The sequence below is a fragment of the Leptonotus elevatus genome, chromosome 13 (assembly GCF_054856555.1).
Source record: "Leptonotus elevatus isolate MCC_2025b chromosome 13, RoL_Lele_1.0, whole genome shotgun sequence".
Classification (NCBI taxonomy): domain Eukaryota; kingdom Metazoa; phylum Chordata; class Actinopteri; order Syngnathiformes; family Syngnathidae; genus Leptonotus; species Leptonotus elevatus.
In genome coordinates this window covers 10604256-10723629 of record NC_141251.1, presented here as the reverse complement: position 1 = coordinate 10723629, position 119374 = coordinate 10604256, and the positions used below count along the sequence as shown (strand labels likewise).

At 38.5% G+C, this 119374-nt stretch overlaps 4 protein-coding genes across 5 annotated transcripts; 2 read left to right on the top strand and 2 right to left on the bottom strand.

The window, feature by feature from the left end:
* Window positions 1-2697: 2697 nt before the first annotated feature.
* ccnj (cyclin J) lies at window positions 2698-7799 on the bottom strand. The gene is made up of 6 exons (XM_086093403.1): window positions 7680-7799; window positions 7394-7486; window positions 5547-5757; window positions 5172-5471; window positions 3700-3859; window positions 2698-3510 (listed from the first exon to the last, which is right to left on the bottom strand). Exons 2-6 carry the CDS (start codon window positions 7460-7462, stop codon window positions 3168-3170), a joined length of 1083 nt encoding a protein of 360 aa, XP_085949529.1. The 5' UTR covers window positions 7463-7486; window positions 7680-7799; the 3' UTR covers window positions 2698-3167.
* A 2287-nt stretch (window positions 7800-10086) lies between these two features.
* znf518a (zinc finger protein 518A) lies at window positions 10087-18011 on the top strand. The gene is given in 4 exon segments (XM_086093460.1): window positions 10087-10232; window positions 12073-14202; window positions 16095-16710; window positions 16712-18011. Coding segments are annotated over 3 exon segments (2757 nt in total). The 5' UTR covers window positions 10087-10232; window positions 12073-12086; the 3' UTR covers window positions 16737-18011.
* Window positions 17763-37892, bottom strand: blnk (B cell linker). 2 transcript variants are annotated; one of them, XM_086093463.1, is made up of 22 exons: window positions 37771-37892; window positions 33504-33615; window positions 26518-26564; window positions 24754-24819; window positions 22635-22681; window positions 21653-21696; window positions 21447-21561; window positions 21077-21180; window positions 20868-20940; window positions 20690-20715; window positions 20580-20611; window positions 20438-20465; window positions 20282-20333; window positions 20066-20090; window positions 19952-19976; window positions 19822-19852; window positions 19473-19551; window positions 19342-19370; window positions 19194-19243; window positions 19027-19110; window positions 18805-18960; window positions 17763-18220 (listed from the first exon to the last, which is right to left on the bottom strand). In XM_086093463.1, exons 1-22 carry the CDS (start codon window positions 37785-37787, stop codon window positions 18056-18058), a joined length of 1407 nt encoding a protein of 468 aa, XP_085949589.1. In that variant the 5' UTR covers window positions 37788-37892; the 3' UTR covers window positions 17763-18055. The 2 variants fall into 2 exon arrangements, with proteins under 2 accessions (XP_085949589.1, XP_085949590.1); XM_086093464.1 differs by lacking the exons at window positions 26518-26564; window positions 33504-33615; window positions 37771-37892 and adding an exon at window positions 24989-25069 and having other exon boundaries at window positions 17765-18220.
* Window positions 37814-102640, top strand: dntt (deoxynucleotidyltransferase, terminal). Its single transcript, XM_086093461.1, has 11 exons — window positions 37814-38004; window positions 39716-39890; window positions 42641-42751; window positions 49207-49377; window positions 53027-53098; window positions 53293-53416; window positions 55138-55270; window positions 65571-65673; window positions 74951-75199; window positions 75509-75592; window positions 102437-102640. The coding sequence occupies exons 1-11, from the start codon at window positions 37814-37816 to the stop codon at window positions 102521-102523; spliced, it is 1500 nt and encodes a 499-aa protein (XP_085949587.1). The 3' UTR covers window positions 102524-102640.
* The last annotated feature ends 16734 nt before the right edge of the window (window positions 102641-119374 follow it).

The window sequence follows — 119374 nt, the reverse complement described above, 5'->3', positions numbered from 1 at the left end:
ATTATGCTAACAATGTGTATTTGTTCCAGCGACGCAAACTAAAACATGTCAAAAGACTAGCTTATGGCACGCTAGCGAGCACGGAGCTGTGGTGGTTTGATCTTGGGTTGAGTTATAGTTATAGACATTTGCGTCAATAATTTCAGCGATTTGGATTATTAATATTGATGATTCGCCTCTCATCTTAGTTAGCCTCCATTTCAAACTGTCTGGTTCCACTCTCTCACTACTTTTACACATTTTGTCTGACTTTAGGGTCCATGGGAAAAACATGGAATGATCATTTAGTTTCCATCATTTTATGGTTGGAACATCAAACCGCACAACAACTTTAAGGCATGATTTCCTGAGAACATTGTATGGTAGTCACATGCAAAAGCAATACAATATGCCATTCGTTTCAGTGTTTCTTTTCTTTTTTAGTCTTTATATGAAAACAAATAAACATAAAATATTTTGCTCTCTGGGCTATGTCTTAAAATCCTGAATGATGGCTTTATGAAAAAACATCCAAACTAATTGGGGTTACTTTTGTTTTCTCACTTTAACAGTAAAGCAATTTAATGTGCTTTTCATCACTAGGCCTGGGCACCATGTGAAGTAAAGCCAACAATGGTTTAATATGGAATGAAACACTTGTCATTAATAAAATTTGATATTATGCATTGTTTGTGCCTTGATTCTTCCTGTCCATACACTCACCATTTCACGTCTGACCATGAGACTAGTTTGAAAGTTGTGATCGATCCCTATGTTGTACTAATATCTCTGGTTAATGTATTTAATATTATTCACTTAAATATTATTTTGTAAAATAAAAGGTCTTTCCCATCAATGTTTTAAAAGTTTTTAAAACTTAAATTTTAAAGCAGTTTGCAACACTTAGCCTAACATACAAAACCTCAGGGAGGCCGTGCAGTCCCCCAGCCATGACCTCCCATAATGACAATGTGACCTCTCTCCCTGTAGCCAAAGATGCAGCTGCCCCTTTCTACAGACATCCTTCCTTAACTACAGCTCTATTCCATGAGTCACGGAATTTTAAAACTTGTAATGATGGATGGTTTTAATGCAGTTTGCGGCATTTAGCCTATCATACAAGACCACAATAAGGCCTTGCAGACCCTCATTCATCAGCTCTGATGACATCATGACTTCCCTTTCCCCCTTTCAGACACCCCAAAGCAGCTGCCCCTTCCTACTCAATGTTTTCAATCACAGCTCTTTACCATAAGTCACAGCGTTTTAAAACTTGGTCATAATTTGAATGCAGTTAGCAACATTTCCTTCACATGAAAAACCTCAGTCAGGCTATGCAGTCCCTCCGATAGATAAAAGGTCATCGTGAAATATACCCCCCCCCCCCATATTCCTTGTACCCAAAAAAGCCAACCCTTCCTACTCAAGTTTTTTAATTGCCGCTCTCCTTTCTCAAGTCAAAATGTTCTGCTAGAGGTCGGCTTGCATCTTGTGTCACCGTGGCACATGGTCTAAAAAAAAAAAAATCATTTTCACATTCATTTATTTATTTATATTCTGTAACAATAATATTGTATTGATGTATATTCAAGTTTTTAATTTAAGTGTAATGATAATAACTGGCTTACACTGAATCGCAGCAAATTATCTTTGCAAAGGTGGATGTGTCACCTTGGAGAGAAGTTATTAACTCACAAGCACAACCAGAAGTGCAGGCACTTGTACCAACTTTTTTAGGGTCAGGTGCACAAGCCCTTACATAATGCACCCGTTGACAAAGTTATCATAACATGAAAATACAGTATGGATATATTTACTGTAATTTACCAGTCCACAATCAACATTCTAATCAAATACGATAACTCAAGTTATCTAAGAGTGAATAAATGACAGGCAACAAACAATCATAAATATATTTGAACTTAAAATTGATCAAAACCCTGCTCTGGTTAAAGCGAAAGGATCCAATATTTCCGATAAAATACATTTATTTTCAAAAGCGGTGAAGGAAGCAGAATCAATTAGCTACGTCATTTTCTGAAATATTTTTATGACACCACTCACAGCTTTGGCCAGGATGCTACAATTTTATATTGTACATTTTTTTCCTTTTCTTTTCTGTTTTCAGCTCTATCGGCAGACTTGACACTTTACTGCAAAATATTTGTGGTCATGATTTATTTCCTTCAGGCTTTCACATCAAAATAAATAAAAAGACAAATGTAACATAACTGGACAATGAAAGAAAACCTGACATTTCTTTCATATAAAATGCGTAGGCATTGTTACGCATCGGTGTGGTGTTTAGGAAAGCCAGGTCAGTAGCCATTTAGTGATGCTGTTATGGTAAATATTGTGGTTAATTTTGCACCAAAGTGTCAAGAATTGCACAAATACTATTATCAGAGACTGCTTAGGGGCCTAAAGATGTCGCTACACTGGGACTAGAGGCTGTTGTAACCTCGTAAGAAGTCTTTGTATCCCCAGTTGAGTGCCAAAAACATCCTATTGATGTTGTAAAATATATTTATGAATTATTTTCTCCAGCAGAGAGGGCACTTCTTTTTTCCCAGTACAGATGGGCGTAAGAACCAGTAGGGGTCTAATTTGTGCAAGTGCTTGCAATAAAAATTTGGATGAACACAAACAAAGCCAAACACACCGTTTTAGGCAACAAATTGCGTTCAACAGAGATTTGCGTTTTATTTAAAATAAGCATTAGTGCACAGCACTGACTGAAATTATCCGTCTGCAGAAGAGCAACAATTTCTCCGCATATGAACTGATTCTTTACACAGTTCACAAGAATGTAAACAAAAACAAATCTACACAGGTACAGAAAAAGACCAACTGCACAAAATATTCAATGCCCACGAATGGACATTAATCCTGTGCTGTTACTGCTTCATTTTAGCAGTCATTAACAACGCGGCTATAAGGAACTTTCAGTTCAATACTTATAAGACAGCACTCATACAAGTTACTAATTGAACAAAAATCCTAATGCTGGCTCTCCACAGGAAATTTACTACAGTTTGCTTATTGCACATAGCTTAAACCTTAGGGTCCGAAATGCTGCAACCATCTCGTCAAGTCCCTTCAAATAAAAAAAAACATGCTTATTTATTCCAGGAATACCTTTGAGTAGTAGTTTAATTTCTTCTCAACCATTAAATCCCAAAAGTCCATCACCTTTTAAAGCATGGAGCACAACTGTAGTGCATGCCGACTTGGTAAGGCCTATTAGTAAGGTTCGACTTTGGCTTCAATGAGGTAGTGATGGACTGCGGGGGGCCATTTGAGACTTGCATGTTGGCGGTGCGGGTCTGGTATGGGGCAGGCCTGTGGTTTGGGGCTAGAGTTGGCTGTGCAGCTTGCTGGGCATACTGCATGCCTGGCCGGTGCAGATACTGGGCCACAGTGGCTACCTGGCTCGAACTGTGGTACAATGTCTGACCTTGCTGCTGTGGCTGTTGGCCCGGCTGCTGGCACTTCTGCTTGCTGGCCTCTTTGACATCACTGTCATGTGCACTAGACAAAAAAAAAAAAAAAAAAAAAAAAAAAGAGTTAATGAAATCTTAAAAAGTTCAGTAGACAAAATATTCAGTGCATCGGTGCCACCTTGAATTAAAATGCACTTCTTTTTTTGTTCCTTACAACAGTAATTTTTCCACAAGGTTATATATATATATTTTTTATCATTCATTGTGAGTTACACACATGAGGAGTTTCTCAGCACATGGGACTAGGTTTTCCCATGTATAGCCTGTAAGCTGCTGCAGTCGGGGTGGCCATGTTGGGGATACGTGCAGGATGAGGCGTGATGCAGCCACGCATGCAGCAGCCACCAGAGAGGGTGCAAAACATAAAAACACATGATCTAGGAAAAGAACAAATGTAACAAAAACAGAGGAGACAGATAGCATTATGTATATATACACACACAATTGGGATGCCAATGCTGTACAATTTTGAAGGAGACACTAGTGAATAAATCTGAAGGATGATAAAGCTGGCATCTCACAGGAGCAGTGAATGCTTGCGAACGTAGCGAATTTAGGGTTTTCATCAGGATTTGTAAGCTGTTCAGAGACAATTTTTACTTGTCGCAAAGACATTTCGAACATATTCAGACATTTTTTCACAGTCTACGAAGATCATTTGAAACCTTTTACAAACTCTGACAAAGCCACCAAATTATCTACATTCACAGGCATTTGTTGCTCAGTGAGATACAGGGAACTTTTCATTTCTGGATTTATTTAAATTTCCACTTTATAAAAAAATATGCTGCCACTGGGAAGTTGGAACTCCCTACACTTTGTATTAAAAAATAATAATAATAATAATAAGAAGAAGAAGAAATTAGGTTGACATTTTGGAAAACTTTATTTACAATAGAAAACGTTAAGGAACCATTTACTTACTTAGTTTTTAATCTAGCTTTAAAACATGACATGATATGATTGTGCATCTCAAATTAATCAAGTTAAACCTCAGAAAAATTAAAGCGAAGGATTTTGATGGAGCAAGAAAAATGTACATTACATAAGCGCTCCAAAGGTTTGAGAATAGGAACAAAGTGTCAAAACTGGTTGCCTGTCGTTTTTGTTACATTTGTTCTTATAGGCAGGTCTGATGTACCGAAGCAACATAGCAGAATGGTCCAACCTTGTGTGACTCAGTCAATTACAATACAGCTACTTAATTGTAAAACAAATATGATTCAGTGAGAAATGTAAACATGCCCATGGCTGCCCTCATCTCTTTAAGATAATTTAAATAAAATTAAATAAATAATTAAAATGTATCAATTTACATGGTGATATCCCTATAATGATACGAATAAATACTTTAGAAGAAAGTTTTCCACCATATATTACATTTAAAAAATGGGGGATATTCCACAAGCAGGAACATGTCAAGGACTGAGCTAATAGTCTCTTTGAGCCACTGATTTAATTGTTATAGTAGTAGCAACTCTATTTTATAATGATGTATAAATAACAAAATGCAATCATCCAACTTACTACTGTGAGTGATGGGCGTATGGTTTGACGGAAAAGCAAGAAGACAGAATAATAAATTTGTTAAAGTATGATATGCCTCTTATATTTCATCCAATAAGGTTATGCAGCAGTATCCAAGACCTGAACGTACCAGAGACTGTTACTAACGAGACTGTTTATTACCTTGCAGGGAGACTTCCAGGAAGTAATCTGCATACTTGGCCATGTAGAGTTTGGTTTTCTCTAGACAGGTCATAGGCCAGCCATCATGTAGATCTCTCTCATGAACTGCGATAGAAAGGTAGTATTCTATGAAATGAGCTGCTGTGGGGAGGTACAGGTTCCACTGGAAGGATTCAAGCAGGAAAAGCTCCATATGTAGCAGAGCCTGCTTGGTCAAAACTAGGTTCATGGAGCTCATGCACCTCAGACTGTTCAGAGTCTCCAATTTTGGAACCTTGTCCTCCCTTTCCTCAAATTTACCTGCAACGTGGAAAACAGTGCATTACTACACACAAAAGTGCAGAAAGCCCCTTCCCCTACATTGAACACACTTACTGGCCAAAAGAAGACATGAGAGCGAGACCATGTGAAGCTGCTGCACCGTCACATCGTAGCGGTCCATGAAGCGGTCCAACAGATAGACAGCAAGGTGTCTAGCTGCGGGACACAGCTGGAAGTGGTTGCTGATGATGGCTATGAGGTCGGCAAAGTATCGCCTCAAGTTGAGTTGAGGGGACTGGCCTTTGTAAGACGGCAGCTTGACCTCCTGAATGACAACATTTAGCATTTGAGAATGGTTCTGTAGTCTGGGTCACATGTTTTTGTCAAAATCAGGGTTTTAAAATGTATAGAACTAAGGACAGTATTATGTTTATTGGGGTGGGATTGACAAGCGCTCATTTACTGATTGTGAATCATTAAACGAACAGTGACTATCTCAACAGCTAAAAGGTTGTAAACTATTTAGTGTTAAGACAAACCCTAAGCAAACAAATTACAACCTCATCTGAAAATCAAGTCACGACAGTGACTCATAAAGACTATGCTTCGCAAGCTGACCACCAATTGTAGTGTTCCGTTGCTATAACACGGTCCACTTTTCGTGGCGTTGCTGTTTCACTAATTTTTTTTGTGCAATTCTGCATGCATTTTTTTTTTTTTACAGTAGTGTACCCTTTTTTATTTAATTTATGAAAGTTTGAACTTTGACAGTTTAAACACGAGAGAAACGTGAGAAAATGTAAATGCATCTATGAGACAAGTGTACAAAGTGTGTGGTGAGGGGTTTTACAGCCTTAAAATATTTATAAAAAAGTTTTTAAAAATTAAAGCTGACTACTTCGCAGATTTCACTTATTGTCTGTATTTTTTGGGGCCACATAACCCCAGCGATAAACGAGGGAACACTGTGTTATCAATTATTATTTGGCGTGAGCGAGTGAGGAGCCCAGTGAGCGTCAGCGAGCCAACAGTCCGACGAGCAGGAGTTAGTCGGAACAGCTAACAAGAGCAGCTATTGGCAGGAGGTAGAAAAGCTATAGCGAATGCAAAGCAGAGGGAGTCCTGTAAGGCACAGCGCACCCTATTAGAGATTACTAGACGTGATGTGATAGAAAATATTTTCAGATGATTGAAATCAATAGTGGGTTAAGGTTTTAAAATGAAGAATTTATAGTTCACCACTAGATGATGCTAGAACATATGTTATGTTCAATTTGAATGCAGTAGATCAGCGGCGTCAAACTAATTTTAATTCATGGGCCACTTTCACCCAAACGTGATCTATAGTGGGCTGGACCAGTATGTCCGTTGCCTAATAACCTATAAATAATGACAGATGTATATAATTATGTGTACATTCCAAAACTATTGTAATTTATTATCTTACTGTAGACTAATCTGAAATTGAAAACAAAATGTTTGCATCAAATCCTGAGTAACTGCCAAATTTCAGAATGTCATTTACGTGGTTGTCAGTGCGCCGTCTAGTAGACAAAATTTGTAACAACAATAATTTTACTGAAAACTGCTGTTTGTGTTGTTCTCACGGGCAAAATTGGATCCCCTGATGGGCCGGTTCTGGCCCGAAGGCCGTATGTTTGACACATTGCAGTAGACTGTGACAGAGGTCAATAAAAAAAAAAAACAGACACAGAACATTTAACTAAACTCTGTGACGTCACGTTACAGGGAACATCCTTTAAACAATACTCGACATCAAATCAAATTTAGTTTTTTTCTCTCTCTCAAGACCTGATAAAAGCAAGTCACCAACAAATAAATAAAACCATCCGACAGTATTGACAACGCTGCAGTAATGTTTAAAACAAACGGGGCTGGGGACAATTAGATTGTAGTTGAATAAAGTGCCATTCGCTACTAATCCCAGCCTGGACACTCACACTGCTTCGCAGAGTCTGGTAAATATCTTTAGCCAGCTGTCCTTTCCACCACTGGTCCTCTAGCTCCATTTAAGACAGGGGCTTTTGAAACATCTGGGGGGGAAAACGTGTAATTACATTCTAGCAGGTACACAGTTAAAGTCCATTAAGTTAAAGTATACACTCGTAGATCGACAGCTGATTTTGTGGGACACAAGCAGGCAATATTCGCGCTGGAAGGAACTGAGATGTTGTTCATTAATGTGTTTGAAAGCACTAAATAGTGTTTGGAAAAGCGAACACTCACCCAGTGAGCACATGAAGGGATTGGAATACACCGGCCCGTTTCGCCAAAATAAATTCCAATGTATACTCGCAGAACACTTTCACACCGCACCGGTAGTCAGTGTCAGTGAAGCGTTGTCACTTAACACCTGCCCAGCAAACCCTGCTGCGGCCTTCATAGCCACCGGAAATACCAAAAACACCTTAGTGCATTTGTTCGTAGCTGATGAGAAATTACGGTATACTGCTTCATATATACGAAATTCCAACATGGTGGGTTGATCGCTAAAGGGGATTTTCATGTAAGTAAATATTGACCTCGGTTTAACCAGATATTCTAATTTTTACGCATTTCCAATGTATCATTGAATGCAGCACAATGCTGCCTGGCTTGCCTTGGGACAAGAATGACTCTGGACTTGTTCCTTAGCAGGGGCTGAAAAAAAGACTTCGGAATATATTTTAGAATATCAAATAAAATGCTGAAGGGTCTTAACTGGGGTTCTAATGGATATATATAGCATCCTCTAGTCATGATGTAGCGCAATCCCTGCAATCTCCGTCTTTAGATTAACTCTTAAAGAGAGAAATTGTTAGCCAAGGAATTCACTGTGTTTTCTGTCCTGTACTGTGAAAGATGCTATGGTTTTTCAAAAATAATAAATTAAATTAAATAAATCTGGGTTTTTTTTTTTGGGGGGGGGGGGGGGTATATTAGTTTAAGCAGTTTTGTCTATTGTGTGACTTAAATTAAAATCAGACCACATTTTATGACCATCTTATGCAGAAATCTATCTAAATCAATTGGTCCATAACATCCCTTTTCTTGCAACTGTACACTGTATACAGGCACAATAAATAAAATAAATACTGTGTGTGTGTGCGCGCGTGTGCGTGCGTGCATGCGCAATTGCCTGTGGAAAAAATACAACTTTTTTGGAGGGGGGGGGGGGGCAAGAGTACACGCCGAGCTGCAACCATTCACATTCACACCAATGGACAATTTAGATCTTCATGCAAACTCCACACAGAAAGGCCAGAGCCTGTATTTGAACCCCATGACCTCTGAACTGTGAGGCGAATGTGCTAACTAGCAGAGGCAGGAAGTAACACGGTGTTGTCGCCAGTCCGTCAATACCAGCGGGAGGTCTGTGAGTCCGTCACTGATGGACTCCCGTTTTGCTGACCGATTGACGGCTGATAGAACATTTTGAAACACTGACGGGATAAGCGCTGACGGAAGTGATTTGTCCCTAACCCAAAAAGCAAAGACGAAGGGAAATTAGTAATAGTAAGACAGAAAATGTGTGTTAAGTGGTCCAAACTGTTTACAAATTAATACATGTGTGTCTTGTTATCCTTGTAAACTATTTTGTACTGATGGTCCTAAAATAGTGGTAAAGAACTGAATGTTTACATAAACTGTCAGAAACGTCTCTGTTAAACTCACCTGCATGCTCACCATCCTCATCGGGGTATCGACCCGACTGCAGTTTGTCGTCATAACTGGCTTGAGTGGTCAACTGCTCACATTTGATGGTGTCTGGCACGTAACGTTGGAAAGGAACCTAATCAACTCTACGCAAAGGAGATGTACTGCACTGCGTGAGTCAAATGGTGGTCACAACAAAGTGGTTTTCTGACACCCGACCCCACAATAAATAAAAACGGCACATTTCAGAGTGGTCTTCTACTGTGGCCAGCCAGAGGCACACCTGTGCAATCATCATGCTGTCTAAATCAGTATCTTGATATGTCACATCTGTGAAGTAGGGATAGATTCATTTTGATAAAGGATAAATGTTCACTAACACAGATTTAGATAGATTTGTGAACAATATTTGTGGGAAATGGCCTTTTGCGTTTGTAGAAAAAGTTTGTGATCTTCTGAGTCCAGCTCATGAAAAATGAGAGCAAAAAGAAGTGTTGTATTCAATTTTAAATTTTTATAGAAAAAGTGCCTGAATATGAAACTAAAATGTTGGATGTAAATTAGCCAAATATTAACATGATTATTGATTTATTTTTTTCTTTTATTATTATTTTTTCTTTTAGTCATTCTGTAATTATAACAATTGTGAAAACTAGTACAGTACATTACTGCCACCCACAGGACACAGTTCTTTATGCTTAGCAGAGGTCTGCAGTATTTATTTATTTATTATAATATATATATATATATATATATTACCTCCAACTAAGTCGTGTTTTGTTTCAAATTAAACACAAATAAACACATAACATAGAAATACAACTGCGACAACGACATTTTTCCAGACATTCATATCATTTTGTAAGTCATAAGTTTATGACATTTTTTATGGAATAGGTGGTAGCGGCGATAGGATCATCGCCGATTAAAAGAGCAATTTCCCACTTTATCCACCCACATGAGTCTCCGGCCGGGGTGTCGGCAGTCTGAGGCAGCAGGAAGCCTGAGACAGGACGGGCTGCTGCTTGGTTCCATCAGGCTAAAAGGCTAAAGGCTAAAGGGGCTCAAAGGCTGTAATCCCCGGATGATGAAACCATCATGGCTGCCACTCGCTGAGCTGTCAAGCTCTCGACAAAAGAAAAGGTAAAAACCGAGACAATTGTATCAACAACTGCTTTGATTAGGATTTGTGCAACCTGGTAGCTACGATTGCAGCGTTCGTGTGACACCACGCTAAAATGTGGAATTATCGTAACTTTTGTCGCTACGCGTTTTATTCCAAGTTATTTCGTCTATGCAAGAGCTTGGTGCGTCACGTTATTTTAAAGAACCAAAACGTTACTTTTCGACACATTTTCGCCGTTTGCTCGATAATAAACGCACACATAACGTTTTCCCTGGGAAGTTGAAGCAGTGACAAGTCTTTCACTCGGTTGCTTTCAAATCGTCACTTCCCAATTCCCTAAGCGTCTGTCGCTTGCAGTCTCGTCACTTTGTTGTGGTTAAGTTATAGTACAATGGCCGCCCCACTCACCGACGAAGCTGCAATGATATGCTTACTTTGGAGACTTCGTTCACTTAATATATTGGTGCATTTGCAAACTCCGACGGACATTTTAATGTTTCTGCTCCTAAGCGTATCTACTGTATATGGTGATCATGCAAAGATGGATATATAGCGAGAGTGGATCCAACACCTGGTTTTTGAGAGGAGTTCCGTGTTGTTCCGCCTAAAGGAAATGATAGAATTTCCACGCAGAACAAGTTGAACCCAAGCCAGCAACAGGTGGACATGCAGCAGAAATATTAGTGCATCTGTTGTGAGAATTTTTGGCGAAGGATTGCTGTTCTGTTCTCTATTGCTCACTTAAGTCTCCGCATCAACAGCTACTGTGCCCACAATCTGTTAGAAAAGTCATAATGCACCCCCCCCCCTACTTAGTATTCACACTGTTTTTTCCCAATCAACTACAGAACTGCCAACTGTGTGCATATTGTGTGAATGCTTTGCATTTATACCTAAAAGTCCACTGTTACGATTGTGTCTTGCAAAATTCTACTAAAAGCATGTATAGCTGGTAATTTAACTTGCACACAGCCATTACTGAGGATAGTCCATCTACCGACCCGCTTACATGATCAGGGTCACAGGGAGCTGGAACCTGTTGAGACCAAATAAATACCCAGGCGTGGCTGCTGTTCAATCACAGGGCATATAGAGAGACAAACCATTCTTACTCACATTCACACCGTTTCCAGACGGTTACATTTGGAAACCGGAATTAAAAATGGGAAAAACAATTGGTTAACTGATTTTCTTTTTAAATGGAAACTCCAAAATTAAAATACAGTTTGATTTTATTGTTTCTTATCTGGAACAAGTAAGGAAAAGTCTCAAAAAATTTTGATTTTTCAATGTGTATTTCAAAACAACAACAGAATATAGCACAATACACAAATAAAAAAACGGGATGTCCGTATATTTGTTTTGGAATAATTCAAAACTAGCTAAATATACATTTGAATTAAACACATTTGCTTTCCAAATCCAGAAAGGTATGAAGGGATGAAAGGTAGCTTTATTTATATAGCACATTTCATTCTCCATCTATTCATCCATCGTCACTAGGGTCGCATACACAAGGTAATTAATTCAATGTGATTTACATAATTAAAAATACAACATTTGCAAAGAGAAGAACCAAACACATTTAAAAGCAAAATAAAGAAATACAAAGTAGTAGGAGCTCGTAGTAAAATTACTAAAACAATGTGCAGTGCAAGAAAAAGCATTAACAGTAGATAAGAAGAAATATGAACAAATTAAGGCTCAAATTTAGTTTGACTCAATTTTACTGTCTTGCAGTATTTGGAATAATAAAGTACTGCATATTCAAAATGCAATATTGTCATGCGTGTCTTTTGAGCGATCTTAATTGAAGTGGTTGTGCTTTGATTGTGGATTTCTTGTGCTCACTTTCAGACACCTGAACACTCATGGATTTGGTGGATATTTGCAAAGTTACCCCTGCTACAAATAAAAAACAGTGTGTACGCAAGAAGAGTCGAGTTTGGCACAAACGACTCCACCGAAGGAAACGTGCAGCTCCGCTTCCAACTATGCAACGTGAAGCTAAAAATGGACCAAAGAAGATACCAGAAAAACGCAAGCAAAGCACAGAGTGGCCTTCGTCAAAGAAGCCCCACTTGGAGGCGCAACAGAGCGAACGCTGGACAAACCGTAGTCGGCCTCTAGATTCACTCAGGTTTACATGCAGCCAATGCACGGACAATCTGGAATATGTTCCCAAAGACTTGATGAGACATTTTGAGGAAAAGCACAGAGGGAGCTCACCTGTTTTTTCTTGTCATATATGTCCCTTTGATGCACGCGACTTCTCCTATCTTAAGGTTCATCTACTAAGCCACAAGGACACGTTTTCTAGCTGCAGCATTTGTAATGATGGCGTGAAACGCACGTGGTCTGAACTGAGTGCGCATCTCACGGCGTGTCACTGCCAAAATGGCAAATACGCATGTGAAAAGTGTCAGACGTTCTCGACCGGCGATGTGACTGTGTTTTTAGAGCATTTGTGTGTACATCATCTCGGCCTCCAAAGAGCAAATGCGATTGAAGTCCACAAGGACAATACTCAGTTTGGGTCCATAACAGCAAATCAAACTTTATGTTGTCCTCATTGTACCTACGAGGCCTCTCAGAAGTGGGTGCTTGCAAAGCACATTAATGCAAACCACAGTCACCAGCAAGGTAACCCGAAAAAGAAGGAAATCCGCTCCATAGCAAGGAAATCTAACAGTCAATTTAAGCCCAGGTTGACAAGGAGTACAGTGAGGGAAATGTGCTGGTTGACACAAGACTGCCTTTCTCTTCCAGGTAGAGACTTCCTAGATAAATACTGCCATTTGTCTGATCCCCAAACGACACTAGAGAAGACGCAGCAGTTTTTAATGAAATCCGTTGCAGGGGAAAAGGGTGACCAGAAATGGACCAAGGCTCTCAAATCGGTCCTGTCTAATGTTCCTCAAGACGTTAACGTCCATCCGAAGTCGGAGAATTCCGAGGATCTCACTGTCCTCACGGTCCAGAACAAGATTACTTTGGCTCAGAATGGTGCTACCTATGCCAAAAGGCTGAAGATGATGGAAAAGACAGACAAAGAAAGTCTGACCTCTGAAAATCCCGCTGGGGATGCTCATTACGACGTTGTCCAAAAGGGAGGACAAGCCATTTTGAATGATGACCCACATTGCCTTGAGAATGAAACAAAACCGAGTAAACATACTTTGACTTCCACCCACAATGAACCACCAGAGTGCGTCCAGATCCTGGAAAATGGCGAGAACCATGAATTAAAGACTAACTTAAATAATGGGGGGAATGTAAGGCCCGAAGATCTGCAACTCAGTTTGGATGGAATTCATAATCCCGGTGAGCCAATGGTCACAATTGCGAGCCAAGAGCAGAAACACGTTTATAAAGACAAACCAAAAAATAACTCTGTGAGAAGAAGACGGAAAAGAAAGTCCAGAGCTAAAAAGGTGAAAAAAAAAGTCACCTCTGAATTAGCCTTAAAGATTGTGTTAAAGAAAAATCCGATCAAAGGGCGGCAATGGGTGTCACAAAGCCCTTTACTTACAATAGACAGTCTTCCAGTGGAGGAGCGGTACAAACGACCAAATCCTGACAAAATGGTGCAGGTCCTTGTACCGGTGACTGATCAACATGACCCCCGAGAAGCCGTTTCATCGGCACATGCACCATCAGCGGCAGAACTTCCTCCACATTGCGCTGCAAAGCCAGCTGGGCCGGGAACAGTTCTCAAAGACCAACCTGTTGTATTTGAAGATTTGCTTTTGACATCTGAAAGAAAACTTGATGACGCAAATATATCACTGCACTCCTCGGAGACAGTTCTTGACAAGAGCATCCTATCAAATTCAACAAAGACCGCAGTGGAAGAATGTCCCGAGAACTCGCAGCTCCCCTCCTCCAGTGCTTTCCTTGATTGCAGCGTGTCAGCTGTTGATGGAGCCACTCAAAGCAGCCACAGCGGGTCGCCCCCTCTTTCCCAACGTGCTATTACGCCACAGGGTAAGCCTGCAAATTATAGTCCCTATAGAGTTAAAATGGCTAAGGGTTTAACCCTCTGTTATATCTTTGACTTTGCATTTACCGTAAAATCACGTGTATAATACACACCCACGAATCACAAAAAAACAAAACAAAAAAACCCATCCTTTTTCTCAGCCGACATTTTTTTTTCGAGTGCCAAGGACATTTGAATGATTTGAGTAATTCTGGGCTGCGGAGTGCAAACATGACATCCATTTCTTTGAATTGGCTCTAGTTTTAGAGATGTTGTTATTTTTGACAATTGATTTGGAGATATCATTTGGGGCTTGTTGTTCTCTAATAAAAGTGAAACAAGCTTGTTGTTAACTTCTAATATTGCCTAATCGTCTTCTTCTTATTATTTATTCCCCCAAGAGACTATAGATAAATCTTTCCCAATAGATGTTGGCCATTGAAATCAAGTGATGTCAGTAGCAATTTTGCTGGCTTAAACGGCACATTTGGTGATTTAAAAAGTAATCGGTAGGAACGACAACGGTGTCAGTCATTTTTGTCCATTAAGCTGCCTTTGAAAAGTCCTCCGATGGTTCTTGCCGTCTTGCATGCTTAGAGCAGTGGTTCTCAATCCCGGTCCTTGAGTACCCCGTACCCGGCCCGTTTTCCATGTCTCCGTCAGCCAACACAGCTGAGGATCATTATCGGACTTCGTGCAGAACTTGCTAATTAGCTGATAGTTTGAAACACCTGTGTTGGCTGAGGGACACATGGAAAACAGGCTGGCTAGGGCTACTCGAGGACCGCGGTTGAGGACCGCCGGCTCAGAGGCAAGCTAGCAGCTAGCCGCTAACGATGGAGTCGGCGCTGAATGCTGGTAACAGGTGACGTCTATTACAATGTCAGCGTAATAAAAAAAATGTTTTAAGCATCCTTAATTAGCAATTGGACTTATTTCAGGACGACGTTGTGTTGTTGACGTCGGCGGTAAAAGTTTGCAAGAGGACACCACAACAACAGCGATGAAAAAATAAAGTAATAAAAGTAACCAAGTTACTAATGTCATCGTATTACTGCATATGTTATGTTATATATTTATTTTGAAGTTGGCCTCACGATTGGCTGTGTTCAGTCATGGATAGTATGAACAATTGTTGCTGCTTTTAGCTTGACTAGTTTTGCTCAGGTTTATACACACAAACAATTTTTGGAAACAAGATACTTAACTCATTCACTGCCATTTACGGCTATAGACGTCAAAAATTAATTTGAACAATTTCTATTAGTTTAACATTTTTTTCCCACTTTTGTTAACAAGAGTAGAAAAACCTAGTTTTTTTATATATTGTATTAGAACAGATATAAAATGTTTGATTAATCGTGAGTTAGCTAGTGAAGTCATGCGATTAATTACGATTAAAAGTAGTACTTCCCATGACGTCCCTAATTTGTAATAATATTTTCTTTAAAAAAAAGAAAAGATTATTTAAAACAACAACTGATTATTAAAAAATTAGGGGCAACAGGTGATTAAAATTTGTAATCGTAATTAGTTGCATGACTTCACTAGTTAACTCACGATTAATCACAAATTTTATATCTGTTCTAAATGTACAATTTTTTTTATTGTTTTTTATACTTTTATACTGGAAAAAACTAAACTAATAGAAATAGTTTGAATGAATTTTTGAGGTCTATAGCTGTCAATGGCAGTGAATGAGTTAATGACATAAATGTAACTTGTAACATTAAATATAATGTTGGAATGTGAGTACACCTTTTTCTATAACATCTAGGTATTTAGGTTTTATTTTAATGAGTCAGTGTATAGTACGGTGGGATGATTTTTGGATCATTTTATATGAGGGAAAAAAGTGTCTATATTTCTCAATGAGTGTCATTTTTTAATCTCACAGGTGTGACCAACTCAGGAGGAACAAGGCTTGAACAGAGTGACCATCGTATAGTGGTATCTCCAGACCATCTCCGCAATGCCGATCCGCCTCTGGAGAAAGCCATCCCACATGAATCACGGCCAGCATTTGTACCCTGCCGGCAGCCTGCTCCAAAAAGCCTGCAAAGAACCCTGAAATTAATCGCCATGAATCCCTCTCAGTTGATAAGGCGTCCGGTGAGGGACCAGCCTGTTGTGGTTCTCAATCACCCGGATGCAGACATCCCCGAGGTGGCCAGGATCATGAACGTGGTCGGCCGTTACAGAGGAGAGGTGCAGAAGGTCGTCTTGTCACAAAGGACTCTGAATGCGCTTTCAGCTGTGACCAACGGGACCCATGAGACAAACCATTATATGGACGCTCAGACCCAACCACTGTGGCAAGGGGAGAATTTGGTCCAGGAAAGGTTTGTTTTGAAGCTTAAGCTGCGGAGACTGAGCCGGAAAAAGTACGAGGTGGTTGGGGCAGTTTCACCCAACAGGAAAGTGATAAAGAAATTCAGTTGCTGGTTTTGTGGCAGGTTCTTTGAAAAGCAGGAGGTGTGGATGGTCCACCGGAAGAGGCACCTGATGGACTGGAAGGCCAAACTGTGAAAACTTTTAAATGTTGCATACACTGGAACACAAAATGTGTCTGGAAGATGACTGCAATACAGCAAAAACAATCATTGAAGCAGTGACAATCAGTTTTCAAAGTCTTAAATAAATATTGTTGCACATCCTGGACAAGCTCAGGGTAATGTTACCTACCATAATCTTTGCCTCGTCCAGTTTCAGAAGGTCCTTCGAAAACGTTGTGAAGGTGTTAATTTAGTATTTAGTCCCCTGTTGCTTTATTTAAAATCACTGTCACATTTTAGAAAACACTGTACATGTGTATTGCCACATAGTCTGAGTTGTATGTACGGGTAGGCTGCAACTAACATATTTATGTTTTTGGAATGAGATGCTGAGACCCATGTTAGTCATATATACCAAAAACTGTATTGTTTAAAAAACAACAATAATAAGCTGTTTTATTCAACATTTATTTATGGCTCTAATGTATAAACTTCATTTTTGGGCCGATGAAATGATACTTGTACATGTTTTGTAAATTCCAAATAGCATTAAAATCTCATATTTTCTGTGACAGATATATTTTCATGCATGCATTTAGCTGGAGCAGATATTCTTTAATGCGCTACATTTTTTTTTTTTATACCTAAAATTATGTTTTATGTCAGCGAATGATGAGTAGTTTATTTTTTTTATTTTTTAAATCTAACCTAGACTGGTTGTGTTATTTTTCAATGTAGTTTACTTTTGTTTGACTTGAAAATTGTAATCTAGTTTTTTACTTGCACTATTATTAAAGGAGGATTTTGATTTCCTTTACCTCACCCTAAGCCGACAACAATCTTAACCGGTGTCCTCCTGTGGCAAAACATTTTCTAAAGCAGCCATGAGATCTCAGTATTGACAGCACAGGAACTGTGGTGTGTGTGTGTGTTTCTGTGTGTTTCTGTCATTCCAGGACCGTCCCTGTCTGACTCACTGTAAATAGCAAACCTTTAGTTCAGACGAGAGGTTTCTAATTGTACATAGTAAAGCTCGTGGTACAGTAAGAATATTTTCCATTAAGTGCCTTGATTCATTTTGTTATGCAACCAATCTGCATGAGTTTATTTGTTGATCAGAGAATAAGTGTGTTCCCAGTGACATGAGACTGAACTATGTATTGCTTTTGCTTTATTTAAACAAAAATGCAACTTGCAAGTTGCCGTCTAAAAAGAAATCCTGCTTCATCCTAATATAGCTACACTGTCTCAGCCTTTTCGTTCATTTGAATAATACTGCGTGAGCACTGCAAAGCATCTCAATAAACATGTTGAAAGTCTTCCGAGTCTGATCATTTAGCGCCACATGCCGAGCCGGTGTGCATTACAGAGTGGAGAATGCATGAGCAGTGCGGCGGTGATATACAAATGTGCTTGGTTTTATAGGAAAACGCAGCCTGGCGGCATCCTTGCTGTTGCTTTTGCTGTCGATCAACACCAGAAGGTTCTTCTGGTGGTTCTCGATGATGTGAGCGACGCTGTGGAAATACTGTAAGGGAAAATCAGTTTAAGCAATTACTGACTGATGAGACGTTTTCTAGCCAACCATTTGGTTATGCAATGTCACATTTTTAAAGCATTAATATTTAACATGTCAGGATTTGATTCTTTGACAAATGTGTTTGTCTTGCCCCACCTGGTGTTAGAATTCCACTATACGTACTAAAAACTTTCATCAATCTATTTTACACACCGCTTGTCCTAATTTTGAATTAAAAAGTAATCGGCTTGAAAATGTTGATGAAACAAATCGTAATAACTAATGTTTGCATATAGTCAACCAACATTTCACAAATGTTTTGCTGTGTATTAGCACCCCTTATTGGCGAAGGTCTGACATTACAGCGAGTTTCAGTCACGTACGCGTAAAAGGGGGAACCAGATTAAACAAGCAAGCCGCTGTGAGCACATCAGTGTCTGTTTCATACAAGCAAGAAATATTACAATAACGTCAAAAATATTCAGTGTCAGCACTATTTAAAAATGATGTTGGTTGATCAAATGCCACTTTTGCTGTAATAATTAGCATGACCTTACAACAAGAGAATCAAATACACAAAATGTTAAGTGTACCTCTTCTCCTTTCTTCTCCCTCCCCAGCGCGTACAGCTGTCTTCTGTGTATAAACCGGATCGGGATGTTGTACACTCTGCCTTTATAATACACCACCAATGTATAGGGCTGATTTGCGTCCTGTCCGGAACTCTTCCTCACCATGAAGGCCCCGTCCTGAAGCAGAAAGCAGCACAGTGTCAGGCAAGTGTCAATGTCTAAGTAATACAAGTTAAGTCATACTTTATTTGATTGAAACAACAGCTGCTCTGCGGTCTTGCGATCACATTCCCCAGCAAACCATGGTTTCTCATAGATTTCTGCATTCTGAAATGAAGAAAATCAACCATCAGTCAATAGCAAGATTTAAATGATCCAGTTTAGTGTATTTTCAATTCTTAGAAGACAACCTTGTCTTGGCCTGTGGCCCCGTTTCCAACATAGTCACTGTCAGTTTGTTCTGTTACACAAAGACAACATTAGTGCCAGGGAAAATAAGATCATAAAAATGGTAACGTATGCTCTCGTTGTAAGCCAACAACTCCTTGAGTTACTTACTGAGGAAGGAAACATTTGGAAGAGGTATCCTGTAAGAGAGTAAAGACAAATAGCAGGTCACAAAGAATAATCTAGAATGACAGTAATTGTTGCTCACTGGTGTTGCACTCAAAATACGACATGCGACTTACTTTGGTCGTTTCATGTCCAGAGTCAGGCATTTTGGAGGGTGTGGTTTACGATCAGGGTGAATCATCGGTGGTGTTCGGCCTGCAATTATCCACACAGTACTGTCAGATTGTAATATCCAAATAGAACATCCAAATTTAAACACAATGTGTTTTGTGAGGCTGGCTGACATCTACATGCTATTTAGATTTTTATAATGCTATTATGCTGAGCAGTTTGTTTATGGTTGCATAAAGTTCAATTTCTATGGCAGGTATTTTTTTTTTTTTTTTTGCCACTAATGGTAGCATTCATCACACAAAAAACAACAACAACGCTTCGGAGTTGCCCGGACCAAATACAAATACTTACGCTCAAAGTCCCTCTGCATTACATCTTGTGCCTATAACAAGACACATACATGTACTTTCAAGAAACAGACAACAAAATGGACGATCAAGAAACCTCAAAGCAATGTAAAATATTGATAGATTGAACCTACCAGTCTTAAGGGAGGTTTTGGTGACCTATTAAAATTAAAAGTCTCCCATCACTGGACTGTCATTAGAATGTAATGTAAAGATAGTCGTAGTGTGTGTGTGTGTGTGTTGCCTACCCTCTTGGCAAAGGTTTGGGTGGCACTGGCAGGTTGATCATTGACATGAAAGGAAATCACGTTAAGTTGACATGATCTCTCAATGAGAACATTGCTTGCTTGAGCAAAACAGTTATACGTCTATGTAATTTTGTTGTAACACAGACCATCCACTAGGTGGCGCAACGTGCTAACTACAACTCACTATAATGAGTGTTTCTTCCATTTGATACCCACTGTCATCATGATCGCACACTTCATATGATGAGTCACTTTCGGCCTGATGCTCCTGGAGGATCACACGCACATATACACAAAACAATAAAATAAATAAGCCTCAAATACAGCATAATGTATATTTTTAGAGCGCTTGCGCATTTGTTAAACACTTACAGCAAAGGGTGATCTCCTCATTTTTGCTCTGAAAACAAGGTCAGAATAGTGATTTGAGCTTTTATGTTTCTCTTTTTGATTTAATTTTGGTAAGTAATGTCTAATTTCACACTCAAAACGAATAGAGTTAATATAAGTTTACCTGTTTGCTGAAACATGGCCCAACATCCTATCCTGAAAAGATCCCGTAAATATATTTAAAGAATAAATTGTAATTGTTGTTGCAAACACACACACTTTGAAAAAGCCTACCTCTTGGTCTGGAACTTCATACAAATCTGAAAAAAAAATTAATTTGTGATTTAATTTGTTGAATGTATGGCTATTATTAATAAATTTAATTTGACATTTAACATTGTATTTCTTGAATATTACTTTTCCTTTTTCTAAAGTTTCACATTTATGCTTTTGTTCTGAGGTGCTAGCTTACTAGGAGTCGGGTCGTCTGCCGGTTCTATGTAGTTGTCATCTTCGTCGCTGCCATCCGGACTGATGTAGTCTTCCTGTATAGCCGCAAAGACAACACACATAAACAGAAATTGTTTTGCATGCTCACTGGTAAGTATAAGCTCATCTACGAGATAGTTTGAATTGACAAGCAGAAATATATCAATGCTTGCGTCTTGAACTTCATCTTACGTCATGACTGTCCGTATGTGCAGGTTCTAGGGACACTTGTCGTGATTTTTTGCCTTGTTTGAAGGCCGTTCTGTGTTCCAGTTTTGGCCCATTATGGCAGCTATCTGTAATGGAGAAGCAAAGCGTCAGCATTTGCATAATACTCTCGTCTGAATCCCCTCGAGGTGCTAGTTTGACAGTGTTTCTATTTAAAAACGCCACACAAAGCACCTGACTCAACTTGCTGTATTAGAGTGATGACGTATACTAAAAACAGAGAACTGTCAAAAGTTATAGAAAATGAATCATATCATGTTTGAATTTTGAATGTATCAACACGATTGAAATATTCACAAGTACTACTACCAGTGATAGTGACTGGTATACTGACCAATATAGTCCCCCGTCAGGAAGGATGAAGACGAGGTTCTGCTAAAGACTTTGTGGCTGGGAGGAGGCTCATAGCTGATATCGTGCTCTTGTGGATTGTCGTACGTGTCATTATCCTGGGGACAACATATACAATAAAAAGTACGCCACTTTTTACAGAATTGTACAGCTATGTAAAAAAATGTCACCATATTTTCTCAAACTTACATATTCTGAATCGGACATATCTTCTGCACCCACCATGTCGTCATCTGAAACGAGGAAAACTTGCCTTTAAATATAAACTCCTCATAGTGAACTTAGTCTTAGTCTTGTGTTTCTATTAAAGAAACAGTAAAACAGGACTGGCCTGAATGTAAATACAGAATCATCTGTTTTATATCCATCTATCTGCCCTCGATATCTCAGTCGACTTTGGACGAGAGTCATTCAGTCACAGGGCTCATATAGACAAACGGTCATTCACACAAAATTTTGATTCTTCAATTATGAAGAACATGCAAAATTTAATTATTTCTATTACAAAAAAAATAATAAAAAATGATCGTGAACTTACCTTCAGGTACATTTTAATGTTAGGTGGATTGGAGTGGTTGGTAAAAATATTAATGGTAAGACGAACTACAAAATTGTCTCAAATGAAAATGAAATGATTTGTCATTGACTTTAACCCTAGCATGAGAAAAGAAACACTAGACACTAGAATTATTCTCTTGAAAAGGGAAGGCAACCCCAAAATGTTTTGACATTAATTATATGTTCTATGCAGGCCCACTGGTGTAAACATGGTATTCTGATTAATATTGCATTTGTGGAATACGAATTAAGCAGCAAAATCCACATCTCAGATGGCGGCCATTTTGCCATTCGCTGTCGAATGAAAATGACATTTCCGTTGCTCAGGACTCAAGTAACAACCGATCGCGACTCAGCTTGTAAACGTCACATGACCAAACTCAGAAAATAGGTGAGGCGTGATTGGTCGTTACCTGAGCCCCGAGCAACTATGATGTCATTTTTAGTTGACAGCAAGTGCCAAAATGGCCACTCCCCCTGAGTGGATTTTGAATTCTTTTGGCCTGACTTCCCCTTTAATGACAGTAAAAACCTTCCATGAGTCGCGGTGGCCCCGCTCTGCCTCAGTTTGCCTTTTCCATTGCATGTTTCATTCATTCAGGTGAGATCTTACCTCTGTAGTCTCTCAAAGGTACCTCTGGAACTGGTTTGCTTTTCAGTCTGTCACATGGAAAGATAGAGCATTTTCACTAAATACTTATTTACTCAAGAAATTATTTTGATGACTACTTTTTACTTTGACTTGTGTCCTATTATTCTAAAGTAACAGAACTCCTACTTGAGTACACGTTTTGGCTGCTCTACCCACCTCTGTGGTTTGGGGGGGGGGGGGGGTGTCCCCTTACTCAAGTGTACTGTCTGCAGATGTTCTTTTTGGACAAAACTGTTGACTACTTCAGCAATCAGCCTCAAAGGTCTGCCTGTTTGCATTTTGTCTTCTTTCTATGTGAGCAGGTGGTGGGTTCACAAGACGTTTTGATTGATATGCCTTTATATAAAACATGAACGCGATTTGAGATAATTGAAATGACAGCATTTGAGGCACGTGGTTGCAATCTTACTGAATAAAAGGAGAATCTTATGAAAGTGTTAAAAGAGGGAGACAGTTTTGAATTGCGCAGACACCTAAATAGGTTCGGTACTTGTAAATCTCGAGAGGTCTGTATCCTTAAGGGGAGTCACATCAGAAAGAGTAAGTGAGACAGAGGCCAGCTGTTTGAGATATTTTTGGCTTCATAGTCTGTGCTATGGAAATGACTGAAAGCAGAAACATTTTTCACCAACTCACAGTTTCATTCCAAGATGTCAGCAATCTGACATTGTAATGAACAATGCACAGTTAATTGTTTTTGTAGTCGTACAAAAGGCTCTATGTATGTGTAGTATGTTCTGGGTCAATTTTGACCCGGGCTAAAAATATCCTGATAATTACTGTCTATATCAAATAATGAACTGAAGCTCTTTCCAAAATGTATTGATATACTGTCTGGCATGAATAAAAAGCAGATTAACCCTGAATCAAAGTTTCAGAGAATAAAGAAAGAGTATTTTTCCTGTTTTATATAAATGCCAGATCGGTCATTCACTGCCATTGACGGCTATAGACGTCATAAATTTATTTGAACTATTTCTATTAGTTTAACATTTTTTTCACTTTTGTTAACAATAGTATGAAAACCTAGAATTTTTTTGTACATTTAGAGCACATATAAAATTTGTGATTAATCGTGAGTTAACTAGTGAAGTCATGCGATTAATTACGAGAACATTTTTTAATTGCCAGATGCCCCTAATTTTTCCAAATCTTTTCTTTTAAAAATAAAATAAAAATAATTTCAATTATTTGTTTTATTTTTAATCTTTTTTGTTAAAAAAAAAAGATTATTAAAAATTAGGGGCGTCAGGCGATTACAATTTTTAATCGTAATTAATCGCTTGACTTCACTAGTTACCTCACGATTAGTCACAAATTTTATATGTTCTAATAAAATAAGAATATTTTAGGTTTTTATACTCTTGTTAACAAAAGTGGGAAAAATGTTAAACTAATAAAAATAGTTAAAATTAATTTTTGACGTCTATAGCCGTCAATGGCAGTGAATAAATCAATGAGATTATGACTATCATTTCATAATTTTTCTTATCGAGTAAATTCATACTTAACTAAATTGCAGGTTCTTGATTTTGCAGGTGCAGACCTTGCCTGCCTGGCCTTGTTTGACTTTTAAACTGTTTTGAGATTCACCTATGACCCTTCAAAGACAAGCAGGTTCATGTTTCTGCGTGAATCTGCGAATGTGGTTTCTAACTCCCTTGTAAAAAAACATCCTCACTGACTCATAAAAATACACATTTACATGACTTGAAGATTCTGCCATGACCCTTCTGGCATGTTTTGCTGAAACTGTGCAAATGTAGGGGAAGAGAGACAGTTCTGGGGACTGTTTGAAGTGCACTCTCAAATACTGCTACCACTGCCCCATAAAAACATATATTTATGGCATGCACAGTTTCACATTTTCAAGATTTCCACCATGGCCACAATTCTTTTGGGACTTAACAGAAACGGGTAAATCTAAAATCTATTTTAGTAGACATCAATTTGACTTTAGTGTCACTTTAGAAAAATTTGACATTTACGGTATTTTTATTGCTGTTAAATGTCAAGAGGGGTCCATTTCGGACAGACAGTATGTAAAGGTTAAAAGTAAATATCAAAAGATGAAATGTACCTTCTAAATTTATTCAGGTAGCTGGCATCATTCTTCTGAATGTCCTGAGCAATCTTTTGAAGCTGCCTGGAAAACAGATGAACTTTGTTGGTCAGTGAGAACCTGCGTAAAAATGACTGCGGAAAGGGTTGATTAGAGCATTCCTGTGATGCACATTTCTAGAATGAATTCCTATTAAAGTCAAAATGAAAGTCACGTCGTCGTTCACATGGCAATAACAATTCACAGAGCTTACCGAATCTTTGCTGTGGCAGAAGCTGTGAGTTTACTTAAAATGTCCATGTTTGTAGTCAATCCAAAGCTGGACATATTTAAGTTGTGTCATATTGTATTGTAGGTTTGAGTAAGTCACGCCTTTGTCACCAAGAGGTTGGAATCACTTCTCTTTTCTACTCCTTGTCACTCGCGCAGTTCAAGTAAGACACACGCACAAATGTTGATTTGGGTGACCACAGTTTTCAACAAAACTCTTGCATCAGCAGGTGCATGTGTTAGGACCGTCTAGTGTCGGCTAAGGTTGTTATTGCACTTCCTTATTTACTTATTCTGTACTATTGCAATGAACACATCTGGGTGTGGATCATAAGCACATGCTAAGCCGTTGTATTTTTTTAGACTGGCATTGAAAACAATTGAAGTTTAATGTAATTTTGTGAAGAAAAAAAAAACGAGTTAATCATCATTTGTCCTAATTTTTGTCACACAACCGACCCGATGAGATATTAGGAAGCATTTCATGGTGGGAATGAAGGCGTCATTTTGGATGGATTTTTTATTTTTATGATTCGCAATTAGTCAACATTGATTCACGATTCAGCGTTACAGCAGATGAATAAGGCACTCGCTGGCTGATGCATGTATATGACTATCGGCATATGTGTATGCGTTTGTGTGTACTGTATAAACACATACCTACAATAGTAGTTACTGGAACATTGAGGCAAATTTATTTATTTTTGCTGTGTCAAAACATTTGTGTTTGACATCAAAAGAGGAATATGAGACACAAGATCAAGTTTTCACAATTTATTTGCAGGTATTTTACTTAAAAAAATAATACAATCTTGTTTCACTTGGTCTACCTGTTCAGCACCTGTTACTTATGTAGCACACAAGTGGCTTTATTCTTCTTCAGGACCTTCCAAATGGTTGTATTTATCATGGTAAATGTTTTTGTAGTGGCTCTAACTGTTTGCCCAGCTTCGGAATTGCTTGTTTTCCACCTGTAGACAGCTTTCCGGGTTTCATGTTGCTTACACCTTTAACTAGTAAACATGTACACTGCAGAGTCCAAAACCATATCTGAAATTGAGCAATTCTGCGCTATTTATTGTTCATTGAACATACCTGGGCAACAAAGCATGCCGGTCAGTCACATGTTAAAATATTTTTTGCTCACCTGAATAACTGGTAGATTCAAAGAAAAGATTGAGCATCAGATGGAGATGTAAATAATGAATAATTGGAAATAAAAGTGGAAATGATCTGCCTCATTAATCATATGTGTGTCTTTGTTTGTCTTTGTATTTACATTTTTAATGTAATGTAATTGTTGACCAATTTTTTTATTTATTTAATCAATTAATTAAGGAAACCTTGGAAACAAATAAAATGCAATGTCCGGAATTTCTAATCATCTGTAAAATATGCTGTACCGTATGATTATAAGTTGGCGATAAACAGACCTTCACTCAAACTGAGTGTTACGAAACATATTTATATTTGTTGCTGAGTTGAGTGATAAGAGTATTTATAGTTACTTACGGTCGATGGGGCGGGCTGCACTTGCTCATGTCGCCATCTGACATGTTCTGTTCAAACAAAAGAGATCAGTTGTATAAAGATCTGATAAGTAACAAGATGTCTTCATAGAGGTGATATTGCACATGCCAGCCTATTTGCAAACAGTGGATGGCAGTATTTCATTTGATCATTTTGTGAATGCACTCTGCCTTCATTGTAATTTGCTCTTTAATCCAACATTTAGAGGTGATAGCGGGGGTCCCTTTAGGGCATTTCTGGGGAACACATTTATTTCCATATTTTATTAAGCAGCACTGCAGCACTAATGTTGTGATAACGACGCAGATGAGAAGGTGCCTGTGACTGTACAGGACTCTTATATATTGTAAACCATGTGGTCCAAACATATTTACGATTTATGATTTTTTTTAAGTACAAGATATACAAATGAAATTGTGAAAAACAAAGGCAGCATTGCCACATGATGTTTGCATGCAATGCTTCCATTTATCCATTTTCCTTTTTTTCCTATTCAGGGTCATGGGTGAGATAGAGCTTATCTGGCTGACTTTCGGTGACATATAACTACTCTATATACAGTATATAATTACTGTATATACTGTATATAGAACCCCCCCCCCCCCCAAAAAAAAAATCATTTACTGTATTCTCACGTTTTCACGTATGGACAATTTAAACTCTTCATGTGTGTTTTTAGAATATAGGAGGAAGCCAGAGTACCTCGAGAAATGCAAACTACACACAGAAAGGCCCACAGTGAGACTTGAACCCTTTTTGACTGTGAGGCAGACACGCAAACAACCAAACCACAGGGATACGTTAGCATCAACAATAAATGGGGGGGAACATTTTTTGTCATTTTTTTGTCTAACTTTATTTCTGTTGAGCAGCAAGGCAATCGTAAATGAAAGGAAAATGATTACCATAAAATATGCAACAATACCAACTAAATTATGTATTCCCGTCTTCATTCATAATTCATTGCTCCAGGTCATTCTTTGCTCCAACTCTCTCACTCTCTCTTGCTCTTTGTTTTAAATTTGTCCTAATTTTATGGAACTGTGTGACAGTAAAATGCCATATAAACAAAATGTAATGGATAGTTATATCATAAAAAAACAAAAAACAGCAGTGATGTTATGTTAAGAAAATTTATTTACAATTGTCTCGACCACCTCATGGAGACTTTTTTAAAGCACTTAACGTGACCTTTGTGTGAATGTACAAAGCTCCAGGTAACAGACAGCACCCAAAATAAGCACAGCAGTGAATGCCCTTTAAAGCAGAGTCTTGTGATTTAATCATTTGTAAATCACAGAGTGAGATTGCTTAATATGAAAGGCTTTACCTCCTTCAAAGAAAGTGAACCTTGACCCCACACTTCATCGTCATGCTTCTTACTATGGGGAAAAAGGTGTCTGTATAAATCAGACTTAGCCTTCTGACACAGAATAAAATATCAAATAATCCACCCCAGTGGATACTTAGGCACCGTCCCAATGTTGAATTATTTATAGGAGTGTCTGTGCTTGTTCAAGTGAGACACAACTTCTCTTCGAGCTGCAGTCTTTCTCTCCTTTGTATTGCACACTGGAAGCCTTGTGTAGAGCCACTTTCAAATCTTAATAACTCACCAGCTGTTAGAACGATGCTCCACTGGCATTCTTGAGCATTTCTTTTAAGCATGACTTCTCTTTTTTACATCTGTATGAATATAATAAAAACTATCATCTGTTTTATGGTGAGCAAAACCATTATCGTCTCCAATAAGCGTTTACCAATTCACATTTCTTTCAGTTTTGTGATATAGTTATGCTTTGGGAATTGCGCTGATGGCTCAGATTGATGAAAACAAGTCCACATAGTCTTAGAGGGTAATTTGCTTTTCTCGAAGAAAGGATAAAGTGCAAAATGATCAGGGATTAGGGAATTGTTTTGTATGGATGTTCGAAAATAGAGATAGTGTAGCAGTTCAGTGAGGTAGGTGGGGGCCTGATGATGAAGCATTTTGAGGGTAGGGAGAAGTTGGAGCTCCAATTTCTTTCTTACTTGTGTGTTGTTAGTCTCATTGTTTTTAGTGGCCTATGTTGTGGTGAATCAGTTCCCACGCTATGAATGTTCTGTTCCCATTGCCTGTTTGTCTAAGTGTTTTTGATCCTAAAGTAGGGTACACACATTCTTTAATATTCTAAACAATTTTTTAAAACGTACGTCACACATGACAAGGAAAAAAAGCTTTGCGTGCTTACTGCTCTTATATCTTGTGGTGGACTCGAGATGATACAATACAGCACACCACACACATAAGGATTTCTCCAAGAGTGAGTCCCCCCCAAAAAGACATCTGTTATGCTTCACAGATAAAATTGATCACACAGATCAAATCAATCGAATACAAAATACAAAAAGTACAACAAAATAAAGGTCAAAAGACCTGTAGTACCAAGACTGGCCTGTGAGAGGCAGCAAGGTGCCACAGAGAAACCATATTGCTCGGCAAAATATAAAGCAAAAAAAAAAAAAGTGTGTTTCAACTGTAGCGGGATCACACTCCTCAGCCTCCTGGTAAGGTCTATTCAGGGGTGCTGGAGAGGAAGGTCCGTCGGGAAGTCGAATCTGGGATTCCGGAGGAGCAGTGTGGTTTTCGTCCCGGCCGTGGAACAGTGGACCAGCTCTACATCCTCAGCAGGATCCTTGAGGGAGCACAGGATTTCGCCCAACCAGTCCACATGCGCTTTGTGAACTTGGAGAAGGCATTCAATCATGTCCCCCTTGGGGTCCTGTGAGGGATGCTTCGGGAGTACGAAGTACCGAGCCCCTTACGGGCTGTTTGGTCCTTGTACGACCAATGTCAGAATTTGGTTCGCGTTGCCGGCAGTAAGTCAGATTTGTTTCCAGTGAGGGTTGGACTCCGCCAAGGTTGTCCTTTGTCACAGATTCTGTGAATAACTTTTATGGACAGAATTTCTTGGCGCAGCTGAGGCGTTGAGGGGGTCCGGTTTCAACATTGTATCTTTGCTTTTTGCGGATGATGTGGTGCTGTTGGTTTCTTCAAGCCGTGATCTCCAACTCTCACTGGAGCCATTCGCAGTGTGAGAATCAGCACCTCCAAATCTGAGAGTAGACCACGGTCCTCAGTCGGGAAAGGTTGGAGCCCCCTCTCCGGGTTGGCGATGAGATCCTGCCCCAAGTATCTTGAGGTCTTGTTCATGAGTGAGGGCAGGATGGAGCGGGAGATTGACAAGAGGACCGGTGCAGCATCTGTAGTGATGCGGACTCTGTAGAGGTCTGTTGTGGTGAAGAAGGAGCTGAGTTAAAAAGCGAAGCTCTAGATTTACGGACCGATCTATGTTCCTACCGTCACCTATGTTCACAAGTTTTGGGTCATGACCGAAAGAACAATTGGATACAATTGGCCGAAATGAGTTTCCTCTGCAGGGTGTCTGGGCTCTCCCTTAGAGATAGGGTGAGAAGCCGCTGCTCCTCCGGAACCAGTTGAGGTGGCTCGGGCATCTGGTTTGGATGCCTCTTTGATGCCTCCTTGGAAAGGTGTTCAGGGCATGTCCCACCGGCAGGAGGCCCCGGGGACGACCCAGGACACGCTCGGGGGACTATGTCTCTCGGCTGACCTGGGAATGCCTTGGGATCCCGTCGGAGGAGCTGGTTGAAGTGGCTGGGGAGAGGGAAGTCTGGGCTTCCCTGCTAAAGCTGCTGCCCCTGCGAGCCGACCCCGGATAAGTGGTAGATAATGGATGAATAATGGATGGATGGATGGAAAAAGTAGAGAAAATGAAAAGAATAAAGAATTTCTTGAATCAAATGGGAAGTTCCAAGAGAATGATGTGCACTCATGCATATGTAATAAGTAAAACCCTTGTATCCTACTATAAATTCACGTGCAAGCATGCCATTGTCTTAACAGCATGTAATGGTTAACCCATAAAAATGCATGTGAACAAATAAACAGATTTAAAGCGTCTACATTGAAAAAAGTGATACAAGCAAGAGTTCCTGATAGACGGAGTACAATGAAAAAAAGAGAATTTATGTCTTATCAAAAAGAAACCCACACAACTATTGGAATCCAATGACAGCTGCCCATCTGATTAAAGTGAGTCATTCACAACAATAGAAATGACAAGCAACCGCAAAGTAATTACAAGCCAGCCAACGTATTATATTTCTTCCTCTTCTACTACTACTACTACTACTCTTTCTTCTTCTTTGCATTGTCGTTTGTGATGTTAGCAACCGAATCAATTGTGTGATGATGCTGACTAACACAACAGATATCGCGTTCACATTAGCAATAAAACTAATAACAGTCAAAACAAAAAGACTCACCTTCGTGCCTGGCGGGGAGGTACATTTAAAATGTTCATGATTTATAAAGTTATTCGAGCAGGAGAAACACAATAACAGAATAGCTGTTTTGCTAGTCTCAGCACCATGTGACTACTATAACTTGCTATTGCTTTGGGGGTAGCAATATTCCAGTTTACAAGCTCAGTTTAACAGATTGTTATAACACAATTTAGATGATGAGATGTTTGTAGCTGAAATAAATATTAGTGATAAAAGCATCAGCCTATTAAATATTTGATGAGATATAAAGTTTAATGTTGTGTTTTTGTTTGTACTGGAATGCTATCTCAGCAGACAGTGAGCATGTGCATCGCAATGATGAGGTCTGGGTTTGAATCTTGGCAATGGCTGTTCTCTAGGTTGTCTCCAGGTACACATTCCAAAAATATTCACTGTAGTTATACTGAAAACTCTAAATTGTCCATAGTTGTGAATGTTTGGATGCTTGTTTGTCTATGTGCCCTGTGCTTGGCTGGGGGTACCCTGCCTCTCACCAAGCTGGCTGGGAAACGTTCCAGCTCCAGCCTGCGACCCTAATGAGGACAAGCACCTTAGAAAATTAATTGATGGTCATTCCAGCACAGCAAACTAATCGTCACGGTGACTGCTTGTTTCTTTTTGCTTGCACAAATCAGCAGAAGGGCTGTGCTGGCTGAAAATGTCGAATTATGGCACAAAACTGTTTTGCCCTCATTTCAAACTGCTTGAGGGGTCAAAGCTATTGCATGCAATTTCCTCTAACATTTATCGATAGCGTAATCATATTGCGTTTGCTACAAATGATAGTCTATTGAATTCTGACATTCTCATGGAAAATCATTCTCGTCAGCTTTCTCACTATATAAATGTTTTACTTGTCCAATGACCATGCTCGTAACTCAATACACTTTTATCTCTAATCATTTTTTTCCCCTCTGAAATGAATGGAAATACCCAAAAAACATTTGCTGCTTAATTAAAGCATTATAAAATCTTCACAAATGTTATTCAATAGCTCATATGGCCTTTCCTATTTTGTGTTAGCATTCAATGAGGGAACTTAAAGACAAATGCATATTGTTTTAAATACACATAGTGAAAGTGTATTTGTTTTATGTTTATTTTGACAGTAAATTTCAACGGGGGTGTTGGAGCTTCTTTTCTGAAGAATTATTCGCTATCTAGCAAACGCTTGCTTGTTGTGAAGTGAGTTGACTCATTGTTGCCATACTGAGTTCAAATCACAAAATTTTGCTTGCAAGTCAAGTAAAATGGCCGAATGATGATGCATCGCAACAAAAACTCGTAGGTTGTGCACCACGAGATGTTTAAAATTATTGGCGTAGTAGACCTGCACTACTGTAACATGCTGAGGGCTGTGTCGAATATATTGACTCCCTCATATGAATAAAATTAACTTGGGGATGTACCAAAGATTGCATACACTGTCGTCAATAGAGACAAGATAGTGAAGAGACTCATTACTTTTTTATAGGAAAGTGGAAGCAGAAGTTCTAGTTCAACATTAACAACAATGGCCAGTCGAAAGGGAGAAGTAATGCAACTGAAGTGCTTTATATATTTCATTTTGCATACCTTAGAATGGTCATGTATACAATGCATTTACATTTTAAACTGAACAAGGTACAGTAACAACTGAGCTTGAAATATTGTATGTAATTACGAAAAGAAAAGTGCGAAATGTTGCACTGAATGTACAGCATCCCAAACTGCCTGTTAATCATTTTTGACAAACAGCCTGATTGTATGTAATCATTGTGCTGCTGTAATAGCATAATCCTATTGCTTGCTCGGATTTGTCCATTAGAATGACAAAATGAATAGCCGCAAGACAGATCTAACCCTCAGAAGAATAAAACATGAACAAATAATGGACGTTATATTCAAGTTGAAACAAACAAAGTTGGAGCTACGGTATTCACTGTGAGTCTCCGTCCGCTTTTTCTCAGTCTGTTGGCAGTTGCAGCACAGTCCTGCATATTGTTTTAGTGGCAATAAACATACACACATTTAGTGCAAATATCTATCTATCTATCTATCTATCTATCTATCTATCTATCTATCTATCTATCTATCTATCTATCTATCTATCTATCTATCTATCTATCTATCTATCTATCTATCTATCTATCTATCTATCTATCTATCTATCTATCTATCTATCTATCTATCTATCTATCTATCTATCTATCTATCTATCTATCTATCTATCTATCTATCTATCTATCTATCTATCTATCTATCTATCTATCTATCTATCTATCTATCTATCTATCTATAAAATTCCTCATTCTTCCTCAAAGTGAATTTGATAGAGTCCACATTAACACTCCATGATGCTGGATGGTCTCTATTTTTTTTTTTATGACAGAAAGTCTAATAGTTAGTTAGTGAGCCACTGTATATCAATTTGAATGTTGACAATTTATTTTACAAATAACCCCCAAACGAACCATATACTTGATAGCATCTTGTCACCTTTTTATCTTTTATAGTTCGATCACTAAAGATGCTATAAAGCAATAAATATAGCCTGATTTACAGAGGAAATAGGTCACTGTGCCTATTTGGCATCCATGAGCAATCTCAACATATTTCATATTGTTGTTCTTATCACTCACCTTGCCCATAAATAAGCTCACTTGGCTCTGGTCCCACCCCTCACACTGCTCTCTGGACGAAAAGTTCATTTCAGTCACAGCAGGGACGCGCCAAGTCGAAGTATGTGTGCCCCTGGAAGTACAGTAATAGACTGACCTGTCACATCCTGCAGCTACAGCTTTCCGCTTCAGCACAGGGAAGTGCGCCGTGGGAGGTCATTTCATTATTAGTCTCCCACATCTTTAACTAATGCAGCAATTTACGGTCAAAAACCTACACTGAGATTCCACTGATGCGTCCAAGGTTGGAAGCAAGGAGTCTTACTGTGCATTTCTCTGACTTTCATTTTCAAGTCCTTATTCAATTCATTAAAAAATGTGTGTAAAAGTATCTGGATTGGCACCTTTTTCAGTTTCATAAGTACAATTTGTATAGTTTATTTCTTGACCCCATGCAGCAGTGCCACCCTGTCAGAAAGTTGTGTATGCTTGTACATACAAAACCAAAGAAACACTAGATTTACACAACCAACAGGTGGAGATGAGCTTGTTTACCTGCCAGTTGATTAGAAGCACCTGTGGCTAAAGACAATCTGTGGCAGGGTTTTTACTTTCCGGACCTAAATTCCCCAACCCTGATTCATATGCATTTAAACACTACTGCAAACTATGCATTCCTTTACAGAAGTGTGGGGGGAAAAAAATGAAGCATAGCTGATCTCGATTCTGACACTTCCAGTTGTAAAGACCAGAAGATAACCGATTCCAGATGTTTCGTTACCGTTGTCATGACCAATCTCAAAATTGTGTCACATAGCAGCATAATAAAGGTATTTTTATGCCTTGAACAATGCAATGTAAATCCAAATGTACAATAGATGAACACAAAAATACTTTTTTGTTAACAAATTGGCAGTGGTCGGCACACTGTAATTGTTTATTTTGTATTTTACTGTTGTGGAAGTGGGAAGACTTTCTGTTACAAGGCATGTAGGAGGCCCAAGTGAAGCAGCGAAGCCCTCTCCAGATACATCCCCAAAACAGGCTTCTTAGGTTAATTGAAGACTCTAATTGTCCTTAAGTGGGAAAAGTGTATGGAAGCCAGTCCATGTTGTATGCCGCCTCTCACTTGATTTCAGGTGGGATAAGCTTTAGCTCAACCGTGACCTTTTACTTTCCATACTGATGACACTCTATAGGAGCGTGTTTGCGTTATTAAGTACAACAGAATGGGAGAAGATTGTGTGCATGTGCTTACTGTTGCATTAAATAACGTCAATTGAAATCGCTCTAATGAAAACAACTTTGCAAGTGTTACTCATTTACTTAATACTCGCACATGCAAATCAGGGAGAAAGTGCACACAATACAGACCATTGTCTTCATGTTTTGCGCAGTTCTAATGCACTGACTGGAGGCTTTGTGGGGGAAAAGAAAAACCTTACTAGAATAATTTCAGCTAATGAAAATTCTAATTAGGTTTAGAAGGTCTTGAGAATGCTGCCATTTATTTCATACTGTATGGGACCTGACACATTACTATCAAAAATAATGCTGTAGCTAATGTTTGAATAACTAATCAATTATTTTACTTGGTTGTGGTGAGTGAATTAAACATTAAAGTAGATATACCACTTTGACCACTTTTCTTTTCCATTTTTTTTCATGCACAAATAAGCCCAATATAAAATGTCACGTACTGTACAGTCACTTGCTACCTTGCTGTCATTGGCGTTTTTGGCCTTAAATAAAAGCTGTTATACTCTCATCTGTTGCCCCGTTCTTGTCATAACAAGCGGACAGAACCCTTTGACAATGTACAGAAAGAAAGAAAGAAAGAAAAAAAAGATCTGGAGGTCTCAGTGGCCAGGAAATAAAAACATGCCATGTATGAAAGGCATCAACAAGACAAAGGTTTGCATTTGTAGGAAGTCTCCAAATAATTATTGGACAATGTCATTTGGCGTCCACATTTGGCTGCCAAAATGAAGTCAGTTGAGAAATTGGGTTCAATGCAATTTCAGACATTGCTACAGGGAGTGAAGTCATTTGTCTTAGTGATATTCAAAAGTAATGGTCCTCATTTTGACAGGAGGCCAAGCACTTTCATACCCTGCTGAGTAATTGAGGGGAAGGGGTAAACTGTCAAATTAGTCAACTCTGCTCTATGACACCTGTTAACCCATAGAAGTGAAAGTGAGGTGAAAGCAGTGTCATAAATTCTGTCCAGCCAGCTGAAGCAAAGTGAAGAAACATTTATTAGATGCACTGTTGAGTCAAATTTGTTAGGAGTTTTCTCTCTCAATTAAAAAATGTTTTGTTGTAGAGAATGACATCACAGTGATGTTTACATGTGGTCAATATTCGGGTTAAGGTCAAAATTCTGGTTTCTGAAACGTTTGGGATAACCTGTTTATGTGGGAGTGGACAGAGTTACCCCTGTATACGTAACCCGATCTAAACCGCCACGTCATTACGCAAATGGACGTCATTTTCACTTTTAACTTGCTACGCTCAATAAAAAATCATATTCAAGTCACTCACCAGTCACCACACTAATAAAGTGCGTTGCCATATTCTGTGCTGCGTCGCCATGTTTGCTTCATGTATTGTCTCTGGATTGTGCGCAGACATATGTTGTATATACTGAACACACCGTGGCATTTTCTCCATAGAGACAAACAAATAACGTGAAAGTGACTTGCCAAAAGATTTAGTAAAATTTGCTTGTTACAAGCAAGACATTCTGTTATGTAAGAAATGTTTATTTAAAAAAATAACTGGTATCTTTTATTAATAAAGATTTTTTTTTTGAGAATTGACAATTTAACTGGGTATTTTACACAACAAATACAACTTTTATTAGGATTTTTTTTAAACAGAATATTTGGTTCCAACCCTCAATGCTCACTGTCAAGCAGCGAGGCAATGGGTCTCATTTTTAGAGTCGTTGGTATGACCCAACCTGGGATTGAACTCACAAACAGTCAGACAACCAGACACTCTACTACTAGGCCACTGAGCTGGAAATGTGGTTTGATGCTATGCAAAAACAGCTGTGTTCAAACTTTAATTGGCATTCCCTAATTTCTCAATTGAGAAGTTGTGTACGGTAATTGGGTTTCCTTTCCATTGGTTAGGAGTATTTTTTTCTTAATATTAGCTATAATGTCTTAGTTAGATATTTTTCTTTAATATGAGATTTTTGTTTTTTGTTTTTTTTGAGATAGCTCAGTATTGTTCATTCGGTAATCTTACCAATTCGCATGTCATCATCATTGCTCTCTCTCTTTTTCTGTTTTTCTTTTTTGTATGTGGGTGAGAATGTGCGTGAGTATGTGCATGTGCTAGTGTGTGTGTGCATGTGTGCATGTGTGCGTGCGAGTGTGTAATCATTAATTCACCTAAAACCTATTAAAAATCCCATACCGTTCACCTAAACCGAATACTTCAGAATCCAGCTAGAGTCGTGAGGTTGTCAGGAGACCCGAGGAAGGATCAAAGAAAAGAAAGGAAAGTGAAATCCAGCACCGACCAGACATCACCTACTACCCACCGGGTTACCAACCAGAATCTTTTACCAACCCCAGAAACATCTAAATTCCAACAAATTAGGGAGACCTCAAGAGACCAAAGGAATATGAGATACATTTTTTAATGCAAAATATTTTTCCAAGATTATTTTTGGGGGGTGGATGAGAAAACAATTCTGAGAAACTCATGTTTTTTTTGTTCTGTTTTTGTTTTTACAGTGTTTCTAATGCGTTATGATCATTTTTCCTTTAGCCATAATGTAGTCTGCTTTGGCTACCTGTGTGCGCAAAGGTTGTGGATGAAATTCCACAAAGACTCTCAATTTTCAACAGTAAGCTAATTAAAGTGGTGGAGCAGATGGTGCTGACTTGGGCTGGACATAATGTGTGAGCAAGTGGCAAAATGAACTGGACATGGCAGGACAGCTGCGTGAGGTGACCAGAATTTGGGCCACTCCCTGGAGAGAAGCTCCACTCATTCCAAGTGAGTGTACTTGCTATGAAACTTTGTTGTTTGTTAGGCACAACTTAGTCAAAAGCATTCCTCCTCTTTCAGCTATCAGAACATCTTTGCGGCAAATGCCAAACTTTTCGGAGAAAAAACAACAACATTGCAGGTGTTTCTATGGTAAACACCAAAACTTCAACACCTGTTGCCAGAAATGTTATTGTCTACCAGAAACTGTTACACTGTCAGGAAAAACAACAACAACAAGAACCGTTGCTTTTTTTTCCCTCCCCCTGATGGAACTTACGAGAACAAACGCTGCATAAACACTTTGCTCAGTCCAGAAAAAGATGTTCCATGCTGCCATTGGGTCTTGTGTTAGGAAGCGGTCAAAGCCGGCGAGCGTCATTGTCCCCAGGCATGCGGTGAAGTTTAAGGAGGTCAGACTCTACCTAGTGGAGAGGAAAATGGGCTCCAGCAGGAGAAACTTTCTGACCCAGCTGGCCAGGTCAAAAGGCTTTATTGTGGATGACATCCTCAGGTTGGGAAAAACGTGCTATTTGTTGCTCTCTATACTCTCTGTCTATAAAGACTTGTAACTTTGAAATTACACTTACAGTCACTTGCAGGGTGGCTGCCTGTGGCTTTGGATTTCAGAGTACAAATCGACTTTTCTTTTTTAACAACACAGAGGGAGTTTTTTTAATGATTTTCTCAAAACTTTGCTCTCAAGTCACACTTAAGGAGAGAATTTTTGCATGAAGTTGTTTGCCGCCAGGATGAATCAATTGTTGTGTGCAACCTGTGGATGTGACGGGCCTTCATTGTTATTCTCTCACTAGTTGAACGCGTTATTATGCACACACGCCTCTTTATGATCAAGACAAACGCTCAGAGAGGTGCGAGGTTGTCTTAAACACACTAGACTTAGACTTGTCTCGGAACCAAAATGAAAATGTGCCCGCTTTTTACGCCGACCGCACAGCCACCTACCTGTCTATGGAAATAGGGCCTTGATAATTTGTCTAATTCTCTGTTTTAAACACAAAATTATTATTTTTGATCGATTTAAGATGGATGTAGTGTACGCTGTTAATGAAGGGTCCTCATGAGTGTTGTATAACCACAAATGTGTGTGTGTGTCTGTGTGCCTGCCAGCAGCGTGACAGCTTGGCCATGGCAACATTCCCAGAAACACAGCTTGAACGCTGCTTCGGTTACACTCGGCTTGATACAATAGTTTGAAACCAACGGCAGGAAATAGAGCGTGCCTGCCTCAAACTGACGTTAATTCTGTAAGCTGACAAAACTGATATCAGCTGCAGTTTGATAGCAACAGCACATATTTCTAGTTTTACACAAGTCGAATGCGCATGCCATCAACATATGGTCGGATGTAATGAGTGTAGGACTCACATGTATTTCATTTTCCTTATTCCCAATATGCTCACCATACAAGGTCACGAAACAAATTATTACATGTTAATCCGTGATTTGTGTTTTAACTAAAAAAAAAAAAAAAATAAGAGAAAAACTCAACCTGTGATTTGAATTATTATTATTATTATTATTTTTAATAATTTGCAGTTTCTTTTTAAAGGCCACTTAATTAAGTACACATGTAAATTGTAATTGTGGTTGAAGCTTGCAATGATGAACAATGCTGCAAAATATTAGCACACCATTTGACAGTGACATTTTATGTCAGAATCTAGCAGTTAAGGCAAAACAGAGCAAACAATGCCACCACTTATGGACATTTTCATTTTATGGTGTGCCCAATTACCTCATTTAGAAGGAAATGGAAGTTTTGGCTGAAAGAACAGGGGCAGCTGAGAGTTGACCACAGAGACTTCTCCATATCAAAGCTCTGTGACTTTCATACGTCCTTGTGTCTAGGCTCGCAGTCACACTGAATCTGGCAAAAATAATTCAGCACTGGGCTTGCTTTCTTGCTCATTTGCATGTCACTTTGACTTTTTGAGTTTTGTTTGATGACATCAATTTACAAATTCGCGCCTGTAAAATAGGCAAACATGCAGTGGTTTTACATTATATAGGCAAATTTCACAACAAACAAATGTAACCAAAATACTTCATGATAATAATAATAATAATAATGATGATGATGATAATAATAATAATAATCTTTAACACACTCTAAGTAGTGCAATTTTTGTGACCTTGACTTGTCCTGTAGCTTCACTCACACAATGGAAGAAAGCATTGAAGTCATTCATCTTCATTTACAGTGATGAGATCACTCACGTGGTGTCTGAGGACAGCAGGGTATCATCCCTGTGGGCGTGGCTAAAGGGGTGTGGCCTGAAGAATCTTTCCAAGATGCAAGTGCTGCACATCAGTTGGTTCACTGACAGCATGAGAGTGGGAAGGCCTGCTGCTGTGGAGAACAGACACCTCATTCAGGTTTGGGTCATAAATCACACACGCAGGCAGAAAACTTGAGCAAAAAAGATTTTTCAAATCTTGATCCAGACAAGCATGCCATATTAACGCAACCTACTTTAGATGGGTTTTAATTGTAATTTTAAACTCAATCACACAATTTCTGCAATAGCTGTACTTGTACAAATATGACATTTCATTGTGGCAAGGCAAGCAGTAATCAAATCATCATGCACTTTGTCAGAAATGAGGAAATAGATGGCAATGAATACACGAGGCAGGGATCTGTGTTTGGCTAACAACAAGTTAACTACGGGTACAATCTCAAACATATGGTGTAGGTAAAAGGGCCATAGATGTGCACTCCATTAAAAAAATTACTCCCGTAATATGGCTTTTGAAGATGATAATGTAGACCCTATTTTTATACCCAGCTCAAGTGGAAAGCAGGCGTGGTCTATATTTCTTGGAATCTCAAGTTGCCAGAGGTGCATTTTCATTGGCCCATTCTTTGCATATGTGACAACAAACCCCAAAATGTCTGAGACAAGTTGCCCCAAATAAACATTTTGGCTAATACTTGCTCTAGATTAAAGTTATCTTAAAACAGAGCAGTGACTGAGGCATGACAATATGCCTGAATATCTCTTCTAACGAGTCCACATGATTTGCTGCTAGATTTGTCTATGCACGATGTCTGTTTCAAAATATATGAAGTTGAACATTTTTACTTTAACTTTGGGTTGTGCAAAACAGATAACTGGCACTCATCTCCGCTCACAATGTGCTATTCTTTTTTTCAGACCCTGACCATTTATACGGGAAAAAAAACTAGTATTCCACTTTTTTGTTGCACCCTCTGGTGGAAAAGAAAATTGCAATCTGACAACTTACCTGTGATACAACTAGCCCAGGTCTCCCCTCTATTTAGTAGGAATGGGTATAGATTCTAATTTCCTCAATCGATTCAATTTCGATTCGCAAGAGTCCAGTTCGATTAAATTTTTCCCGATTTGATTCACTTCACGCTGATATCGATTAATTATGGAACATCATATTCTATGTTTTAGGGAAGAACTGTCGTACAAGCACAGAAAAGCATTTGCAGTTTTCATGCTTGCTAGACTTGTAACATATTTTCTTTGTGGGTTGCAATGACTGAAACAAATCCAATTTGGTCAGGTTGAAAAACACTAAAACTTTGCATTTCATCAATAAGAATCCCACAGCTATTACGATTTAAGCTCATTTAACTTTGCTTGTTACTATCTTGAGAAAAACTTCCATAATATGTGAGGATGTAAAATTAACATATCAGACAGACAACTGAGACTCGTGCATATGCTGCAGAAGATGACTCTATAGGGTTCTGAATATGAAAAAGAAATTTCAGAAAATAAAAGACCTGTGAAGTTTTCCAGGCCTTATCTACATTTTCTCCCCAAAGCCTGTCGACTGTCACCCTGACATGTTTCTACTTTCCTACTAAATAATCCTGAAATTCCTTTGTCTTCTTTATTACTGCCACATGAACATTGTTACGCTCTTCCAGCCAACCCTGTCATTAAATGACAGCACTAATGATGCCACGTTGGCATTTATTGATTCATGTCCCCAGGTAGCCATAAACCCTCTCTACTTCTTGTTTTGTGATGCACGTCTTCTGCAAAGTGAACAAGGTAGCATGCAGTGGCAATTGTGCATGAGTGAGAAACTCATTCAAGCAGCTATCACGTAGAGATAGGGGGGGGGGGTTGGGAGGAAATCTGCAAATAGGCTGTATCTCAGGGGCCTTGAAAGCGTGGAAATAAAGTGCATTTTATGTCATAAATGTGCCACAGGAAGTCGGAGTATATTTGAAAGTGTATATCTCATTGCTATGCAATATTTTCAAGTGATCCGCTGAGGCGCATATACGGTGTTTGTATTCTAGTGTGTAGGCATAGAGGGGCAGGTGCACAATTCTAAATGAGGTTTGGACCTTCATAACATTTGCCCTGCTCAGTTGCATAACACAGTTGCATTATAGTATCTAATAAACTGCATCAGATGAGGGGAAAAAAGCACCAAGATACTCTTTTTATATTATATAATGTAGAACATTTAAGCAATTCAACCTCACGAGGACTAAATCTGATGTTTACTGCTTTTAAAGTGTTCAAATACTTTTTGTTCAAAATTGTATAACGCAGATTCATCCGAGCAGTGAGAGGATTCTTTTCATTACCTTTTTTATGCTTGCTTTTTCAGTGCATGGATTGCCTCACTGCCTCTTTCTCCGGTCCCGGTTTTCATACTAAATCCAAGACTAATTGGATGTACACAATATTCTCTTTGTGATGTCTAATTATCTGAATATATTTTATTATGCCCTTGACATATATTTCACAAATGTTGAACCATTTCTTCACAGTATGAAAGAGGCAATTTACAGGAGGCAAATTGGATGATGGCAAGCAGATTTGTAATGCCACGGGTTCAGCGCTGTAATGGATTTGGATGCCACCAGACTGTGAGATGAGTGTCATTAGCCTGTTGCCCCGGAGACATGCGGTTATGAAATAACTTCTCCGAGGCAAGCGGTTATATTTTCATGTTATTCTGCTTGAGCGCTCGCCTCTGCGAGTCAGAGATATACCTATATCCTCAGACACATCTAGACATTTAGCGACTCAGCAGCTTTCAAGTACCTGTCATGAAAATACATATCTGAAAGCAATATATGCCATACAGTTATCTGTTTTTGAGTGCCTGTTTTTTGTTGTAAACAGGACACACTGCCTGCATTGCAAGAAGGATCGGCACTTGCCCCTGTGGCTGCGAATTCTCAATACGCCTGCCAGAGACGGACAAGCACAGACAACAAAAACAAGATTTTGACGGTAAGAAACAGTAACGTCTCAGCGCCATTACACATATTTTGCTTAAAAGGAAAGTGTGTAGGATTAAGCACCATCTATAAGTGGTGAACTAAAAATTAATTCATTCAAAGAACCTACTATTAATTTAAATAATTAGCAAAAAAATATGTTCTATCACATCACTGTACATTTTTTTTTCAAATATATAATCGCTACGGATACCCGAAAGAGAAGTACTTGATAAAGCTTGCAGCTCGTGTCAAAGCCAATGTCGACCGCCGCTTATTTTCCACAAATGGGGCCTGCAGGTGGTTTTTGCTGAAACCTGTGATTTGGGCTCCTGACACTTGTCTCTATCTGCTTTGCTCTTTCTCTCACTAGCCGCTGTTGTTAGCCACTCCAGCGAGTTCCTGCTAGCTACTCTTGTTCGCCGCTCTCGCTAGCTCCTGCTCGCCGGGCTGCATTTGCTCACTCCAAATAATAATTGGTAGTAATTGGCGGTGTATGCTTGTGAGTGTGGCTTCTCTGAGGCATTCTATTAGTTCACCACTAACTAAATCCACTAGCCGGGTTTACGTTGAGACTTTGTAGTCATTCCGATTGAAATCATTCCGCTTGAAGATCTCTGGTCACTTGTTTACATGTGACGTGATCCATTCCGATCTGCCGCTTATATGCTCCCCTCGTTTAATCGGATCAGCCACGCACTGCAGTTGTGATAGTGTGAACACTTTTATTGAAGCAACATCTGGATAAAAACAAGTTTAAAGTACTTAAAAACAAGTTCTCCCCAAGCTCTGGGGGGTGGGGGTCATGTGAGCTCAGGGATCTTTAGTTTTTGTTGTTGTTGCCGTACTGGAATAAAACATAATTGCACATCCACTACAGTAGGTGGCAGTGTCACTCTTATTGTCAGAAAATGTGCAGAATCTGCATAGGTGTACTAACTTACACTCAATTTTATAGACAAAATATATTATTTATAGTCAAAGTAGAGAGTCGGGTGGGGGGGGGGGTGAAGTTTAATTTCCTCTTGGGGTGAAGTGTACAAAAAAAATACTTGAAAATTACTGCTATAAGGACATTTTCATTACCTGTAGGAGTACTTTATTTCCCCGAAAATGTTGAAGCTAGCTTGCTTTACTCCCCATCACCAGGACATTAAAGTATACTCCACAAAATGGGTTGAAACAGAAAATGAAATGCTTCTGGAAGTCTACCAGTTGACATGTTCACAAACCCGTGGCACAGAGCTGGCATGTACATACCCTCAGGCGCCAGATTGGCCAAGTGGATGATGGACATGACAGTCCCCACCAGGAATGATGAATTGGAGGGTTGGAGCAGGTGGGGAAACTGACATCCGCATAAATTGCATTGAAATAACAGGGAAATTATGAACCTAGAACACAGTTTCATAACCTCGAGATAGTGTGAAGATAAACACAAACAACATATGGGAGGGGGGCGTAACTGGAGAACACGGTGAGAACATGAAACTCGCACAGAGAGAGAGAGAGAGAGAGAGAGAGAGAGAGAGAGAGAGAGAGAGAGAGAGAGAGAGAGAGAGAGAGAGAGAGAGAGAGAGTTGCTACATGAACGAACTGACTAGTCGTGTCCTCCACACGCGTGCAGTTTGAAAAAGCTTCACGGACGGAAGGAGGAAATGACAACCGGTATTTACTGGAACTTACTCAGAGCGAAAGTTTCAGCTGAGAGTCCAGCGGCATGCTACGCGCTGTAGCTAACCTACAACCATAATGTGAGTTACACTTTCCAAACAAATCTTCCTACCACCAATTCACTATTTAAACATCATGCACAACATAAACACGGCTAGACTTGTGACTGGGATAAAAGTTCATTTTGCAGTTGATTGCCAGAAGAGTGCACTACAATTGACTTTTATTTTATTTTTGTATTCAAATAAGAGCAAAAAAAAATTAATTTCTATATGTTTAATATGTTTCTATCTAGCTATCTGTCTATCAAACTGAGGTGTGGTTGCTTTCAGTGACAGTTCAAAAATGGCATATGGCCTTCAATCAATCAATCAATCAATCAATCAATCAATCAATCAATCAATCAATCAATCAATCAATCAATCAATCAATCAATCAATCAATCAATCAATCAATCAATCAATCAATCAATCAATCAATCAATCAATCACCTACATGCTTTTTAATTACTCAAGGATTTTTGCTATTTGTAGTCCCTATCACCCGCAAATAGCAGGGGCACATTGTATAGAATATATATATTGTGGTGATATTTATTTTTATTTTGCCTTCATGAGCATATTGGAGTAATCGAAAAGTAATCCAGTTACATTACTTTAATATTATGGTACTTGGATTAGTTTACTAACTCATTTTTTTAGCAGGTAACTTGTAACTGTAACGGATTACATTTTAAAAGTAACCCTCCCAACCCTGTTTGTCGATGTCATAAATGTGCTGTGACAGGCGTGTGTGATTGGACCAAGTCCAATCAGGCAATGACCCACACATATGCATAAATGTTCACATATGCCTTAACTTCCCACTCATCTCTCAAATGGGGAGAGCTGATGTTCAGGTTTTGAACCCCCCTCTCCATTAACTATGCAATTAGAAGACACACTCAATTTCTCTTGCCCATAATTAAATCATTAACCTTATGTACAGTCACTGTACCTCCTCATGAGAGATGTTATTTAGGAACGTCCGCATTGCAATAGCTTGTCTGATTTTTTTTTTTATTGGCTAATGTTAAGATCTGAATTATTTATAGTATGTTTCCGATTATAATAAGTAACTCAATCAACAAATAATATCACTACTGACTATGAGGTAAACAAAAATAAATAAAAGCTTAATGTTGCCTTTGTCCAAAAAACGTGACCAATCGTCACCAAAATTCATGTGCACATCTCTACTCATACCAATTTCAACCTCTGAAAATATATATGGATAAAATATCACCCCAATATTTTTTGTTTTGTGGACATTGAGCCCTGTCACTAACTACCTACATTAGGTAATACAGCGCGCAATTGTCGAATCGATTCAATATGCGGCCGAATCGATTTTTAAGCATAATTTTTTTTTATGGGAATATTCAACATAACGTCTTACTTAGGGTTAGGATTCACACATTAAGCATGGAAGAATGTTATATTGATGAAACATTAAGCTTTAATATTTTATTTCAGTACTGTTCAAACATGAAACAGACTGCAATCTGTTTGTTAAATGCAGTGGGTCAGTTATAAGCCTGAATTTTCAGATAAATAAATACATTTTCATACAAATCTCACAATGTACATGTACAAGTTTACTGATTTGTATTTTGAAAGTTTTAGTAAAAAAAAAAAAATCGCAACAGTCAATTTATAAATTCGTATCGGGATTAATCGGTATCGAATCAAATCGGGACCTATGAATCGTGATACAAATTGAATCACCAGGTACTAGGCAATTCACACCCCTACCACTAACATTATTTTGCCCAAGATCTTTATAAGACCACTAAAGTAAAATGAATAAATAAAAGTAAAATAAAATGAATAAAAATATAATAAAAACTATAACCACCCACCTTTTGGAATACATTTACTTCCAATACTTACATTTAAAATCAGAAATTGTATCTGTCATTGTTTTTTTTGTTTTAGAAATGTTATTAAACAAACAAATACCCACATTTCTCATACCAAGACTATATAATTAACTATATAATTCCAGTAAAATAAATGAACATTTTTTGGGGGGGTGGACTCATTTCATGTAGGTGACTGATGCATGGCATAAGGATAAATAAAACCCATTGTATCTTTTAATTGTGCATAATTACTTCTCAGTGTGGTTTCTGACCTGCTTTCACACTTTCTTTGTACACATGCAGCGAGGCAGGTGGCTGGCACAGCCACAATACGTGGTAGTGGGAGGTAAATCGGCATGCTGCATCAATGTGCCTGCAGTGTTCCCCCCAATGAGCCATAATTCCTCACTAATAAGATGAGGGCCATAGTGTGTTCCGTTTGCACACCATGCGGACTCCATTTAGCTGATACAATAACAACAATTTATAGACTGGCTTCATGAGTGTTTGTGCTTGTTTATGTTAAGGTAAAGTTATGTTAAGTTTTTGATTGCTTTATTGTTTACTCTTAATGTTTAACTGTTTCATTTGTTGGGCTTTTTTAGGACCCAATGGTAAATTCTGAAGACTCACTGCTTATTAAGACTATGGCTTCCAGATTAACAGGGAACAAAATATATAATTTTAATAAAACACACAAACAAATGTATTATCCAAACATTGCATTGAATGATTTTTTTCTATTCTTTTTTTCTTTTCTTTTCTTTTCTTTTCTTTCTTTTTTATTTATTTATTTTTTTACCTGTGCTCTGACTCCATCCATCCATTTTTTTAGCACTTAAGCTGAGGGTTATGGAGTATGGAGGACCAAAAATGCCTAAATTAAAAGTAAATAAATAAATAAAAAAATAAAAACAGATATAAAAATATAATCTAAAAATTAAATACAAAAAATAAATATTAATGGAAATAAAAACAACAGTATACATACATAAATGAATAAATAAAAGTAAAAATTACAAAAATAAAAAACAAGATTCAAAAAATACAAATCACTACAGAGAGCTAGAGCCTATGCCAGTTGACGTTGGGTGCAAGGCATTACTGACCCCAGCATTCACAGATCTGACACATACAGGACATCCAAGTCACACAGAAAATAACTATTTGTGAAAGAGGTTATTGCTCAATAAATCAAGGTAGAAATCTCAAAGTTGTACCATCGCGCGCCACCAACTCTTCCTGACAAACTACTTGTAACAGATGCAATACTCATACATGCTGTCTCCCTTCATCACCAGCCTCCCTTGCTGCTTCTGTGTGTTGCATGCTGTTTAGAGAGTCATGTGTAGTTGTGTGTTTGCAAGCAAATTAGTTGCTCCATCTCCATGTGGTGCGCTAAGCGGGTCAGTGCGTCCCTGGGTGAGCTAGTGTCCTGTTTACTGACCCGAGGCTGCATGTCTATGCGAGACAGCGGGTGGTGCAGCGGCATCAAACGAGTGTTTGGCTTCAGGCATAAATGTGGAGTCTTCCTTGGGCTGGTCAAATCGGGGAACATTAAGACCAGGGCCTGTTTTAAAATTGGAAATGGCTTAATAGTTTGTTATTAAACAAACTTTAGGTGACATTTCTTTAAAAAAAAGAAAAAAGAAGAAGCCTTCTATGAAATACTACCCCCAATGTCATGACAAATTATCAACTGAAAATTTCTGCTGAAGGGACACCCTTGCCAGTTTTCATAAAGCATAGCTAAACAATTTACCTTATATTACCACTGAATCATTTAAAAGTGAAAGCATTGCTCATAGTGTTGCTCTTAGCGAGCATCGAGTATTCTACTCGCAGCTTAATAAAACAGGCATGCCAGCCGCAATCAAGTTCACTTGTCATTGTGTAGAACTAAGAAGTGAAGACGTGATGTTGAAGTGTTCCCGCATACTGATGAGCATCAAAAGGAAGTCTAGTCATTTAAAGTACATACCTGAAAGGCAAAGCAAACATGTCTGTGTGACTTCATTGTGTCATTTTTGGGTCCCGTTGCTTACCTTATGGCCTACCACTTGCGAGGTCTCTGCCCTGTAATCCAGAAGAGAATCCAAGCCGTCTGTCCTTCTGTACAGCGAATGAATCTCACATATGAATTAGCATTTGATACATGTTTGTTTGCTTGATCATGCTTTCCCACCATATTTTCTTGATCTTTTCCGTGGTTTCATACTAGGTGCTTTAAAAGCTCATTGTTATTCTGTTGCAGATCCGTAAAAAAAATAAAAAATAGAAATCAGTACACTAATAACCCAAGTTAGGTCAAAAGGGGGCCGACCCAAATGTTGGGGTTATTAATTTCAACCACAGTTGGGTCAAATGAATAATCCACAACCCAATAGTGGGGTTTTGTGTGCACTCTAAAAAGAGTTGGGTAAAAAATGGGGTACGTCACTACTTTGGTCAATTTGACTAAATTTTTGGGGGTTATGTACAAACAATAAAATTGGGTCGTTTTGTAAAAAACAACCCCCAAAAATAATTAAATTCACCCAACTTTGTAAAAAACACCCTCCAAAAAGGTAAAAAAGTAATGGATCAGTCCAGTTTTGACCCAAATTAGGTTATTGGTAACCAAACTATTTTTACAGCGTGTTAATCCTTTTGAAAACCAAAAACTATTTTTTGAAATGCTTTTTGCAAAAAGTTTTTGGGTTATTTATTTAACACAACAATTTGGTTTCATTGACTAACCCAAGCAGTAGCGTCAACCCCTTTTTGACCCAAATGGTTTATTTTTGACCCAACTGTTTGTGTATTATGTATCAACACCCAGCAAGTTAATGTGTCCCACCTTTTCCTCCTTGATGCCATCCTTTGTCTGTCCTGGCGTCCTCCTCCTGCAGGATGCTTTTGAAGTACTGGCAGAGAACTACGAATTCAACGAGATCAACAGTTCCTGCCTTGTCTTCAGGAGAGCTGCATCTGTCTTGAAGAGTCTGCCATGGACCGTGCAGTGTGTAGGAGCCACTGAGGACCTGCCCTGCCTGGGGGACCACACCAAGGCAGTCATGGAGGTATCATATTTCATCATTAAATCAATCTGTAGGCAGAATTTTTTTTGAGGATCTGCCCACAGGAATATCATTCTCATGCTCTGTAACCATTTGACTTCTCCCCATGCCATAAATAAAGTAGCACAGTCGGTCGGGTCTTCCAATTCCCTTGCAAAACTTTTCCATTTCATTTACTCTGTCCTTCAACTTAAATGGGCCTTCTCCTTACAACATGAGATCATCTGCAGTCTGCAAGTAACTTTACAACAGGTGCTACGACTCAAATCTTTCAAATGTATAAAAGAGGGTGTATACATGCCTTGGTAGGTGCTGTTTGTATTACCAACGAAGTTCAAATTCCTTCATGTGCCTTAAGGTTAGTGTATGAAATATGATGTCTATGTAGTGCAGTACTTCTCAATTATTTCCTGTCACGCCAAGCGCCCCCCCCCCCAAGAAAAGAAGAAATATTTTGCGCGCCCCAATCCTTATTAACATAAAAGAAAACAAAAAATAAAATAATATAAAGAAATATAGATCAACTTGCAACAAAGAAGGACTTAATTAATTAACATTACTCCACCTTTGTTTTGACCCTTGTTAAATACCATTGAATGGTGACACCAAGTTGGCTTTCAGCTGTCAATACGAAATGTGTATTTTGGCCTTAATCATTCAGTTGATGATGCAAGCATGAAATTTTTTATACATAAATTCCGTAAGTCACTAGTTCAGGGGGAAAAAGTGCTAGCCAATGAAATATTCCATTACTGCTGCTTCAAACAGTCACAAACAACTTTGCTCATAGTGGTAAGAACAAAATAGGTGAAGGGTTTATTATGATTATGTTATAGTTCTCAAGTTATAACTATCATATCTGTTTTTAGGGATTTCTATGAACAACTATTACAAATAGTGATAACTAATGATGAAAGATGAAATATAATTTTTTTTCTATAAAATAATTATTTACTAAATTAAATAAATTATGTTAATGAACCCTCCCAAAAAACTTATACATGTAATATTTACATACATATTTTATTTTGAATATAGCAAACATAAAAATCAGCAACCCTATGTACGCTTTGACATTGAAAATTGTAGATTTTTGTTTGGTGGTGTGCTGTGAGATTTTTCAAATGTAACATATGTGCTTAATACAGTAAATAAACTCTATATTAATAAAAATACTATATATGAATGAAAAAAAAAAGGATTTGTAATTATCCGATATAATCTAATCTTTCAAAAAGAGGCAGGCACTGCAACTAAACTTGCCACATGCACATTTATGCATTTCTTGGGGGTGAAAAAAAGTCTTGCCGGGTCACTTGGCCATCTTTGCCTTCTCTTGTTTGACAAGTAAATGTCAGGTTGTCATCCAAACTATTGTGACTGTGCTCTTGAAGAGATGCCTTGTCTGACAATGCAAGGTTAGTTGACACGTTAAACTTACGGCATAAAGTACGTCTCTTGATGCATGTTTCAAAATCTGTCAGATATGTCAGCTTTGAGGTAGAATCACTGAAAAAAAGAATACGAATGTCCCACAATAGACCAAATTAGACTGACAACGAATGACCTCTTGTTCTTGTTGTCTTTGCTGCATTCAGATGCTCAACTACCGCTACGGTTTTCTTTTCTCTTTGAGTAGATGGATCGTAGATCAAAAGCAAGAAAATGACATGACACATAAAACAAAGCAAAAGCAGACAGAGTAAAAACAAAATGCTTGATATGATTGTGAACATTGGAGCGACACTCAGATAGCAGTTACTGAAGATAAAAAACTTACTGATGCGAAGGTCTGGCAGCAATGAGGCAGAATTTGTGATGAGTCTGTGTGTGTGTGTATGTACGTGAAAGGCAAAGATGGTGAACGTGATGGCAGGCAGGTGGGTGTATGCTGCTCTTTGTTGTACTTTAGTTCCTGTCTAAGATGTTAGGTTCACTGACTAATTCATTTGTAAGGCCATCACTTAAATAAATGTATTGTGTAACAGAAATACAATCTTAAATTTCAAGCTTTAGTGCATTTAAAAGAGATTATGACTGACTTTACCCATCACGTTAATGAAGACCAATATACTGTGGCCAGTTAATTAGTTGCGCTCTATTGAGGCAGACAATTAGAGTGGGGACATACTGAGGTTCCAAAACAAACGATAACTTTGTTGCTTCTCAGCAAAAAGGTTATTGTTTTCGGGGCAAGGTGGGACTCAATTTTCCTGTTACATAAACAAAAACAAGGTGATTGATTTGAGGACTTCACGACTACAGGTCTTGTAGCTGTTAAGTCCATGCGTGGCTTCATGGGAACAGGGACATTAGTGAATGGCTTGAAGTTTCTCTGTGACCATGAACTGGAGAAGCCATCAAGACCACGTTTTAAAAAATCACTTCAATTGATAACAGACAATTGAATTAAGCTAGTCCAAAGTGAGTTCATTAAACTTAATACTTTGGATTGGAGTCACTTTGGATGAACTTAATTCAGGTGAATAAATTGCATTTAATGAACTCATAATTAATCAAACTTAATATATTCATTTTTTTTTAAAGTTGGTCAACAACTCAATTTGTAATCTTAAATTGGTTCAACAATTCTCTTTTTTGAGTAAGAGATTCTAGACAAAAAGTATGCAATTGAGCATTGTTTCCACAGTGAATGATTGCATAAGTTTGCCATCATTGGAATTTATTTGGTCTCATTTAGACTTGTCAAAACATATATGTCTTCTTTTCAGTTGTATAAAAGTGTGGAATGGACATACTAACATCCAAAAACCACTGTTGAGTAATATCTCATCTTAACTTAATGAAAAATAAATGGTATACTTTTCAATATATGTACTGCATATTCATTATACACTTCACTGGCCTGAGTTTTCTCCTGGTACTACTTGCTCCTGCATTCCAAAAATACGTTTGGTTTATTGAAGATAAGACTCTAAATTGTCCTCGGGTGAGAATGTGTTTGCGAATGGTTGTTGGTCTATACGTGCCCTGCGATTGGTTCACGACCACGACCAATTGTTTTGCTTTTACCTACGACTACGACGATAACATTTTCATCCGTTGCCGTGATTGTTCAAAACAAAAGTTTGGTAGGCGTGTACAAGTTGCTGCATCGCTCAATTATCTTGAAGTATTGTATTGAATGTCTCGCCTTTCCTGAGCAGATCACAATGGAGCAGTCCCAGATTTATATTGTGGAAAACTCCTTTGAGTGATTCACATTATCAGCCTGGCTCTTGTCAAGTTATTAATAAGACACAAGCCACAATACAATAATTCAATCATTAAATTCAAACAATAATTCAAGATTATTTATTTACTTCCCATTCCACAGCCACTGTGGACCATTAAATAGATTATGTTGTGTCTAGCACCACCAGTACTGTGCTACAATACAGATTTGCTATTTTGATAGCCTTTGCAACCATTGACAATATAAATGCAAATAAACAAGTAATGAACTGAGTCCTTTGTGAAAATTATTTTTGCTCTGCCAATACAGATTACCAAAACACACAGTACAGTAAACAAATATTAGATAATGGGGAAAAGACATCTCAAGTGGGGAAAAAAGCAAGTACGTTTACTAGTGAAATTGTAAATGGTTAAAAGAACATTATGTATGACATGATCACCTTATGTCTTTCAGGAGATTCTCCAATATGGCCGTTCATTTGAAGTTGAGCGAACACTCTCGAGTGAGCGGTATCAGACCTTGAAGGTCAGTAGATGAAAAAAAGTACAGGTACTGCATATCATCAACACAGCAGCCTCCCTTTGTTTTCTCAATTGAGATGCTTTAAAAAAATAAAAAAATAAATAAAAAAGAAGCTTTGGACCTGATTCTCATTTTGCCTTCTCTAAAGCTGTCATGTCAGAGCTTCTTAATAAAGCCCGTTCCTCATTTCTTGACAGCTGTTCACAAGTGTGTTTGGGATTGGACTGAAGACGGCCGAGAAATGGTACCGCAGGGGGCTGCGCTCATTTAGTGACATTCTGGCAGAGCCCAGCATTCAGCTCAACCGGATGCAGCAAAGTGGTACGGCAACATCTTATCATCTCTACTTTTCAATTCCATTGATTACAGAAGGAAACATCCACCTGGAGTTTGGAGATAATGTGTCATAGACCAAATTGTTACACTCATCCTGGGTTCTGCATGACCGTCGTGACTTTTTTTTTTTAAACCAGTATTTGTGTGTGTGCGCGTGTATGTGGTGTTTTATACTAAACGATTCATTAAGATGACAACAACAGGGAATCTACAGTTAAAACTGAATGTTGAAAACAGCGGGGATATTTCTAACAAAATCCAATGGTGACAGTACAATGGAGTTCTTCCTGTGAAATTTCAAATCACATAATCATTCAGAAATCAGTATGAGAGGCGCTTGGGCACATGTGGAATACGACTTTGTTATTTGTATTGTTTGTTTGAATGGCAAATGTGAAGCAATTTCCAGAAAACGTACATGCAGATTATTTATATGTAGGCTATATCTATTTAGACATATTGTATTTTCTTTTTTTTTGCCCATCAGTAAAGGCTATAAATAACAATTTATGGTCCTGCCTCGAAGATCTCCCGACTAGTGCTTCTACAATGACTAACTGTGCAGATGCTGTGTCTCTGTGAGTGTATATTAAAATCTAAATTATTCAAAAGAATAATATTAAAAATAACATTGCAGATTTTTTTCCCACTAGAGCACCATCTGCTAGATCGGTTTCATTCGCCCATTTGGACTCGGAATGAAAAAAAAGTATTGATAAATAAACTAACAATAAAACAACAATTTACGTAGGTAACAAAAAAAAAATCCGGATTATGTAATCTAAACTGAGTCTATTTGATCCCACTCTAAATAGAGTAAAATTTACACTTGGAAGAGAGTAAAAAAAGTCACTCAAGGGTTGAGGAACAAACCCACAATTTCAGATTGGGAGACAGCCAATCTACTCCATGAACCACGCAGCTCCTGCTGTTAGTATATCGCTCGTGTCTTGTCTCTGGAATCTCCGTAACTCTGAAATATAAGCAAACAGCAGGAGTGGCATAGCTCACGTAGTAGTTTGGCAGTCTCTCAAGCTGAAGGTCGTGAGTTTGTTCCTCAACCCGCTAGTGATTTTTTAATTGTTTTTATTTTATTTTCTTCCAAGTGTAAATTTCACTCTAAACTGAGTAAAAAATACTCTACAGAATTTACTTTACACATTGTAAGTAGTGAATAACTTTTTGAGCTGGTTGCCTGAACTGGAATGCTGCAGGAGGTAGTAATTCAAAACGTTAGACTACACAGCACACACGTCTCAATTTACTGCACTGACAGACATCTTCATCTAACTGGTCATAATCCATCATCCTCAACGATTTAGTGACCGCTCTGCGCAGGCAAATAATGGCATTGTTGACAGAAAAAGACGTCTGAAGCCCGTCATTACACTACGTTATACACGTAAGAATGGCTCATATGACTCATATTTACGATTTTGTTAGAAATGGGTGGCGTATGTTCTTCCAAGATAAATAGCGTGAATGTTTTCCCATGCAGCAATGAGACACAATCTAAACAAATGTTTGAGATAGTTGAAACCAAAATGACATCAGTTCATCATTTACTGACGTTCTCCACCTTCCAGCACAACATATCACATTGTATCTCCCTTTTAATTCACCCTGACTCTCCACTTCCCCAAAGCAACTGGCTGTGATTGATGGCTGGCTTCCACACTAATAACCACATGGTCTTTTCCCTGCAGGTTTTCTGCATTATGGAGACATCTCAAGGGTTGTCACTAAAGCGGAGGCTCAAGCCCTGGGGAACATTATTGACGAAGCTGTCCGTTTGATCACATCGGACGCCGTAATAGCACTGACAGGTGGCTTCCGCAGGTAGGAGACTTGTCTCGTCCTCTGTGTGTTGATGTGGTGGTTGACACAGAACAACTCTTCTTTGTTCTGTGCTATTGTTCTGTTGTTATTAGTTATGCTCATGGGAACGTAAAATGTCCTTCAAGAGCTTGCTTCGGTTTGAATGAGCAACTTATTGTTGCTAAGTACTTACACATAAGTGTATGTGTGTGAGTCATGTACAGTACAACAATGAAATATCAAAAGTTTAGCATTATCAATGCGCTGAATCTCATAACATTCTTTGCTGAGACTAGACACAAAATGGCCACGTTGGCTGAAGTAATACTAGTTTCTCGGCACGAGTAGATTTTTCCCAATATCTAACTCAAAATAGGGGTGTTCCATATCATACCTTCTACGATATTACCGGTGTATTTGGGGGGGGGGGGGGTTACAAATTAGAAATATCCTGAAATTGACATGACGTAATTCGTAACATCATACGTCTTCATGTCCATTTGGACATACACACATCGTTCACTGCTGCATCAAAACAATGTCGGAGCGTGTGAGGCTGTGAACATCCTGATTGGTCGCGTCTTCAGCAAAGTGGGAGTGAGCTACCTTCGTCGTGTGGGGGCTACAAGAGGTCAGATATGATGCAAAAAATACAATTGTTTGCAATTGGTGCAGGAAAGCTGTTGCCGTTAAAGTTAAGAGGATGTGCAGGCTGAGGACGAGACGCGAGGAGGACATGGAAACAGCTCGTGTTGTTCGCCGTAAAGGTGAACAAAAATCATTGCTGAAGCACTCTTGATTAGACGCACTCCTTATGGGAAAAAAAAAAAAAGCAGACGGTGGCTGAATAATACTGAAACAGTCGCGTATTGTTTGGCCAAGATATAAATAATACCGGTAACTCGCCACCTAGTTGACATGACTTTGTGATGCTAACCGGCTGTGAAGCTAACATGCTCTCGACAAGACGGCGTGCACGTTGCTATTGCTCAGTGGCCGAAACGTGCACATTTGTGTTATTCATACCCGCTAGTCATGTCTGCAAGCAATCACGGCATTTTCTCGTGCCTCTGATTGACCAATCATAGACATTCACAGCAAAATAACGCTTGCAGTAAGGTTGCCGGTTACGGCAAAATAACCACTGCCTGAACAATCGGCGGGGAATTTTTTTTTCAACAATACACTTGCCTGCGATGTACAAAGCATGACGCCACAAACTGGCCGCTACCGTATCATTGGTGAGTTTTTTTTCTTTGCCTCTACAACACGAGGATCAACCACATAGGAGAAAATAATGGACTTTCTTGACTCGTGAAATTTGCCACTGACTTCTGAAAGTTTGGATTTTCTTTGTATCTGCTAAGTAAATGTGCTTTTAAGCAGTTATGTTACAATTAGACCTCAGGTGCATTCCATTTACGGTTGCTATATTTGATATTTATTTCAATTGTGAAAAAAAGGTGGCTTAAACATTAAATTAAAGATTGTGCTGCAATAAAAGTGCTATTATTCCGAAGTTTCTTTGAAATATCGTGACATAATTTTTAGGCCATATCACCCACCCCTAATTCAAAATCTCCAGGAAATTGGGGTCAAAGGTCATATTGATTTTTGGCAGTTCTTCTGTTGCTGGCCATCTTAAACTTCTTCTAAGTGCTCTTACCCACTGAGTGCATCTATTTGCATCTTTTTTTCTCCTTTGAGTTGCTTGCCTCTTTACAGCATATCTAAGGCATTTTACCAGAGTAAGTTCGTAGCTTTCCGGTCTGTGTGTTGTGAAAATCTGGTTATATTCAGTGGTGTGTGTGTGTGTTGAATAATTCAGAAGCAGCAGTATAGTGGCAGTAAGGAAAGGCACTTAAGTCAACAGGGGTGACAGAGCTCTCATTTTGTTGTTGGTCTTTCATTGTACTTGGTTGACCAACATGCATACATGCACCCAAGTAATGGTCACCTATTGTCTTCTTTGTATTGGATACATTTCTTCCATATTTCATTTAGTTCAATTCAAGCTGACCACAACTGACATGGGTTGAACTTGAATTCAATACAATACATAAACAATGAAGCATTGTGTAATTTACTTTAATATATTGTAAAACTCTGAACCGACCACAACTGTTGATTTGACAGTAAGAAAATGTTAAAAAGATTACATTTGTTGGGAGAATTCACAAATTACATTGGGATACAGTTAAAATTACATCATAGCAGTAATAACACTTTTTGACAGTAGGTTCTTTGGTACATTTTGTTTATGCCAAAAAAAACCATGCATTTTACAAAGTCATATTACAGATAAGAATATTTAGATATACAGTAAAACAATGGGAATATAAAAGTTAAACTAAATGGATTATGTCCATTTAAAATTGATATACCCTTTTTTTTAATATTCTGTTTTACAGAAAAAAATGGCAGCTATAGTTATCAGAATCATTCTAGAAAAAAAAATACTGCACATATACTTGTATATTATATATCCTAAAACTAATTACTGACAACAACAGGGTGGCGTGGGTCAGTGGTAGAATGGTCGTGTTGCAACCCTGCGGTTGTTGGTTCGATCCCAGCGCAGCGTGACGAAGACCCATGAGCAAGATAATGAAACTCCGGTTGTTCTTGATGGTGGATAATCAATAGGTGAATGAGTAGCCAAAATGCAAAGCACTTTGAGCGCCTTATAAGGTAGGAAAGCGTTGTACAAATGAAGTACATTTGTTAAGAACTGCTTTTATACTATTTTGTTCTGTAAAATTTACATGTAGATTTCATTTATTGTACATTAAATCCCAGTAAAAATTTGAAGCAGTTATTGTTTATTCTACATTAGATACAAGTTAAATGTACAGGTTGTTCTGTAAAGTTGTTAATTTGCACTGTATTTTTTTTTTACAGAATTTCTCTGGCAACCACAGCTGTCAGGTTTTTTCCCCCCGTAAAAACAACATAATGTTTTTTTTTATACAGTGTATACGGATATGTTTTGGAATATGGGAAGAGACCAGATTACCTGGAGAAAACTCATATAAGCAACCTCAGAACTGTAATGCTAACTCACTCGGCCACTTTACATCATAGTTTTATGACATCAACTAACATTGGCCATCTAAAGTGACAGGCTAAATCAAATAGTTTGTTGCTGTAATGGTTGAAAATGTTCCAGTTTTCTTGACTTGAGAGAAACATTAGTGGTGGTATCCTCCTTTTACTACATAGTAACTCTTAACTTCAAAGGGCTGAGTGACAGCTGGAATGATGTCTGATTATGTAAATAACTGCTGCTCGAGGGGAAATGTGGTAAAAGAGATGAGGGGGGGAAAAAAAGACTGGAGCATCACGGGTAGTTAACATCAAGATGATGGGGAGCAACAGTACGCGATTTATGGAAGAGGAGTCTGCTGAAAAGCATAACAGGCCCTATGAGAGAGCTTTTACGGCTTCAAACTCAGCAAGATGGAGCACACTTAAAATCCTTCTCGTATTTGGTGTGGTCCTGGAGAGTATTCCTTGAAATCTAATTGGAACCATGCAGAGCTTTATAGAAGAATGACTTGCACAATTTCAGTCAGTAATTGATTAATATACTTTAAGCCTAGTGAAACACCACTATCTTTTATTTTAAATAGCAGTTGATAGTTAGGGTTTAAAACACCCAACTAGTTTATGTGCTCGTTGATTGCCAGCATCACCGCTAATCACCCACTAATTCTCTTCATTGTGTCATTCTTGAAAAAGCACCCTTCTAAAATTTCGACAGTTTTAATTACCTATAATTTCCAGCATGGTTCGAAGTCTCTTTTTAGCCTAATTATTTGCAAGCAATAGCCATTATTAATTCTCTTTAAATAGATGAACCCAGATAACATACACGGAAGTGCGACTCAACCCCCCCAATTTGCAAGAGGTAACTGACACACTGCAGTAAGTCAAACTGTCAACCACGTCAGAGCAAAGCAACACGACGAGGATTTGTTGACGCTGCTGACATTAGCCTTATTGAAAGGACAGCTGTGCAAGAAGGGTGACAAGACTTAAAGAAATGTTGTTGAGGAGGCGGATTAAAAATAGATTAGGCTGGAAAACACAGCTTCTGCCAGAAATGTATGTGACATTTTTTAGATGATACCAGCATGTCTTAGCTAAGGATCCTGTTCAAAAATCATGGTTGTCAAGACTGTCACACATTGAACAGCTCTGAAATCCTCAAAAGAGCAGCAGATTCTCATTGCAACATCTCATCGCTGGCCACTACATTAGGTGCACATGCACAATTTAATAAGAATCGATAGCAGCTGCCTTACGTTGTAATATTAATGATTGACACTGTCAAAGATTGATCAAGAATGGCGCCTGTGCGCTTGGCGTAAAACGACTAATCACAGCTCAGCTGTTGTATGAAGCTGAGCTGTGATTGGCCGTAATCTGAGCTCTGATCTATAATGTGATGCCAGGTTCAGTCGACAGTAGGGCTGGCCAAAAAATAAAATCTCAAAGTTTTTTTCAGTCATTTAGGACAATTACGATTTTAATCTAATAAACCCAACAAAAGGTGTCATTCATTCGAAAATAATTCCTGTGCAAAATGTTCAGACAACAATAAAGTATACTGATTCTAAATCCGTTTTAACAAACTTAACATTCATAGTTGCCAAAATTACAACTCACAGTAAAATCTGGATGTAACAGAACATAGAAACAACAAGCTTTTAATAATCCAGTAGGCAAAATTCTATTTCACAATTTAGCAAATTTTCAACAATTCTATTTTCAAAATGACTGAATTAATTTGATTTATTGCCCAGCCATAGTCGACATCAAGTGACAAAATAGCCGCCCCGTGAGATGGATAAAAATTGGTGGATTTTGCTGCTTAGCTCGTATTCCACAAATGCATTAAAAAAAAAAATCAGAATACCTTGTTTAGACTAACATTATTGTAAAGAAAATGTTTGGGTTGACTGCCCTTTTATCTTTCATTCATGCTAAATCTTCTTTGTTATCACTTCCCAAATCTTGCAGTGAGGCCAAACTGAAAGTGAAGTGACACATTACAGTAAAAGGGAAGCCATTTCCTTTCTGTGGCCAGCTACTTTTATCTGTGACTAAACTTTCCTTTCCTCACATTCTTTGACATTTCCAGAAGCAACACTTCCCACATCTGTATTATTCATACATGTCACCCTGTCATCCACACAAATTTGTAAATAACCTTTAATATTTCATGCGCTTTGTGCTGAAATGCTTAATAATTTATCCTTTTTCCTCACGCAATATAACTGTAGACCAGCTGAATTTACACTGTTTCTCCTTTTTGCGTGGTGACACGGCTGACCGTAAATGGATGCCTTATAGAGATTGCAAAGGAAAGGAAGAAAAACACCCTCTTCGCTTGAGAGAATGGGACTTAGGTGCTATCATCCATTTTTCCCGCTGACCAAAGCTGTATTAGTGGAAGTAGCTGCACAGCCCTGCTACATACTAATGGTGCAACAGCTACTCTCCAGAAGGCTGAGAAGTGTGGTGTATATGTTGATGTGTCCTACTTCACCACCCATTCCTATGCCATGCACTCACCCACACCCTGATTAGAGGTAGCGGATGTCCAAGAGAGGCATGAAAGTATACTGATGATCTCAGTCTCTCTCCGTGTTTGTGATTTTGCTATTCATGGCACACGTTTATGCAGCGCACTCAAGTGAGATTTGCCAGTGTTAGCGGAGGCTGCTCGTGAGCTGGCAAGCTTCTTTTCATGTTTTTAACACCCTGCATGGACCGGAAATGTCATGGAATCTCAGCTTTGCCAATTAAGAGTGCGGTAGGGTTTATGGGGAAGTTGCACATTCAGCAGATGGGAATCTGCGATGTGTCTTACAAGTCAAATCATTAGAGGAAAGCTCTATATTCACATGCAACACCACACACTAACCGAAAAAAGTAAGTAAGACACATCTGCTCTAATGGAAGGAAAATAAATTCAAGTAAATGAATGTGACAAAAGCAACATCTGCTTAGTGTGCTTGAGAGCAAAGCACTCACAGGGGTACACGCGCCCTGTCACTAACCCTGAGCATTAACATTCACGTGCACTAATGGCGGTTTTCAAAGACATAGTTGCTCCTTGAATTAGCTGTGGCGAACTCTGGGCTCTTTCATACAGCCATTTGTAGCCCATTTTTGTTGTTTTGATGTTGCTCTCTCATGTTTCCATTCGTTACAAGCAGCAATGGGAGATCGGACACCGAGTCTAGCAGCAATTCATCCTCCTGGAGCCATATCATCCCTGACATTCATTGTCATCTCACTTTGCTGTTCGCTGTGACACTCGTGCTTATGTGTACAAAAGGAATTGTGTATGTGTGTGTGAAAGCTAGTGCATAATGATCAGTTTGAAATGGCACCTGGCCTATTTGGCAGCTATTAGAGGACAGAGCTGAAGCGGAAACCAACTTTGATAAATCAGGAAACTTCTGTCATTTGCTCATTGCCTTTGTTTGCCGTTTGTGTCGGCACAAACTGCACACACTGTGTTTTTAGTGGCTCCCTATAATCACAAGAACACAATGTTTCTTTTCATCATAGAAAATGAGAGCTTCGATAATGAGCCCAAAGCAAGCCAATGGCAAGGAAACACTTTTCTCTTTTTCATTCCTTTCAAATAAAATGGCGTATACCGGTAGTTAAAATCAAACTGCCAGACAACAGGTTAATTTGATCCAGTTGGATCTTCATAAAAATCTGAAATCAAAGACTGTTATTTCATAAGAACAAACTCTTTTTAAGACCCAGAATAAAGGCATCCAATTTTAAAATTGGGCATTTGGTAGGGTCAGCCCACATTTTTCAAAGTGTTTTTTTTTCTTTTTCTTTTTCTTTTTCTTTTTCTTTTTCATAGTTTCAATATTGCATCCAAACGGAGCCTGAAGCTGTACCTATAGTGGCCAAATCCCCAAAAGCCTTTGGAACATCTGCATGTGGACAGCCAATACGCTAATTTCATCAAACATGTCACAGTCCACTTCCGCCCTCTGTAGCTGGCGTTGACGTGGTAACAAAGCTTGTGATTGATTGGTTTGTGCTAATGCGAAATAAACTAAAGATTTCACGGGGTCTTCATTCTTCTCTCCATTTTCTATATTGCTCATCCACATTTGTGTCGTTGTGGTCTTTGAGGGCTACCTGGTGCCCATGTCGATGAATTCTGGTATAAACAATAATTCACCCTAACATTCACAGCCAAGGACAATTTAGAGTTTTCAATGAACCTACAATACAAAATTATAAATTGCTATATGAACACATAATATGCAGAGGAGAACATGCAAACCCCACATATAGATGGCCAGAGCTCGGATTGGAACCCCCAAAATAAGAATCGAGAGGTGGACATGCTTACCACTCATCCACCTTGTGATTCTTAATTGGGTCTTTGTTACTCTTCTGCTCCTTTACTGCTCGTAAACATCGAGATTGTCACTCTTAGAGTGCACCGAGAAGGCTAACCAGCCTACGGAACACTGCTGATGACCTCGGCACATTGTCAGGATGTGCTGTAGTCGTTAACAAGCAACATGAACACCATTCACCTAGCTCAGAAATGGATGGCTGGATTTGAGCAACACTGATCTTATTGTTTTTCTGTCTTTTCTATATTAGTCTTGCAGGACGCTTCTACTTCTCTTTGTAAGAAAATAAAATAGGCAGTATTATACATATTCAAGCCGCAATAGGGAGACGGTCGTTGCGGCTGAGAGCTATAACATGCGAGCAGTTCCTAAGGACTTTAATCCATTTTGTAATATTTTATGTTGAAATTTGCTCAATGACTATGCAACATTTTCTAGATCAATGATAAACAATTGCTCTGGCTGTAGAAAAAAACAAAAAAAAAAACAGAAGAACAAGGATAAGTTTGTCCTTGTTTTATTAGTTGCAAAATCCAGTGTGACATCTTACCCCATATAGTGTGACAACTTACTCATTGGTGGGGCAACATGTCACGTGTTCACTCCCTCTATTCGATGGCTTATAACTCTGCACTGACACAAGGTATGAAAATGACATGCACCCAAGACTTTGGTCTTTCATCTAGTACACATTTTGTTCATATATGATGTATTGATTCCAAGAAATATATAAGTATAAAAAGTGATACAACTAGCCCCAGTCTCCCCTACTTACATTATATGGTATTACAAACATTTATCAACGATATGGATGAAAGGGACAGTGGGCCTTCTGTTTAGCACGTCTGCTTCACAGTCAAAAGGATGGGGGTTCAAATCTGGGCTCTGGCCTTGTCCCATGTCCCCAAAACCTGCAAGCTTGGTTTAGTGCAGACTCAAAATTCCCCCATGAGTGTTAATGATAGTTTGTCTGTAATTACGCTGGGTTTGGCTTGTGACCAGTTCATGATGTATTCTGCCTCTCGCCAGCTAGGATAGACTCCAGCTAACCCATGATTTTGATGAGAACAACAGAAAATGTATGGAGAGATTATGGTGGTGTAACGGCGGGTGTCTATTATTTTGACGTAAGGTATTCCAATTGGCATGACTCCCACCAATTTGTCGTACAGCAGAAACTTCACTTTATCATCAATGTCCAATTCTTTGTTTATTCATCTTCTTTGTCATGTTCCTCATCTCTGATACTCTTTGCTAGATTTTCAGCAACAATTTATGCAGTCATCGATTAGTTATAATTTCCATTCAGTATATACAGTAGCGGCGGCACGGTGGCTGACTGGTTAGCACGTCCGCCTCCCAGTGCAAAGGTTGTGAGATCAAGTCCGGGCTTCGACCTTCCTGGGTGGAGTTTGCATGTTCTCCCCGTGCTTGCGTGGGTTTTCTCCAGGTACTCCGGTTTCCTCCCACATTCCAAAAACATGCATGGCAGGTGAATTGGACACTCCAAATTGTCCATAGGTGTGATTGTGAGTATGGTTGTTTGTCACTGTGTGCCCTGCGATTGGCTGGCAACCAGTACAGGGTGTACCCCGCCTACTGCCCGAAGCCAGCTGGGATAGGCTCCAGCAACCCCGCTACCCTTGTGAGGACAAGCGGTACAGAAAATGGATGGATGGATGGATGGATATATACAGTAGCAGTGATTGCCTATGATATCACTCAGTCGCCACATTGGAAGCGCAACATATCAATCAATTGATCTAGTTGCAATTATTAGCACTGGTTTGCGTAGTTTTACACAGCGCCATTGTGGAAAGTGATGACCTTCCACTCCACTTTTCAAATTGTCTCCTCAATGTGTGTGTTGTGTCCACATAAGGATAATGAGGGTGTTTAGGTAAACCAATTACCAGGTGTTTGCACGCTCCTGATATTTGGGTAGAAATGGAACTCTGAGGCTAACAATTCTACAATTAAAACAGCCTTTATGGATACCTTCCAGACCTATCATGAGCTTTGATTTTGTTTCCTTTTTTTCTTTTTAAATTGTGATTTATTTTGTTTGATTTGAGTACACGAGTTCCAATAAATTTAACACCAACAATACAGAATAAAATCAGCAGACAAACATCAGATATCAGCAATCATTAGCTTATTAGAAGAAGAAAAATGTATTTTCTGAATGCATATTTAAAATTGTGCAATGCACTATAAAAAAGGTTGTAATAAAAAAACATTTTTACAGTAAATACTCGTGTTGGTGAAAAAACACTGACTGCTTTATTTGGCAAGCAGTCAGCTTGCTACTTGGAAACATAATTCCCTTGCCCCTGTAACATCTAGTTACAGTAGAGTAGAAAGCAACATATGTGAAAATGTATATTCCTGCATATAATTTTCACATTTATGTCACATTCATGTAATTTTGACCTAATTTCTTTGTCCTGTATGTTTAGGTCTGTAAGGAAGTCATGTTCAGTGGATCCACTCACTGTATGCCATGATTTTCTGTGAGCATTTAAGTGAGAAATGACTTAACAAATCTCAAAAGGTCACATTTTGAAGTTGAGTTTTGTAAGTGAGTGCTATATCGAATTCAGTTGCCATATTGCCTGACAGATTATTTTCGATTAGCTTTTTGAGCAAATGTTATGTGCACATATCGGTCTTCTACTCTGAGGCTTTTGCCTGATCTCTTCTCAGTAAACTGTGCCTGCAGTTGTGCTGACAGCAAAAATACGCCATGTAAGCCATGTCGGACTATATTAGGGCGTCTTTTTGATGACACAAATTTCCCTGCAGAAATGACAAAATAGCTCTTCACAATTTTGCAACATTCAACAAATTGCTTGAGTGGTACAAAAAAGGCAATATGCTTTATCTAATAACTAAAATATAATTTCACACAGGGGAAAGGAGTTCGGCCATGATGTGGACTTCATTGTCACAACACATGAGGTGGGGAAAGAAGAGTGTGTGCTACGCCACATTATCGATTGCTTCAAAAAACAAGTAAGTACATGAATTCTTGCTATTTAGGTGCAATAACTTTCTATACCTTCAATAGTTACAATTTGACGAATGGTGTTGAGCCACTGCCATAGCTCAGTTGTGCAGTGAACAAATATATTTTGTGTGGTGTTAAAGGTGGTGACTTGAGCTAGGCCGTTGTCGCTTTGACCTGTCCTGGCTGCATGTACTATATCTACACTCATGGCACACATACAGTATGTAGTTATAACCAGTTAAGACCATCGGGTCACACATTGCCACATGGGCTAGGCAGAGAAGACCCCAGTGTGGTTGGGCGGCCAAGACAATATAGGAGTAGAAAACATGTTGGACAGATTAGATCTTCTTCCTCATTACTAAGAGAAAAAGCCTCCACAGCTGTGTACTAAATTTTTCTTGCATCTCGGAAATATTTCAACTGAGAATATGCAGTCTTCTGGTTGTTATTATTTGTAAAGTGAGCACTAAAAATAAAAGGACCAGGCAGTTTCACTCAGAACCTTTCAATGGGTTTAAAAATTAACATAATTGTAATACATTTAACAAGTAATGTTTAAGAGGGCGATGTGAAGCTCGCGTGAATGGTTGTTCATCTATCAAAAAAATGAACACCTTGCAAATTGCTGTCACGATGCAAGATAATACCTTGTAGACTAATAAAATGATGGAAGACCATCATATTTGTATTGTCTTTTTTATTTTAGCATTGTGTGATCACAACTTTTAGTATGTAAGAAAATAAAACTAGATTCAACGGGGCAATTATAATTGCTAAACTAAATCCACTGCAAAAAATCGACTAATACTAAAGCTTCCCCACAATACTTTTTTCTTTACCATTTGCAAACATCTAATTAGAGCACATCATACTCAATTGAACTGTTTCACGTGGATCTTTCAAAGATCCAGTGACAATAACATCCTACATCCTGCTTGCGACATATTAACAGTGCTCCCATTGTTCGCAGCTCCTTCGTCCCTACAGGCGGAGCGGGTGAGCAAAAGTTGTGAAAAACATGTGTGAACAGTAGTTGTGAACATTGAAGTGAGATGTTGACTTGAGCATATAGGGCAGGTGTTGAAAAGTTGTCTGTGACCGGGAAAGGAAATTGGGCTGCTCATGTTCCTCTCATCAGACTTGTTAGAAAAGTGATGGAGCCGACCACCAGGACAGGAGACAGTGTTTAAATGACATCACAAAAGTTGACTCCTGGCTGTGTAATTGTCATTGAAAATTGCGTCCCCGAGGACTCATGTGCATTCACTCAGCTAATATTAGGGACAGCCCCCCAAGTTCCCCAGCCATCCATGTCCAACTTGTCAGGAGTTAGAAATGTCCTTGCAAAACAATTGTCATCATCATTTTCCTGCTGATTGTTAAAGCATAACTTGGGGGCAGAGGCAATGTCAGACAAATGAGTCACTGAGCCTTGCTTCCGTTCATCTATCATCAGTCTTTCAATACTGCGCAGTGTTGCTCTCCAAAGGCTGAGCCCTATATGCATTGCCTGCCATAATAATACGATTCAGCTCTATTGTTATGCATTCGCGCCGACTCAATGCAGTTAGAGGTTCAAGTATTCTACCTCTGGTTGGATAAGTGATTCAAGCAGCACTGCCCATGCAGCTGAGATTAGATTTCTCTTTTACATCTAAATCAAATCTAAGCAGTGAAGTCTACTTGGAATGACATTTACGGCGCACGCAACACTATCAAAGTCAAAGCCCGGTTCAAAAGCTCTTGGCTGAAACAAGATAATCCGCAACTTCCAGGCAGATTTGAGAAGTTTGCTCCCCGTGAGTCAGACAAAGATGAGATCACAGTTCCATGTTTGTTTGTCCTGAGAATGTTGACTGTTGCTGTTATCTTAAAAAAGAGTAGATCAAAACGGGGATATAAACATTCAGATTCCAATCGTCCCCTCACTACTCTGAGTAAACGCTTTTGGGGAAAGTTTATCGTTGCGCCTGCGTCATTCTCTTTAATTCCCTGGAATAAGCTTCCTCTCAGATGTTTTCTACTTACCTGCTGCTTGGGAGATGTTTACAGACCGGCATTGGGCTAAACAGCCCACTGCGATACTGAGTAATTTATGACATCATGACAAATAGATTTTTGAGTGTATATGTGGCAATCATAACGAGCAAGACAGGAAGAAATCAGTGCCTACGCTTGATGTATTTACAGGATGTATGCCGGAGGCCTCAAAACCAAAGAACATGAACTAAATGCATTCATGTACTTAATGGACCATGTGACTGTCACCAGAACCATTAATGCTTTTCTCCAAAGGCATCAATAGGATTCAAAGCCAAATGTAATGTACTGACAGCAGGGAGTGAAAAATCGGAATAATAGAAGTGGCCTTCATTTGTAAGTTCATAGGAAGAACAGCAGTCCTGCCTGCATGACTAGTCTTGAAACATATCTGTATGTCAGAGAGATTCTAATGGTAGTCGAGCTCTTTTATGTTGCGCTTCAAGTCTCCGACTACTCTGCTCAACACAAAGCGAACTTAAATAATTGTTCTCCCTACCTATTGGAAGGTGAACGGTTATCTGTAATTGCAAAGAGAGAGAAAGCAATCCACGGGTGCACTCGAGGGTGACTCTAGGAAATTTGACCCACAGCTGCACAACAAATGAGTTTCTCACTATGGGTAATGAAGGGTTTAATAGTGAGAGTAGGAGCAGAATTTCTTTGCATGTCTCTCTGTTCATCGGTTTTCTAACATACTTAATTTTCATATTATTTCTGAACTCTTTACAACTACGGCAACTACACTAGGCTGAAATATGTAGGATGTACCCAAAAGCCTCCGCTCTTTGCTGATTGGTTAAGTTTGGTTAAGTTAGGCCCACCTCAGAAAGGCACTTGACAGCGACTGTGTGTGTCTCTCGTTCGTACAGCAATGAGTCTGGTTTCCAGGCTTAATATTTTGTTGTCTTCTTGATGTGAGACATTCCACTGTAGTAAAATTACACCAAGCATGAAGTATACACACATCAAGGCAGAAGAATCATGTCTTTGAGTTCCAAAGAAATAAATTATTTGCTGATCATTTTTTATCTTTTCCTATTCAATATGTAGTCTCTAACATGATCCACCTTGTATTTTCTAATTCTTTTGTATTCATTCAATTCCATTCACACCAATTTTCTGTGGTAACCATCAGGGCTCATCTTCGCTCCTCCAGTACACTGACATCTTATTCGGCAGAAATTCCAATTATCCAAGGAGAGGAGCTATTTTCTACAGAATAGGCTTCAGTGATCTTCCATAGCCGAACGAAGGGCTTGTTTGACTCTTGTTTTCAGCCATCCTCTTATCTCCCTCTTTAACTTTTAAATTAAGATAATGATCTTCACTGTCTTCTTGCTTTTAACTTGTCTCTTGTCCCTATTCTCAATTATAGCAATGGTTGCAATTCAATAGTTTTTTCTCAACTTAATTTAACCGATCAATTCTCAAAGAAGAAGGAAAGAAAGCAAGAGGAACTAATTAACTTTCAAGGTCATGATTCAGATTATGAAGATATGATACAATTTGCAGTAGGTCCACTGTAAAATAAATCAAGGATAATTCCTTTTTAGAATATTTTGATCTTCTCGATTTTTCCTCAATGTCAATCTCATAACCTTACACTAAACATTTAACCTCTCTCTTGTTTGAATGCAGAGACGGGCTTTCTATGTAAACACGCCTAAATATCAAATGACCAACTAAGGCTATGATCACGATAATGTAAGTAAACACATAAACATGTTAGCAAACTCTTTTACATCAGGTCACGCTGAAAATAGACAATTCTGTCTGCTTTCGTAATTGTACTCAATGCAATGTCCTTGTATGATTTTAATAAGAAATAGAGAAAGGTTCCAAAGAAATCAACAACCCAATGCAGTGCAACAACTTCAGCTTGATTCATTTAATTAGTGGCACCTTGGTACCAGAGGGTAAGAGTAGAATGAAAGGCAGCCTCCTGTATGATTGCATCTTGTGAAAGGGGCATACTTGCTTTCAATAAATACTGTAATCTTTCCAGCATTTAATGATACAACTAAGGTCATCATCAGTATGCTGTAATTAAAGAAAAACTGCCCTGAAGTAATTTAAATGCAATCACTTCCTGTGAAGGACTAGAAGCAAAGAAGATTATTTTATTAGCATAGAGGAGGAATTTTGGATTTATGAACAACAGAGGGATGAAAGTGGAGAAGAAAGTAGGAGCAAGTATTGAACCTTTGGGGATGTATGAAAGGTGAAAGTCTAAATTAACATTCTGAACTCTATTAGAGAGGCTGTTAGATAAACAAGCCGACGAATGACCCCAATAGAATCTACAGTTTATATTAAGAAAGAATGAGCCACCAAGCCAGATGCTTTCAAGGTGCATGAATAATGCTGCAGACTTTTTTGCCTTAGTGCAGAGGTTATCCTCTAGACCACATGCGCCTCTTTAGCTCTTTAGTCCCTCTCCTGTTGCTCCCTGTGGATCTCCCCCCCCCAAAAAATGTATTAGAAAAAAAATATATATATATTTTTAAATAAAATATTATTTAAATTAATTATTGATTTAGATAAAAAACAACAAATAATTAAAATACAGTATTCCAAAAATGTCAGTGTCCAAATGTTTTAATTGTCAGAAAAAGAGAGATGAAAGGTTGATGAAAAGGTTTTTAAAAATACCTAAAAATGTAAAAATAAAATAAATAAAAAAAGACCATAAAATGTCCAAAAAGGAAAAGGAAACAAAGATAATTATCATGAAATTGCAAAAAATGTCAGAGAATTGAATGAAAAATGCAGAACACGTTCAAAAGTAACCATAAAATGTCCAAAAACAAAAGAAGTTATAAAATTACCATACAATGTCTTTAGAATTGCCAAAAAAGTCTCAAAAGGCAAAAAAGAAAATGTTTAAATTGTAAACATAAAATGTCCAAAAACAAAAGAAATCCCGAAAATGACCATAAAATGTCCACAAAATTGCCCCCCCACAAAAAATAGAAAATTTATAGCAAAAAAACCTGAAATAAATTTACAAAAATATGCATAAAATGCCCAAAATTGGAAGAAGAGAAGTAGAAAATTACCATATGTCCTTAAAATTGTCCACAAAAAATGTCAGAAATTTGACAGAAAGGTAGAAAGACTACCAAGTATGAAAAATTACAAAAATAAACAAAAGTAAAAAATCAAAAGCGGAAGACAAAAGGTAGAAGAAAATGAATTTCAAAGTATTGGATGTCGCATATTTTTGTGTTCTGGTGCAGCTCTAATAATAATCTAAGATCTTGGGTCCTCCGTACATAAGGCTAACACGAACACTGTTTCATTCATCATAATATTCAAATGTTTTGCGGCTCCAGACAGACTTTTGGTTGTTTATTTGGCCTAAAATGGCTCTTTTGTCAGTAAACATTGCTGACCCCTGCTCTAGACCAGCGATTCTTACTTAACCTGAGTTCGATCGAACTCCAGGGCTTTGGTGAGTCAGTCTCAAGGGTTCGGTGGTGGTCAAGACACACACCTGACTAATATGATTCATATTTAATTGTTAAGAACTATAGGCCAAAGAGTAAGTTCCATCACCCATGCTGTTACTATGCAAAACATCCATTTTGAATATTTTTGGAGTGGAGCCCAGCCAGAGCCCACTAATTGCCCATTCTTAGTTTAGCCCATCTACTGCCCAAATGGGGCTTAGCAACAAAGCCCACTTGCATGCCCAGCCAGAGCCCAGCTAGCCCAAGTGATGCCCCTCTGGATAGGGTCAGCTAGACAGAAGGCAAAAGGGAAGATGAGTGAGGCTGAGCTGTGGGTTCCTTTGTGATAAGAGCCACACTTGTAGACGACATTCTCAAAACCACCACGGGCGCTGATATCTCTGAGAAAGGAGTACTGAGGCATATTCTCATTATTGCGCCATACAATAAAGAGCGTCTTGTCACCTTTTCATTCACTCTACAGGGACCTCGTCCCTGAACGAGGAATGGGTAAGACTTGTCAAAGTGGGTGATAGTGTTGTGATTGGCTAATGTGTCAAAAGAAGTGGGTCTTGGGGTTATTGCGCGAGTCTACAGGTTTCACATAAATCTTGCAAATAATGAACAATGGCGAAGAAGAATAGTCTTCTCAAGCACATTTGTACAGTATTCTCTGATTTTTAATGCAATATCATGAAAGACGACAATTGTTATCATGGAGATCCTTATATATGCAAATCATGTTTTGTGTTAAACCAACATTTAGAAATGAAATAATATGAGCGCTAAATGGCAAGCTCGTTTCACTTTTTATTAAAGAAAAAAATGACACATTTTTGACGTCCCCAAATGAATTATCAATCGATTCATTGCCAAAAATGTCAAACTAAAACTGGAGCCAATTCAAATAAATTGATGTTATTTTTGGACTCAGCAGCCCAGAATTACTCATGTCATAAAAAAAACCCCAGTGTAATAAAGGATGCCAGCAAATCATGGGGCTGTATTATATACCACTTGTCCTCTTTAGGATTCCGAGTGTGTTGGATCCCAGTCCGTCTGACTTCAGGCGAGACTACAAGGAACATGTAAACAAACAACCGTTTACACTTACTCTCACAATGGACTCTTCAGTTCCTTTCAATTCAATATGCATGTTTTTGGAATATGGGAATGGAAGTCAACGTTAGAAAAAATCCACCAAACTAATTCTCCATCGTGCTTGCCTCTTTTAAATGCCATCGGTTGAATACAAATTCGATTTTGGATGAGTGTGCAGTGTGCATACAGTTCTGAAGACACCTTAAAAAGTATAAACCAAGACAAGCTTGAACTTTGTAAAAACATTAGCACAAAAATAACTGCCACCAACTCGTGCAAGCTCAAAGATTATTTTCCCAGTTGACCACATCTTTTTCCAAAATAGCAGCCACAGTGCACACATTTCTCCTTGAAGTTGTTCGATGTTTAATGTCAAACTGCTTCTCGCCTCTTCAATGGAAATAAACAAAAATGCAAACTGTCAACTGAGCATCCCATTTGTTGTGCTTTGCCAAGCTCTGCTAAAATACAAGAATGTCTGAATGTATTTCAGTGGAAGGCTATAATTTTGACACTAACTGCATTGATTTGGATTTTAACCCAATTCCACAAATTACAGAAGGACATTTCACATCAGGAAATCATGCCACATTTCACATTAGCCGTGGAATGAGAAAGACTTTAGATTTTTAAGGCTTCAGTGTAATTGGACAAATTATAATTCCTAAAAATCCTGTCACTTGATGTGTAAATGATAGTTAGCATCGTACAGGATCTTGGAAGATTATTGTTATTATTTTTTTACGACTTATTTTTTACAACCAAACCCTCAAATTAGTATGGAGAAGAGATAGCAATTACCGAAGACTACCAAAAAATATTACATTTTCCCGAGCCTTAATTAGTACATCATGTGTTAGTAGGAAAAGACATAAAAAAAATTAATTTGCTCCGTGAGCATCCAAAGCAGGGAAGTCAGAATGATTTTTTGGTGTCATTTTTTCGGTTTCCCTTTGAATACGGTTATGAATATGAAATTATGAATATTAGAGCTGTCAAACGATTACTTTTTATCATCAGATTAATCACATCTTAAAATTGTGATTAATCACTTAATAAAAAGCCTGTTTTTAATCAACTTTTTTTTCCCACCAAATTCGAAGAGCACCGGTTATGTGTTAATTATTTTTGACATTTAATATTATAAGGACGTCTTCAACATTTTTTGATCCACTGCACACGCTCATCCTCCTCTTTTTCGAATCAGTTAATTACTTGCAAAAAAATGACCCCAATATTTTGACATGAACAAATATTCTAAATGTGATATGCAAACATTCATTAAATGCTTTATTTTAATACATGGCATTATGTTTGTTGCTCAAACACACTCTGTGCTACCTTAAACGTAGCCATCCGCTGTCACGCTAAAGGATAATCTATGGTCAAAATAATTTGTGCGATATTTTTTTGTGATTAATTAATCAATTAACGCTTTAACTTTGACAGCACTAATGAATATATAATCACTTTCACTTTCATTATATGATTGCATATACAAATGGACCTCTGCATTTGATTGCTTTATGAACTTTTTAATAACAGAGAAGAAGAAGGGACTTGGTGAAAATAAATGCTATACAAAGGATTATTTCGGTACACATTTTTTTTTTTAAAGAACCAATCCATTCAGCAAGAGACATGAAATAAACTTTATTTGCTTTGGTGAGCTACATTAAATTATCTGGGGCACCTGGATTTTTTATTTTATTTTTTTTGTCAGTCACAGCAAAGGAGAAATGTGCGATTTGATAAGTGATCGTAGATAAGAGGAACAAACCTTACTGACCTGGTTTCTAAGTATAATATACTGTGGCATGGCTAAAATGAAAGTAACTCAACATCATTAAAAAAATGACAGGGATCAATAGATTCAAATCAAAAACATGCCAGACACGCACAGTAATCTCCCACGACAAAGTTAACTGAGAGTGCATATTGCACAAGTTTACATATGTGACCATTTTCTATACCACTCTTCATGCTCAGGGTTGCGATGAGCTGAAGCCAATTCCAGCTGATTTCGGGCAGCACATTTGACTGGTCGGCAGTCATAGTGTACAAGTTATTTGTCTATATTTCTACTTGTATGACAGCAACAGTGTTGTTTAAAGGTTTAATGATGGTGAGAGGTTGACCTTTTATGAGATGTACATTATGGAACAAAATTGTTACAAACAGTCTAGATTAGATATTAACCAACGTCCTTGATTGGATGGGTTTGAAGCAGCATCTTACAAATGGGGTGACTTTTAAGTCTGCAAATTCCGACCATCATATGATAATTTAGGCAGGTACAAAGTCATGAGCTTTGGATAAAAGGTGACTTTTTTTCTTCTTTTTTGTCAGGGCCCTTAGGTACTCACTCCAGCGGGGTAGACTTACTGTCTTTTTTTTTTTTTTTGCCAAGAGTCATGCAAGAATATCGCTATATTTCTGAATTAATTATTTATACAGACTTTGAATTTCCCACATACCATATCACGTACACTGAAAACTTTATTTGGGGAAAAAAGCAACTCATACAGTATATGTTGATCACAATACGCAAATAAGTATTTGAAATGAAAAGCATAATATAATGTTAAGGATCATGTTGTCCCTGGTACATTAATACCTGAGGAAATAAATAAATACATTGTGATTAACTTTCTGACGGAATGTGCGCTCTCCTGTCCTTTAGGGGATTCGTCTTTACTGTGATTACCAGGCCTCTACTTTTCACATGGCAAATCTGCCTTGCCAGAGGTTTGAGGCAATGGACCATTATGCAAAATGTTTCCTGATCTTGCGATTGGAGGCCAGCCAGGTGGACGGAGGTCTCAACTGTGCTCCGGGGGACAGCAGGGGATGGAGAGCAATACGTGTGGATTTGGTATCACCACCCATGGATCATTACGCCTTTGCTCTCCTGGGATGGACCGGCTCCACGGTATGGGACAAAAAAAAGAAGAAGAAGAAGATACATAACAGAAAAAAGGAGTTAAAATAATGCATGAAAGAAATTCCAAATCAATGAGCACTTTTTCCTAAAGCGGCCCATTTTTGACAAAGCAACTCTCTTTTCTCTGAGATGATGGTTTGCTGTCATGACAATAAGCGTGTTCATCTTTATATGGTCTACTTTATGTGCATTAGGTGAAATAATAGTGCTTTCATGCAACCATGTTTCTTACATTACATGACCTTGAAAGTCGAGAGGATATTGCATTTTTAAACAACTTACTTTCTTTCTCCACAGCAATTTGACCGAGACCTGAGGAGGTTTGCTCGGTTAGAGAAGAGGATGATTTTGGACAATCATACTCTTTACGACAAAACCAAGGTACCGTAAATATTACATATTCTTACACTGGCAATACACAAACAGAAAATAATCACGGGACGTTCTTTGTGAAATTAGAGAATACATACTTAAGTACTGTTGTGTAGCAATTATATTCAGTATTTCACAGAATTTAATTATTTCCACGCTGAACAGCATCTTCAGATTGAAGGTGTTTTAATAGGTTCGATTTTATAAAACCTACACTCTCCAAAAAGAGAAATGTTATAAATATTGTAGAATTAGTTGCTAAAAACAAGGTTGAACAGGCTTGTTGAACAGTAACCAGGTTGTGCAGCAGATTTCCTTTTGTGTCTTATGGGACAAAGTGAGACACAAGGCTAAAAAAAAAAGAGCTAAAAAATAGCTAAAAGAATACACAAACTGCAAAAAGATTAATTTAGCACTGATTCATGACAAATTGCAATGAATAATTTTGTGTGCTTTTTAATACCACGTCTGAAAGGTATGTATGCAAAAGCTGCACCACTGTGTTTAACCATGGCGACAAAGCACAGGCAAGATGTGAGGCGATGGAGAAAACTAGATATTTTCCAATTTTGTAAACATTTTTGAAATGCCAAAAACAGAAATTATTACGGCATATTTAGAAATGTGATTTTGTATCTTGTGAATAATCACAAGAGGGAATCATGCCGAATCACCTATTACAACTTCTTTCAACTTTGCATTTCTTTTCATCATGCAATTTTAGTGGACTGTGACAATTGGTGCTGGCCTCTCCCAGGGAAAGATCACAGACATTGGTGGTTATAGGGATTTTAATACTGGAAGCCGATGCTGATGATGAGGGTTTGTTTAGAACAGTGTGCATAATAGTTGATTCCTGGCAAAGGCTTGGCTTTTGACTGTGAATGGATCATCCTGATTTACTTTCACTTCTCCTTCTTAAAGAAGTACTGTACTCTTATTCCAGCTACTGTGTGAATTTTCGCATCATCTTTGCATGTTCTGCATAAGCAAGCAACATCATAAGCCCACAATGCATTGTGTGTCAGAGTACAACAGACAAGAAAACAAAAAATTCTCTGCGACCATCAATCTTTGACGCAGCCATCTCTGAAGCTCATGTTGATCCCGTCATTGAAACCCCTCTTTGCATCCTATCTAATTTACAATGCATACCACAGAGCGGCTGTTTTCAAGCGTAGAGAGGCAACGGGTAAAGCGTATCAGCGTGCAGATCGACATGGGAGCCACCCTGTCACTGCAAAGTCCTATGAGTGGCTCCCTGGAGACAGAGGTCAGGGGAGGTCAGGGTCTTGGGGATCACTGGGTGGCACTTTCATGACAGTTTTACGCACAAACAGCCAGGATGGTGTTTATTAAAATGCAAGGGCAAAGTCAGGCCTGCTGACTGTGCAGTCATCCGTGCACTGAAATGGACGGGAGAAATCGCATATGCTTATTTTTAAACATTGTATAAGATGTCTGTTACAGGTCAGACACAATGGACCAAAAATATTAGGATGTTTTTTTTGGGGGGGCAAGGAAAGACAACTAACTAATCTAACCATGTCTTGTTTTTGAGGATCTTGCCTCGGTCATGCTTAGGGCGACAAGATGTCCCTGATTTTCCCGAAGTTGTCCACCTAAACATAAACAATACAACTACTATGAACAGGAATTGGTTGGTGGAAAAAGAAAAGAAAGTACAAGCAGTCGTTTACAGCTCCACTAATAGTCATCCACCCATCTAACTTGGCAGTAAACTCTGAACTATAGTACATATTTCAATGAAAAACACTTCTTAGCCATAGATGCAGTATGAAAGAATTACACACTGTACATTACGCCTTGTGCTTCTGATTCTTATGCCACTTTTCAAACTAAAGTGAGGAGTTCCTGTAATGGCATGAATAACATATGAGTCTACTGCCCAGCTGCCAGTCCGTCTGCCTTGCGGATCTGCCGATGTCATGCACGGACCCCAGCGTGTCTGTTTCTGTTTCCGCAATGTGTAGCTCGGCGTACTCAGTTTGCCTGCGCTCCGAGCACTCTTCCCATTGCAAATGAGAGAGGCCACTTCGATTGACTAGGAAAATGTTTTCTTCCATCTCACAACGGCGCAAACGCCTATTATGCCCATTCTACCGGCGCAAAGTCTACGAAGATTTGTATTTATTTTTTGTATAAGAGAAACATAGGAACCATGAGGACTTAGGTCTGATTAAAGAGGAGATGACTTGGCTAAGGACCAATGGCAGTCATTTAGAGAACTCTAATCTTTTGGGTATAAAAAAGAAGAAGAAAAAAGAAAGCTATTTATCTCATAAAACCCTTTAAAAAGATCACTGGTTTACTTTATATAATGATCTCTCAATTAAGTGTCTCCAGGGGAATCTTCACGAGACTTGCAACTGGTATACAGAGATACAATAACTTGGGGTTCCAAATAGGGCTCCAATTTTAAATCAGTTTGTTTCCCTAGGTAACTGAAGACAGGGGGAAGCAACAATGAAAAATGACACAAATTACCAAACATGATCTCAGCACTTGTTTTTTTTTGTTTTGTTTTTTGGCTACCAGTATATGCAGAAATTCCTCACACCCCTAAAGCGTCGAAAAACAAAATAAGATGACTATGGCCAATGCAAATGATATGCTCTGTGAAGCATTTCCTCCCTTGAATGAGCAGCCAGCCACATTTAGCTGACATAAATTTGTATTACATCTGCGATATCTTCTTCTGCAAAGGCTCCCACTGTCAAACACTGTAATCTGGCAAATTGACAGTTTACCAAAAATGTTACAGCTTGCTGACTCTGGTAATAAGGGTGTCAAGAACAAGATGACTTGATGAAACAAATGTGTTGCTGCTGAAAGATCTTGTGAGATGTGTTACATAGTGACAGCAACCAAGTGATCAAATCAGTTCATGCTCATTGAATATTAACAACAGGTTAATGTAAAAGCAAATTACGTCTTTACAAACCTTTTGTCAAATTTGGCTGTGGACCAGAGCCATGCAGTGAATATCTTCACTGATAAGATGAAGAGTGGTCTCCTGGTGGAGGTTCAAGAGGTGTTCGATTGGGTTCAGGTTTGGTGAACTGATGTGCCTGGTTCACAGCCTCCAACCACATACAGTACACCAAAGGAATCGGGTTGATTTATCGTGTCGAAAGTTTCAAAGTCCCTGAAACCTGCCTTTTGATGCCTTCAAAATGGCAAGGTTGGGTCCTCGAAAGAGAATCTGATCTGGGTCATAGCTGCTCCATTGCACCGGTGCAGTGGGGGTTTAGATGACTGACTGTAACTGAGGCGAGCTGAGAGGTTTTTGCTTCGGCAAGCAATGACTGACATCTCTAGGCCAACAATTTGTAGTGCCCCAGGCATTTGAAACCAGCATCAGTAGACTTGGATTGATGCACAGAAACAGGTCTGCTGTGATAGTAGACTCTGCTGCAGTAGCTTGTCAATGCATTGCGTTGGGTCCATGTGAGCGTATGGGCATGTCCTCTGCTGTACATCTGAAGGTTTGTGATAATTAATCTGTGTAGTGGGGCTGATGAATGAGGACAGGTGGAGGATTTCATCATACCATGACAGACTGACTCCCTCCCAGGGCAGGAGGGTTCCATGACCTGTCCAACACCTCCAAACACACTTAACTAGCATGTGTGGAATGACCTATCATTGAAGCTCATTCTTTTGATGTCCACAGTTGTGTGTGTGTGTGTGTCACTATCAGGCTTAGAGGGTAATTACTCTTTGTCATGTGTAGGTGTGTGATTAATGAAGTCCTGGCGAAAAAGCTGCAAATGCAGATGTTGTGGCCAAGTCTAGTTGCTGATACGGGAGACCATTTCTACTCTTTTTACCTGACACCAAGGAAATATGTTGGGCCCAGGTTGACTCCATGACTGACACTGAACATGAATTACATTATCTACCACCCATATATTTCAATTTAAATGTCAAGTGGGGAGAATAGGATAGAATACGTGTTTATATCTGATCTGTCAAATACATGCAAAATGTATGAGGTCAGAGACAAAATAGTGTTTATTCAAGCTTGGTATCACAGATTCAATAGAAGAGCTTAACCTCTGAGAAACAATTGTCAATTACATATCAATTACAGCTTTTTGCTTTACTTTTATTCAGTAGTTAAATGTAATGTACCTGCCTCTAATTTACATGGTGCTATTGTCAATTGAAATTTTGCCTGTGGTAAACACACAGCACATTCGTTAAAAGTTGGATATCATCGCTGTCCTTATAACACTTATGTCTATTTTAGTCATTTTTTACATATTTAGATTTATGGTATGAAACTGAATGCAGATGCCCCAAAAATGTAAAAACAAACAAAAATGGGCATACGTGTTTTTCACAGGACAGCAACGATATGGTAAAAAGAAATGATAAAATACACATACGAGATTAAATATGTGCTAGATATATGGGTGTGTACTGATACCAGATATTAATATCGGGGGGATACCCGGCCATTTTTCAAGGTATTGGTTCTCGCGACGGTGGCCGATACTGTTATTGGCCATCCTCCTCTGGCTGTTATACAATCAGGAATTAGAAATGAGAAATTAGAAGAATAGAAAGTTACCATAAGTTTCATGCAGTTTTAAGGAAAATTTCAATATTGGGGTATATAGGTCTTTTTTTTTTTTTAAATATATCTCATTGTTTTTTGGGTCAAAAGTACTTGTTTTATCTTGGTGACAAGAGTATATTATATTGGGATCAGTCTGAAATAAAGTGGTATCAAAAGTGGGAAGTCAACCTTAAACATTTAGTGACAAATTAATGTTATATGTGAGATCACTCGTCTAAACATGGCATTCTGATTAATATTATGTTTGTGGAATATGAGTTATGCAGCAACATCCAGCTGTTTTCATCCATATCAGTGGATACAAACTGCTGGATTTTCCTTCATTAACTCATATTCCACTAATGCAATATTAATCAGAATACCAGAATTTTTATCAGACTATTATTTTTTTTAGGTGTGTGAGAGAGGGTGGGGGTGGGGGGGGGGGGGGCTCAGTCGAGTTCCCCTTTAATAATCATTTGATTAATACTGAAGTGTTTGAATCAAATGAAATAAGTGTAAAAAGTTGTTCTACTTTCCAAGGATGACTGTGTGGGAAGATCAAAATTGTTGCATTAACCATTCATATCACAGATTTCTTAAAATACCCTTTCAAATACGAGAAATTCTGCAGATGGCGCTGACTTTTCCAGTTCTTCCTGACAAGCATAACATTTTTTAATTTAAAAAGTGATCAGCCCGTAAAGATAGTTCCTTGTCATGCAGAAGTTCTCTGCCCCCCAGGTGGAGAGCCGAAATTAATATGAAGCTCACTGTCAAATTAGAAAATCTAGGGTGTAGAGTGCTCACAGCTCTTTCGACCCACCCCCCTGTGAGCAGTGGATGACTGGACAATAACAGGGCAATTGCACTGGGCTTTGGGGAGCAAGAGTTCCGAAGCTCCCCCCCGTTTGCAAGCTGGTGCGATGTTTGAGGATAGGAGCTGGTCATGAGAAGGATCGTAAGTGTGCAGGGGAAGGGGAGGAGACGTTTAATTTAGCGGATGGTGGCACATGGACCCTCAGGGTTTTCACATATTGTATGAAACACACACCTGCGCGTACGTTATGACAGACAAGTCAACTGTGGAAGGTGTCCTCTAAACAGTCAGTTGGCTGTTGAGGGTGCGGGGGAGCTTGAAAATTAGCCGCTGCACGTTTACACATGAACGTGTAGTTTCTCGCACATTTACGATTCACACCGACAAACCTCCCTTCCCGTCTGTTCTTATGAATTTTAATTACAATTTAATTAACAGGCAGATGAAAAGACCTGGTGTCGTTGGAGTCGCATTGTGATATACTGTTTCAAGGTCAGATGCGGCAGTTTATTCAGCGCTCAGTGCAGAATTTCAAGCCTCGGTGAGTTTCTTTGCAACAGCCACATCTGTGAAAGTATATTTTTCTGGTAACCAAGGGGAAAAGTTCCACTGTTTAAAAAATAAATAAATAAATACACAAATATAAACATAGCACACACACAACACCCTACCTGGATGTTCACAAAGTAAGTTTCACGGTTCCATTTTTTTGCAGCGCAATCGAGGGACTATTTTCCAAGAATAAATAAGAATGACAAACTTTACATTGCTGCCGTATCTCTGTTTTGAAGCCGGGTTGCGTATAATTATAGGAGCATAAACATCATCCCACACCAATTACAAGTGTGCACAAATATGCTTCTTTCTTTTTTTCATAACCTGACAGTTTCAGTCACAGGGCGTTGGGTGAAAATCCCAATTTAATTTCCATTAACATATGCAATAACGAACCCTAAAATTGTCCTGTTTGTTACCCAAATTTCGAGCTATGAATCATGGAAATTGCAGGGAACGGAATACTAAATAAGGCATGCACCCAATTCTGTTTCGTGACCTCATTATAGTGAAGCGCTAGAGGGATAGTTTATTTCTCCCGTGCCTCACATGGGTGCAAACAGCATCTTGCATTTAATTAGATACACAAAGTCATCATCATTATAGTTTCCATAGTATAATATCCATGTGAAAATGGAGTATCGCAGAAAAGAAATGCATATTTTATTTACAGTATTTTATGTAGTGTAACAAAATGTTTTGCTTTGTTTATTGTATTATATTTTTGGTCACTTTTTTCACGTTTGTAAATTGAACGAAGGATGTAGTAGTCATAGTCTCGAATAATGATCAATTTCAAGCTTATCCCTGAAGTGCATGTTGTATTTTTTTTTTTTTCTTTTTTTTTTTAAGAGCTCAGTATTGTTCATTCGGAAATGTCATCATCATTGCTCTTTTTTTTTTTTTTTAATATATATATATATATATATATACACATATATACATACATATATACATATATACATACATACATACATACCTTTTTTTTTTTTTTTGTGTGTGTGGGTGAGTATGTGTGTGTGCGTGCGTGCGTGCGTGCGTGCGTGCGTGCGTGTGTTTGTTAGCTCACCAGAAAACCTATTAGAAAAAAAAATCTCATACCGTTCACCTAAATCGAACACCAGGAGACCCGAGGGGACCGAAGAAAACCAAGGAAGGTGAAATCCAGCACCGACCAGACACCCCCCACCAGAACTCCTCCCCAGCCCAAGAAACATCCAGACCCCAACAAATCCAAAAAACATAAAGTCAGGGAGGCCTCAAGAGACCAACGGAGAGACCGAGAAAAGGAAGGAAGGACAGACGAAGCCGCGTGAGATCCGAGACACCAGCCTCCACCGATTCAATAACCTGAGGAGGAAACAGATTGTGTCTGAGTTTCGGTAGATGCTGGTGTGGTGGATCTGGCATGCATGAAAATCTCCACCAAAGAGGGGAGCCGTCGACCCCCGCCGGAACAGAGCAAGCGCAACACCTCAGGGCCCCCCAGGCCGCGGCAGCGCCAAAGGACGACCCCCGGGCCCCACCAGGGCCACCGGCCGGAGAGCAAACCCAGGAGCAGGAGCGCCCCCCGCCCCAACACGGCCCGCGCCCCCGGCCCAACGCAGCAGGACGGGGCACTGCAGGCCCACCAGGCACCCCACCGGCCCCCAACCCCCGCCCCCCACCACCCCCCGCCCCCCATCCACCCACCCCAACCCAGCCCCAGCCGCCCCCATGCCCCCAATCCCCCAGACACCCCCCCCCAGCACCCCCACACCCCGCAACCCCCACCACCGCCCCCCCCCCCCCAACAAAGCCGCCCCCCCCCCCGACCCCACCCCGACCAACCGGCAGCCCCCCAACCCCCGACCCCCAGCCCCCGGGGACCACCCGCACCCAGGCACCGGCGCCGAAGAGGGGCCGGACAGCGGAGCGGAGAGGGCAGCCGCGCCCACCCCACCCCCCGCCGTGTGGAAGGACGGAACACCGGGGGCAGAAGGGGGAGATGGGGGCACCGGAGGGCGGCCGACACCCCCGAACCCCAGGCCCAGCGGGGGAAGGCCCCGGTCGTCACCCCAGCGTTCTTTGTGAAAATTAACCCCTGTTACTGAGTCCGCCAGCTCGCGGACTGGCGAACTCTACCCCTAAACCGTGAATGTGACCCCACCCAGTGTATATACAAGTGTGTGTGTGTGGTGCATTAAAATTAGGAGCAGGTGAACCGGAGCCGATGGAAATGATATTCCCACGCTCCGATCCACCCGCCACCCAAGCATGTTGCTGAGTGTATGTGGTGCATTAAAAAAAATAGATAGGGCGGGGGGGGGGGGGGGCGGGTGGCGACACGGACAGGGGACCGCAGCACTGCTCTATACTGCGGCCCCCAACCGATGGCACCCCCACAAGCCCCCCCCCCCACCCACAAGTTGTGTGGTGTATTAAAATTGGAGGGGAGTTGTAGGGTGAAGACGGTGTTTCCACCCTACCCCACCCCCCAAAGTGTGTTATGTGCCCTATATGTCTATAAAAGTGTATTGTGCAAACCTAGTGTAGTGAGTTAAGAGGTGTGACCAGCGGGGCCCCCCCCAACCGGTGCATGTTGTATTTCAATTTACTTGTAGGCCTAATTTAATATGAATTGCAATGAGTGATGTTCACTACTAATTGTTTTCAGACCGATACCAGTAGGAGTACCAACCCTTGAGTAGTCACTGATACCAAGTACCGATACCACTAGCACTTTTCATACAGACAAATGTCCCCAAAAAAACAATGACAGGTAATTTTAAGGAAATGCATATACCTTAACTGGACATACAACAATATAGCATTTTTCCTTAAAATTTCTCACAACGGGTGGCCGATACTGGTATCGGTTGCCATCGTGTGTGCTGATACATGTTGGTACTCAGCTACAATGAATGCACCATTATCAAAGCATAAACAATATAGAGCAGAGGTTCTTTACTTGGGTTCGATTGAACCCCAAGGGTTTAGTGAGTTAGTCACGGGTTCGGCGGAGGTCAAGACACACACCCAACTCAAATGATTCACGATGATATGCCCCGCTTGGCCATCAATGGCTGCAGTTGATCACGCTACATTGTTTGGCCTATTTGTGCTGCAGGAAATTTGGTGTGCTTAGTAGTTGACTTGTGACTGTTGCAATGGTACATCATGGGATTTCTTTATTATTGTAATCCCTTCAAACTAACTGTCGAGCAAAAAAAAAGAAAGTGGTCGGACAAACGTGTGCAATAAGAATTCACTGAGGATAAGCGGTTCAGATGATGAATCAAGTCAAGTTTATTTATATAGCCCTTAATCACACAAGAAATGGATGGATGCACAGTATAATGGAACGTATGGTGTTCCACAAGGTTCAATTCTGGGGCCGTTGATGTTTTCATTGTATCTGCTGCCCCTGGTTCGAAGAAGGGTTGGGTGAATGCGCATAGCGAACTGGTGGGGTTCAGTACCTCCAACACGGTTTAAAGCCACTCGTCTAGATGTTATGTTTATTCTCCAAAATTAATTCTAAGCATGTGAAAATTTACAGGTTACAAAGCACAAATTGCACCTAAAAATGTCATCATAGCATGTGACTTCTTGTTAGTTCTGAAATTGGTTGTCATCCAATCATACAGTAATAAAAACACGAAGCCCCCCGCAGGTAAATTGCTAAAGAAGGTTTGTCAGATTTAAAGTATCATATCTCAGCTCTGCAGGATGCCTGCTGCTCATTTCTTATATAAAACATTCCAGCAGAAGCCTCATCCTCTGGCTCTAAGATAAGAATGGGAAATTACAACATTCATTTGGATTTGTAAATAGGATTAGGAAAATTGGACTGTTTCAAATGTTGCAAATGTTCAGCCTTGGAATGTGTGGTGACAAACTCAAAACAAGCAGGGAGCACACCCAGCAGCCAAATTTAGCAGCTGTTATAATTGGTGGCAGTATACTGAAGTGAGGAACTCATGTGGATGACAGAAGTGCTCGTGTGAAAGTGTTTTAAATGTTTTAGGCATCTGACAAAACGCATACTTATCTTTGTATGCCACTGACTTTGAGGTTCGACCACAGTTGACAACTAAGCACTTAAAAGAAAAGACAAACAAGGGGACAGAAAACACTATTTGGTAGGTAAGCTACTTCTTTGGCAATCTGCAAGTGTCTGCTTACTTAATATGTTTGAGCTTTTTCCCTTCCAAGAGTAATGAACACAATTTCTCAGACCACTCACAGCGCAAATTGCAGCTACTGAGCAGCTGTGCACTTTTGAAAAATTCCCATACAGACAGACGTCACTGTTGTCAAAACAATCGCTCTTCACAGGCTTACAAAACAATTGAAAACACATAAACCAGGCATGCTGCGCAGTAACAATTGTTCCTACAGAGTAGAGAGAAAATGTTGTCGCTCTCTGGTCAAATCGTTACATCTCCAAAGCCAATACTTTTCAAGAAGAAAAAAAAGTCAACCCCAATATTTTCTTTACAATAACATGTTCTAAGCAATCCCACTAGTTTAAACACAAAACAGCAGCAAAACTCAACCGTTTTTATCCATCTCAGTTTGCCACTTGTTGTCGACTGAAAATGACATCACAGTTGCTCAGGCCTCAGCTAATGACCAATCACGGCTTAGCTTGCGGAACGTCACATGACCAAACTCAGAAAACAGGTGAGCCGTGATCGGTCGTTACTTGAACATGGATGTCATTATCAGTGCACAGCAAGTGGCAAAATGGCCGCCTACTGAGATGGATAAAAACATTCAAATTCATTCAAATTCCACAAATATTATATTCCACAATATTTATCCGAATGCCATGTTTAGACTAGTGGGGGCATAGAAAGTTGGTATTATAGCTCATTTTGCAATCATATGCAAATCCCCAAAGTTGTAGTTAATTGCTAATTGAACGCTATATCGCTAAATAATTGCTAAATAATTGCTAAATAATCGCTAAATAAAAAATAAATGAGTTACAAATATAAAATTACTAATCACTTACTTAATTAGGCTATCATTAATTAGAATAGTACGTCATCTCTGCCCTTCCTATTTGGCAGATTTTCATATATCTTGGGTGCATCTGGAACATACCTTCCACAATTAATAGGGCTTCACTGTAATGCAATTATGCTGCACACATTACATTTTATTTATGAAGTGCTTTTTGGGATACAAAAAAGGCACTTTACATAGGTTAAGGCTCTGTTACCCCAAACTTGATGCTTGAACCTAATCGGTACAGTTTTTCCCAAACTCTGCAGAAGATAGCCCAGGCCAAGATTTGAACCCACCGTCTCCTAAAACAGTCTTGTGTAAATGGGCTGACAGATGAATATAATTGCTCAGGTTCTTTTTGTTGTTGTTGTTGTTGTTCTTTTTTTCTTTTTTCTTTTTTCCTCCCCAATTACAAGTTTGATTGTCAATTGTGCCTGCTCAATGGAAAACATTTGTATGTGCAATACTGAATGAATGGCAAACTGAATCAGCACCCTTGGACAGAAAACCAGCAGGAAAAGGAAGTTAGACCAATAATCAATATGAACTACTCACAACAATCACCTGACAGAATTCCCACTGCGTTAGTCACTTGATAAAGAATGAAAGAGTATTTCACAATTCTTCATTTGAAAGATAATGTTGCATACCATTAGAAATGGTGGAATTTATTTGTTTATTTTATTTATTTTTCTGGAAGTTGGAAAAGACAATGTGTCACAAACAATTGTAGTGCCGAGAGAAAAATTATAATAGATAATATGAACTGCACTGTTTTTGGAGATATAAGTTTCGTTGATGTCACACGTCTTTGCGACAGGCTTCCGTTTCTTTTTTAAATTATTCTTATTAAAACGAAAAAAAGATGGGAGCTGTTGCTCAGAATCTCTTTATTGTGTTATTTGCGTTTGAGCACTTTGCGTGCTTTGTCCCACAGTTGCCCCAGAAACTGTGAGTAGAATATACTTTAAGAGCATAATAATGGATGTAATGTAAATTTAGCCAAGTAAATAATTTTATCTAATGGGTTATGCAGTGACAGAGTGTGTGCTGTGATGTTTGCTGCAGTAATGCACAATTTCAAGATTGCTATGACATTTACTTTACTGTATGTGTGTTCTGATTTTTTTTAGAGACTGGCTTTTGACAGTCAATGCTAGTATGTTAGTTCCAAAATTAGTTATGCCTGTCCATACTGTTTATAAGACACCAGTTGCATGTAATAGTTGCATGGAACATAAGTGTTTTTTAATTCCTTGGTCAGTTTGTTGACACATTCCTTATTCATATGTGCAAATGTATGATGAGCACTTCTATGTCCTCCCTCCCCTTGAGGAGTACAGGCTTGTTCACCTTAACCAGCCAACCAGTGACACTTATGACGGGAGAACAAAAATATGGACTTTTCATTTCAAGATACAGCCACTGCATGCATTGTTGCACATCGAGGCCACAGAAACAATTAAGGCACTTTAATGGGGATTACTGGAGAATGTGAAAGAGGGAAACTGTATAAATGGATTGGCGGAAAGTCATTTGTAAGAATAGAGAAAACCACAACCAGTAAAACTGCTACTATATAATTAATTACTTTTTGCAAATCTGAGATAATTCACATGCAGTGTTTGTGTCATGCACATTGGTGGAAACATTCTTGACCCTTTCACAACTTCTGATTTTAAAAGACTGGTTGGATGCCCCCTTTACAGCCTCTTGGGAAACCTTTTCCAACATTGAACACATCCCAGCTGTTGAATAGGAAGGCCTATTGGTTTCTTTAAAAGTTTGGAAAATAATTAATGTTGTAGCTCCATTTCTACATGCTGCGTCCTGATTGTCAAGCTGTGATTGTTGCTAAGCGACAAGATTCAGGCTTTGCTGGACTCTCATTTTAGTAACACTCAAGCATTTGGCAATACCTGACTTTCATTGACTGCAGGCTTAGCGGACAGGTCCCTAAATTGTGGCACCCAATGTGTTTAACGTCTCAAACTTGCTTGTCGGATTGGCAACATATTTGAGGTCAGTTGCCATCAAACATATTTTTTCATAAATTGTGTTTGAACAGCTGTTGTATGACGTTAAGATGGGCAATTATGTGTGTGGAATTGGGTGACTTCATGTACACTTTCAGGATGATGACTGTGTGACCATTATTTCATGCCTTCGCTATTACCAATCCAACCTCCTCTCGACCAAACTCTTATCCATCCGCAAAAAAAGAGAAATTATAGTTTGTATTGAGGCAGTAAAATAGAATTAAATAGCTGGCTATTATACCAACAAGCTGCATTCTTCTCGTCTGAACATACTAGATAGAATGAAAGGTGCGCATATAATGAGAGAGGTGAAGCAGCATTGCAGGATGAATCTGAATCAAGTTGAGCTCTCATAATAGAAGCAAAATGTGATCCATTATTGATGAAGTGAAAGGCAGAAGGTTTCAGGACTGTCTGCTGCCGGACCATGTTTGCCTTGTCGTATAGCATTAATTGACACTGAGCTGGCGGTGGCACAGTCACGCATCCACTCGGGGCTCCTGTTTCAGTTTGGCCCATGCATGATTTATTTAGAGGAACACTCGAATGAACAATCACCGGGCTGGTTCAAGCTGATCTTGCGGTCACTGTGCAGCCTTTGTGTGATTTGACTCTACATTACCAGGAAAGTGAGCAGACAGTATGTCTTGCTAAGAGGAGTGCTGACCTCACTCATGTTGTGACCTCAGACTTTATATTGTGACCTTACGGCTCAAGTTGTGAATGAATATGACAAAAAGTATTCCTGGAATAAATGCACCCACTTGTTAGCATGTGCACTTTCTCACTCAAAATGTTGCTTTTTCTATGTGCGACAAGGCACTGCTGTCTGCCAATTCCTTTCTCTCGAGCTGTGGGAATGTTGACATAAACATGCTCATCCTGGCAGTTAGTTATCTCGTATTGTATGTTTTCATAACCTGACTTTTTTTTCTGTATCTGCGCTGTAGAAAATGACTGTAAAGGCTTTCTATCCTATTTTATTCACTCTTTCTGTGCCGCACTTTGTTAAAGTTGTGGTTGATTTGTGGTCTATAAACACATTCTACTTGAGCATCTCAAAAATCTGTGCAGTCTGTGTACACACGGACCTGCTTGCAAAGTAAAACTGCAAATGAATCATTAAATCACATTTAAAATGCTTTGATCACTTTGCCCACATTTGGATCACTGGTAGTAAACAAGTAGTAAATTCAGTAATTTACTGAAAACTTGATGCCATTCTAGCAGACAACGAGTTTATCAAGTGTTTGATGCTCTCATTGTTATTGCTATACGTTCACCTAGCAACCAGAATTTAACATGCAGTTACATCTCAACAAAATTACCTCCAGAGCCCAATTTTGAGGTATTGATGGGGAAACGGAGCATAAATTGTAAAGTTTGATAAATATCTGCTGCTCCCATTTTTGTTTCTAGTTTTGTATTTGCCAAAATAATTCCGCTGGTTAATTTTAATGCTCGTCGCCATGTTTAGGGCGTATGCGACGTCACAACGCTGACAGGCTGTCACTCGCACCTATTAGTTACTATTAAGTGTCACGTTGCTTCCTTATGGATGTAGACTCGGATATGTATTTATTTATTTTTAAAGATGGAAAGTAACAAAGTACAAATACTTCGTTACTGTGCTTGAGTAATTTTTTCCATTGCTTTGTACTTTCCTGAGTATTTATTTTTTAGACTACTTTTTACTTTTATCCGTTACATTTTAGCATGAGCACCTGTGCTTTTTACTCGATACATTTTCAAAACAAGGTTGTTACTTTTGGTTTTGCATGAAAACAATTAAAATACTTGGAAGAAAAAAAGCCACCGTCAATGCCTCCTGACTAAGCCAATCATATGAAGCGTTTTTTGCTCAATTAATTAATATCTTTCAAATTGACATAAGAGGAAACATCTGGTAAAAATAATTATTGCTTCTACTCATCAAGTACATTTCAGAGCCTGTACTTTGTTTTACTTTTACTTGAGTATTTCATTGAGTGAGTACTTTTACTTTTACCAAAGTTGTTTTTTACACAAGTACAGTATTGTACTTTTACTTAACTAAATAATCTCAGTACTTCTCATCTCTGTTTATGTAAACAGAAAGTATATACCGGTAACCTGACCTGATAGACGGGCTTCCGCCTTGCTTACACCTTTTCTGTCTCACCTCGCTCATCAGCAAACAGGCGTCGCCAGTCACATATTGATGGATCTTCCGTGAGAGTTGCAAGAATAACTCAGATTTACCCCCAAAAAAATACACTTTTGGATGTATTTTTTTCTTGATAAACTATATTTTTTCTCCTTCTGATCACCACGGTTACATACACTTTAAATGTATTTACATTCATTCTTATGACACAAAAGTGTTTCACAGCTGTTATTTCATCAAAATGGCCCGCAAAGTTAAACAGATAGGAAGGCTGGCAGAAATCAGATCAACAAATATAGAAAAGAAATTCCTCCAAAATACAATCAGAATGCTTTTGAGACAAGTTTATGTATTCATGAATTGGAACTAGCAGCGGATCTGAGGTCTGTCATCCTATACCTGCATGTTGTATTCGACAAAACAACAAATGTATACCTCCCTTATCTAAGTGTTTCCGTAAAGTTAATCATTTGAAATGAATCAGCTTGAAAAACGTGTCTTTTACTGACATCCTCGCCACATCATGTTGATTATTTCAAATGAGATTTCTCTTTGCTCATTTTAAAACGAGTCTCCTCCAAGTTACTGCCCCTAACTATTGTGATGAGATGGAAAAGAGGCTGAGCAAATTCGCCACCAAAATTCGCTCCCACAAAAAGCTTCTTCCCAAGGGACTCTTAAACAAATGATAGTCTAAATTAAATTGTTATGAGAGGGACTTTAACATTTTGTTGAAATGATCTCAGACTGAAATAACAATTTTCTCTTGTAAAAAAATAAAATAAAAAAATCTTAATATAGTAGATGAAGAGGATTTGCTGAACTTGCTCCTATCAGAAGCATCCAGAGATTAAGAAGTGCGGAACGACCCTGCTTAACTACTCATATCAGTTGGCTTAAGAGTTTTCTCGCTTCCAACTCACAGCCTGAATTCTTAACCTCCATATAAAGAATACCCATAATGGTCTTGAAAGCGCCTGCTCCCTGCTCAACAAACCAGTTAATTATTCATGAGTCTTGGTGCAAGAGAGAAAGTTAATTTTCTGCTATCATTAGAGGGGTGTTCTGTGTGGCTCAAAATGGAGGAGGAGACGATATACTGTACAACTGCAAGCTCAGTTGTCAACCTTTTAAACACTTGAGTTGTTTGCTGTCGAAACAACAGCTTACCTGCCAATAATGATTAATTAACACATTTAAGGCAATATAATCAACAATTGCACACGTTTGTTGTACAGTGCACAACTGTAATAACCTGGCAACATCGTTGGTAAGGATCTACTTTTTAGTAATAGCAACACAAGTGATGATGATGATGATGATGATGATGAAGGTGATGAATGATGATGATGATGACGATGATAGTGGCTGAAAAAGTTCAATAAACAGAACGAGAGAAGCAAGTCTTGCTATCGCTATAGTAAAATCCACAACTTGTTCGTGAGACGTCCACCTCCATGTTCAAGTACTTCCGAGTCCGCTGAGGCTGGAAAACAGGTGCAGTGACCGAAGACAGTGACAGCTAGGGAACATTTGCAATAGGAAGCTGAAGAAATGCTCAAATCTAGTTCTAAGCAGCGAGTTCATAAATAGACACTCCTGTCCTCGCTATGACCTCTTTGTTTTTAAAAGCTTCTGGTCCAATGCTTCAAACCTTTTACCACAATGCCAGCTCAAAAAACACTTGACATAAACATTATAACCAATATTAAATTACAGTAGACGTTTTTTTTTTTAAATCAAAATCAAGGTAGAGGTTTTATTGCTAAAATGTATATCAAATATTATTGTATATCACTGTAACTTTATGCACAATTGGAACACACTGCGCCTAAAAATGGAAAATATATTTTAAAAATCTCAACTTGGTGATTACCTAAAAATTTAAAATTGTACAGATTTTTTGGGAAAACTACAGTATTTCTAAATGGTTAAATACAAATGTGTTGTACTTAAAGCGGAAGTCATCAACCCCCAAACCCCCCCAAAAAACAAAAAAAAATATGTTCTATGCAGCCAGACTGCGGTATTCTGGTTAATAATGCCTTAGTGGAATATGAGTTTGACATCACAGTTGCTCAGGTCTCAGTAACCAATCACAGCTCAGCTTCAAAAAACAAGTGAGCTGTGATTGGTTGTTGCCTGAGCCCTGAGCAACTGTGATGTCATCTTCTGTCGACAGCAAATGGCAAAATGGCTGCTCCATAAAATGGAAAAAAACCCCGGCTGGATTTTGCTTGAAAACTCATATTCCACAAATGTAGTGTTAATCAGAATGGCATGTTTAGACTAGTGACGTTACATATAACATATTATTGTCAAGTAATGTTTAAGGTTGACTTCCCCTTTAAAAGGTAAATACAACTACACTTACAAGTATTGCATTAAAAAGAAAAAAAATGAACATTTGAACATTTAATTCAGTGATTCTTTCACATACCACCAGAAGACGGGTGTCAAACTCAAGGCTCGGGGGCCAGATTTGGCTCCCGCTACACTTTAAGTGGTCCTCTCAAGCAATTAAAGTGGGCTTCATGTTTCTTACTAAGTAGGTTTGTTCTTTTTATTACAATTCTTTTTTCTTTTCTTTTTTTTTTTTTACATATATTACAAGCATTTTCTCACCAAACTCCTTAACATGAAGTGAACAACAGCTGTAAACTTAATAGTGTCACAATTTCCTATGAGTCATAAGCCCATAAGTCTGTGGCCCAAAATTTGGTGCTTTGCCAATCACATTTCAAACATCACATTTCAAAACAGAATAGTTTTTGGGGGAAGCATATATACTGTAGCAATAAATGCTCATTCATTTCAGGCATCATAAAATGCTAATAATGCATCACAAACTTCCAATGTTTCCTTCCAGTATTCATGGTTCTGAAAACATCAGGCTTTTTTCACTTCTCTCATTGTTATAAATGGCCATTACATTGGGGCATCCAAACCCACTAAACAATTTTCATTTGCAAACGTTTGCTCCTCACAGGCGCAGAGAGCAATAACATTTGCATATGTTGAGTTGGGTCGCGATGTTTCTGATGAGGAATTCATTATTTACTGGACCTCTGCCTGCTTTACAGCCTGATTAGTAAGCCGGGAAAGGTTGGATAATGACAACAACACTAAATCCAATATGGAGGTTTTATAAGCAGCCATGTTTTATGACTCTTCTCCTAATTGCTGGTGTGATTAGTGAGGTGCATGTGCCCTTCTGGTTTGTGTCTCTGGTGTTTGACCTGAGGTCCTGCCGAGTGGAGGACGAGAAGAGCGTATGTGTGGCTGATTGTTGTAGAAGGCGGACACGTGCCTTGTCGACAACCCACTTTCTCTTCCTCTGACAGCCTTTTTTTTTCTGCTGCCATCCAGACAAATTCACTTTTTAAGTAATCACTGTTGTTGTTTTTTTTACCCATGAAGAATCAATATTAACAATTGTGCAATAAACAACAAAATATTATCTGGTTTAAGTTGCAATAATGCCCTTTTATCAAACTTCTATGAATCAGTCTTAAATGACCTTAGATTCGGTTAAATTGAGGATTTTAAGGTGTTAAAATGGAAATTTTCATGAAATATTTTATGCAGAAGTAATGATATGTTGAGTGTTTCATGTACCAAACTAAAAATATTGTTAACATGTTGTTCTGTGCCAGTAAAAATTATCAATATTATTATCTTTATAAAGGCAGAATATTGGCTATTACGCTTGCACTGATATCATTATATTGTGCAAGTGGCCATATTGCAGTGTAGTCGGTCTGCAGTCTATCCATCCATCCAGAATCGCATGACCTATGTAAAACATCATAAATCATACATAATCTTCTCTTGTCACAATGCCATAATTTACTGCATAACTAGATTACCACAAAGTAGCACACAGAACACCACCAAGCTTAATAAAATCATACAGCTGTACAGTATATTTGAGTTTTTTAACCATCAGTTTGTTTGTTAGCAGGCTATTTGATAGTTCATGGACAAATAGCCTATAGGTGTCTTGTGATACTTTGTGATTCTGGGGTTGGAAGGTTCTGTTGATTTTTGAAACGGAGAGCTACTTCTTGTGTACTGATTAATGGAAATAATAATACACTTCTGGAAGAAAAAAAAACACACGCTCAAATTGTTTGTGGGAAATCATCGAAGGTTGGTGCTATTGTGGCTCCTTATCTTACTAATGAGCATTCTTTTTTTTTTTTTTAAGAAAAGGCTTACTCAACCTACTATAGGAATTTACAGATTTATATATTTTTTTGTGAAAAAATTATATAAATCCTCTAACCCTAAATACTTAGATTATAGAATGTCCGCACCAAAACATTACTGTACATTCAGTTAAGTGTATGATATCTATGATTATGGCTTTGGTTGTAGTGCAACATAATTTTTAGGGGAGATTTGGCATTTGGACACACATAGATCGCATTTTGCATGAGTGCATTTGCATGACACACTTTATTGTGGGTTGCAAAGAATAATCTCAGCAACTTAGTAACAGGAGCAACTACATTCTATTTAATTTATGAATTAATCTTTTTTTTTTTTTTTTTGCCTGAGATGAAATTCTCTTCATGAAAGACATGTCAACGGAAAGAGGCACTTTATTACCAGGATCAATAGCACCATTCTTTCTAGAAAACATCAGGTGCCCTAATTTTTGCATTAAAAAATCAATACAATGCATTAATTGTGTTTTGGATCAAGGTTTCACAATTTGCTCACTGCAACCAAACCAATTCATTCGTCTGAAACCATTGGCTACAATTAATTAGGCTTTACGTGTTAGTTCAAAAAGTCCATGCTAAGCACACGTTCACAGTAGTAAGCTCAATCTTTAACAATGTTTAATGAGCCCCAGTACAGTTTTCCGTCAATGTAATTTAGCTCCACTGCATGAAAGTACTGAGATTCCTAACTTGAAGCACAGAGACACACCTGAACCACAAAAGACTAAAAGTCTTTCCATATTAGTCGAAAAGCGTCTTGACTAGAGCTGCGAAGGCAAACGATTAACAAATTTTCTTCTGTAGACATTGTCAGGTCATTGGAGGATGTTACACTTCTAAGGCTCAGTTTGGCCTGAAAATGTCTCCTGGAAGACATCTATTAGTGTTTAAAAAGATGCACCTTTTAACAGCACGCAGACCTTGTAAAATATATTCCGTGGTATTCAGGTCACTTTTTGATTTCATATTTCACCATACATCCTGCAGTTTGTCCCAAATTGTAGAAAGCAATTGTTCTGCTTTGTCACAGCCCTCATTTGTGCCCTGACATAGAAAGTCTAGAATCACAGTTGAGGTTGCCATACCAACACGTGGTAGAAAAATGTGTCAGTCTCAGTAAACATGAATCAATTGTGTATTGTATTTTCAGTTTTGACCAGAGGTGTCAAATCCAGGTCCTGCGCTGTAAAATGTAAATGTATATCTTAAAACAAAAAGTGACCTTAACTCATTGTAGCTTCCTCCAATGGAACTCACACTTGTTTATGGCTGGTGCGAATGTTTGGCGGTAGGAGCACACTGCCAGCCTGCCATAGGGCAGCAGTGGCTATCCACCACCAGTGTGTGAATACGTGAGTATTTTGAGTGTGCTACAGAAAAGCTATTTATTAATCTGACGCGTTCTTATTGTTTACAAGTACTATTTAATTAATAACTCACAAGTTTAAATTGACCAAATTGACATTTTATAGTGAGCCTAGCTAACTAACAAATTTGAGTTACCTTCACTCAGAAAATGTAATTTCCCATCGCTACTGCCACCTGTGGACGAACAATGGAACTGAGCAAAAAAAAAGAATGTCGTCAAGCCCCTGGCTATGAGTTTCCGTACGAGTGCAATTTCTGAATGCATCCTTAGGATCGATAATTAATGAGCATAGTCCATACCTAATTGATAGGGGTGTGCCAAAAAATAGATTCTCATAAGAATCACGATTCTCATTTAGTACGATTCAGAATCAATTATAAATGTCCCAAAATCGATTTTATTTAAATTATTTTATATTGTCTTGCCTTTGTGTGTGCCTTTTATTGGGAGCGCTGTTCATGTTGTACCCGGTTTAGCCACTGAGGGGCAGTGTGTTTCCACGCGGTCTAATACACTGTTAAGTTGTAGCCACATTAGAGAGTAGAAGGAAAAAGTCACGATCAAGTTATTCCAGTAAAGGTTTTTTTTTTTTAGCATTAGCGAGTCAGACTGGAGTAGATCATTACAATTCCTTGCACATCTATAGATTGAAGCAAAAATCATTGTCAATCAAATCATTTTAAATGAAAAATCTTTCTTAATCGAAAATCAATTCTGAATCAAATCGCAGGCCCAAAAATCGGAATCGAATCGAATCATGAGACATTCAAAGATTCCCACCCCTACTAATTGATACTCGTGAAAGTATAAATAATACCACAACTACTTCAATGTCTGAAAGTTGTGCTGATGAACTTTCCAGTTTTTCCCTTGGTCTTTTTTTCTGTCCTTCTTTGATGTGTCTGCGGTCTGTCCGGGCTTGGGCAGGCAGCCATGTCCATCTGCCCCATCCATCAAGCTATGGGCCGGGTGGCACACAGAGGATGACGGCTAACAGAGAAGAGGCAGATGTTTTGCAGGGACTCGTATGTGTTCACACCCACGAGGGACGTCATTATGGGGAGGACAGAGAAACATGTAGCTGATTAGCAGCTTATTAAGTCAAGGACACTGACTCATGGTAACAGTGCTTTCATTTTGGTCAGGAATGTTGACGGGTTGCTAATGGTTGTTGCTAATGCAGCAGCAAGGACTACATATGCACTCCAATATACACATATTGGAATAGTGAGGCCAGTTCTGTTATTTTTGCTGTAGATGCTAACATTTGAGCTTGACTTGTCACAGATATTGTTTCCTTAATTAGGCGAACATACTTTCTAACTGCTATTACCCCTGCTAAGGGGTACAATGTTACAGTTTTCCCGGATTTCCACAAAAACACATTTTTCAATGTTATCAACTTTTTTTTCTGATGCAAAGCATTATGCGGGTGGTGGTGTGAAAATTGGTGCTGATAACAATTAGAGCTGACCTTGATTGAGGTCTTTGCTTGGCTGAGTACCAATCTAGTAACTCTACATCACCTCTCAGTCAGATATTTTAAAATGAACAGCTGCTCTGTGTTTTGAACTCCCTCTTTGACGCACCAGCAGGAATAAACAATATTTTTGCATTATCAAGGGCAGTCTTCCTGCGAATGGCCAAAGTCCAAGGTACATAAGACACACTGGTTGTGCTAAGTAAATAAATAAGAACCTCGCGAAGGTATGTGAGGTTTTTGGGAATCGAGGAAAGTGAAAAGTGCACCAAAGAAAGGACCTGAGTCCTGATCCGCGATAATGGCTGAATTTGTAATGTTGGAAATCTCATCTCTGTTTTCCCCTATAGCAGGATGCCCTCAATTGTCCTGGCTTCCCTCTGAACAATTGGCCCTGCCATGTATTGTAGTAGAAGTGGATTTACTGCAAATCACATCAGTCGTGTCAAGTACTTTTTCATGTTTTCTCCCACTCCTCCATACAGCTTCAGCCTGTTATCACCTACGAGTTCAGTATTGTGTGCCGCATCATAAATTACAATGATATGTCTGCATGTTATTTGATTTGAGTTGTTAGAGCAATAAATGGGCCTGAGGTTATGAGCAAAGCAAAAACTAAAGGCTGTGTGCTCCACTTAATGTGTCTCAATATGATTTCACTGTAATATAAATGATCCATTCCACAAGTTTTTTTTCTCTCCTCAAAACAAACAACCAAACATTATTCCTCTAAATATTCTGTGTGCATGAGGTGCATATAAACAGCAAATTGTTATCAAGTGACAGAGTAAACTGCAATGAATTTATATTACAGCTAAGGTCTTATTTTTCTGATTATGGCCACACCTTTTACAGCTGCCCCAAAAAAATAATAACATGAAAAAAAGAATCATCCAAGTCTCTCAGGACGGGAAACGTAGGAAGTCAGATCACTATGAAAGAAGAAGCACCCTTTGAATTTGTGTGATACATTTTTCATCAATGCAATCACACCTTCAGACATCACACGCAATCTTACAAAGCACTGAAAGATCCTGTCGGAATGTCTGATCTTGATTATGGGCAAAAATGTAAGCGGGAAACACATTTAAAATAACAGTTGTCACACTTTGGGTCATATTGCGTTTTCAAACTTTTTATTTTTATTATTATTATTATTATTCAGGAACAGAAAAGTCTCTGACTTGATTAGGGATGAAATATGACAATTAATGTAAAACACAAACAAGCCACATAGTTTTCTCAGTTTATATTGTATTTTATGTTTAAATTTTTTTTGTGCAACAGCACAGTATTGAGTTTAGCAATGTACTGTATTTCTTTAAACAGCTTTAGATTCAGTAAAATGCATGGCAAGACTTGACACCTTTAATTATATAGCACATTTTATACACAAGGGAACTCAATATGCTTTACATAATTAAAAGTACATGTAAAATCAAAGCACAGAAAAGAAAGCCAAATAAAATGACTAAAAAACTATACTGTGCAAGAAAAATAATTATTTTTAAGTCTTTTGAAATGTGATTTAGAAAACCTCAATCATTTAAAAGCATTAACACTTTGCTGACTTAACTTCTGTTGGTAGCTTACTCCATTTATTTGCTAAATGCTGCTTCACCATGTTTGCTTTAAAAGCTGTTTTTTTTCCTTCCATTAGCATTATTTTCATGTGTTCAGGACCCACATTATTTTTTTATATTGTGTTATTTTCAGTTTATACCCTTTGGCTTCACTATTTTACATTTGATACTGTATGCACATAAAATAATCAAAGGTGGGCGCGTCAATTAATTTTGAACGTCCATCATTTGTCATTCGTCAACAGTTTGGCTAACCTTCCACCATCGTCAATTCGTCAGTATTTCAAGCCGTATCGCATTGTAATCGTCAATCCGTCATTCGTCATCAAAATGGGCGCCCGTCAATGCTTCCGTCTTTCGTCATCCAACAAAATGGGCATTACATCATTGAAGGATTGACGATTACAGGATGGACAAAATCCCACTTCTGGAAATGTGTCGTCCGTCAATTTTTCGTCACGTTCCCATCATCAAGTTAATCAACAACAAACGGGGCGTCCATCATTGATGGATTGACAGACCTTAAATTAATATTGATGGAATGCCCACCTCTGCAAATAATTTATGTTCAATTCTTGTATTTATGTATTGAATCTGAAATTAACGTCAATGACCAAAGCTTGTCTAAGGTCTTTTATTCTTGCCAAATACTTTGCGGCAAACAAAACACTGCATTAAGTTGGGTCTGGCTCAAAATTGTAGTTGCAGGGTATTGTATAACATCGCGAGTTGCTTTATGCCCACTTTAAATGCCTTGTTGGCAGATATGTATCTTAGTAATCAGGCATTGTAAAGTCTACGTCAATTTATACATTTTTATTTTACAATAACAGAGAACAAGCAAGAGCTAGCTTCCCACTTCGCAGAGTCTACAAGGGGTGAGCCCAGCCACTCTGCAGAGGGAACTCATTTGTAACTCATGTATCCACAGTCTTGTTCTTCATACTTGCAACCTTAGCTGAGGGTGGATCAATATTGTCCAGTAAATTAAGAGCTTTGTCTTTTAGGGCCCCCTGCAAAAGATATGTCTGTTGGTTTTGCCTTCCATTTTCTGTTAGTTGGAAATACATTTAGAGGTACTCCTCCTTTTGAGGTACAACTTCAACCCAGAGGCTACAAGGTACCCTTTACTTGGATTTGGAGGTGCTGATTCTCATCCCCAGAGCTTCACACTCATCTGTGAACCATTATCAGCAAATGTGCGACATCTTGATGAAAATATCAGTGCCACGTAATTGGCAAATTTCAGAAACTTGATCCTCAGGCCACCAAATTGGATTTTTTTTTTTACACCATAAATTAACCTACAATTGGTCCATGAAGGCAGCAGACAGAATCAGTGAAAAAGTGTGATTGGTGGAACCCAACGTCCATGAGGAAGGGGTTCAATTTGAATGATTTAAATTAAAGTATCAATGACTATGTAATAGGAAACACAGCTTTTTTAAAACATGTATAACCCTTATGCCCTTCTCAAATGCATTACCCTATGGACGACTTTCTGGCACAAAATGTACGCATACAAAAAAAAAAACAATACATACCTAAAAAAATATATATTAAAACAACTTCATACATTGTCGAATCATTCAAGCAATCTTTTGAGGGATTTACTATTATTATTATTATTATTATTATTAGTAGTAGTATTATCTTTGTAGGTGGAATTCTGTCCCTGTCTTGCTTGATGTACAACTTGACTTGCTCAACAGTCGAGGGTCTCCGTTGTTGTGTTTTGCTCATCTTAATGCACCACATATTTTCAATGGGAGACAGGTCTGGACTGCTGGCAGGCTATTCTCGGACTTCCCTGAATATATTAAATACTCACATCTCCTTGCCTCATGGCCAACCTGTCCTTTGCATTATCTTTAACAAGCTAATACGGTGGACTTTCATTTCTCTCTTGGCTGACAACTTGTTGTTCCCATTTACTGTATGTCTGCCTCCAGCTGACAGCTTTGCTTCCCGTTCTTTTGGCTTTTCCTCCCATCCTTTTTGCACATGTCAGGTCCAGTTTAGCACTTGAAGGCAGGATGTGTCAAAATCACAGCTCATTCTCTCTCCAGGCAGTCCCGCTCCCAAGGTGAGTCAGAGCTCGTCAGCGCTCTTATGGAGACATAACCCCTTATCACATGGCATGGTAGACAGCCAGCTGTTAATAACCTAGTCGTGTTTTGTCAGGGAAAGTGCTCATCTCATCTGCAGTAGCACAAGTACTTACAACAAAGTGTGGGGAGAAAGAAAAGACGATGCAAGGTGCAAATTAGGTAAATGTTCTAAGTGACAAGCTGGAACTATGACACAACATCAACAAAATTATATATATATATATATATATATATATATATATATATATATATATATATATATATATATATATATATAAATAAACTGATATTTACATTATAGTATGGAGACAGAGAAGAAAAGAGCAGAAAAGAGTCTTCCCCAAACCAAGGAAGAATGTTGTCCAAAGTGTTAAAACCTCTATAATCAAACCAAATGCATTCTGTTGACAAAATACCACAACCAAATCCATTAATTCTGACCACACTAAGCTCTGGTGTGATAAGCCGATGTCCCGTCTCTCTCGCATGACGTCATGCCTAAACCGGCCCACTGGCTGGTTCTATCCAGCCAACAGGATAGCTATGAAAGTGAAAAATGATGCCAGTGACCCTGCAGCTATACGACGTGTTAGGTGAGCTACAATTTCCAACTGTGAGCCCATGAATGTGGATAAAGCCGAGTCCTGAATCCTTGTAATTAAGAGGAGCCTGTGTGGGGCAGAGCAGTAAAGTTTGTTGTTATTTTGGCATGGTTGTGGTTATGGGTTGTAGGCATGAACCAGTTTCATTAAGTAATTTTAGTGTTAAATACTGCCAAAAATGAAACAGGCACTGAGGAAAAAAAATACACACAAATAATGAAGGAATCCCAAATATTACGTGCCCTTCTTCGTCTTTGTGTGTCTGGTTTTACAAATTTCCGTGCATTTCTGCCCATGCCACTGACTTTGTAATTTGTGTCTCCTTGGTAGAGAGAGTTCCTGACAGCAAGGAGCGAGGAGGACATATTTACTCATCTGGGTCTTGAGTACATTGATCCTCGGCAGAGAAATGCGTAGGCATCCATTCCCTCTTGGATCTGTGACACTCGACATCTCCGTTTGTCCCATCGTCTTTCAAGTCTCACTTTTGATTTCTATACAGTTGTTTATTGATGATCCTTTTTCTTGTTTTTGGATTAAATGCGTGTCCGGGATTCATAATGTTGCTCATTCGCTGTTATCAGAAAGTGAATAAACATTCCCCTTCATTCACAGTTTGCTTGTTTCTTAAGTGTTGGAATGACATATGCAATACAAAGGCGATTGCGTGTCTTCGAGGGAGACTGAAGGAAGCACAGAGGGAAGCAGAAAGAGAAAGCGAAGTCAGGGGAGACAGGAAACAATGAAAAAGAGGGGTGAGGGCTTGTCGAGAAAAATGTTGCAATCACTCTCTCGGGAGGAAAGTGCTCAGCGTGAAGCAGAAGAAGGTCTTGTGGGAATTGAGTGGCGGGTAATGAGCTTCAGATAAAGAGCCTTCTGTGTCGCCATTTAGCCTCCATTTTAGTCCGCGTCCACTGCAGATCATTTTGCTGCCATTCCATTATCCAAAGACTTGCGCCTCTCTTTAGCCAATGAAACGTCTCAATCGCAATCATCTCCAATGGTCATCCGGAACGAATGTAGATGTGAGGTAGTTGAACTGATTAACCACATTGATGGATCTTTGAAAAGCAAGAGTGGTTTCTGTTTGTATTACACTAATTATTCCTTTAATTTCCCTCTGGTTTAAAGAACTATCTCTATCTATCTATCTATCTATCTATCTATCTATCTATCTATCTATCTATCTATCTATCTATCTATCTATCTATCTATCTATCTATCTATCTATCTATCTATCTATCTATCTATCTATCTATCTATCTATCTATCTATCTATCTATCTATCTGTCACATACTTTTGTGTTGTCATTTCATGTAATAAATTTTGATTAATCACTCAAATGTCTTAATTAGAATATTCATCTATTTAATGTTGGGTGTTTTTTCACTTCAGTTTTATATTTATGGCAAAGAGGTAGAGCAACACTACAGTCATGTATTGTCTAGGCCGGGGCTCTAAAAAGAAATACCAGTACATTTAGTGACATTTTGAAAAGCCGATGTACAGTATATTTTAAAATAAATTCCACAGAGTCCCAGAGTAACTTTGCAAGAAATAACAATTGTTACAATATGCAAATAGCCAACGGCATGCCCTTATGTGCTCATATAAGTGCTGCGAATGCCTTGTGGCCAATGCTAACTGGCGAATATGGCTAACAGCGTACGACATGATTCAAGCACAGAACATGTACTTCAAATAAAAAATTTCAATTTAACCTTACATAACTATGCCATTAATATTATTACTATTATTATTTATGATCTCTAGGTACCGGTAAACGTCTGTAAAATATGTTTTTTTTTAACTGAAAAACCTTTTTATCAAACCTTTTAAAATACGAGGGAACAATTGATTATTATTATTTTTATTTTCTTTACAATTACTTATTATTCACAGTAAATTGTGGTCACTTTTCCGTCCAGATGTGTGACACACACACGCGCGCACACAGATTTCATGTTATTTTACATTTGACATGTAAAATCTGAGTTTATTTTTGTAAATTAAATGATATTTTTAAAATACAGAAAAAAAAGAAGTAAAACTCTGTTATATTAGTGTGTGTGTTTTTCTACAGTCAGTTTCTCGTCCAAACAGGTTTCATCAGTTCAAAGACGAGCTCGGACAGCAGTCAGTTGAGAGGATGTTGTAGGATACAGATCCAAGTATTTATTTTCAAAGGTAGAGCCATGCCCCAACCAGGAATGTTTTTTACTCTTTATGGCAGGGTTTTTGTTTGAGACCACTAATGTAAAACTCCAAATTACAACCCTCATTGGTATGATCAGTTCCACTTGGTGTTTTAACGATGTTTTCTGTTTATTTGCAGTACGAATAGTTTAGAAGTAACAATTACTGTCCAAATGTCAATTCATCCATGCCTTTTTTTCCAATTGTAAAACCACATACCAATTGTTTATTCATGACTTTCAGCCAATCACGTGTCTATTTTCTATGCAAATTATTGCCTTTGGCTTTTCTCAGTGGGACATGCGCGACCCTTTCCCCCTCATTTTGATGTCTGAGATTTAAGATGACTGCCGTGTGACAACATGATAAATTGCATGCAGTCATTTGCTGATTTGCCTACAAAACAATCATGTATTTGGCCATTCAGTCAGATTTACATTTCTATATGTGCAATCATATTCAATTTTCAGTGCTCACAAGACCCCTGAAGTTTGACATTGTGGCACAGGACGACTGTATTTTAAACTCTCTGTCTTTATCCTGCAATATTTCACTCTCCCGCCTGACCTTTTGATAAGCATGCACACTTTGTTACGTGGCGGTGTAAAGTGACATATGGTCGTCCTGCAGCTCTGTCTATTTGTCACTGCAGATATTACGTGATTGACCGAGGGAGAGGATGATATGTTGACAGTTTGCATTGATGGAAAGTGCTCAAAGATTAATGGGCTGCTCTTTGAGAAGGACACATGCACTCCGGGGAACATGCATCAAACGGCAGGCAGGCCTCTCCAGAACAAACCTGAAGATTCTATAAAATAAAATAAAAAAAAAGTGTTGCTTGCCATACAAAGTTATGTTACAAAAGGTCACATGAAATATGAGTCCAACACAGAATGATAGCAAAAATAATCAACACTAAACCTATTTTGAGTGCCAAGATGCTCGAATGGCACTCAGTCAATTGCACACATTTACTTTATTTTTTATTTTTAATAATTTCAAGCTGTCCTGAAAACTTATACATACAGTAAATATCATGACTTAAAACATACACTGTAATCCTAAACACTTACAAAGTCATAAACTAAATGAATTGTCAACAACCCTCTTAAAGCAAACTAAAATTGTACCCATGAAGGATGTATCATCAATTAGCGGATGGATGATCAATTGCACTTTGCCTCTCAGAGTTACACTAATAATAAAATGCAATTTAATTGCTACATCACAAGTAGGGTGCTATGATTAAATTTTGAGGTGATTAAATAGTTTCTTTACTAAATGTAAAACCATAAATAAAAATGATTTGCTTTGCATGACAGTGTCTGTGTATGGATGTGGTGAGTAGTGTGGGGACAAAATATTGATATTGTGATGTATCATATCATTTTCTGTTATGATATAGCATTGATACACCAGCATCAAATATTGATGATGTATGCAAATGTATAGTCTCCCTATATGTACAGTCACCGCTATAGAGAACAATAGTAGTAGTTATTGTTTTGCCGGGGAAAAAAAATCACGGATATCAAGATATGTCACAGATGGTTTTCTTAATGATGTACGACATTCAAATCACAATACAAAATTTATCATAGACTAACTGTAAGGCAATGATGATATTCTTCACATTCCTAAAATATTCTTGGCCAGTCTAAATATAGCTTTAAAGCTAAGTTAGCAACACTGGTTCTACTCTATACCAGCATTAAAGTTAAGCGATTAAATTATGAGCGGAACCAAAACTTTCTTTAAAGCCATTTAATCTAACATGCCTTGAGTTTGACACATATCTAATCATCAGCAACAAAACCCCTGATAAATTCTGAGTGGAACTCCTCAAACAAAGTTTATTTTGTTTTCGACAAGAAGACAGTGATTTATTGGCTGCTTCTGTTGGGGCTTCAGTGCATATGTTGGGGACACTCAAAGCCAACAGGGAAGGTGACAGAATAAGGACACTGTGCATCCTTGCCTCTCAAGGCCCGTCACAAAGTCGGGTTAGCCGGAGTGACGCGAAAGCAATGTGCTGTGACCAGCTCCAAGACAGCACAACAAAGTGATTGCAAGACAGCTAAGAAAAGATGCCCGTAAGCTACTACTGTTGTAGAATGTTGGGTAGTCAGACCCTAACATATATATTTTTTTAAATAGAAAATAATCATTAACCTATACTACTATTATATTTAAGGGAACACGTTGATCCTTTAATTTTTTGAATGTGCAACTGCATGAAAGGCACAGCTGAATGAATGCTAGCTCAACTGAGCCTTTTTTTGGGGGGGGGGGGGGGGTCACTAAATAAAAGTGTTGTTTTAATAACTCATATTTAGACTAGCCAACGATTGCATGAACAATTAGTGAAAATCTGGCAAATGGAAGTACTGTGAGACCATCTAGCGACTTCAGAATCAGAAATGCAAGACGCAGCAGAGCAAAGGGATGAATGTTGAAGTAATGAAATCTGGATTTTGATTCTTAAACTCTGGTTGGATTTCTTTTGTTGGTTCCCAAAGTAAACACTTCCAATGAAAAGAATGTCTTGTCATCATAGTGTTGAAAACAGTTTTTAGCGTAACAGTTATAGTATGAACACAATCTCATACACATCGGGCAGTAAAGTGGTTTTCTTTCAGTCTGTCAGTAACAAATTTGAAAAAAAGGTGACATGGAACTGATGTGTTCTGAAACATTCTTCTATAATAGAATGTTCACTCCTATAGTCAGCTTGAAGCGGAAAATTAATGGAATTAATTCTCTTAAACCAAGTTAATAGGACATCAAGACATACGATAACATTTCATCATGGTTAATGACATCATTGTGTTCTGAATGTGGACGCTGAACTAAGACGCATCACAATCCAATGACTCTTGAATTGGTAAGAAAGCATCTGGTTTAAAGCAAGGCAAGGCTGTGTGAATCAATTTGTCCAGAGTGAAAAAAACGCATGAGCAGGGAATAGCAGCGAGCAGAACAAGGTTTGCGAAAATTGCGGACTGGAACGAAAGTGAATGAGAAAGGGCTGCAAGCAGTTGTGTGGACATTCAAGCAGGCATGAGAAAACACTGGAGCATAAGGAGACAGCAATTACAATCATACAGTAGTAATACGGGCAATAACTTTGAAAGCGTCACTACCACACTGACTGAGATAATACTAAGGGTGTCTGGACAATTCTGGATAAAATGCTCCAAATCTTTTTTATTTTTTTTTATTTAATATGTTTCACAGAAAATTCAGAAGATTGGTTCAATTTCAAAATTGTGCCAACCACTAGTTTGGCATGAAACAGACTAGTGGTCTATGCAAATACAGGAAAAATAATCAAAGAAGCAATTTGCTGTGTGCGCTAGCTAACTAACTCATTTACTGCCATAAATTGATAAAAAAGAAAAAGAAAAAGATTGTTAAAAATTAGGGGCGACAGGCGATTAACATTTTTAATTGTAATTAATCGCATGACTTCACTAGTTAACTCACGATTAATCACACATTTTCTATCTGTTATAAATGTACAATCAAAACAATTATAGGTATTCATACTCTCGTTAACAAAAGTGGGGGGGGGAAAGTAAAACTAATAGAAATAGCTCAAATGAATTTTTGACGTCTATAGCCGTCAATGGCAGTGAATGAGTTAAAAATGTCTAATAGACAATAAGAGAGAACTGAAGCGTTCATGTAACAAAATATGCTGAATTCCAGTTTTGCCAGTTTGCTCTTACTAGTATTCCACATGGATCTGCTACCATATCAGACAGTTTACGAGGCAGTGCTGTTTATTCTGTGGCACTTTGACTGCATTGCCAAGCATTTAATCCCACCTTTCCCAAAGCTAATGTATTTTCAGACATCATCATGTTTCATGCTGAATAAACACCTACGTCAAGGGCCATGCCACTCTGGTGGATAGAGACATCCCACCGTCAAGAAAAAAAAAACTGCCAAGTTTATAGCAGTTGCAGGCAAAATTGTCACAATAGGCCACAGTATGTAGTAAGGGTTTTGCAATAAGATTTTAAATCACAAAATGACTCAATTCAGTTAATTATGGTACATTTATGTATTAAGAAGCATCATTATTGTTATCATAAATGTTTGAAATGGGATTTGACAGCTGCAAGCCACTGAATTTATTTACCATATCTGTAAAGATTTCTTATCACATATCTGTAAATCACAATACGCGACCAACCTTATATCTAAACTTTCAGTGGTAATCAACAACCAAGAAGGCTGATATAAATCATTATTTGGATTATGTTTGATCCTTTACTCTCATTACTCTCTTCATTTTCAATGAAGTTAGAAAATGCTTACCAAGCGAGGCCAACCAAACGTCCTGCTTGGCCAAGACTTTTAGCCTCGGGTCCCGCATCCTGGCGGATTTCGCCATTGTGATTATTGTCTCCCGATATTACGCAGATCCATCCCAACGTCCCGTTGTTTTTGCCATATGTATTTCAATCACACAGTTGTCCTAGTGATTCATACGGTAAAGCCATTAAAAGATGTTGTAACTGCTAAATTCCTTCCTCTTTACTTCCAAATTCCCATTTACATTCTAATTCACATCCGCATCCAATCGGTAGCAAGCAATAGACATTGAGCATAAGTAGAACTACTTCCTACTTTCGCATCTAAGAATCATGGGAAATGTTGTCCTACTATCCACTGCGGTCACCACTCGTATATTTCCAGTGTTACAATGAGTGACCGATGCGAGGTAAACGGCACAACCAAATAGCTGTTGGGACCGGGCAAAAAAGGTTGGATAATGGTGGGTGCATTTGCATTGTATTGTTTAGTGCTGTTGAACTTTGTACCAAGATAGCATTTGCGATTGCATCCGGTCATCCTACATTTAGGGATTTTCAAATCTGGGCTGAAAACTTTTCATCTTTTTCAAAATTGTTTTTTGTCTGGGCAAATATAGAGTCTGGTCATGCTATTTAAAAAAAAAAAAAGGCAAGAGTTGACATGAAGACAAAAAGAATAGAAACTAGATAAGTACGCACAATGCCACTGAACAGTTGAGATCACATTGTAATCTCATCTCACATTTTTTTTCCACGCGCAGTCATTGTCAATCTTGATGCTTGCTTCTATTGAATAGAGGGAGATGTGTTTTCACTGGGGAAATTTCAATGCATCTTTAATTGTCCGTCTAGCACAAAATGAGTTCCTGTCCTAATTTATTTGGCTTAATTTATCAACAGGCTCACTTGAGAGCTCGAACCTGTAATGGTTTCTGCCTACGCAGTGATTATAGCAGTATAGTGCTTCTTAAGGTTGACCAAGATGTTGCTTCCTGCTGTTGTAATGGTCTATGTTTTAGAACATACACTATTACGTTGTTCGTCAATTTGAAAAATACATGCTGACAAAGCTACAAAGAAACATGAGGAAATCACAGCTGTCCTCTGCCACGTTCTTGATCGCGGCCACTCTCTCTGTCTAACGAGCTTGCTTGCTGGCTGCTACTTTGATCGAGCTGTAGTATCATAATCACGGGAGGGTCTCAAATTATGGATGTTTTTTTCAAAGACACTGTCCATTACCCACCCATCCCTAGGTGTTGTAAACTAACAAGGCAACCCGAGACGAGTTGCTATTAACTGACACGATAGTGAAAATTATTACATGTAAATTCCATCCATCCTTGCCTCATGGGGGCTTGACTCCTATTGGCTCCCATGGAACGCTAACTGGGTTCAACATAGAGTTACTTTTGGACTGTTTTTTAAACTAAAGATTTTGGCTTAACTGCAAAAGTCAGGCAATTAAAATTGCATCCCAAACAAAAGCTTTGTTGTCAGGAGTTGTATTCTCTAGTCAAATTAACTTCTCAAATTGAAATTACCACACAAGATTTTAGCTGGAACACTAAGAATGGAAGTTTGCATTGGCAGACAACAATTAGGGTCATGAAAGGCTTGGCTATGACAGACTGATTTCTTTTCCCCGAGGCAAACTATGGAAACGTGCAGAAATAAGCAGAAAGTACTGCGTTTGGCATTTATTGAACAGGAGAGTGCCATGGCAAGATGTGTGAAGAGGATTGTGAGAGAAAAGAGAGAGAAGTATGTGAGCATAATCAAGGAATCCTAAAGGAATGCCACACCTAGAGTAAGAAGCAGAGTGGGAATAAGGGATCATTTCCAAGCAAGGGTGGCACTCTATCAAGAATTCTGTCTACTTTCAAGTCCACTATTTTTTAACATTGTTTTTTCGATATTTTGACCGAAACGAGAGGAACTCCCCAAAATTTTTGTTTTCTGGCAAACATTCATTCAGTTTAAATTTGATGCCTACGTATTCCAACAATCTGGGAAAGGGACAACGAAAGATTGGAAAAGTTGAGGAATGTAAAAAAATAAAATAAAAATAAACTGTTTCGAGCATTCTACAGGTTAACTGGAAACAGGTGAGTGTCATGACTGACATAAAGCGGAAAAGTGTGGTGTGGTCTGATGAGTCCACATTTCAAATTTCATTAATCAGTCACTGTTGGTGAAAGAGGAAAAGGACCATCCAGCACAAAGTTTAAATGCCAGCATCTGTCAAATTAGTTGTACTCTATTCTGATTTCATTTACATTTTGCATGACATTCCAACTTCATTGGAATTTGTATGAGCAGCAGAGAGCAAAAAAAAAAAGGAAGCTTCAAAGACGTACTGAGACATACTCAGGAGAGTAGAAGGCTAAAGCTCAGCAGCACAAAGAAGTTCAACCTAAGTGGAATGAGATCAGCACACCACAATGCAGTTGCATGTTGTAAACGTAAAGAGGGAAATATATTTCACACACGAAAGCCCGTTTCAATATATCCTCACAAGTTTTTTACCGTTTAGGCCATTCGTCCACTTTCGGGGCTTGAAACCAATCACTTTTGAAACCGGGCTTCAGAGTAGAAAGATTTCAAAACGCGCCCCGTACGCTACTCCTCCTCCGATACTCCTCCAGTGATGACGTAACGGTCGCAGCTCGGCGATGACGCATTGTCGTACTTCTGATGACGTCTGCTCCAATTCTCGCGTGACTGCCGCCAGTCTGTCAACAATGGCTGATAGCCGCGTCGTAGTCGTTTTTGCGCAACCTCCTTAGCTTGTTTATGCTTTTGCAGCAAAACATTTTGCTTCTTTTTTCCAACGTTCAATAAGCGGTGTTGTCCTTTTGCCTGTGTTTGTCTTCATTTTGTTTCGATGCAAAGCCATGTTTGTTCTGTAAATTGCAAAAATTAAATAATAATGCATATATTTGTGGAGACTGGGGTCAAGGTGTATTTTACAATTTAAAAAATGTGCAGAATTCACAAGTTACTTCATGTTAAAGATTAGATAGCTCTTAATATAGAAAGAAAAATGCACTGAGCTGTCATTGTCTTCCAAATGCAATTATGCCATCTAGTGGCGGAAAAATGAATTGAACACAAATTAATATCACACTCTTTTTACAGTACAGTACATGTTTTAAATTTTAACAAAATTTTAAGAATACAGTATTATTAAATCACTGTATCAATGACTAAAATATGCAGCCATATTCCTGTAGTGTATCATTCTCCTCACTTTTATGTTAAAATAGTATGAAACTTTTTTTATTGTACATTTAGAACATATAACATTTGTGATTAATCGTGAACTAACTATTGAAACCATGCGATTATTTACGATTAAAAAACTTATTCGCCTGACACCCCTGTTATATTTATAATACACATGTATCAGTAAATCGCAAGACAAAATGGAAAATGGGAGGGGGGGGATTAAAAAAAAGCAAAGCATCATTCATAGTAATGTCATATTTTGCAGCACAGCTGTTTTATAGTTTATTACAATAACAAGGTTTCCTCTCCAAAGGCCCAAGGGCCTCTCTTTAGATTCTGCAGGAAGCAGGAGTCGACAATGCATTGAACTTTATGGCCCTTGTCTTGAGGTCTGCAGGCTACACTGAGACAGATGGAGGTAATTCACTTTGCTCCATTTTGCTGGATATCAACAGCTCACGGCATGATAATAGCAGCGTAAAAGCTTTAATCATATTCCACTGTCTTCCAGAGCATTTAGGCGTTTTCTCACAGGTTGTTGTGCGGTATGATTATATGAATATGTGAGAGAGAGTAAAAAGGGCTTGAATATGTGTGTGTGTGTCAAGGGGGGCAAGGAGCGGACAGGAGACATGTATCATCGATTTGCTGCTTGAGGCTTGCTGTACACAAGATGACATTAAAATGATCCATGGTCCTTTAACCTGGCTATAGTGATATTGAAATACAGTATCAGTTTGCCATTTTTTGTCACTGGCTCATTGGGCAAATGCCTCTGCCGGACGGGCTCATGCACAAGACGAGGGTTCTTCCACAGGAGCTGAGGTAATAATCTAATGGGGACATTTGTTTTAGTCTCCTGCGCCCTTCTCAGCTCCAAAACCGAAGCTGTCGAAATGGGGGGGGGGGGGGGGGGGGGGGCGCTTTGCCTCTGAAGCACATAAATAACAGTTGTGTGACAGCAAATCAAGTGTAACCCATACCATTTGGCCCTCCTGGAGAGTCACTGTGACGGGATGATAGGAGTAGTCTATGCACCACCTTGGCCACACATCAACTAAAAGAGAACCATGCGATGACAGCCAGCTTTTTGGGTTGGGTCTGCATACTTGGTCTTATTTACAATACCAAACCATGTCTTTGTTAGTAAAATAATATCCACTTTATTGTCAACAAACAGACTATTTGCAGTTTACTATGCGTGTCCGTTCATATGGTATGTACCAAACTACTGATTCTATTTGTGTGTGTTTTTTAAATATTAATTAGGGGTGTCAAAATGAGTGTGTTAATTTTGAGTTAATTTAAAGTTCCCTTTAACGCCACTACTTCTTTTAATGTACAATTATTGACTGCCCCTTACTTGGAAAGCCTGCATTGGGGGAATTCCACTCGCAACGCAGCAGACACGTCCGCATCAAAATTTAGCAGTGATAAATTTAATAATAATGTATATATTTGCGGGGACTGGGATAAATTTAAAAAATGTGCAGATTTTCACAAGTTACTTCATGTCAAAGATTAAATAGCTCTTAATATGAAAAGAAAAATGCACTAAGCTGTCACCAACGTCTTACAAATGCAATTATGCCATCTAGTGGCAGAAAGATGACCTCAATACTAATCAATATCACAATTCGTTTTTTACAGTACAGTACATCTTTTTAATTTTAACTCGATTTTAGGAATTATTATGTTTATGTTAACAAGTATGAAAACATAGGGGAAAAATATTGTACATTTTATTGTACATTTAAAGCAAATATAAAATGTGTGAGTAATCGTCAGTTAACGATGAGTCATGCCATTAATTATAAATACAATTTTAATCGCCTGACACCCCTAATATGAATACGATTACTACCCTGTGATTGTATTCTAATTCATTTTCATGACGCCAGCCGGACAGAATTTCATCACTTTTGTGAACCCTTATCGATTCTATGTCCAACGAACGTTCCATTACTGAGAATTACTCCCTCATTGATGGCAAAAATTGGATTCAAATCAATGTAACCTTTGTAACTAACAACCTTGTTATTCTTTCAAAGCCCAAGCACAGTGAGAATTTGGCCGCATTTGGGGTGTAGAGCAGACATAATACATTGTTATTGATCATGTGTGAAGACGGGGCTAAACAGTCAATAACAAATGAAAGTAAATCTTTTTTTTTTCTTTTTTTTTTATGAGAACATCCTGCTGAGAAAAGCCGCCTACCTTGTAATATGCGCTTTCTGCTAGTGGAACAGACACAGTTATCTTTCTTAAGGGTGCAAGAAGAACAGTGAATTTACCTACGATGTTGATTAAGAATAATTTTTTTAATTAGCTTTATTTTATCTTTTTTTTTTTTATATGGTTGTTTCGTCCTAACTTGAGTATAAGTGGTTGCACAGACAACGGTGACTTGTGATTCAATAATCAGCAACATGAGTGCATCACAAATGTCAGATCACTTTCGAATTACATAAATAAACATTTACTATTGGTTTCAGGCTTCCGTCTTACATCATTTCTACTGCGGTGATTTGCTTTTATCGTTGTTTTGTGGCTGATTTTAATAATGCTTTTACTTTTGCGTTTCCGTTGAGCTTTCTTGGCTATCGTCCAAATAAAGCTTGAGAAAACATCACACTTTCTACCCTTCATCATTTTGATTCCGCACAAATTGGTAACACTTTGAAAGGGGTATTATTTGAAGTTAAACAAACACACAGACATGAATGACATAAAAACGTGAAAAAACAAAAACAAATGGACAAATTCTGACCTTCTGATTAATGTACTATTACCATCTTTGGGGAGGTAACAAAACAGAGTATTAGTAAAACGCTGTTGTCATTATTTAATCAGGCCAGTGAAAGAGATGACTAATATAGTGTTAGGGAATACACCCTGGATATGTGATAAATGTATATTAATGTGTGAATATTAATAGACGCTTCAATTTATAATAGTGACAATATTTAACATGCTGCGGTAGATCAGTATCACTGATATAATCAATGAATCACAAATGCAGTCAAGGCTTTCACTTGCACTTTATTTTTTTAAATGTCCATCTGGGCATTTAAATCTGGGCATCTGGGTTGTCCACTCGATTACTATTCAATTGTTTCAATCTTAACGGCCCAAAAAAAAAAAAAAAGACAAATTCACAAGTTCACAAAATGCCCTGTCCATTTAGAAATACTGTCATCATAATTAAATACTCCCCCCCCCCCCCCCCCCCCCCATTATTATTATTTCCATTTCACTGTAAATCATTTTCATTATATTTTAAGATTTATGAAACCATTTGTTAAAGAGAATGGATGCAATTTTTCGGTAGCCAGATGGACATAAAAATGTTTTTTTTTAAAGTACAAACATCCATCCATTTTCCGAGCGGGTGTGCTGGAGCTTCATCCAGCTGTCTTCGGGCAGTATGTCAAACCCTCAACTGGTTTCCAGCCAATCGCAAGGCACACATAGACATGCACCTATTTACAGTGTTCAATTAAGCTGCCATGCATGTTTTTGGAATGTGTGAAGAAACTGGAGCACCCGGAGAAAACCCACACAGGCACAGGGAGAACATCCAAACTCCAGCCTGCATTTGAACTCACAATCTATGACGTGCAGACGTGCTAACCACTCATCTACCATTTTCCATTATATTTAGGAAAAAAATATCATCCATAACGAAGCCCACAAAGAACCGTTCAAAAATATAAAAACCTATTACATAAAGGTAAAATACTTCAAGATGAAAATCCTTGTCTGGCTGTGCATCTTTTTCTCTTTGTTCAATGATTCTGTCTCGTTTAATCAAACTTAACATTGTTGTTACATAAAATGGACTTGTTCATCCCCCCCCCCTAAACTTAAGATAATGAGAAATATTTTATGTACAGAAAAAGTACGTAATATTACAATGATAAAACGTGTTTTTAAATCACATCCGAGTGGCATGAGACGGACAGCTATTTGTGATTGTGTGATTTAAGAGGCTGTCTCTAGGAACAGCGATGAATAACTAATCAATTAAATCAAATATTAATGAATTACCAAATGAAAGGAATTTTGACTGCATAAAAAGACAATAAAGGCACTGCGATACAAGGAACTAGTAAAAGAGAGAGAAAGTGGAAACCCAGGATCCATTAAAATGTCAGGACTACCGCTCTGTCAGACCACAAAGAAGCTGATGAGGAAAGAATATGCTGAGGTTGCCAATATTGATCCCCCCCCCCCCCCCCGTATTTTTAGAAACTAAAATATTGGGTTCCCCAAGGCATGCTGATAGGTTCTGACATTTTCTGTTGTTGTTTTAAGGCCTCAGAGGGTAAACAGAGGGTCAACATTTTCGCTCTACTGCTATGCTGCATGGTCAGTGCACAGTTATCACTTTATACTGACTTTCTTTCACAAAAGTGATAACCTCTAACCATACCTGTAGAAATGTGACTGGATGGATGAAGCCCAGAAGGGATAGGCCAATGTTGTTACAAGCTAATATCTGAAAATTGGCCAGAGAAATTCTTAAAAAGATGTCGAGTGGGGGAAATGGAACATGCAAATATAAATAGTTACAATTCTCACATATTTCATTCATCTAATTATGTCTGCAATATGTGGTCACAAAACAAACAAACAAAACAGTAAGAATCGAGATGCCCACCAACTGGGTCAGGCACAGATGAGGGAATAACCACCACAGCCACGCGGCCATATTTTTGGGTCATCCGAGATGCTATTAGCGGGCTATTAGTTGCCCCTCAGGTGTGCTGGACTGCTGCTGATGTGGTCTCTGGCAGTGGTTTAGCATCCTCAAGCAAAAAAGTAGAGGAATGATTTGATCGTACAAATGGCTTGTTGCAAACCAATAACAAAAAGAAGTTTGTCAAAAAAATTAAAATAAAATCCATTGGAAAAAAAAATCAACTTGTAAAAATACTGCATGTATCCTTTTCATAAATCCACATACATTAGAAACAGTGACATTGTGTGAATCTCACTCTGCTTCGTCTGTCCTTCCTTCCTTTCCTCAGTCTCTTCTTTGGTCTCTTGAGGTCTCCCTGATTTGTTGGAATTTAGATGTTTCTGGGGTTGGTGAAGGACTCTGGTTGGTGGCACGGTGGGTGGTGTCTGGTCGGTGCTGGATTTCACTTTCCTTTCTTTTCTTTGGTCCTTCCTCGGGTCTCCTGACGGCGGCGTTCGGTTTAGGTGAACGGTATGGGATTTTTTAATAGGTTTTTGGTGAACTAATGAATACACACACACTCACACGCACGCACACACTAACGCACACATACTCACCCACATACATAATAAATAAATAAATAATAAAATAAATAAAAAATATATATAAAAAAAAAAGAGCAATGATGATGACATGTCAAATCGGTAAAATTACCGAATGAACAATACTGAGCTCTTAGAAAAAAAAGAAAATGCAAAAAAAACAAACAAAAAAAAGAAACAGTGACAATACAATATGCTAAGGCATGAGTCTTTCAGTACATTTTGACTATACCATTTAGTAAATGTACATATACACAGAATAATTGCATGTAAGGTGCATCTGCGCCTCATAAATTGGTGTTCATCAGTAGCACCAGCTATCACGTAACACCGCCATTATTAAACACCACACACTTTGTAGGTAAGTGGAGTAAGTACATTTCTGGATCTCATCAGTTATCGTCACATTCATTTAATCAAGTTTAATTCATCCATTTGGTGAACTAAGAAGTCAAGATTTGATTTCAGATTGATTTAATTAAGTGAAATTCAGGGGTTCAATCTCATCATCTCCCACTGTCGTGTTGAGAAGGAGATTATTAAAATGATGTGTGGAAAGCGAGACAAGTGGGTTTAAAGTATCTCGCATAATGGTCAGAAACAGGGCTCCCGTTGAGTGGTTGTGAATGAAATACTTTAATGCGCATTATTGCTCAGAGTGGGTATTGGGACTCTGTGTCCAGATGCTATTTCTTTTGGAATTATCATTGCCAACCTGATTAGAAAATATTGACTCTCAGACAGTAACTAATCTTAAAACTGAAATGTACACGTTGGATAGCAATGATGTGTATATACGATAACCTTTCAACATTACCTATAATTGCTATTCAATAGTGGGCAACTCTTCGTGAAAGTGGATGGACAATTTCTCAAGGCCAATTGTGTAAATTAGCTCATCACTGCAGCACGAGATGGGTTTAATATCATTTTCCTAATTTCCACATTCGACCTAATGTAGCGTGCAAAAGGCTCATCCAAAAAACTCCAATTATGGACAATTGGCTTTCATCATTTACAATCCTACCTTCTGTCTACCTGAAGACTTAACAAGTTAACAAGCATTTAAAGCATTTTCCCCTTACTTACCCTGATTCGGACTTTTAAATAAGTGGAGGGGAGAAAGTACATATCTGAGCATTTTGAAATCGACTTTGCGTGTTTATATGTTGGTGCACTGCACTGATTAATTTCTGTTTAGCAGTGACTTCACTTGTTATGATCTTTTAAAGACCTTGCTGTGCATTCATTATATATTTTCTTTCATTTTATGTTCCACCAAAGCCTCTGAGCTTCCTAAATCTTTTGAATGTGTCTCATGCGTCATATAACACTGGTGAAGCTTGCTTCAATTTATATGACGCTAAATGTGGCCAAATTGCATTTACATTTAATTGTTTTTTGACGGATGTCCTCGAAATCTGCTTTGTTCTATGTTTGTTTCATGAGCATTTGGTTTAAGCAAAGCACGTATATATGAGCAAACATTGATCCAAAACTCTTCACAAGCATAAAGTGTGTTAAGCCTTGAGATGAAGTGATATGATTGCAAGAATCATAGGGCCGGATTTTTCTCTGGCTGTAAAAACGTACACATTTTTAATAAGCATTGTACTTTAAATACAATAAAATTGGCATATCGTCCATTTAATTGGCATGTTTCACTGCCGCTCATGATGACTGTGGTGGGTGGACATTGGCAAAGATGAACATTCTTTACTGGTAGTGCTGTACATGATTTTACTTCATTATTTTAGCTATCTTGAGTGATAGTGATGATTGTTGTTCTGACAAATTTGAATTAAACATGAAATCTCAATGACATTTCTTCTTACTTTTGCCAAATGTAGACGTACATTGTTTTTTTTTCTGTTTTCTTCCTTTTTTTTTGCAATTAAAGTTGCTTTATTTCAAATTTCAAGGACAAGCCTTGGTGCAAATTACAGGGTGAAAGAAAACAAACCTTTCAGGGCAGAATTCCCCGGTTCCTCCTCAGAAAGTAAAAATCGTAATAAATTGAAGCCATTGATCGTTAAGTTTCTCAATTATATCATTGTAGATCCATGATGTTATTTTTTGTTAATGTTTAGCTCAATGAGGCGTGACTCCAACATTTTCCCATTTCAGATTTGGCATACGCAAATATCTATTTGTGAGATTGCTTTAGCCTGCAGATGGTTCAGTTTGATAAAACATCCAAACAGGTGGGTGAGCGTGTCTCCTAAT

Coding starts and splice junctions, on each gene's coding strand:
- ccnj (XM_086093403.1), bottom strand. CDS start 7,462: ATGGAGCTAGAGGACCAGTGGTGGAAAGGACAGCTGGCTAAAGATATT. Junction 5,758..7,393: donor ACCAGACTCTGCGAAGCAGT/GTGAGTGTCCAG, acceptor GTTGTCATTCAG/GAGGTCAAGCTGCCGTCTTA. Junction 3,860..5,171: donor CCTGGAAGTCTCCCTGCAAG/GTAATAAACAGT, acceptor TTCTTTTCCTAG/ATCATGTGTTTTTATGTTTT.
- blnk (XM_086093463.1), bottom strand. Junction 21,562..21,652: donor ATATGTCCGATTCAGAATAT/GTAAGTTTGAGA, acceptor TGTTGTCCCCAG/GATAATGACACGTACGACAA. Junction 20,612..20,689: donor ATGAAGTTCCAGACCAAGAG/GTAGGCTTTTTC, acceptor GGATCTTTTCAG/GATAGGATGTTGGGCCATGT.
- dntt (XM_086093461.1), top strand. CDS start 37,814: ATGTTCCATGCTGCCATTGGGTCTTGTGTTAGGAAGCGGTCAAAGCCG. Junction 53,099..53,292: donor AGCGGTATCAGACCTTGAAG/GTCAGTAGATGA, acceptor ATTTCTTGACAG/CTGTTCACAAGTGTGTTTGG. Junction 53,417..55,137: donor CAACCGGATGCAGCAAAGTG/GTACGGCAACAT, acceptor TTTTCCCTGCAG/GTTTTCTGCATTATGGAGAC.